Source organism: Pseudonaja textilis, chromosome 3, assembly GCF_049901715.1.
Source record: "Pseudonaja textilis isolate UNSWEBS1 chromosome 3, rPseTex1.2, whole genome shotgun sequence".
NCBI classification, from domain to species: domain Eukaryota; kingdom Metazoa; phylum Chordata; class Lepidosauria; order Squamata; family Elapidae; genus Pseudonaja; species Pseudonaja textilis.
This window is the reverse complement of record NC_141992.1, coordinates 10977550-11121728: the sequence shown is the minus strand read 5'-3', so window position 1 is coordinate 11121728 and position 144179 is coordinate 10977550. Positions and strand designations below refer to the sequence as shown.

Sequence of the window (144179 nt, the reverse complement as noted above, 5' to 3'; positions counted from 1 at the left end):
TTAAGGCTTTCTGGAATGAAAAAGCAGGGGATTCAGATCTCGGGGAGAACTTCATTCCAGAGGACAGGTGCTGCAACAGGGAAGGGTCTTTTGTCATCTTTGACTGATAACTCAAGGGTATTCCTAGAGAATAGTTCCATTATTAAAGCAGTTCTGGTGGCGAATTCTTCTGCAGCATAATAAGCCTGCCTAACAGAAAAATAAATTTGATGCAAAAGTTCTTTAAAACAGCCTGGAAACTGCAAAAAAGGACCAAATGGGATAACTGAATTGGTGAGTAATGTGTTTATAGAGTGCCACATCAGTCCCATGTCGAAACAGCTGCAGATTGCAAGTTACTAACGGACCCAAACCAAGGTGCTCCCTAAACATATTAAAACCTTATACAGGGAGTCCTTGACTTAACGACTATATTTGGGATAATACTTTCATAGATCAGCAAGGAGGTTGTTCAGCGAGTCATGCCTGAATTTACATCCTTTTTGGCCATGGTTGCTAAGCAAATTGCTACAGTGGTTCAGCGAATCACAGAGTTGTGAAGCAAATCCAGCTTTCCCCATTGACTTTAGACTAGAAAAACAGAGTTGGAAGGGACCTTGGAGGTCTTCTAGTCCACCCCCCCGGCTCAGGCAGGAAACCTTACACCATTTAAGACAAATGGTTGTCCAATCTCTTCTTAAAAACTCCCAGTGTTGGAGCACCCACAACTTCTGGAGGCAAGTTGTTCCACTGATTGTTTTAACTGTCAGGAAATTCCTCCTTAGTTCTAAGTTGCTTCTCTCCTTGATTAGTTTCCATCCATTGCTTCTTGTCCTGTCCATCAGGTGCTTTGGAGAATAGCTTGACTCCCTCTTCACTGTGGCAGCCCCTCAGATATTGCTACACTGCTATCATGTCCTTCTTTTCATTAAACTAGACATACCCAATTCCAGCAGCCGTCATGGCACTGGACTGTGACATGTCCTTGTGTCACAAAATCACAAATGATGATTCCATGACCCTGGGACACCGCAGCCATTGTAAAATACATGCCGGTTGACAAGTACCCAATTTTTTTACCACAATACTAGGGTGGTTAATGATCATAAGTGCAAGGGCTCAGTGCCATTGTAACTTTGGACAGCTGCTAAATGAACGGATGTAAAGCGAGGACTACCAAACACTATGGCTTAATGCTGAGTTGCAGGACTTCCTCCCGCCATCCAAACTATCGGTGCTGTTACATTTTTTCACCTTTTTTCCCTTGGAACTAAACTTGGGGACCCCTCCCAATCTTTTTTCTACAATTTAAGATGACACTAAAAAATAAACCCATGTCTTTTCCTTTGGAGTTTATTTATGCTGCTGGGGTTTCAATATCGTTACTGTTTTAAATGCCTTTTTTAAAAATGGAATTTTGGGTGTTACAAGCCATTTAGAGCTAAGCAATAAGAGAAGGAAACATAGATATTTCAAATAAACGTAAAGTGTTAGTTAATAAACACACAACACGCATACACAACCAAGAAATTTGTAGATACTAGTTGTGTGCATAAAAACAAAGCAGTTATTCTCAGATGCCTGACATCTTTCCACAGTATATTTCAAGGTATTAAAAGAAATGAAGAGTGTAATCATATGTGAGCATTGAAATATAGCATGAAGGAAGGAGTAAAGTACAATTTCTTACTAAGTGCTTAATGTTTGGGAGTTGGAGGAATAAGGAACATTAAAATGTTTGATAAATCAATTTATAAGTTCATCATCATACAGTCCTAACTGCAGCACAAACAAGCATGGTGTTCCGACCCAACTCCCCAAACATGACAAACCCTCTGAAGTGAACTCAAAGATTCCTTTATTAGGAATGCCAGCAGTCCCAGCAAAACGTTTCTCTCTCAAAGCAGGCTAACAAGTCCATCCATTCAAAAGATAAATAGTTGTCTGCCACACCTATTCATCTCCGCCCCCTGCCTTTTATCTCCAGAGCTAGGGTGGGTGTTAGGAATGTGTACACCAATTAGTTGGGTTGACAATACATAAACCAACAATGTATGTTTGTAGCTTTAAGACAAAATCACTGTATTGATTTATACTATATTCTGATTGGTTGATTATACTGCAAATTACCATAAGAGGGAGCTAGAGATCATAGCTTGCTCTCTCTGACATTCTGTCTCTCTGACATTCTGTTACTGTCTAAGGTTCTCTGTTGTACTTATGCTGTGCTTATGTATTTTGATATTTTTGTTTACTGTAAATGACAAAGGCAACTGGTAAGAAGACTTTGTAATTGGATATTCTTTGAACTGTTAAATGTATATGACCTGGACTGTTTATTGGACTGTGCTATTTCTTAAAGTAAACTTTAACTCCATTTAGTGTATCTGTGTGTGGCCGGATAATTATTCATAACTATTTTCATAAACGTTTCCTTGTGCATATCCTTGTTACTCAAGGGTTATTCTGTACATATCATAACAGTGGGGCTTCACTAGCAGTGGTGGCTCTTCCGTCCCAAGGATCGGGCCATAGATTTCCACTGCTCTTCTCTCCTCTGCCTTCTGCACATCCACGCATCAGGCACTGGACCCAGGTGTTCCTCCTCTTCCTCATCAGCCAACTCCAGAACTGGAGGCTGTTGACTCTCCGGCTGAGGGCTGATAGACAGCCCAGGCTCCGCCTCTCTCTCTCTCTCTCTCTCTCTCTCTCTCTCCCTCTCCCAGCTTCATTCCCTCTTCCCCCTCAGGAGGTCTCAGATTGCCCTGATGCTGACCCTGATTCCCATGCCTCCTCCTCCTCTGATTCGGCTGCTGGAGGGGCCAGTGGCTGAATAAGCCACAACACATTGTCTCAATTCCTGTTGACTACCGCATAGGTAGTCCTCACCGAATGAGTGCTTGAAGTTACAATGCACTAAAACAAGAGTGACTTACAACCAGTCTTCATGCTTACAAGTGTCGCAGCTTCCCGGTGGCCACGTGATCAAAATTCAGGTTGTGATTTGCTTAACAACTTTGGAAAAAAAAAAGTGCTAAAATCAGGCGCAACTCACTTAACAAACTGCTTTACTTGGCTATGCAAATTCTGGTCCCAACTAGTGGTGGTATTCTACCAGTTTGGCACGGTTCTGGCGAGCCAGTAGCAACGTTGAGCAACGGAGACCGAACCGCTTCTCTCCGCCGCTCTGCTATTGGGCCCACCCACCCTCCTGGGCTCCCATACTCACCTTTATCCTCTGAATTTGAAGCTCGGCTGCTTTGCGCAGCACAGAAGAGTGCCGCACAGCAGCTGCTGAAGCAACCAGGATCGTGCAGGCTTGCAGGAGGTGAGTTAGAACGCCTCTGCGCCTGCAGAACTAGATCTGTGTTTAAAAATAGGTCGTCTATCTCTCCCTTAACAGTATCCTAATCATGTCCCTAAGTACAACTGCTAACTATCCATTGCTACTTCTGTGACTATTAAAGGTTTTCCACTGCTTTCACCACTAGGATCTCAAGTAGTTAGCTTTACTTTTTCTACTTATTACTTTGGCATTTAAGGCACACTATTTTATCTATGAGTAGTCCTTGACTTAGGACCCAGGACCATAATTGAACCCAAAATTACAGTTGTATGTAATTCCGGTCATTAAGCAGGTAACCATGTGACTGCATCCAATTTTACCATTCTTTTCGTGGTGGCTGTTAAGCAATATTAAGCAAATATTAAGCAAATATTAAGCAAATATTAAGCAAATATTAAGCAAATATTAAGCAAATATTAAGCAAATATTAAGCAAATATTAAGCAAATATTAAGCAAATATTAAGCAAATATTAAGCAAATTGTCCCCAATGAGCTTTATTTTTATTTTATTTTTTGGTGAAAACTGGAAGCAAACACTAGTTTCCAGCAAAAAAAAAAAAAAAACCATTGTAAATTGAGGTCATATGGCCATGCAAATAGCCATATATGTGGACTGGTTGCCAAATGCTCAAAATGCAATCACGTGACCAGGGGTTGAAGAGGTTGAAGAGGGGATCAACCTATTCTCCAAAACGCCTGAAGGCAGGACAAGGATGGAAACTCATCAAGGAGAGAAGCAACCTAGAACTAAGGAAAATTTCCTGACAGTTTGAACAATTAAGCAATCAACCTGCCTCCAGAACTTGTGGGTGCTCCAACACAGAAGGTTTTAAGAAGAGATTGGACAGCCATTTGCCTGAAGTGGTATAGTTTCCTACCTGAGCAGAAGGTTGGACAAGAACAGGGGTCGCCAACCTTTTGGACCTCAGGGGCCACCAAACTCATAATTTTAAATCCCGTGGACCAGAGACCCTGGGAAAATCCCCCAAAAAGTCTGCAGGAAAATTCCCCACCCCGTTTTCCTACCGATCAATTATTCTTTATTTGGGATTGCAGGATACCGTCTCTAGCTCTGTTCTCAGAGCAGGAGGGGCGGGGGAGAGAGAAAGAAAGACTTTTGGCTTCATGCAAGGAAAGCAGCAGAAGCAGCAGAGGTCTTTCTTTCTCTCCCCCAAATTCCGCCAGAAATGAGTTTTTGTGAGACTTGTCGCACTGGTACAGCCTCTTGGAGCAGGATGCCTTGCAGGGTCCCAAATTCTCATTTCTGGCAGAGTTTGGGGGAGAGAAAGAAAGACTTTTGCTGCTTTCCTTGCGTGCAGCCAAAAGGAGAAGAAGAAATAAGCAGAAAGAGCAGCCCGGTGGCCAGGCGAGGCATGTGGGACGAGTGGGGCAAGTTCCCCCCCTCTGCCCTTTCTCCCCCCACTACCTCATGTTGTTCGCAATACAAGCAATGCAAGCCTTGTGTTCCCGTGAGCCATCTGGGTGGCACTGGCATAGCCTTGTGCTCCCGCACAGCCTGGATTAATTGCTTTGGGGGGGTGTTTTGGGGGTGACATTTCTCTGCGGACCACCAAAATTTTCTCACGGACCACCAGTGCTTCCTGGCCCACTGGTTGGCGACCACTGGATTAGAAAACCTCTAAGGTCCTTTCTAACTCAGTTATCCTGCCTGCTTCCCCTTAGTGAAACTTAAGAATAGAGTCAGGTTAGAGGTCAAAAAGACATCTCTTGTGATATGGGTTCCCCTTTCCCCTCGTTTTTCCCCAGTCCAATTCATACATCTGATCTCTGTTTTTGGGTTTGTCCTACCCCAATTTTTCATCTCCATACAAATCAAAAATCTTTATAGATGCAAACATATTTCACGTGCTAGGAAGTGCCCACCAGTAAGGTAATAGAATTAAGAACTCTGGATTTAAGTAGGTCTGCTGTAGCTTGAAAACGAGTTTGTAACTTCAAATCCAGGATCATAAATAGCCATGAAAGTGGTCTGTCATAATTTCAAACGTAACATGTAAGCAAAGGACTACCTGTATTCCATTTCTTCTCTGTGAGGCCCACAAGCTCATTTCCAGGTGCTACTAGGAGTAAAACAATTAAAAACTCTCTGCTAGTCCTGCTATTCCTTGCAACTCTGCCCAAAGAACTCATTGTTTCCTCTCACTGTTCCTCTTCTATACCTGTGACTGTCAGCATATTTCTGGACATGGGTCAATGGGCTTTCAAAAGAGCACTAAAGCCACCTTCAGAAACAAAACACCCGATGAGTACTTGATCCATAAAATCTGTTAATCCATTAATTTGACAGGTGGCCAAGTGTGTCATTTCTTGCACAAACACTCACCCAATTCTGCCCCACCCCTGCTAGGGAGAGCGATCAGGGGTGGTTTTCTGTTTGACAGGCAACGATTGATGGCAAAGGAAGCAAAGGATAAGAGATCTGTTTAATCGCTTTTTAAAAAATATCTCACATTAAACAGTAAGGACCGCACTAGTTTCCATCTATTTATTGTGCTCAGCAATTGGGGGACAAATTTTCGGTTGACATTCTTTTCTGCTAGTTCAAGGTTTGGTGCAGAGGTGGCATTCAGCAGGTTCTGACCAGTTCTGGAGAACCGGTAGCGGAAATTTTGAGTAGTTCGGAGAACCGGCAAATCCCACCTCTGACTGGAGATTTTACAGTATCCTTCCCCTGCCATGGCCACCAAGCCACACCCACAGAACCGGTAGTAAAAAAAATTGAATCCCACCACTGATTTGGTGGATTTTAATGTATCCACCAGTAACTGCCAAACTTAATTTACAGGCTAAATCCCTAAAAATATTCTGAAATGTTTTGACCTATTTTTGTAACTCCATTGTATTTAAAAAAATTGTAAAGGTAAAGGTTCCCCTCGTACATACGTGCTAGTCATTTCCGTCTCTAGGGGACGGTGCTCATCTCCATTACAAAGCTGAAGAGCTGGCACTGTCCGAAGACATCTCCATGGTCATGTGGCCGGCATAACTAAACGCCGAAGGCGCATGGAACACTATTACCTTCCCACCAAAGGGGTCCCTATTTTTCTACTTGCATTTTTACATGCTTTTGAATTGCTAGGTTGGCAGAAGCTGGGACAAGTAACGGGAGCTAATTCTGTTACTCAGTGCTAGGGATTCAAACTGTCGAACTGCCAACCTTTCTGATCGACAAGCTCAGCGTCTTAGCTACTGAGCCACCACTTCCCCCTAAAAAAGTTGTGTTACTGGTCAAAATCCTTACTGTAGGTTTTCTTAGCACTACAATTCATCTTCCTATTCATCAATGCTCAGCTTTGTCCTTTCTTGACAAGTCTCAAATTTGATCAGGTATTTATTTTTTTACGTTCCCTTCTGATAGAATAAAGAAATTCTCCCTAATTGAGAAGTAAACAGATCCAATGATAGACCTCTGTTTTCATGGGCAAAATCCCAGCTCAAAATCCCAGTGATTCAGAAAGACCTACAACCTAACACCCACAAGAAGATCCTAAAAAACACTTTAACCTTGTGTAGTGAAATTTCGGTTTCAGATATACCACCCATGTTTCAAATTGAAATCCATTGTTTGTTTGTTTTAAATACACTTTATTGATTTTACAATTAAAACAAACCAACAACACATACATAAATGAAAGAGAGAAAAAGAAAACAAGAAAAAAAGAATAGAAAGAAAAAGATAGAAAACAATTAAAAACATTTTCATCTTCAACAGTTTGTGAGACCTCCTTTTTATCCTTATTTTATGCCATATACACAATTAATCCTTACATATATCTGTATATCACTACTATGATTCTATCATATCTTCTTTTGCCTTTTAGTGTGAAATCTATCTTTGGTCTATCCATTTGTACCAGCAGTTCCAGCTGTCGTAATATATTGACGTGTCTTTATCTTTTAATGCCAAGGTTAATTTGTCCATTTCTGCAAAACTTGAAGTTTTTTGAATAATCATTTCCTCTGATGGAACATGTTTGGCTGTTTCCAAACATTGTGCAAAATCCAATCTGCCCGCTGTCAAAATTTGTATTATGATATATTTCACTTTTTTGGGTAGTCCTTTATCAAAGATCCCTAATAGAAAGGATTCTGGTTTAAATTCGATCTGTTCTCTTGTCATTTCCTCCAGCCAATTTCTAATTTTCTGCCAATATTTTGAGCTTATGTACAAGACCATTGTTTGTCTGGTTTTTTATTTTTTGAAATCCATTGGTTTTTAGAGCAAAACTAAACATAGTTTCATTTAATTCTCTAGAAGAGTGTGTTTTATCTAAATCAGGGGTGTCAAATTCAAGGCCCATGGGATGGATACGGCCCGCAGGGTGCTTAGATCTGGCTTGCAGTGCCTCTACCAGCGAAAATGGAACTCAGGAGTGCCACCTGCAGAAGAATTCCATTTTCACTGGCAGAGGGTTGCAGGAAGCCATCGCAGCTGAAAACGGAGCTCGGGAGCCCATTTCTGTTGGCAGAACACTTGGGCCATCATCACAGGCGCCCCAGACAGCGGTGACATCGAGCTGGCCACACCCATCTTGGCCACACCCACTCTGGCCATGCTCCTCCCCTAGGTCAAACACAACCCTGATGTGCCCTTCAATGAAATTGAGTTTGATACCCCTGATCTAACAGCGGTGCCCAACTTTTCCAGCTTGGTAATCTGGCCTGGCACGGTGGGGGGCTTGTGAGTAGCAGGTGCGCAGGCACATACACAGCGGGCATGCATGCCCTCCACTTGTGTGGATGGAGCTTTGCATGCACAAGGGTGCTTGCGCTCATGTGTGAAGCTCCACTTACACAAGTGAAAGGTGTTTGAACAGAGGGCACTTGTGGTTGCACACAAAGTTCCATTTGAGCGAGCGCAAGTGCGCTCTGCTCAGGTGAGTCGGAGCTTTGCACATGAATGCAAGCACCCTCCGCATGGGTTTCATATGCACACATGCTTACCCACCGCTCACATGAGTGGAGCTTTACATGTGTGCATTTGGCTAACTCTCCCGCAGCCTGATTTTGAACAGGCCATGGCCCAGGGATTGGAGACTCCTGATCTAAAGTAATGCCTCTGTATATATTTTATCACTTGGATAAATATATATTGTGATGAGCTGTTTATGCATTTAGATGCACTTTACTGGCCTATAACGTATCATAGAAATGTGTATTAATGCAGGTAGTCCTTGACGTACGACCATTCCTTTAACAACCGCTTGATGCAGTGATGGGATTCAAAATTTTTTACTGCTGGTTCTGTGGGCGTGGCTTGGTGGGCATGGCTTGATGGGCGTAGCAGGGGAAGGATACTGCAAAATCTCCATTCCCTCCCCACCCCGCTAACCTGCTTTCCAGCTCCGTTCTCCTGTGCAGGGCAACAAAAGAAGACCCAGCCAATCAGCTGGGACCTGGGAGGCAGAGAATAGATGGGGGCAGGCCAGTCAGAGGTGGTATTTGCCGGTTCTCCGAACTACTCAAAATTTCCACTACCGGTTCTCCAGAACTGGTCCGAACCTGCTGAATACCACCTCTGGCTAGATGTTACAGCTACATTGAGAAACTTATAGCTGGTCTAACTCAAAACCACCACAGCATTCCCACAGTCAGGTGATCATGATTCAGGTGCTTGGCAACCATCACACATTTATGATGATCACAGCCTCCTGCAGTCACTTGATAGCCATTTGTGATTTTTCCAGCTAGTTTCTGACCAGCAAAGCGAATGAGGAAGCCAGCAGGGAAGGCTGAAAGTTACATCACACTTAACAACCGTGGCAAAAAAGGTAATAAAATGGGAGATGGTTTTGTGCTGCCTCACTTAATGGCGAATTTTCCAGTCCCTATTATGGTCATATGTCAACAACTACTTGTAGACAATTTTAGTCGACTAAAACGGAGAGAAGAAATATAAGCTTCTTTTTTTATGTGTCATAACAAATTCGGAGAACATTCAAAGTGCCAACATGGCTGTTCATAGTGATGATTACAGCCGGAGGCCTAGTTTTCTAATTAAGCTGTATCAGAGAACATAAAATAAAATTATTTTACTTATTAAGATTTCTTTCACTCCTTTTGTTCAGTGTGTGTGTGTGTGTGTGTGTGTGTGTGTGTGTATGTACATATACATGTATATTTATATATGTATGTATGTGTATGTATATGTGTGTGTGTGTGTTATGTATATAATTATACACCACAGTACAAGTAGCTCTAAAATCAAGTTGTCAACTTTGAATCAAAGGCAGAAGCCATTTTTCTATTCCTCAGAGTGAGGAGGGGGAAAAGGAGAGTGGAATGCTTTGCTAGACACAACACAGATCTTTCTTGTTGGAACCAAGGTCATCTCTGCAAGTGATGGATAGAACCGTGGAGGAGTGCCTGGAAAGCCCACCCATTAACCTAATTGGCCAACGTGACTTGAGACAGTTGGGGAGGGAGTTATTTCTTATTTTAATTATTCTGAAACCATGGGAAACATTTATAATTTGTTTGCATTTGATAGTGCCAATATGATGTATCCAATAAAGAAGTTCTTAGAGAAGGTCTGTAGCCTCAGAGTTCGGATTTGCTTGGTTCATTAGTCGGAACTTAGCTACGCTTCAATCAAATCCAGTGTGACTATTGTCCCCCTTCTACAATGTGATTGGGGCCTGGGTGAGACAAAGGAGCTTGTTCGGGGAATGAAATCATGAACTATGTCCTCAGACATGTATATTTGCAATAGCAGCTGCGAATATCTGTAGCTCAGGTGTAGGGTGAGGATAAAGTCCATTCTCCAAGCTTGTGGGTTGGTTTCCAAACAAGCAATTCCCTCAACAGACACATTGATCTACAACCAGCCTACAAACCCATCAGAATCCAAATCCTTTTGTTCAAAGCCAACCCAGAGACAGCATTGATCCACAACCACCCACGCAATTTCCCCACCACCACCAGTTCACCTCCCCAGGTCCCTGACCTTATGTAACCTCCCCATCACAAGACTCTCATTGATGACTCACAGCTGACCCATCACAGGACCCTCGCTTGACATATCTACACCTGAAGCTCCTATAAACAGAAGAGCATTGACATTCCCTAATCTCTGCTGAATATGTTACCATACCTGTCATGTTCCCATTGGAGTATGAATCAGAGGAGAAAGATGAACAACTGACAGGGAGTGAGAGAGTGGCTCCGTTGGCTGTGGAGGAAACTGGGGAAGGGCAAAGTCAAGCTGGGCAGAGCAAGAAAGAGGTAGAACAAGGGAGAGGGAGTTCAAAGGAAAACCAAGGCCCACCCCCTCTTCATCCTAGGGCACGCAGGGAAGAATGGAGAAGAGATCAATATGGGTTGCATGGCTTAAGAGGGAGGAAAGGGCCCTGATTCCCTTCACAAGGTGCACCTGGGGAGGATGTTCAAAGGAGAGGCAGGTGGGTGGGGCAGTTGTCGGGAACAAACATTGAGTTTATTTTGTGTTGGCTGCAGTTATCTGTGTTACTGGCATCCTCTCAACTGGTTTGATTTACTGCCGTGTTACTTCAATTCTGGAACTCCTTATCTTGCCCTGCCGGATTTATTATCTTATCTTGCCTTGTGGGATTTATAGTTTAAAGTTTTCAGTTTACAACGTTTGAATTGGAATATTTGCAGCCAAAGACTGTTTCAGGTTTGGGGGAGAGTTTTTCTCCAGACCGGAAGGTAACCAGAACATTGGGGGCAAAATTGGAACTAATAAAGGGACCCATTCACTGTGTTGCCTTTGTGCCATGCCCTGGGTCATCACAGCATCTAGCCTCATAGTGAAACATTTGGAAAACCAAACCACAAGCTCAGAGAATGAACCTTTACTCTCAGATATGTCCAGAAGGGTCACCGAGGCCATGATGAATACCCCAGACTAACACCGATCACATCTGCCAACCTACAGCGTGGCAGATTATAGTCTATTCCTTCAACATATCAAAACAACCTCAAAATCAGCCCTCATTCTGTGATGGCTCAAGTCAATGGCAACTACCCATGGCAGCAGGAACACCAGCTTGAAGGCAGAAGGTGCTACCCAGTTGGCAAAGGAAAGTTCAAGACTTTATTGGTTGAAAACATGTGGAAGAGACCTTCATCCTGCAGTGGTCAGACGATAGTTAAAATGGTGACCATTGACATTTTCCTTTCAAAGCATACAATATAGGACCTCTTGCTGTAACAGATTTGCTATCTGCTCACTTCTGAGTATAAAGGTAAAGGTTCCCCTCACACATACGTACTAGTCATTCCCGATTCTAAGGGGCAGTGCAGTGTTCATCTGTTACAAAGCCGAAGAGAGCCAGCACTGTCCGAAGACGTCTCCGTGGTCATGTGGCCAGCATGACTAAATGCCGAAGGCGCACGGAACGCTGTTACCTTCCCACCAAAGTTGTCTCTATTTTTCTACTTGCATTTTTACATGCTTTCGAATTGCTAGGCTGGCAGAAGCTGGGACAAGTAACGGGAGCTCACTCTGTACATGGCGCTAGGGTTCCGAACCGCTGAACTGCCGACCTTTCGATCGACAAGCTCAGCTTCTTAGCCATTGAGCCACTGCGTCCCAATTCTGAGTAGAGTCATTGATTTAAACCCCATGAACAAGATGGTCTGGACAGCTGGTTGACAGGGAAGGACAATTTCAAGACAGTATTTCCTCTTTACGTGTTTTACACTATTTGAGCAATTGATCCACCTTCTATTGCATGGTGCATTTAACTTGGATCGGTTGAACAGCATCAGTAGCTTGAGAGGCACCCTAATTTTTTGAATACAGGTAAATCCTTGACTTATGACCAATCATTTAGCATATGATGTCACAATAGATCCCTCAAAAGCTACTTACAACTTAGTTTCAAAGTTCCGACATCCAGCTCTTCCACTCCTTGTTGTCAGACGACTGGATTTTGGGCATTCGGCAACCAGCCCTCATTTATGGCCGTTTGCAACGCTCTATGGTCACGTGACCATTACAGGTAGTCCTCAGGTTACCACCACTACTGAGCCCAACATTTATGCTGCTAAGTGAGAAGTTTGTTAAGTATGTTTTGCCCCAGTTTACAACTTTTCTTGTTAACTGAGCCACTGCAATTGTTAAATTAGTCACATGGTTGTTAAGTGAATCAGGGTTCTGCACTGACTTTACATGTCAGTAGGGTTGTAAAAAGTGATCACGTGTCCCTGGGGCACTGCCAAAAGTCACAAATGTGAGTCAGTTGTCAAGCATTCAAATGTAAATCATGTCACCATGGCGATGCTGCAATGGTCTTAACTGTGAAAAACGATCGTAAGTCCCTTTTTCAGTGCTGTTGTAACTTCCAACAGTCACTAAGTGAACTGTTGTAAGTTGAGGACTACCTGTATTTACAATATTTGAACCAAAAATCTGTGTTTACTTCTGGTTTTCAGCAAAAGACACCCTGTAGTGAATGATGGGTTTGCTTAATAACACCACAAAAGTAAAATAGAGTCCGGTGACATAACGACTTGCTTCACAGCCATCATGACTTACAACCATACTGGCAGGGCTCCATGGCAGTTATAATTCAAGGACTAAATGTCTGTGGAGATTCTCAGTCATCCAGGTCAATGTTGTCTTGAAGGTGTTTTTTCAAAAGGCAACTGGATTGTGATGACCCAGGGTGGGATTACAAAATAAACACAGTCACAAAAACCTAGTGAACCCCTTTTTATTCCTTCACTTTGCTTCCAAGCTCCAAATATCCTTGACGGAAGACAAAAAGACTCCCACATAAACAGTTACAAGAAGGAAAAAAGCAACATAAACCAGGCAAGATAAGGGATGGAGGATGTTCACAGATAACAGAACACACACTGGGAAGGATGGCCAAACTCAGAGAGGAACCATAAACCAGAGATAATTCCACACTTTGTTTCCATCATTCACCGGTACGCATGTCTGACCTCTTATTTAGTTGTCCCGGCTGTAGCCCATAAAGAGGATCAAGATTGAAGTCACCCCCCAAAAAATAAAAGTGCGTGGGCAGGATGCTGCCCATGTTAGTAGTGTATTTAGCTTGTTTGCATGTTCGATGTCATCATCAGGGGCTCTGTAACATAGTAAGAACCGAAATGTGATATTTAAGGACTGTTCACAGACGATGGTCTCAGGAAGAGCAAGCTCCTGGGTTACTTGGATGTTTTTTTTAGATGTAGGGACTTTTTACAGAAGATAGCAACACCACCTCCTCTACGGATTTCACGATCTGATCAGTAAACATGATAGTCTCTTACTGTGGTAATGGAGTCAGGGAGAGATGCCTTGAGCCATGTTTCACAGATAAATATGATGTCGAATTTAGCTGTATTTAGTAAGAGGAGAAATTCAGGTATTTTATTTACAAGGCTTCTTGAATTGAGTAGCTTGCATTTAAGGCCAGCAGTAGTTGGAATAGAGGTAGTTAGGGGCGTGCGTGCCTAGTTTTGAGTGATGTTGGATTGGATGGGGTGGGGCTGGATGCGTTTTCTTCTTTCATGACCAAAGTAATATATATGTCTATGGATTTCAATTGTAATTTTTATTTATTATTTATTTATGGAATTTATATTGCCGCCTATTTGCACATGGCGACTCAAGGCGGCTTACAGAATATATGTGATGACCCAGAGTGGGATACAAAACAAACACAGTCACAGAAAACAGGTGAAGCCCCTTTTATTCCTTTACTTTGCTGCCAAGCTCTGAATATTCTTGACGGAAGACAAAAAACTTCCACACAAGCTTTTACAAGAAGGAAAAAAGCAACACCAAACCAAGCAAGATAAGGGCTGGAGGACGTCCACAGATAACACACACTGTGAAGGACGCCAAACTCAGTGAGGAACCATAAACTAGAGATATTTCCATGCTTTGTTTCCAGTGTTCGCCGGTACATAAGTCTGTCCTCTTATTCAGTTGTCCCGGCTGTAGCCCATAAAGAGGATCAAGCCCTCTCCTCCTGAGTAGACCACATCTCCCCCTTATCCTCTCCCCCCTGCGTGCCTTAGGATGGATAGGGGATGGGCCTGGGTCCTCCTTTGACTGCTCAACCGGCCTCTGCCCTTCCCCAGCCTCCTCCACAACCTCCGGCACCACACTTCCACTCGCTGTTGGCTGTTCCTCCTCTCCCTCAGAGTCAGTCTCCACCAGGGGCATGACAGGGATTTGCTTAAGTTTTCCCTTGAAGACGATTAGCTTTTCATCCAAGAAACTTCATCAGGTCTGACCGGATGATGCGGGCAGTGGGGAGAATGGAAGAATTAGTTCTGAGAGATTCTTCCCTCCATCCTCCTCACCATCTAGACAGAACTGATGAAGCAAAATGTCTTCAAGGAAAAATGAAGAAAGTACAGTTGCTTTTTGAAAAAGCACCTCTGAGACAACCTAATACAACTACTGTAGCATTTGAAATGGCTATACATTCTTCCTTTCCTAGGCTGGCTGCAAATTGTTATTGTGAGCCACCCAGTCAGAAATTGTTTGGCAGCATATATGTTTAATAAATCTGAAATATCCAGCAGAAATACCTGGAGTTAGCAGAAATGCCCCGTTTAAATGGCTGCTTCTAAAACATATCTTTATAATATTAACATACCCATAAACCCTAAATACAGTCATTGCACACAAACTCACAATCCCGTCACATAATATGTTTGCAATAGTAATGAATAGCTGTAGCTCAGGTATAGGATGAGGGTGAAGGGTATCCATCTCCATTTAGAAACCTCATATATTTTTAAAAACCTCAACTAAAGCCAACATTGCCCAGAAAACATGTAAAAAAAATCCTAACTGCAATAATCCTTACCACTTTGTTTTAATCAGGAAGAAAGAAAATAATGGACATATGGAATAAATTCAAGAAAATGAGCAGAATTATGTAAACATACAGGTCTCATTATACACGTTTACCATGCAATCCCATGATTAAAACCAGAGCTGTGATTCCAAAACTAACCACCCAGGATAACTAGGGTAAAAGTAGTTTGGCTTAATGGTTAAGGCACCAGACTAGAAGCAAGAGACTGTGAGTTCAAATCCCACCTTAGCTATGAAAGTTACTGGATGATCTTGAGACAGTCACATACTCTCTCAGTCCAACTGTCTCACAGGATTGCTGTTGTGGGGAAAGTCGGAGAGGAGTGGTGTGTTGGATATGTTAGCCATCTTATTGGTAAAATTATTATTTTTACAAATAATAATAAAGGCGGGAAATAAATAAAAACTAAATGACAGTTTATGAATTAATACAGTTGCATGGATTTGCAAAGTATACAGGTAGTCCTCAATTTATACCCACAACTGAGCTCAAAATTTCTGCTGTTAAGCAAAACATTTGTTAAGTGAAGTTTGACCCATTTTACGACCTTTCTTGTCACAGTTGTCAAGTGAATCACTGCAATTGTTAAAATTATTAAGTAAATCTGGCTTCCACACTGCCTTTTCTTGTCAGAAGGTCACAAAAGGGGATCACACAACCCCAGGACACTGCAACTGTCATAAATATGAGTCGGTTGCCAAGTCAATTGATCATGTGAACATGGAGACCCTGCAATGGTTGTAAGTCTGAAAAACAGGCATAAGTCACTTTTTTCAGTGCCATTGTAACATAGAATGGTCACTAAATAAACTATTGTAAGTTGAGGACTTCCTGTACTGATTATGGGCATAGAAACTAGCCAATTAGCCACTAGCGTAGTGTGAATTCAGCTTATAAGAAGCTTATGTACCAGCCAACGAAAGTAAGGCAGCCAATAATCAAATTCCTTCAGTAGACAAATTATTTGTCTTGAAAAACTCCAGATGACCATTAGGAGATAGCAAAGGCCACCTTTTTCGTGTCCCCACCCAAGGGTGGGATTCTACCAGTTTGCACCTATTCGCTAGAACCGGTTGTTAACATTCTAAGCAGTTCAGAGAACCAGTTGTTAGAAGAAATTACTGGCCTAATCCTGTAAGAAAGGCAGGAAGGAAACATTCTGGTGTTGCTTACAGAAACTGCCTTTCCGTTAACCCTTATTACATTCTTGACAGGACTAGACTTCCTGTCTCAGGGACTTCTCTGGGGTTTTTTTTCCCCTCCTTTGCTGGTACTTTACTTGTGTGGAGTGACCATTCAAAGTTACAATGGCACTGAAAAAAGTGACTTATGACTGTTTTTCACACTTACGACTGTTGCAGCGTCCCCACAGTCATGAGAGGCCAGGCGAGGAGATGCGTGCCTCAATGTGAGTGATATTGAGTTGGCCACGCCCAGCCAATAACATGACCAAGCCACACCCACCAACTAAGCCACGCCCACAGAACCGGTTGTTAAAAAAATTAAATCCCCCCCCTGCCCCCCTATGGTCATCTGCCTCAGATTTTATAAGCCTACAGTGGATTCTGGCAGTACAGTAAGTCCTTGACTTACAACAGTTCATTTAGTTTTCAATTTAACATTTTTATTGAGTTATGAGGTAAAATAAGATACAAAATACGAAAGTAAATAGGAGAGGAGTGGGAAGGAAGCAAAGTGAGGAAGGGTTAGGAAAAAGGAAAAGAAACTTTGACTTCCAACTTTCCCTGTTGCAGTAAAATAAGGCATTAACATCAAACCACAGCTATTTCTTTTTCCATAATAATATAAACTAGCCATTTCTGTAAGGATCTAATTGGTAAAAACCAAAAACAAAGATTCATTTTTTTTCCACCTCAAGCACAAAGTTCAGAAGCGGTTTCCATGTGGGAATGAAAGCATTTCTGTTCTTTTCTTGAATCAAAATATAGTCAATTTTGCCATTTCAGCCAATTCCATCAGCTTCGTCCCAGGGTAGGAATTGAAGTGTCCTTCCATTTTTGCATTTATAATCATCTTGCTGCACAATGGTTCATTTAGTGACCATCTGAAGTTATAACAGCACTGAAAAAAGTTTTTTGCCTTTATGAATGTTGCAACAGCCCTACGGTCGTATGATCAAACTTTGGATGCTTGGCAACAGACTCGTATTTATGACGGTTGCAAAGTGTTCTGAGGGGTGTCACTTTTTCACCCGACAAGCAAAATCAATGGGGAAGGCAGATTCCCTTAACAGCAGCATTACCAGCAACTGCAACGATTTGCTTAATGACTGTGGCAAGAAAATGTTGTAAAATGGAGCAAAACTCAGTTAATATGTCACGCTTACCAACAGAAACGTTGGGTTCTGTTGTCGTAAATCGAGGACTACCTATATACCATTAACAGGTCTTCTTCTTTCATGACCAAAGTAATATATATGTCTATGGATTTCAGTTGTGATTTTTATTTATTATTTATTTATGGAATTTATTTTATTTATTTTTATTTTATTTATTTGTCAATTGCTTACAAGATAATAGGTATAAGTAAAAACATCGTTATGAATACATGGATACATATAAGAAAAATAAAAAAATAAAAATAAAACAAATAGGACAGGGACGGTAGGCACATTAGTGCGCTTATGCACGCCCCCTACAGGCCTCTTAGGAAAGGGGTGAGGTCAATAGTAGACAGTCTAAGGTTAAAATTTTGGGGGTTTGGGGAAAAAAAAACAGAGAGTCAGGTAGAGTATTCCAGACATTGACCACTCTGTTGCTGAAGTCGTATTTCCTGCAATCAAGTTGGGTGCGATTAACCTTGAGTTTGTATCTATTGTTTGCTCTTGTGTTGTTATGGTTGAAGCTGAAGTATTCATTGACAGGTAGGACATTGCAATGTATATTTTATATACTATACTTAGATCGGACCGAAAGTGGTGTAGTTCTAGATTTTCTAGGTCTAGAATTTCAAGTCTGGTGGCATAAGGTATTCTGTAATATGTTGTAACGGTCTTCTACAGTATTGCATGCAGAGAATAGAAATTGCCAATCAAGGGATGAAGGGTCGTTGTTTATAAGATCATAGTTGCCTTTTTTGAAGCTATAATTGGGGATTCCGTCGTTGTCATGATTTTTGTGTGGACGTATGTTGAAACAAAAGTCAATCATGTTGTGGTCACTGTTAGAAAAAGGTTCTTTACTTTGTATTGCGTACATTGAATTCAAACTATTGCAGAAGATGAGATTGAGGCAGTTGTTAAGTCTAGTGTTGTTGGTTAATCCTTGTTCCAGTCCCAGATTTGATACTGCATTGCAGAAGGTTGCATGTATGTGTTCAGTTTTACATTCGTTTAGGGTCCAGTTAATATGAGGTAGATTGAAGTCACCCCCCAAAAAATAAAAGTGCGTGGGCAGGATGCTGCCCATGTTAGTAGTGTATTTAGCTTGTTTGCATGTTCTGTCATAATCAAGGGCTCTGTAACATAGTAAGAATCGAAATGTGATATTTAAGGACAGTTCACAGACGATGGTCTCAGGAAGAGCAAGCTCCAGGGTAACTTGGATGCTTTTTAGATGTAGGGACTTTTTACAGAAGATAGCAACACCATCTCCTCTACAAATTTCACGATCTGATTGGTAAACATGATTGTCTCTTATTGTGGTAGTGGAGTCAGGGAGAGATGCCTTGAGCCATGTTTCACAGACAAATATGATGTCAAATTTAGCCATATTTAGTAAGAGGAGAAATTCAGGTATTTTATTTACAAGGGTTTTTGCATTGAGTAGCTTGCATTTAAGGCCAGCAGTATTTGGAATAGAGGTAGTTAGGGGCGTGCGTGCCTAGTTTTGAGTGATGCTTGATTGGATGGGGTGGGGTTGGATGCGTTTTCTTCTTTCATGACCAAAGTAATATATATGTCTATGGATTTCAATTGTGATTTTTATTTATTATTTATTTATGGAATTTATATTGCCACCTGTTTGCACATGGCAACTCAAGGCGGCTTGCAGAATATATGTGATGACCCAGGGTGGGATACAAAACAAACACAGTCACAGAAAACAGGTGAAGCCTCTTTTATTCCTTTACTTTGCTACCAAGCTCTGAATATTCTTGACGGAAGACAAAAAACTCCCACACAAGCTTTTACAAGAAGAAGGAAAAAAGCAGCACCAAACCAGGCAAGATAAGGGCTGGAGGACATCCACAGATAACACACTGGGAAGGATGCCAAACTCAAACTTTTTGTTGAGGTCATTAAGTGAATCTTGCATTAAGCAAATCCAGCTTCCCTCATTGACTTTGCTGGTCAGAAGCTGAATGGGAAAATTGCAACTGTGATCACATGACACCAGGATGCTGCTTGCCAAATGACCAAATTGCGATCATATGACTTAACAGATGCTAAGACACTAATAGCTGGACAAATTGTCAAGGACCAATTATAAGTCATTATTTTCACCGCCATCCTAACTTTGAGTGGTCAGTAAAGAAATGGCCATAAGTTGAGGGCCTGTATTTTCCAGCAGAATAACTGTCAGAAGTCCCTAATTCCACCCTTACAGTATGAGGATTTTGGTGACTTCACTGGTCAGATGATCTGCAATAAAGCTACTTCTCATAAAGCAAGATGACAAAAGGAAGATACCTTATACTCACATTCAGGGGTGAGATGCTAGGGGTTCCCAGGGGTTTGGAGAGCCCCTTGCTAAGATTCTGTGCACAGAACCCCCAAATCCCATTCCTGGCTGGTCCCGCCTACCCCGCCCTGGCCCTCCCAGGAGTCCCCAGACAGCCCATTTTGGAGCAGGTAAGTGCAGGATGAAAAACGGGCCTCCCAGAAGTTTGGGAAGGCCAGAAATGGGCCTGTTTCTGGCTTCCAAAGAGCCTCCAGAGCCCAGGGAGGCTGTTTTTGCCCTCCCAGACGCCCGAGGAAAGCCTCCGGAGCCCAAGGGCAAAAACGCCCTCCCCCCCCACCGCTGTGGTGCAGGAGGCTGACTAGGCCACGCCCACCTGGCCTCCACCCACCCAGCAACCGGGCACCCTTCGCTAAAATGTTTGAAGCCCACCCCTGCTTGCATCCCACTAAGTTTTCTGCACGAATTATGGAACAAGTCACAGCCGGTTGTCTTACAACACTTTAGGGTCATAAGCCATCATTTACAAAATATAATGGAATCAGCTGACAGTGTCTGCAAAACCAACCGATGAAAAGAAATATTGGTTTGGTGCGATGTGTGAACCAGGGTTGGAATTCAACCACCTCGGTAGGGACGATTTGAATTGGTAAAAAAAAAATCACCCCTGGTTGCTATTACTATTATGCCAAGTATTCCAAGCCATACCCATAGCCATGCCCACAGAGCCAGTAGGGGAAAATTTTGAATTTCACCCCGGCTGTGAACTTATTCTGGATCCTGACTCTCTATGGAACTTCCCAGACCTTGTTTGGAGATGCTTCAACTCTGGAAAACCTACAACCAATTCTCTCAAGGTGGGGGGGGAGGGGAAAATCCCAGCTTCCTATTTTCTCAAAGCAAGAACAGTGAGGATGTATCTGCTCCCAGAGGTAAGCAATTTCAATCTTCCAGTTTTGCCCTCCTCCTTTAATAATCGTTTACGCTGGCAATCAGACACCAGTTTTTCAAGAATCTAGCTATGGAGTCAAATATGACAAAAATATTCCCGAGCTGTTTTTTTATTAAAGCAAAAGAATGGAGCTTTTATTCCTTGTCTCCTGACAAAAGTCGGCGGCTGTAACATCGCTTGTACAACAGGTAAGCCTATGTTTTTTTTAAGAATGATTGGTATTTAACTTCACCTTTTATACCTTGCCTTTAAAAAAAATGGCTTGATTAATCCATGTAAATATTTAAAAGCAAGACATTAAGATCTAAATTAAATGATTACTTTCACCAATCAAGCCAACAATTGCAGAAATAGCAATAGCAATAGAAGTTAGATTTATTTATATATCGCTTTGCAGTGCTTTTACAGCCCTCTCTAAGCGGTTTATAGAGTCATAGAGTCAGCCTCTTGCCCCCAACAATCTGGGTCCTCATTTTACCCACTTCAGAAGGATGGAAGGCTGAGTCAACCTTGAGCCTGGTGAGATTTGAACTGCCAAATTGCAGGCAGCCTGCAGTACGGCTTTCTAACCACTGTGCAACTGTGGCTCTAGAGATGAGAAAGGTGATCAAACTGTCATCTCTTCGCTGACCAAAATAAACTGACATTGAAATACAAATGTATTTAATTCATGGTCCCTTGTTATACTGACTAGCACTAACAGATCTCCCTTCTAACATGGGTAGTTTGAGTTAAATTTCTTTATGTTCTTTTTTAGCAAGACAGTCAGCGTTGATGATGTTACCTGGTTTAGTGTGCAAGAAAACCACCAAGCTCAGAGGACATCATTTCAACCCTGAGCTACAAATATTCTCCTTTATTGTTCTTTTTCAGTTCAGTTATTTATCACAATACTTCCAATGGTCAGCAATCACAACTGAAGCTCTGCATAAGGAAGATTTTTTTTATTAAAAAATCATTTAATAATGGGCAGAAAGGGGGAACAATGTAATATATGCTGCTATGGGTAATCTATAGCATAAATAACACAATCTGTGTTTATTGTAGTATTTGTTAATAACTGCAATATTAATAATATAAGGCCTAAAAGTCAAATGAATATGTGGGAAATTCAGCTGATGCTTAATAAATGAAAACCCTTATGAATTAAGCAGCTTGATTATTTTTAATTACTACAGATAATTTTAAAGAGAACCTCTCTAAATATACTATTTTTTTTAAAAAAAAAGTCTTAATATTTGAGGGCATGATTAATAATATTCCTAGCATTTTATTAGGAGTAGCAAAATGCATAGAGTTGTCAGTGGATATGCCATTCTTTTTACTGGCATGTTCAACTCACACAGTAGTGTGGGGAAGGAAAAATCCCATGTATGAGAAGCAGTAGGATAGATATTAAGCTGTCTCTTCAGTTCTGCTTTATTAAATTCGAATGGAAGCTCCCTCTCTTGTTTCCACAGATCCACCAGGAGCGCCTACAAAAAGGTACCCAATGACATCCACTGGGAAATGAAGGGAAATGGTCCACAATGATGACTCACTGTGACACAGACCTGTGTCTCCATAACAACATTCTTACAATTCCATCCCTCAAGGCAACCTATGAAAATTGAACATGCCCTTCAAGAACAAATCATAAGTGGGGAAAAATGGAAGAATATGCAAAGACACACAGGTGTCTTATCCAAATATGGAAGGAGTATGCTGAAATTCATCACCCAGGATAGCTTAGAGTAGTATTTTTCAACCTCAGCAACTTTAAGATGGGTGGACTTCAACTCCCAGAATTCCCCAGGCAGCCAGCATCAATATGAACCAGCTGCCATATTTTCCACGCTGGCTGCCTGGGGAATCCTGGGAGCTGAAGTCCACCCATCTTAACGTTGCTAAGGTAAAGAAACAATGTCTGAAAGGATATTCCCAATTTCTTCCATACAAGAAGATAAAGTTAGACTTCAGTCATTTCAGGTAGACTTTGACCAACAACAATTCATTTATGACTATTGGAAGTTACACCAGCACTCAACAAAATGATTTATGACCATTTTTCACACTTACGACCATTGCAGCATGCCTATGGTCACATGATCAAAATTTGGATGTTTGGCTGCTGACTTATATTTAGGAACGTTGCAGTGACCCAGGGTTTAGTGACCTTCTGACAAGCAAAGTCAGATTCACTCAACAACCATATTAATAACTTAACACCTGCAGTGATTCATTTAACAGCTGTGACAAGAAAGGTTGTAAAATGGGGCAAATCTCACTTACTGATTGTGCTTAGCAACAGAAATTTTGCACTCAATCATGGTTGTAAGTTGAGGATTATCTATACTAAGTTGGAAGGCTAAAAGAATCAATAGGACATTGGCAGAAATAAGCAGGTGACATAAGAACCAGCAAATCTGGAGAATAATGCAATGGCCAGATGATTAAGTAACAGTAGTAACAGTCTAAACCAGGGGTCGCCAACCTTTTGGACCTCAGGAACCACCAAACTCATAATTTTAAATCCCGCGGACCACTAATATAAATTTTGACTGACGGTGGCTGGCTGACGTTGGTGGGAAAGTCAGTCCCATATTTCAGAGCTGCAGTAGTCACAGGGCTGGCCCTTTGGTCATCCTGGAGCAGCTGTTCCTCCACCTAGGTGCACTGGCCTGCAAGGACTGGAAGAGCTGCTCCGGGATGACCAAAGGGCCAGTGCTGTGACTACTGCAGCTCTTGAATATGGGACCAACTTTCCCACCAATGTCATCAAGCCACCCCTGGGGCAGATTTCCCTCCCCTGCTATGGGTCTTACCTTCCAGTTCCAGCTCGCTTGGCTCTACTCAAGGTGAGGTTTGCACTCAGCTGAAGGGTGGGGGCCAGCGGGTGGGTGGGCCATGTAGGCGGTACAGCCTTGTGTCCCCACGCAGCCTGGATTAATTGCTTTGGGGGCAGTGTTTTGTGGGGGACATTTCTCTGCGGACCACCAAAATTTTCTCGCGGCCCACCACAGGTCCCTGGCCCACCAGTTGGCGACCACTGGTCTAAACTATGGTAACATCCTTAGTTTCACATGCTAGCAAAGTAAAAGTTAGACTCATCCAATGCAGATTAGAGTCCTACAAGGAAAGGGAAATGCTAAAAAAAATATATTGAGAGACAAACAAATTATTGCTAATGCACACAGGAAAATTGAGAAAGCCAAAAGACACACCCAAGAAGTCAAAATGTTTTTCATTGATTGAATGAAAAACATATTGACTACTTTGGGGTGTCCTTTGGCATTCTCAATTATACCAATAGTTAAAAACGTAAACAATCTGGAAGCTGTAACAATAATAGAATAACAGAGTTGGAAGGGACCTTAGAGGTCTTCTACTCCAACCCCTGCTCTATCATTCCAGATAAATGGCTGCCTACTCTCTTCTTTAACACTTTCCAGTGATGGAGCAGCCACAACTTTGGAAGGCAAGCCATCCAATGATTCATTGTCAGAAATATTCTCCCTATTTCTAAGTTGGTTCTAGCCTTGGTAAGCTACCATCCCTTCTTGTCCTGCCTCCGGGTGCTTTGAAAAATAGGTTGATTCCCTCTTCTTTATGGCAACCCCTCAAATATTGGAAGACTGCTATATGTCACCTCTAATCCTTCTTTTCATTAGACTACATATGACATGAGTGTCAAGGAACAACAAAAAAAGTATGAGACTAAGACCAAGCTAATAACAAAAATTGCAACCAGCTTTAGAATTGACAATTAAGATACAGATAGTTTCTGCTATTTATGTTTAACAATCAAAATTAAAGGAACTAGGAGTCCTAAAATATATTGCGGACTAGCACTTGGTAGAACAACCATGAAGGCCTTAGGTAAGATATTCAGACATGTGGTAAGTTGCACTTACACATTTATACTGATAATGGCTTTCCCTCTGCTGCCTTATTGACAGGGATAGAAAAATAATTGATGTTTGGAATATTTGTATTTTTCTGAGAACACTATAGATAGTTTACTTTACTTTATTGTCATTGAACCTCATACAACGAAATCAAACACCATCTTCAGTGCACATCATGACCATGAAAATAAACACAAACACACATCCTACACACTCCACACATTGAACTGAAAACCTCCAACACTGCACCAACACTACACTATACAGCAGAATTCAAAAGCACTACTGCCCTGGGATAGAAGCTGTTTTTCAGCCTATTTGTCCTTGTTTTTATTATTCTGTACCGTCTGACAGATGGTAATAGTTCAAAAAAAGGGTGCCCAGGATGAGATGGATCTTTGAGAATGTTTTGAACTTTCTTAAGGCAGCAGGAGCTATAAAGCTCTTCTGAAGAGGAGAGAGGGCAACCAATGATCTTCTGGGCAATGATGTTAACCCTCGGGAGTGCTGTCCTATCTGCCACTGTGCAATTGGCAAACCATACAGAGGTGCAGCAAGTTAAAATGTTCTCTGTGGTGCAGTGGTAGTAGGTCACCAGCAGTTTTTCATTCAGTGGTTGTTTTCTGAGAAGTCTCAAGTAGTATAATCTCTGCTGGGCCCTTTTGACCAGGGCTGCGATGTGAGGACCCCAGGTCAGGTCCTCTTTAATGGTAACATCCAGAAACTTAAAACTGGCTACTTGCTCCACTCAGTCTCCATTGATAAGCAATAGTCCACTATAAGCTCCTTGGTCTTATTGGTGTTGAGGACCAAGTTATTGTCTCCACACCACGAAAGCAACCGGTCCACTTTATCTCAGTAGGCAGATTCATGAGTCCCACCACTGTTGTATCATTTGCAAATTTAGTATCACTAGTGAGAATGCAGTCATGCACATAAAGAGTTTAGTAAGGGACACAACATGCAACCCTGTGGTGTACCAGTGTTAAGAATAAGGGCTGAAGTGGTATGATTACCTAATCTGACCCTCTGTGAGTGGCCAGACAGGAAATCCATAATCCAAAGGCAGATTGAATAAGAAAGTCCAAAGTCCAAGGTCCTGAAGTTTGTGTTAAATGCAGAACTAAAATCTACAAAAAGCATCCTCACATAGCCCCCCCTCCCTCCCCCTGTTCTAGATGAGTCAGAGCAGTGCAAAGAGTGATGGCTATAGCGTCCTCTGTAGATCTATTTCTTCTGTATTGAAACTGGTACTTATCAAATGTATGCGAAAGACCAGAAATGATGTGCCGGCAGACCAATTTTTCAAAGCACTTCATGATGATAGGAGTGAGTGCCATTGATCTGTAATCATTGAGGTTATTGATAGGGAACTTTTTTTATTTGATTTGTCAATCGCTTACAAAATAATAGATATAAGTAAAAACATAGTTATGAACACATGAAATGGGTACATATAAGAAAAATAAAAGAAACAATAGGACAGGGGCGGTAGGCACGTTGGTGCGCTTATGCATGCCCCTACAGACCTCTTAGGAAAGGGGTGAGGTCAATAGTAGACAGTCTAAGGTTAAAGTTTTGGGGGTTTGGGGAAGAAACCAGAGAGTCAGGTAGAATATTCTGGACATTGACCACTCTGTTGCTCAAGTTGTATTTCCTGATATCAAGTTTGGTGTGGTTAACCTTGAGTTTGTATCTATTGTGTGCTCTTGTGCTGTTATGGTTGAAGCTGAAATATTCATTGACAGGTAAGTCATTGCAATGTATGATTTTATATACCATACTTAGATCAGACCGAATGAAGCTCCAGGTTGGAGACAAATCGTGCTGGAGAATTTTCACCCATTGATAAGACTTGATATCAGTTTGATAACACAGAATCAACCTTATGTATCAATTATAGCAATTATAAACATAAAGGGGATAGGAGTTAGGATCTGCTAACACCTTTCTGTTTCTCCCTAGATTTTGAATATATGTTGAGAAGCAAACATGTTTCCATTTCCATAAACAGGTTGAACCCAATAAAGCCTTAGATTCTAGAAAGGACTAATCAAATAATCAGATTTTAGTAATCCATTTCCAATTATACATCATCAACTTAAGCCATTGCACTATTGTTACCTATAACTGTAAAGGATCAGGACATAGCTTATTCTATCAGTCTCCTTATTAAAGTATACTGTATTTGGAAGTGTAATTAAAGAATAAATTTGTTTGCATGGTAATTTGCTACCACATGGGAGCTGTTTTGATTTCTTGCTATCAGGCAGTAAAATCTCTTGGCTGGTCTTTTCCAAAATGGGAACTACTCACCCAGATACATTTAAGATATAGAATAGAATAGAGTAGAGTAGAGTAGAGTAGAGTAGAGTAGAGTAGAGTAGAGTAGAGTAGAGTAGAATAGAATAGAATTAGAAGGGACCTTGGAGGTCTTCTAGTCCAACTCCCTGCTTAGGCAGGAAACCCTATACCATTTCAGACAAATGGTTGTCCAATCTCTTCTTAAAAACTTCCAGTGTTGGAGCATTCACAACTTCTGGAGGAAAATTGTTCCACTGATAAGTTGTACTGTCAGGAAATTTCTCCTTCTCTTCTTGATTCATTTCCACCCATTGCTTGTCCAACTCTCAGGTATTTTGGACAATAGCTCGACTGTCTCTTTTTTGTGGCAGCCCGAGATATTGGAACACTGTGACTGGATCATGTCACTCCTAGTCCTTCTTTTCATCAAACTAGACATATCCAGTTCCTGAAACCATTCTTCATGTTTTAGCTTCCAGTCCTCTAATCATCTTTGTTGCTCTTCTTTGTACTCTTTCTAGAGTCTCCACATCTTTTTCACATCGTGGTGACAAAAACTTGATGCAGTATTCCAAGTGAGGCCTTATCAAAGCATTATAAAGTGGTATTAATACTTCATGTGATCTTGAAATGACAAACTTTCTACTACTATTGATAGCAGTCAAGGATTAGCAAACCAATCATCTGGGAGAAAAAGAGGATAACCACTATTCCGAGATTCTTTGGAATCCTGAAATTGAGAATGCCATTGAATCACTCTGCCCTTATTACCCCACATGGCTGTTGATAAGTGATTTTCCATGGCTGTGTTATCTGAACTTGGTGGCTTTCATTCTACTTCGAATGAATTAGTACTGGACATTAAGAAAGCCATGGTTTCAATTTACTGTGAGTACTTACCAGCAATTACTGTCATGCTTAATCATACAATAGCTACATTATTACGGTTAAGGAATCAAATGTGTGAACGGATAACATAGTCAACACGTTTGCATTAAATAATCAAAATAATATGTTTTGAAAATACTCTGGCTTGTGTTTGAATAACACATTAATTCATGGTTAAGAGTTCCATGGTTTATTGAATTAAGGAAATTACCCAGGTTCACGCAACCTTCTAAACATAAATTAACAATAAACCGAGGCTTATATAATACACTGAAATACAAACTAGGCAACTATATTTTAACCAAACATGAACTCAAACTGCATTAACAACTTCAGTTACAATAGTTCCAGTTTCTTCCAGTTGTTTTTTAAAATTATTTTTTGCAACTCAACAGAATTTGGGGGAGAAAATATGTAAAGGGGCTCTGAAATTTGCTTGTTAGTCTGTCCAGCTGTTCATTAGTAGGCTGGTGAACACAATGGAACTAAATTTCATGCAGAAGGATATGCTAACTAATGAAAGCTCATTTAAAAAAAAATGGGTTGGATTATTCCAAATGTACAAGTAAAATACATGGTATATTGTACGTCACCCTATGGGTGGGGAAGTTGGACAAAGGATGTTGATGTCCATTCTAAGGCCCCTCCCTTTTTTGTTCCAGTCACATGATATGGAATACAGCTATTATTAAGGAATTGTAAAAAAAAATTCTAGAAGCCTTATTCTGCATGTTTTCAGGGTAAATTAACTGAAGCCAAATGTTAACCAGTTGTTCTGCTCTCCATAACTGTAGTGTCAAACCCTTGCTAAACCACTTTAGCACAAAGCAATATTCAGAGTTTCTTTTAACAAGATTTATTGAAAGTGGCTAGGCAAAACCCTACAGAAATTCTCAGCACCTTGATTGTTTTACTTTGGAATCCAATTTATCTGCCAGGTTGCTAACCCAGAAATTTTGTCTTAAAGCCCCAGAACTTAAGTGAGAAAGGTAAGTGAAGAATATTCAAGTCAAATCTACAATCAACATGTAGATTGCTCCCAAGGTCTCAACATTGTCATAACAAATAGATATATGAACCAACAAGAAAATCCATTCAGCCTTACTTTGATATGATTGAAATCCTGATCAAGTCTTTGATACTGTAATCCATTTCTCATGGGGTTAAGCCTTGAAGATTTCTAAATTACCAGTAGTGAAAAATGCAGTGGCCGGGTTGTTAACCAGTGCAAGGTGTAATGATTTTGAGGAACTAAAAGGTTGAGTGTTGGCTGGTTGCCAGCCTGCCAGGTACAATTTAAGGAATTTGTTACTTAATGTTTATTTAAACAATAAACATTATAGAACCTATCTGGGGAATTACTTCTGCTGTGAACCTTCTTAGACAAGTATAATGGCCCCTTTGAAAATGTCCCCTGGTTGAATGAAGAGGATGGTCCCCAAAACATCAAGGACATTAACCCCCCTTCTGTGTTTAGGAAATTGGCAAGGATGCATCTCTCTGACCAGCTTTTAACTGTTTTTTTTACAATACTTATTTCATCATAACCTTCTAGATTTTGCTTCAATTATTATGAGTGCTTATAGAAGCAAGGAGGGGGGTTATAAATTTATTATTAAACACCACTGCTGTGTTTTTTTCTGGAGACATCAATGGCAATGTATAACTACAGATGGAACTTATTAGGGAGAAAGAGAATCTGCTCTGCATTTAGTCTCTCGCCATCTGCTTCACAGATGTTAATTGATGGGAGACAAAATTCTCTTTGCTACTATCTCTGCAACTAAATAGCCTATTTAAGCAGGGTTATGATGTAGTCGGCTACATACAGTCCAGGTGAATTGCCACTCTTGTCAATCTTAGGTTCCATTTAACCCGAATCTATGTCTTCTATGAGATGTGACTTAGTAAGTTTTCTGCTCTGCTATTGAGGGTCAATACAGGGTCAATTACTCTTCAACGTGAATTTTTTTTTTTTAACCGATCTCCTACTCTGTGGATTATTGGATTTCAGTTCTCAGAATTTCAAACCTAATACACCTGGAGATGCAACCAAAATAAACTGCTCAAAAAAAAGTTGAAAAATGTTTCATGATTGTTCAAAAATAGACCACCAAGCTAGTATGTTCAGCCCTTCATTAAAAGAATTTGAGAAGAAAATAAGGTGGTCACTGCCATTTTGAACAAAAACATTGGTCTTGGCTAGTGGTGAAACCCATACTGTTATTATTAACCACCATTTTTTTGGGGAGTGGGGGAGAGAAAACCATTTTGTGTCTCTATTGCAGTTACTAAGATAGTATTGAAATTTTTCTGCAATAAGCTAAGATAGTGAGCTTGTTTGTACCCTAATGCTAAGCACCACCTCAAGATGTTGCTTACTTAAATCCCTTTAGTTTCAATATACCTTTCTAAAATGTATTAAAACTAGATCCAACCTACTTTCTGAATTTACATAGCACATGATAAAGTCAGCCCAATCCAAAGATTTGATTCAAAGAAAATTTGACTTCAAAGCAAATCCTAAAGCTGAATTGATGACAGATCAAATCAGGTGGTTCCAAATTGGTTGACAAATTTCTGCTTGTGCCTCTAAAGACTATTTCCATGTAGAATTCACAATCTTCACCCAAGCTGGATCTTAGGTGATTTGCAACCCCATAAAAGCTTAGTTATCAAATATAGAGATAGCCACAAGTTCCCCACAATATGTAGCTTTTTGCTCTGAAATTTGTGATAAATACTGAAAGCTTCATTTAAAGAGTTGTGAATATAGAGGGAGAAAATATACCGTGGAATCATATATGTTTATTAATCACACTTTAAAGTTAGCATGCTGGTTAAGTAAAGCCAATGTGCCTGGCTGATTATTATGCATCTACAAAAGATGTTCTTACAAATTAGTATTTAAAGTGCCACAAGATGGTTTTCTTGCAAAAGATTAATATAACTACCCTTTAGAAATTGAACATTACAGATATATTTCCAAATTTTCATTCTGGGAAGGATGGTCATGGAATATTCTTATTCCAATGGAGCAGTTTATTTTATCTGAGTATCAATGCAAAACAGCTTCAAAATCCAACATTAAGGAAGTGGTACGTGTTATTTGGCCATTGGTTGAAGCAAACAGAATATGGTTTTTGGTCAGTTGGGAGCCAGTTTGATGTAGTGGTGAAGATGCTGCCTTAGAAACTTAGAATCTGCAAATTCTAGACCTCTTGGTGACTTTGGGCCAATTATTCTCTCTCAATTCACCTCAGAGGATTGTTGCTGTGTGGAAAATAGCTGCTCCTTAACTGCACTCTTCTTAACAGAGAGCTCTGATGTCGGTCCTGGGAACTGTTGCAGACACTTGTTCAGATTATGAATCACAGCCCCAAGTGCTCCTACTCCTCTGGGACCATTTTGGTCTTGATTTTTCACATCCTATCCAGTTTTTCCTTTAGGCCCTGACACTTTTCATATTCCTTCTTCCTGATGCTGCTATCACTTGGCACCATTATATCACCCATGTAATGTATACCCTATGTATGTGTGTGTATGTGTATATGTGTATATGTGTGTGTGTGTACGGCATTCAGCTTTGTTCGGGTATTTTCCCACGTCACTGTAGTTGTGCTTTTAAAGTTGTAGCAACGTTAGGCAGAATCTCATCTGCCATCATCAGGCATCATGGCAGATGAGATTCTGCCGAAACGTTGCTACAACTTTAAAAGCACAACTACAATGTGGGAAAATACCCGAACAAAGCTGAATGCCATACATGTAAGCACCTGCGAAAACTTAAGAATATATTTATTTTCTCAATCTATGTCTGTTGGTTCTTGCTTACATATGTAGTACAAGTATATTTGTAGTGTATACACACACACACACTACTCACTCACTCTTCCAAAATGCTTGATTCTACTTTTGCAACTCCCAGGACATATCCTTCATTTCTTACCTCCCTTAAATGTTAATTATAATTTCCTCTTAATATAAATATGTTGATTAGGCAAATTAACTTGTTTAACTTGTGTTAAATAAACCACATTTGGCTGAATTTGCCCAGAATAAGCCATAAGAATAGCCGACAGCTCCAGTATGCTGAAAGAAGTTGCCTTGTGTTTATCTTGTAAATTCAAATATTACATCACCTACCCAGCCCTTTTTTATTATTTTTCCAGCAGAATCTGACAAGCTCCTTTCACCTGAACATCAGTGTAGGGCCCCCACCCAGGTACAAACCGGCTGAGCATTTTGAGCTTAGCGGGTTGTGCAAACCTGACCCGCGTTCCTGCTTCATCACGCAAACCCGGGAATGAAGGGCTGTCCAAGCAACCCGTTTTTCCCCTTGAAATGACATTGGGCTAATCCAGTTGCTAGAGATAACCATTTAAGCCCACGGTTTCCTAACTAGCACTAATATAGCTTGTGCGCCATTCGCTGCCCATGCTAAATTTATGGAATCCACGCTTCTTTTTTTAGGGGTACGAACAAAAAAAAAAAACTGGGTTCGGAGAGACTCGGTAGTTCAGCAACCGGGTTCCCGCGCTCCAAACATCACCGGGGAGATTTTTTTTCCCTCAGTCAAGCCCCCCGCGCACTCCCACGTTGCAACGGCAGCGGCTGGGCCGTCACGTGACCTCTCCGCTCCCTCCCCTCCCCAACAAGCCCGCCTACCTGCTTCTCCCCGCCCCTTTCTCCTCCCGCGCCGCTCGCCAGCCGCCCGGCGCGCGCGCGCGCAGAGTCCGTGGCGCCTGCGTGGCCCCGCCCTCCTCCTCCTGGTCCCTCCCTTCTCTCCCCGCCCCCCGCCTCCCCCCGCTCCGCCGCCGTCTCCTCTTGGCTCCTTTCTCTGCCTCCCGCCGGCTCTTCCATTTTAGCGCCCCCGCTCCCCGCCGCCGTCCTCTCCTCCCCAACTCTGCTCGCGGACTATAAAAGGAGCAGCCGGCAGGGGGTTTCTTTCTCAGTCCGCTGCAGAGGCGCGAGCGGTGGTGGGGTTGCCTTTCTCTCCCGGCAGGGCGCGCGTGCCGCCGAGACAGCCCGTCAGCTGCGGGGGGGTTGGGGGGTGCGACGGAGGAGGAGGAGGAGACGACGACGACGACGACGCCTTGGTCTGCAAGGGCCTTCTCTGGGTCTTCTTCTGCGGCACTCCCTCTCTCTCTCTCTCCCCCTCCCTCCCACCGCCGCTGCCCCTCAGCGGTCCCAGCTCGTCAGGCCCGGCCGCCGGGCTGCGTCGGGGCCGCCTTTCGAGGCCTTCCCACTTCCCCCCTCACCCCATCCCACCGCAGCCTGCTCGGCCGACGGCCTCCCTCTCCGCCGACGCCATGAGCTCCGGCACGCCGTATATCGGGAGCAAGATAAGCCTCATCTCCAAGGCGCAGATTCGCTATGAGGGCATCCTCTACACCATCGACACCGACAACTCCACCGTCGCCCTCGCCAAGGGTAGGGCCGGAGTGGGGAAGTGGAAAGAGGGAGGGAGGGGGGGGGGCGCGGCGGAGTAGCACCGGCGGGGCGCGCCTGAGGGAAATGAGGACGTTTGGAGGCTGGGGGGCAACGAATCGGGATGCCTTTTCCTCAGCCTTCTGCCGTCGCGCCCCCCGCGCACAAACCCACAACCCTGTGGGGCGCCGCCGCCTGGGTCCGGTTGCTCCCGAGAGGCTTGGATGGGGGGCGCGAAAGCCGATGGCGCAGGACGACGGCGGCGGCGGTGCTGCGGGATTTGGCTTCGCTTCCCTCACGCGGCTCTTTCTTCTCTTCACCGCCCCCCTTGCCCCGGAGGGGTTGAGGGGGGAAGAGGGAGGGAGGGAGGGACACGCGAGCGCAGCTTGTTGTTGTTGGGGCTCCGAGGCGGGAGGGCCGCAGCTGGGTTGCAAAAGGTGCGGGGGGGGGAGGAGGAGAGCGTGGAGCGCCAGCGGACTCTGGGCTCCCGCATCCCTTTAAAGGGGACGCGCGCCGCAGGCCTGCAAGGGGGTGGGGGGTGGGCAGAGTTTGCAAAGGAGGTAAAGACCCCGGGGGGGGGAATTAGACCCTGGGTTGGGGGGGGGCAGTGTGGGTGAAGGGAGTCCCTTCCCGTGGTCGCAAAGGTGCTTTTCTTTTTCTTTTTTTCCAGGAGGCTACTGGACTATTTTGTGTTTCTTTTGGAAGACGTTTCGCTTCTCCAAGAAGCTTCCTTAGCTCTGGCAGGGTAGGGTTAGGGGGTCATTAACATCGTCATTTGCATCCTTTGAAGCCACTTGGAAGGTTTATCTGTGCCCTCAAGTCCACCTGAGCAATGCTCCTGGTTGCAGTAGTCTGCAGGTTTTTCCTCTGGGGCTCCTTTTGTTTTTTTAAGACCTTCCAGAGCTGGAGGAGCCAGTTGAGTCATAAAGGAGATGTTGGTGCTGGAAAAGGAGAAGGTAGTTTAAATCTGGGGAGGGGGCTTTTGTCAGGCACAAAGAGCAATTTGCATCCTTCTAAAGCTGATTGTTGTTGTGAATATGGAAAACTCCCATCACTGCCACCCTGCTGCATGCAACCTGCTTCTTGATTCCAGTTTCAAAAGTTCTAGATGGTCAGGACAGAGGTTGAGGAGGTGCCTCCCCCCTTCTTTTTACTCTACTCTGGGTTCTGAGGAGTGGGGGAGGAATTGCTTCAGTCTGCTGAGTTTCCAGTTTGCGTGGCCTCTTCGTGCCCAAGGGATTCTTTTGGGATCTGTGTAGTAAAAGCTGCTGGCGATTTCCAAGGGCCAGTCATGGTTTTTTTTAGCCTTTGGTAATATATATGGATCTGGTTCTGAATAGTTTAAGGTTCGATCTGTCATGCAAGTGTAAGCAGGTGTGTTGCTTTGTTAGTAATTTTGTGGCAAGCAAGTTGTGTGAGCAGTTCTTTAACTTTGCTATTTCCAAGTCTCATAAGCACATTGGACCCTCACATTGTTTGCCTTCGGTAAAAGCAATTGTGGTGTTGGAAAAATTTCCATTCAGTGTGTTTACATAGGTTTCTATTTCCAAAAGAAAAAAGTATGGATGTTCCACACTAAATGACTATAATGCTGTTTAGGCATGGCAGTTTCAGAGTTGAAATAAAATTGTCCCTGGAAAGCGTATGTGGCACAATACTCACACTTACGTGGATTGGTGGTTTATAAAAACCAAATATAGTGTGTCTGATACTGCCTGTTTTATGCCACTGAGAAATGAAGATATAAAATGTTTTGGGAAAAGATGTATTTTGTATGATTATACCCGAGGGGGAAAAAGTCACTCTGTACAATTCATGTGGAAATTTATTGCATGGTAATATTTTTCTAAAGCATGTACTCTGTACATATGAAATGTTGAGATTAAATAGAAATAATTTTCCCCATCCTGACTCTTAAAAATGGGCAGGGAAGGGCACTCTGAAAGGGTGAAAATGTCATTAACTGAAACCAAAGAGTCGAGTTGTGCTTTGTGCAAGAGTTTCATCCTTCTAAAATGTTTTAACGTATTCTAGGAAGATATTATATAACATGCATTTTTATTCTGGAAAACAAGGTAGTCTGTGTCTATTGCCAGCCCCTGTTCCATTGTTATTAGCATAACTGCCTCTCCCAAAAGTAGTAGTTGGCCATTTATCCATTTGCTCTGTTTATGGGCCTCATGAAGTTAGCTAAACAGCGGTGACTGTTCTGTTTTATTCAGCTCCCTCCCCTCCCACTTGAAAGAAAATCGAGAGAACTGAAAAAGCTTTGAATGATTTTAATAGAAACCTGTAAATTAAAATTGAAGTTTTCCACAATATTATTGCCCAATGAAGTAAGCAAAACTAGAGTTGAAATGACACTTCTCTTAAGATTGCAGTACAAAGACACAATATAGCACTGAAGTCCCATACAAGCAGATGCAGGATAAGAGATCCAGCACTTTGTAGTTTGGCTTTCCATTTTGAGCCAGTTTTATTATTTTGTGGATTAGAATAAGAAGGCGATTTAAAATTTAAACTGCTCCTGAGTATATTTAGTAAAGTTTTGTGGAGAATATATGCAAATTCAAGTACTGATTAATGCATACTTGTACATGTAAGCAGAGTGGGTAGTCATGTTGAAAACACTTGATCAACTTGTTCTGTCTTTGCTGTGCTGCTGATACATCTAGTCATTTTGGAAAAAATGGGAATCACTTTGTTAATAGTGTGGATTGCTAGAACTATAATGCTAAATTTGTTAGAATGTTTTTTAGCTCTAAAATCTATGTGAAAAATCAGAACTTTTGAGAGTATTCTTTTATTAAATCCTCCAGAGAATGGGTGCCTTCTTTCCTGTCCTTTGATTGTTTTCAAATCAGTTTTAAACTTTACTGAGTAGCATTCATCATGGCAAAGATATGGATTATTTGCTTGATTTATGTTGGGTGTGTTTGAGTAATGTGTGGCTTTCCTCAACTTTACTCTCTGTCCCCAATTTGCTGTTCTGCCTCCCTTTGGTGGTTGAGTTTCTTAATGCCATATTCTGGAAGAATTTTTTTTTATGCCTAAGGAACAATGCTCAGTTTCTCCCTTTGATCGGTTAAGGCAAAAGGTCTTTCCGAAAACTCCAGATTATACCCAGAAGTAGATTTTCTTCTAACTCTGAGAATGTATGATTTTTAGCAGCTCTAGCTTTAACAATTAGCTACAGGGTGTAAATTGGGAGAGAGGTGGAGAACGTTTTTTAACTGTGATGTACAGGGTGGAAATATTTATAGCATTCTAGAATGTTTGTCATTTTGCCACTAGAAAAAAATAACCAGAGTTGTGAAGCCTTACACTTGGTAGCTTTGCTGTTTGGGTGGAGTTACCTGGAGCTATGAAGCATTTTTTTGAAGTAATACTGGTTTTCTTTTTTTCCAGTGAGGAAAGGCTAAGGTGACCTGACTTGGTTCAGAAGGAACCATGGCATTCCCTCATCAGTTATGTTAGAGGGGAAAAATTAAAATGGAAAAAAGGGCCCATGAAAAAGTGTGTGTCTATAACAAATTCAGAATTAAATCACCAGGGCCTCCAACGAAAGAAAGTATTTTTGAATATTGCATTAAAATAAGACTACACAAGCAAGAAAATCCTTTTCAAGGTGTATGGTCTTTGGTGTAAATAAATGGATGATGAATGAATAGTATAAAAGTTGGGGGAGATTTGGGGTGGGAGCAGTGTAACAGATTTAAAATGCACTTTTGAAAGATTTCCAAAATAAAGGGAGAGAAATATAGCATGGTTATAGGAAAGGCAGAAACAGATTTAGAGACTACAAAGACTAAGTTGAAGAAAGCATAGACTGAACGCTTAGAGAGCAGCAAGGATTTTGAATTAGCTTTTTCTGCAGAGACAGAGCAAGAATTGTCTGTGGGTGCTGTTGTCGGAATATCTTGTTTCTTAATGTAATTGAGGACAGCGACATTATTCTCCTTTTTTCCTCACAACAATCCTGTGAGGTGGGTTGGGCTGAGAGAGTGACTAGCCTAAAGTCACCCAACTGGTTTTAATGTGAAGGTGGGAGAGAACTCATAATCTACTGGTTTCTATACCAACACCTTAACTACTACATCAAAACGCAGCCTGGCTTAGCTAAATGTTGTTCTGGTCATGGACAGGTTGGTAGAACATAATGCTAATAATGTTACATAATCAGGGAGAAAGTTGAGAAACTTAGTTGGTTACCCAATCAAGCACAAGCTATTGCAGAAGAAATGAGTCCCCTAAATCAGCGGTCCCCAACCTTTCTCTCACTAGGGGCCAGTTTTATGAAAGACAATATTTTCATGGACTAGGAGCGGGGATGGGTTCGCATACAACCTAGAGTTATCATGTGCATGCACAGAGGAAGCTTCACTTGCTCACCTGCCATTTGTGCGGCCTGGTTCCTAACAGGCCATGGTTTGGTACCAGTCCATAGCCTCAGGATGCAGGGCACTGTCCTAAATTGTGAAAGGCTCTCATTTTCTTAGCTTTCAAAATTGTGGCAAATTTATATAATGGCTGACAGCATTGATTTGACCCAGATTCCTGGAGTTATTAATGTCTGTGAGATGACACCATTTAAAATACCAGCAGAAAAGAATTGATGAAATAGTTGTTTAGGATTTTTAATCCTTAACTGTAATGCACTAGACTATTTATTTACAAAGTTTCATACCTAAATTCCAGAAGTCTTGTAGGAAAGAGTTGCTAGCAGTTTTGCATACTGCCTGTTGGAACTTGTGATTTCAAAATAGTGAAATCATTTAGACTATGATGTGGCCAGAAGCTGCCTGTCCATAGAAGTGAATTGAATGGTCATCTAGAGTGCCAAAGTTTTTAAATAAATCATAAATGTCTTTGGGATTGGAGGTACTAATTGCATGTTTGCCTACATCCACCAATTGCTGGCAGCTGGTTAGTATCCTAGATTGATGAACGAAGAGGGACTTACCCCATATTCGGATAAGATGGCAACTGGATTAAAATAGAGGTGGGAATCATGAAGAAGTCAGCCATCCTTTGGAACCAATGTAGATAGTAACTTATGCCAGAACTCAGCTATCTATATCATATCAGAATGAATCAGTATTATCAATCCTATATGATCCAGTGTTTCTCAACCTTGGCAAACTTGTAAGGCATGTGGATTTCTGGCTGGTGAATTCTGGGAATTGAACTCCACACATCTTAAAGCTGCCAAGGTTGAAAAGCCCTGGTATGATCACTGCTGAGTTTTTAAAATGGAAGGAATTACCAGCCCCTGAGGACCAAGGTCAGTTTGAAGCAAAGCTCTTTTTAAGTGAAGTTTTGGCAAGGCTAAAGCTAGCAAAGCTTTACAAGTGTTGTTTCTGTCATAGGCATTGGCTTCCAGTAATGCAGAAAGTCAAATCCTTTTAGGAAGTGGCTGAAATTTGCAAATTATTCCCAGCTTCCTGTATATCTTGCAAATGGGGAAAAGGCACTTTTTAAACTACAGAGAATGTTTGGGATCTTCAATGCAGTCTAATAATATTTGAACACTAAATAACTCCAAAATGAAGTGTTATAAAAGCAAGCTAAAAATGAAGAGGGGAAAAAAAATCTGTGCCTTAGAATCCATTCCAGGTAGAGAGGCATTTTATATACTGTTAAAGAAGCTTCACCCAACGAAGCTGATGTTGATTCTGTTACAAAATGGTGAAAATAAAAAAAAAATCCTTAACCAAAGAATAAACAATTCTTCTGTTTAATTAAGAAAAGTTCTTGAAAAGTTTTTCTTGGAGAAAAAAAGCCAGTTAGTCCCTTTCCATTAATATTTTCTAAAGATTTATAATGTGTGAGAAGCAAAACTTAGATATGTAAAAGAAGAAAGCAAATTCAGATAGAGGTAACCGTCAACTTACAACCACCGTTGGGACCAGAATTTATGTTGCTAAGCAAGGAGGTTGTTAAGTGAGTTACAACTGATTTTACCATTTTTTTTTGACACGGTTGTTAGGTGAATCATGTGGTTGTTAAGCTAACCTGTCTTTCCCCATTGACTTTGCTTGTTGGAAACTGTCTGGGTTTCATATGACCATGACATGACCCCAGGCTGCTGCAACTATTGTTCCCCAGTTTTGCTTACTGTGGGGATGCTGCAATGCTTGTACATTACTTTTTTCAGTGCCTTCATAACTCTGAACATTGTCTAAATGAATAGTTGTAGGTCGAGGAGTATGTGTACTGAGAAACGCAGTGTGGTAACAGAAGAGGGCATAACGTCTTTTGAAATGGCAGGAACAGGCTCCTCTTATCTTTAGAAACTGACCCATTATTTCTTCTGCATGTGATAGACTAGCACCACTTCAAAGATTCCAGAATCACATTAGCTAAACAAGAATTCTGTAGGACTGTAAATCTACCTGGGTTTTTTGGGGAAAATAAACATGGATTTGGTGCTGAATGCTGCAAAGTCCTCTAGTGGCCAAATAGTGCTGGTGCCACTGGAAGCCCCTATTCCTCACAGGACCTAAAAATTGATTTGTAACTCTTCCTCCCTCAAGGAAAGGAGTGTGAAAAAATAAAATACTGTATAGTTGCTGAAGAATGCTGAAATCTGTTTGTAAATCCTCATTTAACTTTGATTGCTTTAACAATGTACTTTTTGATCCTGAAGGAACTTTAAAAGTAGAACCTGCAGCAACAGGATTGGTCCATTTAAATGTTGTGTTCTTAAATGAAGTTTAAAATTAATCAACTATGGAGATTCTCAGTCATCCAGGCTATGGTTGTCCCAAAGGTGCTTTTTTCAAGAGGCAAATGGACTTTCTTGTTTTCTTTGAAACTTTATTTGAAGTTTCTCTTCTCACCCAAGAAGCTTCTTCAGCTCTTGAAATTAATCTTTATTTCTAGAAAGGGGTGGTGGTGATGGCGGTTCTGATTCTATATTTTCATAAAAGCCAAAAAAAAGTTATGCACTTTTTAATAAAGGATATTGTAATTTAGATCTCCTGCAAAAATAAGACAGAGTGACTTTGGGGTTTTGGGGCCCTCTGCACTCTGGGACTTTCCATTTTGGTTCTGAATGGTTGTTGCACTGCCCCAGAACCAGTGTGTAACCTGCAGATCCTCTTGAATACTTAGCTCCTAACAAAGGAGCAAGAGACAGCCATGCTTAAGAGATCTTTGCGCAGCTTTGGATTGTGTTGTAGGTTGCACCCCTTCCTGGACCAGGAAGCCTGCTCAGTAAGTCATGTCCTAATGACCCTCCAATTGGAGGGTTAGAATACATTCTGTATAGGGCTTAATCTGGTGCAGAATGTGCACCAAAATCAAAAGTCTTTTTATTATTTGGCACATGTGACATCACTGCTGTGCAAAACTGCATTGGTTACAGATATGCTTCTGGATGCAATTCAAGATGGCTTGGGCTTTAAGAGCCCTGGTGGCGCAGTGGTTAGAATGCAATATTACAGGCTAACTCTGCTGGCTGCTAGTTCAGTTCCCACTGACGAAAGGTTGACTGAGCCTTCTATCTTTCTGAGGTCAGTAAAATGAGGATCCAGATAGTTGGGGGCAATATGCTGACTCTGTAAACCACATAGAGAGGGCTGTAGCATTATGAAGCAGTTTATAAGTCTTAAGTACTGTTGCTATTGGGCTGGATTATTTATGAGATCACCTCTCCCTGTTTTTTTCTGTTGTCTGATCCTGTCCAGCAGTTGGAGCATGCTGTGGGTCCCATCTCCTTAGTAGTGTCAGCTGGGACTCAAGAGGAGTCGTTTTTGCAGGGGTGCCTGCTCTCTAGACTATCATCCCTCAAGATATTATATTGGTCCCAGACCTGCAAGACCCTGAAGTCTTGGTTCTGTGCAGTAGCCTGGGGTTCTGAATGAGCGATGGTGCCCATTTCCTGTTGTGGTACCATATATTTTTATAATTTTCTTTTGGCTGCTACGAATTTTATGTGGGGTTTTTTTTTGTATATGAATGAGTTTTTAGTATTAGCTCCATATCACATATTTCAGATGAGCAGCTATATAAATGAATGCTGCAGACCAATTTATTAAAGCAGATTGTCATTTTCAAGCTTCTGCAGAATCCTGAAAATGAAGTTATATCTGCTTCAGGATTTCATTAACTTTAATGGCTGAATCCTTTAAAATGAAGGAAAACTACTTTTCAGGTGAAATCATTGGACTGATTTAATTACTAATGGTGAAACACTGAGTTGTGCGCAGAGCCGTTAAAAATTGCCAGTTGGTAATATTTTGCCTTTTAATATCTAGATCTAACCAGATCAAAAATGCTGATTGATTATTCGGTAACCTTATTAGATTTAGAGCGTCTTCAAATTTAAATCTCTTCAATTAAATATTGTACTTTATTCACTGCTCTAATGTAAAAATCTTTCCCAGTCTTCTTGCGTCACTTTGGGAAAGTATCATAACTTTCCTCTGATGGAATCTGTTGAGATACTAATGTTTTTCTTGGTCTGTCCTGGGTGTGATAAATATGTTCCCACCTGCCTTCAACAAGTAAAGGTGGAGTACCCATGATGTCATTCTTCCTAATAGAAGAGGCAATAGCATATTATGAGAGCAATAATGTGTCCTTGACTTGGAATGAAAAGTGTTCATTCAGTGACCGTTCTAATTTAGGATGAGGTGAACAAAGGGACTTACGGCCGCTGCCCAAAATTCCAAATGTTGCACTGTCCCCAGTCACATGATTAAAATGAGAACGTTTGGCAGCATGCATGCTCTTGCAACTTTGGGAGTTCTGCAACTCCTTCCAATTGTGGGCTGGAAGGCATCAGTCATCTAGGGCAGTGGCCCCCAACCTTTGGGGTACCGGGGACTGGTTCTGTGAAGAGAGGTTTTTCCATGGACCAGAGGGGGCGTAGTTTCGGGTGCTGCCTGCATCCCGTGGATGGGGCTTTCTTGTTTGCACGGCCCTGTTTTTGGCATGCCGTGGAGCAGTGCCAATCCAGAGACCCGTGCGTGTTGGGGAACCCTGATCTAGGGTCATTGGTGTGCAAGACTCTTTCTTGCCCTGATAGTCCCAAGAGGCCTGGGCCTTCTTCCTGCCCCACTTCACCTGTACCATCATTTTGCTGGCCAACTTCCTATTCCTGGTCAGCCTCGAGAAAGATTTGCCTCTGAGGAAGATTGCCTTCGCTAGCTTTCTATCTGAGCCTCACATCAGCTGGGCACATCTGGCAGCAGCAGCAGAGACCCTGGCAGGGTGGGGCAAGGAGAAAACCCACACATCTCTAGGGACTTGGGAATAGGAGGCCCATGTGCCATGTGCCTCTCAAGCCATGACAGGTTTCTTTGTGCTGGGCCTTCTAAGGCCTCCCCCACACTGAGGCACCCCTGCGCAGTTGCTTAACAACCACAATAGTGAGAACTGGGGTTATAGTTGTTAAGTGAGTCTGTCACATGAATGTCTCGCTTAATTATCACAACAATTTGACTAAATTTCTAGGCTTAATTGTCTTAAATTGAGAGCTCGTATGCTATGATTATGCTTAGGAAGGAAATAAAAGAGGTACCGCTTTTTAAAAAATTGGCTACATCTGAAGAATTGTACAGTTGTTAGCTGGTACTGAGGCATATCTTGAACATATAACTAGACCTCTAGCTTTAATCTGGCAACAACAAATGTGGATGAATGAGGAAGCTTGTCAGTTGTTACAGTGAAAACAAAGGAATCTCCTGCCAGGAAAATGAAGTTCTGCTAATTTGATTCGGTTCAGCCTAATGCACATGTAATTTCTGTCCTCCAAAAAGTGAAACCTATTAATAGGCAGAATGTGTGGAACAATTCCTTGATCTTTCTGTCCAAATGTCATGTTAATCCTTCCTCTCTCATTGAAAACTACACACGTCTTTGGATTGAGAATTACTGTCTTAAAAAATACCAGCTTTTTTTTGCTTCATATTGAATAAACATTTTTTTATTTCTCTCGGTATCAAGCTAATTGCTCCATTCTGCTGGGGTGGATAGGCATGATTTAAAGAAAACTGAGGGAGTAATTACATCAATATTTGGTTTACTTCTTTCTTCAGCCCCAAATTATATGGTTTCATTTCTGCAAATGAGTAATGTTAGTGAAAAACAAATATTCAAGTATAATTTTGAGTAACCTATTTATTTAAAACATAAGAGAAACTTGATATGTTTTAATTTCTGGACCATTCATACAAAACAGCATTGCTGCTTATATTAAAACAGTGTTGTTGCATCCTTATTTAATACTTTTTTGTAGTATTTTTAATAAGTATTTCCAGCCAGTTCATTTTTAAAAAGATGACAGTATAAAAAAATATTTATTGTTCAGGAAGAAAACAGTAATGTAAAGCCTTTGGAAAATGTCATGTCTCTGCCTAATGCTGAAACATATTGGATAGATCCTGCCTTTAGATTGCTTAATGTAAGACCATAATTGTACAGATAGTCCTTGACATACAACAGTTGATTAAATGACCATTCAGAGTAACAGTGGCACTGAAAAAAGTGACTTATGACCATTTTTCACACAACCGTTGTATCATCCCTATAGTCACGTAATCAAAACTCAGATGCTTAGCAACTGGTTCATATTTATGATGCTTGCAGTGTTACTTGTTGACAAGCAAAGTCAATGAGGAAGCTAGATTCACTTAACTGTATTGTTAACAACTGCAGTGATTCATGTAATGTGTAACAAGAAAGGTCATAAAAAGGGGCAAAATTCACTTAACAAATGTCTCACTTAGCATCAAAAACACTGGACTCATTGTGACTGTAAGTCAAGGACTATCTTTAGTCATTTAATGAATACTCTCAAAATACGGCTTAACAATAGATCATATTCTATCAGCATAAGTACTGGATAAGCTTCTTGGAGAGAACATTAAACAGGAGACCCAGGATGTTCTGTCACTTGGCCACAATTTGCCCCACCTCATGGATGGGGGAGGATCCATGGAAGAGAAAAAAAGTTTCTTCCATTACTCTTTGCATTAGAAAAACTTGAGAAATTGTCAGTTAATAAATTTCCCTTCACATGAGTTATCTGAGTTCCAAAGCAACAATATAGTGTAATGGAAAGGGAAGTAAGAGGCAGCCTTTAATACTGGTTAACAAGTGCTAACACCTTACCACTCAGTAGCCGGATCAGTATAAGGTTTTAAAAAATACTAACTTACACTGATGATGTTACCTAGTTTGGTAATGAAACATCTGCAAGAAAACCATCAAGCTCAGAGAGCACAGAGGACCACACAGTTCAACCCTGAGCTGCAATTACTTTCTTCAGTGAATACTAAGTCGCATTTTGAGAATTGATAGCATAGGTCAAAGCATATGCCAAAAAGGTGATACGATATAAAGATGGTGTGAAACAGCCATTGAGTTCAAGTACTAACATTGAAGTCTTTCTTCAAAGTGCGCTCATTTGGAACCGAAGATCGTCCCACGGACCGGCCTGCTCCTCCAAGGGAAGAAGTTTATGAATATATCATTTTCCGAGGGAGTGACATTAAAGATATCACTGTATGTGAGCCTCCGAAAGCGCAGCATAATCTGCCCCAAGATCCCGCTATTGTCCAAGTAAGTAATTCCATCTGGAATGGAAAAACGTTTCTCTTGTATCTCTTTGGGAATGTCAAACAGTTAAAAACCATCCTTAGTAGGCAATATATAAATTCAACTGGGCCTATTGATAAATTCTAATTCAGTAAAAATGACTATTATTGCTTGTTATGTTTTCTAGGATTAAATTGGTATCATAGCTTTCTGTTAAATGTAGTGCTCAAGGACAAGAACAATAGAAGTGTAAGTGACGTAGAGAATGAAAACAAACACAAACAGCTTAACCACAGTAGATTAATTATCTTATTAAGACTTGTTTATTCGCTGTAGCACAATGATAACAGAAATAGAAACAAAAATGACAAAACTTGTTATTCCAAAACACTAGAGTGTGATTGGGAAGATTATAGCAATAGCGCTTAGACTTGGATACTACTCCACAGTGCTTTACAGAATCAGCATATTGCCCCCAACAATCTGGGCCCTCATTTTATTGACCTTGGAAGGTTGATTATCTCACCTATTTCCTAAGGATGTTCCCAGTTGTGAAGGCATGAATGGGGTCCTTTCCCAATGAATTTTCAACTAGGCAGATCTTGATGGGGAAATATTTTAGGTATCTTGACTATAACAGTTAGTGAGTCATTTGTTAATGGAAATTGGGTTTCTGTCTGAACTCATTTAAAAAATAGCCCTTGGTAAAGATTTTACTTGAAAAACCTGATGTAACTAGAGCATATTTCAACACAGCCATTTCTGCAAATTGGTTTAGTTAGACCCCTAGTCTTATTTAAGCAAAAACAGCACTAACCATTTTAAAAAATCTGAACATTCAAGTTTGAATACAGATGTACAGTATATTGGAATTTCCTTTTTTAGAAGCAAATAAATGAAAATGGGAAACAAATACCTCTTGAGTTTTAAGGTTTTTCAAATGTTTTCTCTAATATTTGACTAAGTTGCTGTTGTTTCTAATATGTTAATAATTTCAGGTACTACTTGGTTTACACACCATGATAAACCAGCCATAGTTAATAAACTGCAGTGGCTGTTTAAATCTAAAAGATAATGACTGTTAACAGACAGTGCTTATTGAGGTCAGCTTAATACCTAGTAAAATACATTTCCATAAGAATGCTACCTTAGTAATTCATCTTGGATTCTTATTTGTAGTTTAATATGTTGTGATCCCTAATCCATTTGATTAGTTTATGGTTTAATGTATTGAAAGAAACCAGAAAATGGGTACAATTGGTGCCAATATTAAGTAAGCTTTATGACCATGGTCAATGTGAAGTGTTTCACTTTTAGTTTAACTATTGTTAGCCATGTTTTAGGATGTACTCATTTGCAAACATTGATAATTGAAATGGGAGGTAAGGTGAAATCCATCCGATCATGTTCTAAACATAATAGCAGTACTGATCCTAGACATGTATTTGTATTCAATCAAGTTTGTTATTTCAAATCTTAAGACCACCTCTCTCTCTCCAACAATGGGGAAATTGTTACATTAATAATTAATAGCATGTAGGCTTTTCCTGATTTGCTGCCTGGCTAGTGTGATGGAACCACATAGTTTTATAAAGAAATTTGACCACTATCTCTGAATGCTTGGCCAGTACACTCGTGTTCAGAAATTAGAACCTAGAACCCAAAAATGAAACACATTGAGGATTGATGATTTAGCAGACAAATAGTAATGCACACATTAGAAACTAAAATCTTGTAAATCTATCAATGGGCAAAAAGTGTCCCTCCCCCCAAAAATAACATTAGCATTACATAGCACTGGATTTTGAAGGAGATGGTGAGGCAGGAAGATCTATTCTCATGGCTATAATTTGTGAAGATTATAGCAGCTGGCTTGTACATTGGGGTGCCTTCAAATCAATCTTGACTCCTGATAGCTGCCTGGATGAGTCCCTGTAGTTTTCTTGGTTTGGGGAAGTAGTTTGCTATTGCCATCTTCCTAGAGTTGAGAGTGAAGGTCTGGCCCTAGAACCTTCCAGATGATTTCCTATCTAAAGCAAAACTAGAATTCACAGTCTCCCAGTTTCTAACCCGATGTCTTCACACTACCCCACTGTGGCTCTTTATTAAAATGATAATACATAATTTGGAGGAGAGTTGTTTGATTTTCATCTTCAGCTTGATGTGGAAAATTGGTTGTGTTATATACAGCTGAATGAATCTTTCCTCACTTGATTTGTAAATTGATGGTTACAAGGATTTTCCTTTTTTTTTTTTTTTTGTGATACTGTTCCTTTCACAACATCATCAGATTTAAAATTATCGACCAGATGTTAAGCTGCCTGCCAGTGTGATATTAAACACATTTAACAGCCAGACCACTTTGGCTTCTTCAGAAACCATGATTAAACCAACAGTGGCATAATGTGTGTTAATCTTTGCATTTCTTAAAGCATATATTTAATGACAATTTTTCCATTTGTTTTCTTCTGTTTGCTAATTGTCTCACATTCACTTTTTGCAGTCGTCTCTGAGCTCTGCATCTGCATCTTCTTTTCAACCTCATGTGCCTTATAGTCCTTTCAGAGGGATGTCATCCTACGGTCAGCTTGCCGCCAATTCTTTAATTGGACAGCAATACGCAGCATCTCTTGGTTTAGGTGAGTAACAAAGACCTGCCTGTCGTTGAGATGATCAGTCTCTGGGCTGCAATATTTAATGCTGGGCTACATGTCCTCAGAATATTCTTCTGAGGGAGAAATAAATATTGATGGAATTGTATCAAAGTATTGTGTGAAAACATTTCATTATGTAACTTTCTAATCTGAAGACATCCCACCTTGGCACCGACTGATACACAGAGTGAGAATTAGACTAAAGATACATTGAATTTGGGCTGTTTCTAAGTTGAAAGCATAACTTGGCAAAAACCAGTGTTAAGCTTGTTGTTTTATTAAAAACTTAACTGGTTTTAAACAAGGTTATTAAGTGAAGGTTGTTCAACTAATCCACTTTTAGATAGGCTGCTCACTGGGTGGTATATGTGAGTAAAATGTACAAAGAACGAATATCAGTTGAACGCTTACTAAGATTCCTTCCTCTTTTCAGTGCATCTGAGCAGTTACTCTTTGGGGGTTTTGTAGGGGGTGGATGAATGTTGGACTCGGTTTCTACATGAACACTAACATATCCTTTTGGAAATACACAAGGTAAAATTCTGAGCAGTGAAAAAATTAAAGCTTACTCATATTCATTCAGGAAAAATAAATTATTCAGTGTTAAATTACATACTATTTTTTTTGGTCCATTTCTTCATTTCTGTCACATATTTAAAGCATTTCCACATAAAGTTATCACATGGTGTGTAATGTATATCTGACGGTGGGCAACTTAACAGGATCTGTCTTGTCCCCTGGTCAAATTCTTTTCAGTTTCAGAACTTTTAAAAATATGTTAGCTGCTTAAACCTTCTCTCCTCAGTCATCTGGATGTCGGTACTGCCGTGTGTCTCACCAGTCTCCTCCTTTGCTTTTTCTTCTCCTCCCTTGTCTGTCTTTCTAGAGAAGCTGGTAAGCCCTCCAGCATCAGCAGCTGCTTCCAGTCCTAGCACTTCTTCATCTCCTCAGCCAGTTTCAGAGCCTGACTTGTCATCAGAGCCACATCTGCTGTCTTCTAAGGGTAACAGCAGCTTGAGGATTCCAAGTATTAGAAGAATTGCATGGTGTTTGCAAAAGCTTTGTTGTTGTTTTTTAAAAAAACCTTCTTCCTGAACAGAGTAACATGTGCTAGAATTACCGCAGTAGTCTTGTTTCTGAAACCCTTGGTGCACCTTCTCCAGGTATCAGAATGGGTAGAGATGAACAGGTACTTGCTTCTTAGCCACTCATTTAACATTCTGGAGATGAAAACTAGACTGAAGGGATAGTGCAGAATGGAGCCAGGGAAATTTGGGAGCATGGAGAATGAGCTGTTGCAGATTTGGAAGCATTCCGCTTTGTAAAAAAATCCTTCCTGCGCAACTAAGAGAAGAGGGGGGGAAAATACAAATTAAAGCTGGGAGAAAATTATTCCTGTAATATAATATTTAGTATATTGGTAGAAGATAGGGCATTGACAAAGCAGCCCATTGTACACGGGCATGTCTTATGAATTCCTGAGTGGCATTGGAACACAATAGTTTACATTTGGTAAAACTGTTTCCCCAGATGAATTCTGGCCTGGTGAATTCGGCATCCTGACTAGTTGATGGGCCTGCAGTTGCTCTTGCTTGAATTCTGTGGCAAAACATGTGAGGCCAGGGTTCTGCAATGATAGCCAAAAGTTGGGAAGGAGAGGACAAGGAGCAGTCTCTTGGTTCAGTATTTTGAACGTTTCTAGAGTTAAGATTTTCTTCAGGGAGTTGTGCTTCTTTGTTTTCGTCAGGTGATTATATTTTTTCTTCTATGCTTTCTAAATGCATTTTTGTGCATTTTCTTGAATAGCCTTGAACGTGGTTAATGCTTGGTGGGGGTGGCGTTTCCTTCCTCTTGAATTTTGGATTGTCTAAAACAGAGAGGGAGAAAAAAGTTGCAAATCTCCTCAGAATCATATCTGAGGGAAGCTGTGTGAGTGGCTTTTAAGTTGTAATAGAAGTTTTCTGAATTTCTTGCATTGCATATTCAGAAAGGGTAATGCTATTTTGTCAGCTTGGCATCTTAGAAGTTAATTTGCAGCTCTAGAAATTTTTTCACCTTCAGGGCCACTTAGAAAAGATTTCAAGAAGTTTTGATGTAATACAAGCATAAATATATATTTTACTGTTTCAAGCAGTAACAAAATATGTGTGCCTGTAAGCATATACCTACACAAATCGGAATTCATGGTTCAGATCTAATTTTCAATTATTTGGTTACAAAGTGTTTGGACTTTATCTTACTGTGGAAATGCGTATCTCTGTATGATTGCCTACCGTGAGTTAATTTCAAATACAGTTAGTGTTCTTTTTTTTAAGATATATGGGATCCAAACAAGGTTTATGGATGATTCTATTTTATATATAATATATTTTCTCATATTTGATGCTTCAATCAGCATCACAGTAATGGAATATTTGATGGGAAAGAGAAGATGAATAAAATCATAAATCAAAAGGAAAGAGTTTTATATTCAGTTAATTGAATTCTGCAGTTGAAGAGCTACAGGAATCCATGTATCTGCATGCTTTATTTTCCTTCCAAAACAGAAGCTTCATGTGTCCTTAACAGGAACCTTGATCTTGCTGTGCTTCTATTTCCTTCACAACTGCTTCATGCTGTTGTCAGTGTTAAATATCCAGAAAACAATGCTAGATATAAAGCTTAATACTTGTCAAGAGGACTTGTCAACTCCTTGAGATAGATCAAGTCAAGAAACAATCTCTGAACTATTATAGCTATTTTTCTAAGTCTTTACTGGTTCATTCTTCCCCCTCAAAGGCTTTTCATATCTTCCTGAGCTCAGCTCCTAATTTTTTTTACAGACATAGGCTGAAAGCTTGTTTCTTTCCTCATGGAGGCTTTGTTGAGTTTTCTTTTATAACAAATTTCTCACAGCTATTCTAAATTTGCATGTTTGAGTGGAATGGCTTCCAAATGACTTGTTATGGTATTTATATTAGAAACTGTTTGCTCAAATAAACTGGTATCAGGTTAAAGATTTTCTGAAACACACCAATTCTGGTGAAAGTTTGAATGTGTGCTCTCCTAGGAAAAGCTATGTTTTTCCATTGAACCAAATTATTATGGAATATTTAGATGTGCTGCTTTTAACTTGTAGATATGCTGCTGGATGGATAGGTCCAATCTGCTAGCAAATCCCACAAGTCTGAAATTGGTATGCTTTTATACCTTTGAGCTTTGCTACTAGCTGCCTGTGTCAATATGGTGAGGAATCCATAATCACCTGACAATCGAGCAGTTAACCTTTGTAAATATGGATACGTTCATATGTCATTCTGAGCAGTATTACTTGTTTGGTTTTATCAAACTTATAACTTATGTGGCACTTATCAAGTCAATTGTAACTTAGTCAAAAAAACACACTTCAACTTCGGTGTGATGTGTGAACCAGATCTTTCAATTATGTCAGTACTCACATTTCTGTGTGAAAGAGCTTAGCTTTCAGACTTTCTTCCCAAAGATTCAGAGGGTGTGATTTTCATCTAAATCTGAGAACTGATCTGGTTTGGTGTGAAATACGTGCAGTGTGAAATTTATTTCAAGTAACCTGTTGAAATTTGCTACTATTCGGGAACTATAGGAAAATTGAATTTCTGCCTTATAGCATCTCCATCCGTGCAGTGTTTTTAATCAATCACTAATGCTTCCTAGAGTAAGCCTCTTTCAGGAGAAGATGGTTTCAAAATCTTTTGACAGGATTGAGGGGAGCCAAGGTCTCTTGAGCACAAATCAAGTTTGGTCCAAATAAATGCAGGGGTTACTGACGTTGCTTGGTTTCTCTCAGGTGCTGCTTTTCCATCTGTTCATTCAGTGCGCAAAAGTCCAATGGTGGAGCAGGCTGTTCAGACTGGCCCGCTGGATAACAGCCTGAATCCCAAAAAGGCAGTCAAAGCTCCTCCAGCAATTCAACGCAACACACGTCAGATTCCACAGAATCACAAGACAAATGGTACTGAAATCTTTTCCTTCAGACATTATGCCAGCATTTTAAATTAATAGTAATTGGAACTACCATCTGCTGTTGCCTTTCAGCATCTTGGCTATATGGAGTGAACAGGTTTTCCTATTTTGTCTTAGATATAGTTGACCCAACACCTGTGCAAACGCAAGGGCAGGTGAATGATGAGAATAGAAGGCCCCAGAGGAGGAGATCAGGTATGTTACCTGATTGTAAATTGTCCAAAGTAATTTAATTTAATTTTTCAAAGCAACTGAATTGCCCTCTTCTGCGTTACTTTTGTAATGCAACCTTTCATAGAAGAATCAAGATTAATTACTCCTAATTAATTCAGTATACTCCTACTTCAGTTGAAAAGTAAAAGAGTTCAACATGAAAAGAGTTCAATATGCATGAAAAACTAAAAGAATTACAGTAAAAGGACATCAGTATAGTCCACAAGGACCTGCAGTCTTATGGAGTAATATGATTTTAGCATCATTAAATGAGAAGCCTGTGCTGGTCTATGAGTAATGTTTCAAATCTAAGTCAAAATGTAAAATGAATTAGAATGCAATAACTTATTTCTGTAAAGTTCAACAGAGTAGAAGTTAAGCAAAATATTTCTAAATTAAATAGAATTATTTTTCACTACATTGCAATACAGGTAGTTCTCAACTTAGGACCAGAATTGAGCCCAAAATTTCCACTGTTAAGCAAGATAGTTTTGAGTTTTGCCTCATTTTATGACCTTTCTTGCGGCAGTCATTAAGTGCATCACTGCAGTTAAGTTAGTAACACAGTTGTTATGCGAATCTGGCTTCCCCATTGACTTTGCTTGTCTTAAGGGCACAAAAGGTGATCACATGAGCATGGGGATGTTGCAACAGCCGTAAGCATGAAAAACAGTCATAAGTCACTTTTTTCAGTGCTGTTCTAACTTTGAATGGTCACTAAAAGTATGGTTGTAAGTTGAGGACTATCTGTATAAACAAGTTTCGGAAGCAAAATTTCCTGAAGTTTTCAATTTGATGGATATCTTCTGCTGACTGTAAGACGATCTCTGTCAAATTCTAGGTATTCATGCCAGTCAAGCATTAATAGAATGAGAATACCAGATCAGCCAGCTTGCTGGCATCACTTCTGTGGAATTCAAATGATGTTGAACAACACAGCATCATGCATTGCCTTGAGCAAGGAGCATGTGGGGTCAAGCCTTGTTTTGTCTAAAATTAAATGAATTCTCACTAGAAGATTGTAACATCTTCTGTTTAGGAAATAGAAGAACTAGGAATCGTTCCAGAGGACAGAATCGACCAGCTGCCGTGAAAGAGAATACAATCAAGTTTGAAGGTGACTTTGATTTTGAAAGCGCCAATGCACAGTTCAACCGGGAAGAATTGGATAAAGAATTCAGAAAGAAACTGAATTTCAAGGGTTAGCATTTTGACTGTTTCTTGTATTCCAGTCCCCTCTCCTTGGTGTGGATGAAAGAAAACATCCAGTACAGGGGTCTCTAAACTTGGCAACTTTAAGACTTACGGACTTCAACTTCCAGAATTCCTCAGCCCGTATTTGTGGACTTCAGTTCCCAGAATTCATTAGCCAGCCATGCAGGCTGTGGGATTCTTGGAGTTAAAGTCCACAAGTCTTAAAATTGCCCAAGTTTGGAGACGCTTAATCTAGTAACAGTGTAGCTTGTTATATATGCACATTTAAAAATAATTATTGCTTCTCTCTCCCACTTCCCCCATCAGATGATAAAGTTGACACCGGAGAAGAAAAGGGAGAGCCTACTGTGGCTGCTGAAAACTGCGATGGCAATCCAGATGAAGATCTACTGGGACCCAACTGCTATTATGACAAAACAAAATCTTTCTTTGATAACATCTCATCAGAACTAAAGTCTAGGTAACAGAACCCTAGCAGCTTTATTATTTTATTTCTTCCTCACTAATTCTGTCAGTTTAATATTGTTTTTGCCTGGTATTCTCTTCTATACCCTGATATTGAACATAAATTTGTTTTTTAACAAATGAATGTCCTTATATCTGCACTCTTTGATCCTTTTTCAGTTGCAAGTGAATGCCTTTTTCAATTTTGTACTATATTGTAGATTTTACCTACAGCTCCTCCCAGATTATTGAAGCCATGCTTGAAAAGTCCTAAAAGCATTTTTTTAGTCTCTAAAGTACCTTGCAGTTTGGTAAGCAGTCATAGATGGGGATGAGGAAGAAATTTGAGACCAAAAGAACTTGATCAGCCAAAAACTTTGTAGAAATCCTTGGATTTGAGCCTTACTCTCATTTTTGTATGATGGGAGTCTAAAATGTTTGGAAACTTTATTCTTTGGGGCTCTTGATATCCTTGTTTCTTAACTTTTGCCAAGTTCTATCTTCAGTTAAGATTTTGAGGGAAGAGAAAAAAGTCAAATGTATATAACATATTCTTGGCAGAAACTTAACTCATAAATACTGCTGCTTGGTTACTGAATCCGTTTACCCCTAATTCATCCTTCTGAATTACTTAATTTATGTGTTTTGGAAATCTCAGCAACAGCAATATGATTTGGAAAATTTACAATCGTAAAGCATATTTTATAGGATATTTTGTGAGTCTTTATGTGGGAAATGATGCGATGACTTTAGTCTTTGCTTGAGAGAAGAGTTTTACAGCAGGAAGTTAAAGAGAACTTGACTGTAACTGGTTACTTTTGTTCTTTAGTTCACGGCGTACAACGTGGGCTGAAGAACGGAAGCTGAACACAGAGACCTTTGGTGTTTCTGGGCGATTTCTCCGTGGCCGCAATTTTCGTGGGGGATTTCGTGGTGGAAGGGGGTCTGGAGCTGTGCGGCGAAGTCAGGCTACTCCCAGAGTTGGGACTGGAAGAGTTTGAATTCAGCAGGCAAGTTACAAAACTAAAGTATTTTAGGTTCACCTTTGTTACAGCAGCTGGGATGAATAAAGAAAATAAAGAAAATTAAGCAGTATGCATATGTCCCTCAAAATTAACTAATTAGACAGTTTGGGGGCATTTAAAGTAGTGAAATACTTGCTTTTATGGTGGTGTGAGCTTTTCTCAAAGGCAGAATTTTTCAAGGGTTTTGTAATCCTCAATTTATGACCGTAATGGAACCACTTTTAACATTTTTGGATGGTCATTAAGTGGATTATCCATGTGACTAACCCCAATTTTATGACTTGTTTTGTGATGATCGTTAAGCGAATACATGGTTGTTAAGCAAATGTCACTGTCATTAAGTGAACCATTGTTTACTACGGGACATTTTATGCCAAAAGTAAATGCCAGGTTTGAGTGGAAATGTCATAAATCACTGTTGCACTGTTGACATAGGATGCTGCTGCAAAGGCACCCAAAATGCAATCACAGGACCAGGAGTGAGGGTGGCCGTTAGATCTTTAAAACCAGATCTTACTTGCAACCCCCACCCCCACCCCACTGAAGCAAGAGACCAGACCCTATACCAAACTTAAGGCCTGCGGATCCGGCCTGCAGGGCCTGGAAAAATCAAGTCACTGGCCCACAGTGCCTCTGGCAGCTAAAATGGACCACGAGCAGCCCTCCCGCGCCTTGTTTTCCCTCTCCATGGCCTCCTGCAGCAGTCTGCCAGCTGAAAAATGGGCCATGCAGCCTGCTTTCGGCCGGCAGGAGTGCTGTAGGAGCCATGGAGGGCGAAAACAAGGCGCAAGGGGGCCACACCAGACACCCCCCCCATGCCCCATTTTGGCTGGTAGGGTACTGCAGGAGGCATCCATCCCCTCCCCCCCAACCCCCACCGCCAGCCCACAGGGGAGAACTACAATGCTGATCTGGCCCTCGAAGACATCCAGTTTGACACTCCTGCCCTATATATACCCTTTCAGACAAGTCTGGGAATCATAACCACCCAACGCCCTCAAATTCTCCTGTTTTTACTTGTGAAAAGGTTTGCCGTGTCCCTTAGGCCTCCACCCCTTTTTTATTCTTTTGAAGAAAACGAGCATCTAGCAAAGCAAGGTAAATAGATAAAAAGAGTCAACTGGCAGTGAGATGGGCAGCAAACAAATTTAATAAATGTATTGTGTACTTGGGGGAAAAAAACAAACCATGTCTCTGTTTTATTTTATAGCTTTCGGCCACATCGCTATGAAGTCTTGTACATAGGAAGGAGGGAACAATACAAACTGCTGCACTTAAAAATGGGTGAATGAAACGTTTACTTTCCCAAGCCTGAATTACAATGGGATTATTGCTAGTCTGTCACAGCAGATGGGAGCACTGGGATTGCTTCAACAGGAGTGCACTCTGGTTCAAGGTTTTTTTTTTTTCCTCCCCAATTTTTCTCTTTTTGGGGGTGAGGGTCTTTTGCAAGTAGTGCTGCTGCTTAAGTTCTAGCTGCAAGGAACCTGTGCTGCTGCTTAAGTTCTAGCCGCTGTTGTAGTTGAACACAAGGGAGGAGCACTTGTTCTATTCCTAAAGAAAGCGATGCAGTTCTGAACTCTTAAAAAAAAATGAAACCAGCAATTTAAATTTGGAGAACGGACAGGTCTGCTGGTGTCCTTTTTCTTCTGACTTCTGTGCTTTTCTCTTCACCTTCCTTCCTTTCCCCACCCTGCCACCCCCTTTGGAGCAGATTGTTTTGATGTCTAGAAACCAATTCTAGTGCAAACATGTTGTGCGTGTGATGTAGTGATGGGATTTGTTGCTGACCATGTTATCTGTAATTCTGACTTGCCGCTTGAGAAATCTTTTCTCTGGAGAGTTTTACACACTGCAGAGTTCGCTTGGAGTGCTGGTCACCCCTCAGAAGAATTAGTATCTCAAAACTGATCTGGGATGAATGCCGTTGTCGATTTTCTAATGACGAGCCGTTCTACACCACTGCAAATTTTCTGTAGGCGGAGGCGGCTTAAAACTTACACATCATGCCCTTTCAGCAAATCTTGAGAGATCTTTTTTATCTCTTCTGATTTAAAAGGGGGGAAAAGTTCCGAGCTTCATGTTGTCTCAAAATGCGAGATGCAACTTCTAAAGGAAGCTTGGGTGCATTCGATAAAATTCAATTGCTCTTAATGTCCCCCAACTTTATAAATAGTTTGGGTTTTTTTTGTGTGTTTTTAAAATAGTTGTGGAGGATATGAGCACACAGGGATTATACACTTGCATGGAAATGGGTAAAAGCCTTTAGTAATAGGTTTGTGCCACTTTTGTTATCTTGTAGAAATATTCCGTTGAAAAGGCTTCCATAGTGGAGGCCATATCTCCTCCTCCCCCCGCCCCCCCCCCCCATTTCCATGGCTTCCCCTAGGTCTTGCATTAAGTTGGTGTAAAGCTTTAGTTTCTTTTGTAGGCCTTCATCGCAGAGTGACACATTGTGGTGAGGTCGCATTATGGAGTCATGTAAATTGTAATTATAAATAAACATGTAAATGTTTAACTGTTTTCAGCTTTTGGGTTTTTTTTAAAAAAAGTTTTCAATCAAAAGGGTTAAACAACAACTTGCAAATCAGGAAGAGGCTGATTTTAGGATGCCCTGAATAAGATACATGGTTTCTAGAGTAAAAAAACATGCATGTGCATGCACATACGTTGCTTACTTCAAAATCACTCATAACAAGTAATGTTAACTGCATGTCGTTTAGCTTGTTTATTGTTGAAGTTTCAACATTTTCTCCTGGGAACCTAACAACTTGCTCCTTAATCTCGATTTTGAAATACAAATATTTCTTTCTGGATAAGAGATGCTGAAAGGCTTGGAAAATAAAATGTTAGCAACCACGAAAAACGGATTGGGTGTCCTTTTAGGGAAACCAATATGAAGCCTCCAGTTTGGCATTTTTAAATATTTGTCTTGTGAAACATAACCTTATGCTACACATTGCAGTTTGTAGGGACTATCTGAAAAAAAAGCGCAAAATGGTTGCTTAACAGGGAAAAATATTGTTGCAAACCATACCCTGTACATGTAATTGAACCAAATAAACAAGATCCACTGAGTGTCTTTGAACAGTTTTGAAATTTTGATGGGTTTGTGCCATTCATACATTTAACTAAATATTGAAAATGGCTAAATCTGATTATGCAACTCAGTTTTTTGACCAAATTGAAATTGGAGGTTGGATGATTTACACATTCCTAGATGTTTTCTGAAGATAGTAATTCATCTTGCAAAAAAGCCAAGATTTGCCCCACATAGACTATTCTTATTGGCACTGGTTCTGTAACATACTAGCTTTCCAGTCCTGGCTATACATGTGATACTTCCAAGGGGGATCTGTGTAGTTTGTAACCGCAATCTCTTGCTGGCACAATACTGCTAACACATGCCATTTGATCTTGTAAGCTGCCCAAATAAAGCAACACTGGGATGTTCATAATGTTAGAGGACATTTCCTTGAATTTGGTAATTGGCAGTTAAGTATTAATACTAATGAAAATCCATTAGAAACATACCCTTTAAAACTACTTGCTCTGAAAGCACCACTGGTGTTAATAGAAGCATCCTGCTATCACTTCAGAAGCCAAGTTTCTTGAGTTTTTAAATCATGTGAAACACCTATACTGAACTTGAAAAATACTTGAAAATTTCCATTTGTTACGATTACTATATTGGTCTTTGAACCTTTGTGAATTTTGCACGAAGTGCACTACCTGTCAACTTCGAATCGAGCCTGGCAGAAGCCATTTTGCTATTCCTCAGCTCCACATTGAAGTGGGGGGATGAAATACGTTAGACAAAATACAACTTTCTCATGGGAACCAAGGTCCTACAAGTGGTGGATAGAGACAGGAAGGAGTGTCTGGAGAGCCCACCAATAAGCCTAATTGGCCAATGTGACCGGTGACTCTTGGGGAGGGATTTTGATTCCTATTTTAATTATACTGAAACTGCAGGAAACATTTAGAGTTGGTTTTCCATTTGATTGTGCCAATATGATGTGCCCAATAAAGTTCTTAGAGGAAGACCTCATCCTCTGAGGTCTGATTTGCTTAGGTTCATTGGTCAGGATCTTGACATCACCTTTTAAAGGCTCACAAGTATTCTCCAGCACGTGTACACTGCCACATTTAGATCTGTGAGTCTTAACTTAGCCCTAGTTTTCTACCTTACATTATTCTATCTGGGCTGCAAAATCACAAGGGATCATTATTCAAGGAACAGATTAAAAAAAATTGCTGAAATGCTTACTTGTTCTAAGTAAGCTACAGAAAACTCCCTTTTTCCAATGATTCCACTTAATAGTCCCTATTTTCCTATTCTACATGCAAATACTTTTCACCATACTGTATCCTTTCCCCACAAAATACACCATTTGATATGTATGTCAACTCTTTGAAGTTTTGGATTGTAACTCCCAAGACTTTGATGATTGTCTGGAATTGACAAAGGAACACAACCAGATTAGCTTGTAAGAAAAGGACTCAACACCAATATATTTTTTGGAGAAGTAAGACATTTTCATAATTTCAGGGTGACATTACAACCATGGTCCCATCCTGACTCTGTATGAGAATTTCTATGACTACCTGCCAAAATGATTTTATTGAAATTTACTGCCATTCAGTTAGAAATCAATTCACACAGATCTACTGTCAAACATTCAACAGAGATCAGAAGTTTACATTTTACCTTTTGTATTTAAGTGCAAAACTTAAGTATGAACCATTTCCACATTATGCTGGAGTAAGGTTTTAGGCTTTATCAATCATTACCCCAATGAATTTTAACAAACTGGAACATAAACATTAGCAATGTAGCAGTGGTCATAAACAGTAATAGAACAATTAGTAATAAAAGATATCTTCTATGTCAAATTGTGGATTCCTGAACAAGTTACGAAAACATTTTCTATTTTTGTTTAGAAAAACTCTGGTATTATTATTGCAGCCTGGCTTTTATATATACACATATAAGAATGGAGCCTCTTTTAATAACAAGCTTAAAAAAACAGGTGGTTTATTGTAGACCTCTTAAAAGGGGCAGAGAACAAGGAAATAGAATGCTTACATATCTATACAGACTCATGATTGATTTAAAAACCCAAAACTAAATTTCTTTCATCATGTTGTAGTTTTCTTCTGTTTCTTCTTCTCATTCTCTTCTTTCTCTTTTTCAATTTCAGCAACATATTTTTCAATTTCATCAGGGCTCAGTATCTAAATGGAAGGGATGAAAATAAAATCAATTGGTCAGTTTCAAATATTATGTAACCAGAGGTTTCAGTGTGGCTTGTTCCCTGACAAATTATTTCATTCTCTGAAGGATTCTAATTGATCCAATGGTAATAAGCAGAATAACAGTGCATTTAAGCAAAACGGGTAAGGGAAAAACAGATAAATCCATTACCTATTTTATTCACCCGCATCTTTTCTAGTCCCGTTAGGTCAAGGATGCTGCTGTCAACTAAATGTGAAATCCTTGTGCAATAATTGTTTTTCATTTGAGGCAAAATTTCAAATTGCATTTATAATGTTCTATAACGGGTCCCCAACCCCTGGGCTGCAGGCCAGCACCAGTCCAAGGCCAGCCAGGAAGTGGGTCACACAGCGCCCCATTTGTGCATGCACAGGATCCAGGCAGCACATGAAACCACATCCTCCATGGGATGCGGAAAAACTGCCCTCCATGGAACCAATCCCTGGCACCCAAAAGGTTGGGAACGGCTGTTCTATAGTACATTTTCCTAACTGCGGGATTTTAAGCAGGCTGGACCTGAATTCCTAGAATTCTGGGGATTTGTCTGAGGAATTCTGGGAGTTGAAATCCCTACATATTTAAGTGCGAAAAACCTCTGCTTTAGTGTATATATGAATTTAGGAATAAAATGGAACGAGTGAAACAAGAGTTTGTAAGGAATTATTCCTTTAATTAGGCTTCAGAAGTATCATGTATAGATGCCATATTATTTATATTACTTATTAGGAAGCCCATCACATTTCAAGCGCAGAGCTCTTTTCCAAGCAACTAAAGACCATGATATAGCAACCCATCCTCAAAACAAAAAGTTAGTATTACTTAAGTCAGTTTACCTTGAGAGGTTGGTTTCTTCTCATTACAGCCAGCTCGATATTTTTTCCACCAGACTGTACAACCTTAAATTGTGGAAATGTACAAGTGTATTACAACTGAGGATTTTTTGCAATGAAAGATGACATCCTATTTGAACTGCATGACAAATCTAAGAATGCTTCAATCTAATAAACTTAGAACACCCAGAAACAAATTTATTTCTTCCAAATTAATCTTAGAACCAGGCAAAGAATTATGGCTTTTAATTTTACTGAATGAAATGAAAGTATATTAAATTATTAGGACACTGTTTAGCTTGTTACTTATCAAAATAATCAAGTTAGGAACTATTCAAATGTTGACACTTACTTCAAGAAGGGCTTTGATAACAAGTTTAATTGTCAGATCATCGGTTTCAATGGCTTCATCAGTATAATTTTTCTCCAGAAATTCCCGCACAGATTTTGCTCCTCTGCCGATTGCATTAGCCTAGGATAAGATATATATTTGGCAAAGCTTGACAAACTGATGAAAAATGTCAATGAAATATTTACATATTTAAATGTTTCATCTGATAGCCTAAAATGCCTCCAGCTAATATTTAACAATTATCAGACACTATGAAACCGAATTGCAAGTTTATAAACAGTCCCCCAACATGCAATATTCTTAGTGAAAGAGGTAAGTTCTTTTTCCACAGAGCAACAAAGCCTATTGATGGTTAAATTCCAGGTCCAATTACAGCATACCTTGTGGTAATATATCCATCATATTCTGCAAGTTCTTGTACAGCTTTGTAAGATCTGGGGGTATCACAAACGCTCCTCATGAGGGCAGTAGTGTCTTTATGATGAGAGTTTGATCCTGTTATCTGCAAAGCTCAGAGGACAGGAATGTGTGTGGGAGTTCACAGTACCTATCTGAGCCATTCCCATGGGACCTTTGGTGCCCTGCTTTCTCACGGGAAATTTATCACCTTCACCAAGGCCTAGCTAGATAATGTTGCTGAGCTAATGTTGAAGTCATTGTTTTGATTTTGTACTTGCATTTTCTTAATAAATACTGCTACTCGAGGGCTCTCGGGCTGGCAGTTGCTCAGCGTCTTCTCTGCGTCTCCGTCATTTTCAATTGCCAGTCCACCACAATACCTCACATTAAAATTAATCTATTCCATACTTTTAGGGGGTCTAAGGAAATCAGTCAAGACAAAAGTATTGCACACCAAATTAGGGTGCCTGCCCTATGTAACAGCCTCCCTTGGAGACCTCAATCTCTTCTGGCCTTCTCAAAGAGCTGGCTTTAAGGGAAAACCACTGCAAGTGTGGTTTGTGTGGTTCAGTTTGTTATATTGTGCCTTTGCTATTGTACTACAATTCTCTTAATTATTTGGAGAGGGATGGGCAGCCATGTGAATTTTCTATATCTAAACAAATATTTTTAACAAAAATGAGGTATTTCCAGTTGTTGACTGGGAAGTTCTACAGCACTATCAGATATCAAAAAGACACTCCCACAAATAAGAGGATGCAAATGGCAATAGAATTTTAACCAAATAGTTGCCATAAATTATTTTGAGAGATTTTGACTGTTGTTTCCACTATTGTTCAAACACTAATTAGCTTTTATTTTAAAATGTATTTATTTATTTATTAAATTTATTTGCCACCTATCTTGCCTTGGGACTATTTTTCTAGTAGCCTATTAAATCCTAAGAAAAGAACTAATTTGCTGAATTATGTTTCATTTTGTGGTTAGTATGATGCACGAACCTAGTCTAACTCATTTCTCCATATAAATAAATGCAGAAAAATATGTGGATTGTGAATAATAGAGTACGTACTATTTTGAATTACAATACGGTTAAGCAATTTTTTAAAAAGGGAATGATATCTAATCCAGAAATGGACACATAGGAATAAGAAATAAAAAGTCAGGCTATACTTTAATACTTTCTGATCTTCTATAGATTATGAGAGTGCGAACTAATCTGATGGAAGGGTTTACCTATAGGATTTAAGTGCTCTTTCATTTTCATCTTCACAAAATCTAATGGGTTAAACTTACCTTCCAAGCATGGTATGTGCCAGAAGGGTCAGTCTGATATAGCCTGGGAGTTCCATCAAAGTCAAACCCTACAATAAGGGCAGAAATACCAAAAGGTCTGCGGCCATTACTCTGGGTGTATCGCTAAAGAAAAAAATAAGGGGAGTGGGGGAAGGTGTTATGAAAATAGAAAACAGAATACCATAACTCTGTGCCAAACGATGTAAAAATTCATGAACAAGTACTTGTCAACTAAGAAATCAGATTATGTTCTGAAGAAAAGCTCAAAAGATTTTAAGTGCAAAAGTCCCTGTTTCAGACAGCAGTTCAGAGTTCAAAATAGACTGAATTTGAAACTTGCCTCCATATTAAAGAAGCAAAACTTCTGAATAATCAAACAGCACTGAAATACTTCCAGCAAGTACAGAACAGCTGCTTCAAACTCAGAGTATCATTTTCAAATCTATGCTTTTTGAAAATTGCAAAACAGTACTCTACAGTTTTTCAAAAACAAAATTTACTTGTAACCAAAAAGATATTGAAGAATTAATATTTTAAACATCTGCTTGTTCATTAATCTATTAAAAACAATCTGGAATTTGGATTTTTTTCAAATGCACATTTAGGAACCGAGACATCCTCATGGGTCTTATCATACACTTTAATTAAAAGAACATCACTAAGTTGGCAAAAACACAGATAGTCCTTGACTTACGAACACAATGGAGCCCAAAATTTATGTTGCTAAGTGAGTCATTAGTTAAGTGAGCTTTGCCCCATTTTACAATCTTTCTTGCAGCAGTTGTTAAGTGAATCACTGCAGCTGTTAAGTTACTAGCAAGGTTAAGTTACTGTTAAGTGAATCTGGATTCCCCATTGACTTTGCTTGTTGGAAGGTCGCCAAAGAGGATCACATGATTCCAGGACACTGCAACGGTCATAAATATGAGTCAGTTGCCAAGTGTCTGAATTTTGATCACATGACCATGGGGACACTAAGTCATGCCACAAGTGTGAAAAATGGTCATATATCTTTTTCAGTGATATTGTAATTTTGAATTGCCACTACAGGAACTATTATAAATAGACTGACTGTATGTAATCATGGAAAAAAAATTAAACATAGTATCTAATAACTGGAATAGGAAACATTATTTCCTATTATATTTCATTACGTTTGGGGAAAAAACTAGATTTTATTTTTGGCCAATAAAAGCAGCTATATAATATTCCATTTTTGCCCAAAGTTTACAACAAAACCAAGCAATGAATATGGCCTTTAAAAAAAATGTACATACCTGCTTCAGGCTAGCAATGTAACGTGTAATATATTCCACAGTGACAGGATCTTCCACTGTGAGTCTATGGCTTTGACATTCCACTCGGGCTCTATTTATAACTATCCGGGCATCTGCGGTAAGACCTGTAAACAATAGTTCAAAATATTAAAATTTTCCTTTAGCAGAATAGGCAGATAAAAATATTTCTAGTTTAGTAAGCTGGCTAAATGAATATTTATTTCATGCCCATGTTCTTCTTGCGTTCCAGAAAAAAAAAATCTTTTGATGTAGATATACGTTATGTGTATTTCCAGCGCACTTTCATTATGGTATCTTATGAGCTTCCTTGTGATGATTTTGAATGAAAAAGGACAGAGGAAAGATTAACCTGACATTTTGTGACTGCCATTCCTCAGCTCAGGTTGTTAAAACATTTTTTAGTTTAGAAAAAAGAAATAAAACAAGGAGTGTTGTACGCTTAAATCTGATTGTTTAAGTAAAAAGATGAATCAGAGCTGTAGAATTCTGCCTTTCAGGCCTGGCTAACCCGATTGGTAAAATCAGGAAAACTTAATTTGAATAATTTCCCAGTCTTCTAGAGCACATAGCGTTCTGACAGAAGAGTTTTAATTCTATTAAATCCACCCCCACCAGGTGGGCGGGAGTGGTGGGCGGAGTAAAATAGGGAATTAAACACTGCTACTGAAATATCTGATGGAAGAATGACACTGTCATATTCAAGTCAAAATAATTAAAGTTCCATTAATAGAAAAATGACATTTCTGAACCATTTTTAACTTTTTTCCTCAATATTCAAAGTAGAATACCATTTGTTATGAATATTTGGATTTCAAAAACTAATTATAACAATTAATTTTAAAGTACTTTTTTTTAAAAAAATAAGACATTTAAAATTGACCTAAAGGATAAAGAAAACAATCCTTCATTAGGATGTTTTCAAAATACTCAGAGAAGGAATCCCCAGATTTTTTTCCTAGCCCCAATATTTTTAATTTGTTGAGATTCTTTGCAAATTAATCCTCCTCCTCCTCTGGAAGGGTAATGCCTTTGTAGCAAGGAATGCACCGGCTAAGAATTCTCAGATTTATAGTCTCAACACACATCTAAAAAAAGTGAAATTAGGAAAAGGCTATACAGCATTAAAAAAAAAATCCATCCTCAGAGTACCTGCAAAAGCCATGCAGACGTTGTCATCAAGGGCACAGATCTTTCGGACAGTTCTCTCATCTTGCAGTTTCGCCACGGATTTTTTCTCCACGCCAAGAACTACAATATCTTTTCCTCGAACTCCAACCTGTAATATGAAATGGAGTAAGCACCGTATCAATCACTTTCCCCATAGTTTAGAGATTTTTAAAAAATGTTAATACAAAAAAAAAATGTGTTTCCATAATTTCAGACTAGAATCATTTCCTATTCTACAGGGGGAGGGGGGTGCCAACTTAAATTGAACCTGTAACTTTATCCTAAACAAAAGTTGAATCAAAGTATAGTTTTGTTGCTAAATATTATCTGATATGAAAATTTGCACTTTTAACATGTATGACAATGTTTCACAGTGGTTTAACAGGTAACATATTCCAACAAAACCACTCCTACAATCATTGCACTATCTGCAATAAGCAACCTTATGTGTGCCCCCTGATGGTGCCCCCCATGGACTTCAATTCTGATCAACCCCAGCCAGCACAACCAATCAAAAAGAATTGTAGCAGCCATCTATACCAACTTTATTTATTTGTTGTATATCATACCTTTCTACTCTGGTGAATATTCAAGAGAATTTTTTAAAAAAATACAAAAACAGGAAAAAACCCAAAAATGTATAAGATTAAGGCACCTCTCTTCAGAAGACAGATACCTTTATAGTTTTTTCAGATCATGAAAAAATAGGGTCCTAAGGCATCTCTTACATTCTAATGTCTGGGAACAATTTCAAAAATGCCATCATACTACAGGCAAGAAATCTGATAATTGGGAATATTTTCAAAGAGCCCTCTCCTTTCATTCTAACCTCACAGGAGAGGTTGCATCTTGAGATATCTTTAGTAATTAGATACTAAACCGTTTAGGACTTCAAAGATTTACACCAAATATTTAAATTGTGTCTGGTAAGCAATAAGTATCCGGTAACAACTTTCTGTATGATCATTCTATGACTCTTGTATCACCACTGGTTAGCAGCTTACTTGCCCCATTTTTCACCAACTGCAACTTTTAGACACCTTTCAAAGACAATCTCTCATCAAACTTATTGCAACAGCTAGAAGAATAACCAAAGCACAGTTTGCCAAATCTGATTCAGGAAGGGTTGCAGCTACCAGTAATATACTACCTTTAATGACAGACATACTCCATATTCAGATCTCCCAAGCAAATACAGTTGAGAGCTGAGGACTGTGCTTCTCCCACCCAGAGATGCTGAATGTTAATCCTAGTTTATTTTCTCAAGGAGCAGCATCTCCTTTTTCCTCAACTTCAATTTAACCTTGTTTTTCACTTCAAAACTTTAGTGATTTTTCCCTATCAGTTTTATTACTTGAGCTTGATATATACCTTCTAGCATTTTCCTCAAGAGAGACTGAGAAAAACAATGAGCATTGCATAGTTCTCTTTAATTTTAAAACTAAGTCCAGTACAACTTTTCAAGTAAAGAAAGCAACTTCGCAAGGAAAACAAACATACTGATTTAATCTAAAATATCTTTCATTCAAAATTCCATCATCTTATAAGTACATCCTGGCCCAACATATTCCTTTGAGGCAACTTGCCTCAATTATTTTTTTAATCCTAAAAAACCCAGGTTACAATAAGGCAATGTAGGATTTGCATATACACACTTGCTATGCCTGTTTGCTCACATCCAGCAATGCAATTGCTTACTCTAGAAACAAATATTTTATTTCACTCAGCCACATTTACACCTTTTTATATAGCTTTATTTATTAAACAAGGTTAATACTACTAGTTAAAGCCCCTCTTTCTAGAAGTATTTAATTCTTCCAACTTTTTACCAGAACTGTTGTACATTATTCACATTCAGTCCAGTGATTGATAGGATGTCTCTTAATACCTTTAACTCCTTTTTTTTGGTGTGTGTGGTGGGGAGGAAGCCTCCTCAATCTGAAATTCCTGTTCTTTAATTTTGTAAGTGTAGCTCTTTTCTGATTTCCTTCAGTCAAGAAATTCTTTTCTATCAAACCTTCCCATGGATTATTCAGGCTTATCCCACTACAAATGAACTATTTGCTCATTTCTGGACCTCACATCACTTCCATTATTTGATTAGGAACCTACTCCCTTCCACTTCAGGAATGCTTATAATTAAATAAAAGTAAAATGTTATACGTTAAAGCCTAAAACATGAGCAAGCAGCATTTTTTTTTAAAGTACAGTACCGGAAAAATAAAGTTCTTGCCAGACAGCTAAGCTTCACCAGGGTCTGTTTCACTTTCTGTTTCCCTTTAAGTTATTTAACTTTGGAGAACAATCCTAAATTCTCTGCAGGATAGAAAATGTGAGAATAACAAACCTTAACTTTATCTAACCCCTTCAATATAAAACAACCTCCTCCTTTTAGAGAATGAACCTAAAAAAACGAAGGAGCTTCTCTAATATAGCCTCCCCCACTGCTTTTCTCTGAGCTTGATAACATCACACCAACCCACAATGTTGGTATCACAGTTAAGTCACCCCATTAACTAAGCTTCCTACAACATTAAACGAACATTCAGACAGTTCATTAGATGCACACAACAAAGCTTACCAACCAAAACTCATATCATGGCATTGTATATACTGTGGGAGGGAACACATGTATACCTGTGCTTATACACGTACCCACATATATTATTAAAATCAGGGGGTCTCCAACCTTGGCCACTTTAAGACTTGGGGACTTCAACTCCCAGAATTCCTCAGCCAGCTTTGCTGGCTGAGGAATCTGGGAGTTGAAGTCCCAAGTCTTAAAGTGGCCAAGGTTGGAGACCTGATCAGAATCACCTCGCCCCCCACCCATCGCCAGATGTGTACAGCCAAAACTCGAGGTCCTTCTTGCTGAGAATTCTGGGAAATCCAATCCCCCAAAGCCTGAAAAAAGAGGTCCATCTTGCCCAGCCCCAAAAGAGGCCTTTATTGGAAACAGGGCCCTCTCGTTGTTACAGTTCAAGAACGGGCTCGAAGCGCCTCTTTTCACCAAAAAGCTTTTGGCGTTTTATGTACTAGCCATTCTATATTATTTTATTAATAATAATAATAATAAATATTTGCAGTCCAAGGAAATAAAACATGCTCTGCCCATTTCAAGGACCCTCCAGAATTGGGCTTCCAAGAAGCAATCGGACAAGCCGTTTGTCCGGAATGGTCTAGGCCGGGTCTCTCTCCTGTTAAAGAGCAGGGGGTTGGACTAGAAGACCTCCAAGGCCCCTTCCAACTCGCTTAATCTTGTATCTTGTCAAGAGCCGGGCCTTCTATATCAGCGCCTTTCCTCAACAAATCGCGCTCGGACGAGACGGGCCTGGTCCACGCGAGACAAGATCGAGGGCTCCGGGACTGGAGCCGGAGAATATTGGGCCGGTTCTGCCAGTGGGGGGAAGCCTTGCCAGTGGGAGTGATGGGAGTTGGAGTTCAACGCGTCCCTGCTCCGCGCGACCGAGGCTTTTTCCAATCCCCCACCTCCCCCCAATTCCCCTCAGGCGCGCCTTTTCTTTACCGCGGTGGAGCCTTTCTTCACGGCCTCCTGGGCATATTCAACCTGAAATAGATGGCCGTCCGGGGAGAAAACGGTGATGGCCCGGTCGTAACTCATGACAGCGGCGAGACGACAAAAAAAGCGCCGACCCGGAGCCGAGAATGAAAGGAAGCAGCAGCCGCGCGAGATCTCCCCCTCAAAACAGCACCGTCACCTTCCCTCAGCGCGCATGCGTTGGAGCTTCCCCGATGCCGCGCACAGCACGCTATTTACGCAGCACTCATACGCTGGCGCCTCCACTTTTATCCCAGGCGCTTACCCGTAGAGGAGGAAAACAGGAGCCTTACGTCAAGCACGTACTGGCAACCGTAAGCGGCTCGACCTATCCCTGTCGCCGACGCTCTTGGCCCGGACTCAACGGTTGAACGGGATTGGCTAGCTGTCTGAGGCTTAACCAGCCTTGTCAAACCAATACATAAGGAAGCGTATATCGGGCTTCCTGGTACTCTAATAGCTTAGGCGAGGTAACGGGTGAAGAAGGCAGGCAGCCAGCCGGAAAGCTGACTGACGCTACGCAGATGACGTACGCGCGCGTCTTCTCCTCCTCCTCCCCCTCCCCCGGGTTTTCCACCTGCCGCTCCTACGCACTTGGCGTAGCGTTGCTCTTTCCCCCCCCTACTACGCACTTGGCGCAGCGAGATGCTCTTATTGGCAAAAATCAGGGAAGAGATGCGATTCGCTCGCGACAGGAAAGCCGACAACAGGGATGCACCATGTGCGGGGAGGAGGGGAAGGTGGATTTCGAGAACAGAGAAGGGGTGGGTGGGGAGGAAGAACAGGAGGAGGAGGTGGAGGCAAAGCCGCTCAGGTGGCTCGGCCGACCTCTCTCTCTCTCTCTCTCTCTCTCCCTTCGCCTCAGCTCAGTTGCTGCCTCTCAGTCTTTTGCCTTGGCGGGTGTGCAGGAGAGTCCAGGTAAAAAAAAAAAAAGGGGGGGGGTTGCTCGGAAGGCTCTTGGTGCAATGCCGCAGGCTGGTGGCGGCAGATTGTACCATTTCCTCCGGCTCCCCTCCTCCTCGTGCACACTGCGGCGGAGGCTGCCCCCCCCTTCTCTCTCTCTTTTTTTTTTTTTGCACGGCACGGCAATAGCGGCCAAATCATAACAAGATTAGGAGGACAGGCCGGCAAACCCCTGCTGCATGCCTGAGGAGGACCCGCCTGGCCGGGAAAGGCAAGCGGACGCCGCCGCCACCGCCCCCCGCCCCCCCATCCTTCCACCACCATGTCGGTCGCCTTTGCTTCCGCACGCCCGAGAGGCAAAGGAGAGGTCACCCAGCAGACTATCCAGAAGGTAACGAAAAAGAAAGACGACCCCCCTTCCCCCAAAAAAATAAACGTGAGGGAGGAAGGGAGGGGGGGGGTCTTCAATAGGGACCACCAGCTGAGGGTATCCCAGGGAGGGAGGGAGGGCGGGCGGGCGAGGGCGTGCATCCAGCTTCCCCGAACCCTCTTCAGCAGCCGGAGATGCATCGCTTCTTCTTCTTCTTCTTCCTCCTCCTCCTCCTCTTCCTCCGAGGCTCCGGCTCCCAACGGGCGTTTTGCAAAAGGGAAAGCTGCTGTTGCTGCAAGGACCGGGGCAAAAAGGCAGAAGAGAACAAAGCCGAAGCCTCCCGAACCTCTCGGGGACACTCGCTCCCCCCCCTCTTTTTTTGGGGTGGGGTGGGGAGCCAGCCCGGTTCTGCGTGGTTTGGCTTGGCGGGCGCATTGCAGATCCGCCCTGGGGTGGAGGGGGGCTCGGCCGGCCGAGGCGCCGGACCCGGGGCGTCGCTTTTGACAGCGCTCCAGCCTTGAGCGGCGGGAAGGATAAAAGGGCGAGGGAGGGTTGAGAAGCAGCCCCTTGCCCGACGCATCTTCTTTCTTGGAGGGGAGAGAGAAGGTTCGGGGATCGGGGGTGCGTGTGGGTTTCACGCGAAGAGCGGCGGTGCGCGCCCGGTTGTCGGAATGGGACTGGAATGGAGGGGAGGGGCTTTATTATTGTTTGCGGGTGGGAACGCGTGCAGCGGTGGCCAGCTCCCCGCGGGGGAGGGCGGTATTCCCTTTCGGTTGCCTTTTTGGGGGAGAGGGTCGCCTGTCTTCTCTGTAAGGCTGCCCTCTTTCTTTCTTTCTTTCTTTCTTTCTTTCTTTCTTTCTTTCTTTCTTTCTTTCTTTCTTTCTTTCTTTCTTTCTTTCTTTCATTGGAAATCAACCCCTAAAGGACTGGGATGGGTGTGTGTGAATTGAATCCCTTCCTCATCGGAGTGAGGAAAGAAGGAGGCAGGTGCTTCCCCCTCCCTGAGTTTGGGAGAGCAAAGTGAGGTCCCTCCAGGTGTTATCCAGCTGCGTTTCCCAGGGAAGGACCTCCTAGTCCTTATACTGGAGCGACCGGCCAGCTTGGAACTGCTGAAGCTTAAACAATACCGGGGATTTTCAGGGCCCGCCCTCCAGCAGGCCACCCACCTTCCCAGGAGCAAGGATGATCCACTGGGCTTTTTTCCGGATGTGCCGAGACTACATCTCCCAGAGTCCTCAGCCACCACGACCCAAGAAGGTGTTTTTGGAATCTTGAAAGAAAAGCTTTGATGTTTTTTGTCCTTGTGTTTGACCACGAGGAAGATGAGAGAATGGAGCATCAGGTGGAGGGACCTTGAAAGTCTTCTAGTCCAAACCTCCTGTCATGATGGACAAATTCCTGTTTTGAAAACGTTCAATGATGGAGCACAAATGGAGCATCTAGGAAGTGGGATGTTCACTGCTGAATAGCTGGGACAATCAGGGACCAATCCTTTTTCCTGTGTTGCAAAATGTTTTAACAGAGTTGGAAGGGACATCTAGTCCAACCAACCGCCCAAGCAGGAGACCCCTACCCACTTCTGACCCTACCCATTTCATTCCAATCCCTTCTTGAAAGCCTCCAGGGATGAAGCTCCCGCAACTTCCAAAGGCAAGGTGTTCCGTGGGTTGATTGTTCTCACTGTCAGAAAATGTCTCCTTATTTCCAGCTTGAACCTCTCCTTGTTCAGTTTCCACCCATTCCTTATCTAGCCTACAGGTGCTTTAGAAAATAGATTGACCCCCTCCTCTCTGTGGTAGCCCCTCAGATATTGGAAGACTGCTATCGTGTCTCTCCTGGTCCTTCTCTTCCCTACACTAGCCAGGCCCATTCCTGCAATCGTTCATCATATGTTTTAGCCTCCAGACCCCTAATCATCTTGGTTGCTCTTCTCTGCACTCTTTCTAGAGTCTCATGTACTTGTCAAACCTATCACAGCTTGTACTCCTAAATAGAAATTATGTTCCTTGGCTCCATTTGTTCAGAGAGGTACAGGTTTATTAGAAGTCAAGTGTATTGCATGCATAGCCAGAACTGAGAATCGCGCACCAAAATCCATAAGTTCAACTTTTCCCTCCCTTAACTATATCCCATTCCTGTCACCCCACTCACCCACCCAATCAGGTTGAAGCAAGATGTTTTCAGGTGGTCATTTCAAGTATAGGTTGGTGTGCATTCTTTTTTTATCCCAGCCGGATGACCTTGAAGCAGAGTCTCAGGAAGATAACAGCAGTTAAAACTTTCGCTTTCCCCTCTAAAGCATCCCCCCTCTCATCCACCCCACCCCATGGCAGACGGTCACTGCATGGTTATGAAGCCTAACAAGCGTGAGGTGACAGCTGACAGTACTTAAAAGAAAAATCATCCTAGACATAAATCATCCTAGTATTATCAGCTGGAATCAGTCTTGTGCACAATGAAACCATCTTTACTGAAGATTACTGACTGTAATCTACTATACTGGTCTAATCTAGTTGGTTTATAGATTTTGTTTTTAATTTCCTAGTTCACAGGAAAAGGAGTGACTGGCCAAAGCCAGCCAGCCAGTCTCTGTGCCTCTGGTTGGACTAGGAGTGTCCTAATTCACCGTTCAAATGGTATACCTCAGTGGCATTCTTATTTCCAGGTAGTCCTCAACTTACGACCACAACTGAGCCCAAATTTCTGTTGCCAAGTGAGACAGTTGTTAACTGAGTTTTGACCCATGTGTCCTGGGATAATGTTGCAGGATCCAATCTGGATCGGTCACCGGGACCAGAGGTTTAGTCTTCCGAGCCTTTGGACTTATGCAGGAGCCTGTCGTCAGGGAATTTCTCTCTACCGGAATGTGTGCTTTGGGGAATTCCTGTGAATGGGCTCCAGCATGAGTCTAAAAGCTCAGAAGACTAAACCTCTGGTCCCGGTGACCGACGCAGATTGGATCCTGCAACAAATAACTCCATGGACCATCTAGGGAGATCTCCCGTCGTCCACGTCATAGTTGCCCCAAAGGTGCTTTTTTCAAAAGGCAACTGGACTTTGCTTTTCCTTGAAGATGTTTCGCTTCTCATCCAAGAAGCTTCTTCAGTTCAGCTAGTTTTGACAGAACTGAAGAAGCTTCTTGGATGAGAAGCGAAATGTCTTCAAGGGAAAAAAAAAACAAAAATCCTTTTGAAAAAAGTACTTTTGGGACAACTCCATTGACTGCTAAAAGAGAAGGAAATGTGGCTCTTAAGGATGACATCAAAGTGGCAGATTGCCCAATTAGTACCATGCCTTGTTTGGGTTTATACACAAAAAGCCATGTTTGCACACCCTCTAGTCTGTTTGATTAACTCAGCTGTGATTTATGGAACTAACACATTTTTTTTCTTGCTCTCCGTGATTCTTACAGCCACAGCTGGAGCTTAACATGCTAGGCTAAAATGCTGGAATCTAATCCTTTAGCTTGTTATTCAGGTTGTTCTGTGAATATAGCCAATTATTAAGATAGCATAATGGCCTTGAATGTTTACAAGAATCATGCTTGCTTTCTTCAGCAGGTTCCCCACCCCCCCTTGTATTTTATTCATATTTATCTCTCTTACAATTTATGGGTGTGTTTTATATGTATTTTGCTTTGAGACTGGGTTCACACATCATTATGTTGAACCTTGGCTTGCTTTAACATGCTTAACGCACAATAGACTGACTTCTTGAAATACATATCTCCCAAATCAAAGAAAGAATGTTAAGGCCACAAGTGAATCTAATGGCCGGTTTCGATTCTGGTTTACTCCAGTGTGTGAACTCATCCATTACGAATTGTGAACTGTGGTTTGATGCAATCTGAGATGTGACCATGTTTTTAACCCTATTTTCATAAACAAGTTACAGATAGTCCTCAACTTTTGACTGCTCACTTAGCAAAGTTCAAAGTTACGGCAGATTTATCTGGGGGTACTTACAACCCATAGACCAGAGGTGACATTCAGCAGGTTCTGACCAGTTCTGGAGAACCGGTAGCGGAAATTTTGAGTAGTTCAGAGAATCGGTAGCAGAAATTTTGAGTAGTTCAGAATACCATTTCTGACTGGCCTCGCCGCCATCTATTCTCTGCCTCCCAAGTCCCAGCTGATCGGCTGGGTCTTCTTCTGTTAGTGGGGTGGGGTGGGAATGGAGATTTTACAGTATCCTTCCCCTGTTACGCACACTAAGCCACGCCACCAAACCACACCATGCCCATCAAGCCACACCCAGAGAACCAGTAGTAAAATTTTTTGAATCCCACCACTGCCATAGACAAAGTTCCAATGGCTGGAGCCCCTCCCCCGGCGGACATGCGACCACATTTCATGTGCTTGTCAACCAAGCCACATTTGCAGATGTTTGCAGTCTTGTGGTAATATGATTGTGTTTTATGACCATTTGGCCAGAAATTGGCATTTACTTTGAGTTTTTTTAGAAAAACTGCAGCCACAGGAAACAGAATAACAGCGTTGGAAAGGACCTCGGAGGTCCTCTAGCCCAACCCCTTGCTCAGGCAGGAAACTCTATGTACCATTTCAGATAGATGGCTGTCCAGTCTCTTCTTAAAAACTGCCAGTGTTCTGGAGGCAATTTGTTCCATTCGTTCGCTGTCAAGGAAATTTCTCTTTAGTTCTAGGTTGCTTTTCTCCTTCATTACTTTTTGGTTTGTTTAACCACCACAGATTTGCTTAACAACCACTGCAAAAAAAAAAAAAAGTCATAAAATTAGGTCTTTAACGTTGCTGACCTGATTTTCAACTGTCATGATATAAAACTCTGATGGGCATGCTCCATTATGGTCATAACTCAAAGACTTACCTGTACAGGATGCATCAAACCATAATCCAGAAGATGATCTACAATGGGTACATTCAAGCGAAAGCAGCAAACTATGACATGGCTGCTTTCATGGGTGAACCTATTCAATACTGTCAACCGTGTCCAAAGCAAGGGGATCCAAAAAGCAACGTGGCAGCCGCTACCATCTGACTGAAATTCTTCCTTTTTTATATATATATATATACACACACATCATGGTGCAAATAAAAAGAAGTGGGGTTTTGATTACATGCTGCGTTTGGCACCCACCCTGCAGACCAGTTTTACATTTTGCAAACAAATTACAGGAGCCATTTGCAAGGTGGGAAAGACATATAAAATATGATTTGCCTATACATTTGAAGCATAGCATTTTAAAATGAAGAACTCCTAAGTTCAATATTAGCATCTTCTGCTGAAACGATCTCATCCTACAGAACCTGGAGAAGATTTTGACCTTACAGAGCCTTATGGATGAGTAGAAATGGTAATTGCTATCCGGTCAGAGCTGGAGAAGCTTCTTGGATGAGAAGTGAAACGTCTTCCTACCCCCACCCACCCCAAAAAAAGTCCAGTTACCTCTAGAAAAAGCATCTTTGGGACAACCATGACCTGGATGACTGAGGATCTCTACAGACTTTTAGCTATACCATTTGGGATGAACACCCTTTGAATGGTGTGGGAGTATGATTGGCATTTCCAGAGGGGGAAAAAATGCAGATTTCAGGAACCAGGAATACCGCTCAGGTGACCCTGAAGGCACAGATAAACCTCCAAGTGCTTCAACAACCCCTTAAAACAAGGATCTTCAAACTTGGCAGGTTTAAGACTTGTGGTCTTCAATTCCCAGAATTCCTGAGTTAACATGAAGAGGAATTCTGGGAGTTGAAGTCCACAAGTCTGAAGGCTGTCAAGTTTGAAGACCCCTGCTCTAAAAGGATGCAAATGACCAGCTGTCTGCCAGGAATATAAATCCTTCCATTCCCCACTATCCTGTCAGAGCTGAAGAAGCTTCTTGGATGAGAAGCAAAACATCTTCAAAGAAAAAACAAAGTCCAGTTGCCTCCTATAAAAGCACCCTTGGGACAACTCTGACCTGGAAGACTGAAACTCTCTACAGAGCTTTAGCAATGATAATGTTTAAAGACTTTGGTCCACCTCCTTCTTTTAGCTCAATCCAACTCACAGTTGTAGTGAAAACAGGTGGGAATGTTTGCTACGTACGCTGCCTCCAGCCGACAAAAAAAAATTAAGGCAAGATAAATTTAAAAATTAAATGTAGATGATGGTAAAACATTTCATTCCATTAATGCAAATATTATTCCACTGCTTTTGCTAAATGCTGGTTTAGATTTCATAGTACTTAATGCATAAACAGGATTTGCAAGGACTATCAAACATTTTAGCAGGATCAAATGAGGTTTCTCAGCTACCTTTCAATCAGTAATGGCTGGATCTCTTTTGTTACTTTTAAATCCAGATGTTGGATGAAAATCACCATCTGATACAATGCATCATGGACTATCAGAGCAAGGGCAAAACAGCAGAATGTACTCAGTGAGTATGAATTTATAGGTTGATGCTAAAATATGACGCTTTATCATTTCCTGATCAACTGTCAGCAGATGAAAAGAACAATTGTATTATTGCTAATGTGGAGAACATCTGCAATTACATTGTCATGAGCCAGGATCTTCTCATTGTTCTTTATAGAGGGAGTGAAGGAGTCAAAAAAAGTCAAAATGGCTGCAATCACATTTCCCATGCCCTGTTTCTTGTATATACTATGGCAGTTATGATTTCTGTCACTCTACTCCATAGACAGAGAGGTCTCCAAGCTTGACAAATGTACGACTTGTAGACTTCAACTCCCAGAATTCCTCAGACCGCTATGGGGATTCTTGGGAATTCCTGAGCTAGCCTGCTGGCTGAGGAATTCTGGGAGTTGAAGTCCACAAGTCTTAAATTGGCCACGTCTGGAGACCCTCCTACTTTCTAAAGCATTCATCTCTAGAGGTGACTGTTTTCAACATACCTCATTTATATTATTTGGTCTGACATTTATTTTAGATTTGTGCTACACCTATAAATGAAATTTTAGCTTTATCATCAAAGTTGGTAGAGGGCCTCACCAACAGGTTAAAGCAACAGTTGGTCTCTCAACTGAAGCTGAACCTCACATTGCCAAACCCAGTTGAGCTTAGTTGTTGTGTAACCAGGGGTGGGATGCTACCAGTTCTGCCTGGCTCTATAGAACTGGTAACTCTGAAGAGCAACAGACACAGAACTGGTTCCGTGACTGCTGCTGTTTTGGCCCACCTGGGCTCTTACCTGTCCTTTATTTCCTGCTTTTTCAACCTCAGGTGCTTTGCGTGGAACAGCTGAGGTTGAAAAAGCAGAAAAAAAAAAGACTTTCCAAATGCTGTGCACCTGCATGCAGCGCGTTTCAGCTGACTGGACGGCACAGCTAAAGGTTTTTTTTGCTGCTCCTCAGCTATGTTACTCCCCAAAATAACATAGTAGGTAAGGACCTTTGCATTATGTTGAGGCACCTGATCACTGAACCAGTTGTTATACCGGCGGCATCCCACCCCTGTGTGTAACTTCCACTTGGGTTCAGCAGACAACCAAGTGCAGTGTAATCAAATGCACACTAATTGTTTCACCCCCCATTCACCCCCATTCTCTCTCAAATTGCAGAATTTTCTGGTGCTTTTCCCTTCCCGCTTTCACCCCACCCCACCCCACCCCACCCCCATTTCAAGCGATTTCATTCCAGGGACTGGAATCCTCCAGGAATATTTAGCATCCATTTTAAGCTCCTCCCCCCCACCAACCCCCTCTTAAAATCCAGTGTGTTTTGGGAAAGTACCTCTGCACTGCATGTATTAATGCTGTGTCTAATTCTGTCTCTGCCCCTCTGTCTTTATTAACTGATAGATGGAGGGCAATATTAGTAGCTCAGGGTTGACATGAGGGGTCCTTGATGCTCTCTGAGCTTGGTGGTTTCCTTGCAGACATTTCATTACCCAAACTAGGTAGCCTCGTCAGTGCAGCAATGATTCACTGATGACGTTACCTAGTTGGGTAATGAAATGTCTGCAAGAAAACAACAAAGCTCAAAGACTAAGGAACTCTTAGTAACTGACCTTTCATGTCATGTAATATAGGACAAAGATGAGTGTGTCAGTTTCGATGCACAAAAATAAAGGAGTTGGCTACAAAGATCAAAAATACAATGCATCGAACATTTTTGATTCTTAGGGTGACATTTTAGCAGTTTCAGGATAAACATTGCTACTTATTAAAGTTAAGCAGGTGAGGGTCTTTTGGCGGGGATTTGATGGTAACAAACATGCTTGGGATTTTAAAGAAAAAGGGCCAAATTCAGATGCAGGTTTAAAAGGGTAAATGTTTCCAACACAGTTTCTTTTTCCTCAGATATATGTTGTTTTCTTTTGTCTATAGATACCAACAAATCTTACACAGAAATCTGGTCTACCTGGCCACCATAGCAGACTCTAATCAGAATATGCAGTCCTTGCTGCCTGCTGTAAGTATCTGCATGTGAGTCAAACCAAGTTTATTGCTGAATGAGCCAATTCAAAAGAAGTCTCATCAGATTGAGTGGAATCCTTTGGTTGTGCTTTATGGGAGGTAGGGGAACAACCAGAAAGACACCTGATGTGTGGATTGCAATAGAATTAAAGTTTTTGTGTTATGGACTAAAAGATGTTGGGTATGGTTTATACCTGTACATGAGGACACACAATGGCTCTGATGAAGGAAAATATTTGTAGCTCAGGGTGAAATGAGGGGTCCTTTATCTTCTCTCTGAGCTTGATTGTTTTCTTGCAGATGTTTCACTCCTTAAAGTAGGTAACATCAGCAGCGCACCAATGACACACTGATGATATTACCTTGTTAGGTAATGAAACGTTTGCAAGACAACAACCAAGCTCAGAGAGTTCCAAGAATCCACGCTTCACAATGTGACCATGTAACACCTCTGTGAGTCACCCTGCCTGCCAGGAAAGAGCAATTAAAAGTGCTGCTGACCACCTATAAAGCCCTGCATGGCCCAGAACCAGGTTATCTGCAGGGTTATCTGCAGCGCCATCTCTCTCTGTCCCTATTTGCTATACCAGAACTGTCAAAATCAATGTCCTCTGGCTTCCATCTATTAGACAGTGCCATCTAGTGGCACCTAGGAGTTATGTCTCCACTATTGTTGCCCCTGAAACAGCATCCCCAACCTTATTGGCCTTCTGTAAATCATTAAACCTAGATGTGATCACATTTTTTTTTCTTTTGACCCTAACCTAAAAAATAGATGATGATGATAGCACTAGCACTTGAACTTATATACCGCTTCACAGTGCTTTACAGCCCTCTCTAAGCCAGGGGTCTCCAACCTTGGCCACTTTAAGACTTGTGGACTTCAACTCCCAGAATTCCTCAGCCAGCAAACCAGCAAAAAGCTGGCTAAAGGATTCTGGGAGTTGAAGTCCAGAAGTCTTAAAGTGGCCAGGGTTGGAGACCCCTGCTCTAAGCGGTCTACAGAATCAGCCCATTGCCCCCAACAATCTTGGTCCTCATTTTACCAACCTTGGAAGGATGGAAGGCTGAGTCAACCTTGAGCCTGTCAGGATTGAACTGTTGGCAGTCGGCAGATTTAGCCTGCAGTACTGCATTCTAACCACAGCGCCACCATGGCTCTTAGGTTGATTATGATGATTATTTGTCTTGTTTACATTGTGTTTCATTCTTTTGGGTTTAAGTTTTTCGGTGATCTATCTAGAGTCATGACGGCGAGATGGGCACCTAACTACAGGTAGTCCTCAACTTACAACAGTTCATTTAGTGATCATTCAAAGTTACAAAGGCACTGAAAAAAATCACTTATGGCCATTTTTTACAGTTACAACCTTTGCAACATCCCTGTGATCAAGTAATCAAAAATTAGATGCTTGGCGACTGGCATGTACTTATGATGATTGCAGTGTCCTGGGGTGATGTGATCCCCTTTTGTGACCTTTTGACAAAGATAGTCAATGGGGAAGCCAGATTCATTTAACAACTGGTTTGCTAGCTTATCAACTGCAATGATTCACTTAACAACGGAGGCAAGAAAGGTACTAAAATGTGGCAAAACTCATTTAACAAATGCCTCGCTTAACAGCAGAAATGTTGGGCTCAGTTGTGGTCGTAAGTCAAGGATTACCTGTATATCAGTTGTATCAATCCATCCATCCATGAAGAAAGAAAAAAAAAAACCAGCTCCTTTATGAAACACTTCGTCTTTTTGTTCCTTTCTCACAGCCACCAACACAAAACATGAACCTCGGCCCAGCTGGAATGAGTCAGAGTGCCTCCAATCAGTCTCTCCATTCACAGAGCAACCTCAGTGATGCAATCAGCACAGGGCTTCCAACATCATCTCTCATGCAGAGCCAAATTAGCAATGGTAAGTGGTCCATGGTTGCCTGGCAACTGCATCATGGCTGCTTGGAGCTGGTTTTAAAACTAATCAAGGTTGAGTGTTTAGAGCTGGCTGGGGTATTCTGGGAGTTGAAATCCAGGTATCTTAAAAGTGACCAAGATTGAGCAAAACACATTTTTAAAACCATGGGGGAAAATGTTTGCATCAGTTTATATAGCAGCGGCTAGGATTCTGCAACCACCATTGTTGCAGGAGGCCCAGATTGTTGGGAAGCTAAGCGTGAAAATGTTTGATCCTGTCTCAAATCAGTGTTGAACCATTTCACCTTCCATTTGCATTTCAAGAATATTCCAGAAAACGTTTGTGTGCAGAAGAAAAGGGGTGGGAAATCAAAGAAATTAAGAAGACTTAACAATTTGTTATTGCATAACCTTTCAGGGATCACAGTCATAGGAAGTTATTGTCCCTGTTTTGTTATTTCTATACCTGCTTGCCTGCTTGCCTATCCATCCATCTATCATCTGTCTGTCTCTCTCATCTATCTCCATCTCTAATATATATAAAACCTACTTTTATTATATCTATCTACTTATGTTTGTGTGTTTTATCTTTGTCTGTCTCTCTCATCTATCTCCATCTCTAATATATATAAAATCTACCTTTATTATATCTGTCTACTTATGTTTGTCTGTGTGTTTTATCTTTGTATTTATCTATCTATCTACCAATCTATCCATCTATCATCTGTCTGTCTGTCTGTCTTCCTATCCATCCATCCAATCTAATCTAATCTAGAGACCTCTTGAATTCCCAAATAATTCTGGGCATCTAACATCCCAAAGCAAGAAACAATAAAATGAAGGCAGTGCCAGAAGACATTTCATTCATGTCTACTCTAGTTACTTGCTATTTACCATAAAAAGATGAAAATCACACAACTAAAACATTAAGAATCGGTGGCTCAGTGGCTAAGGCGCTGAGCTTGTCGATCAGAAAGGTCGGCAGTTCGGCGGTTTGAATCCCTAGCGCTGCGTAACGGAGTGAGCTCCCATTACTTGTCCCAGCTTCTGCCAACCTAGCAGTTCGAAAGCATGTAAAAATGCAAGTAGAAAAATAGGGTGGGAAGGTAACAGCGCTCCGTGCACCTTCCGCGTTTAGTCATGCTGGCCACATGACCACGGAGACGTCTTTTCAGCTTTGAAACGGAGATGAACACCGCCCCCTAGAGTCGGGAACAACTAGCACGTATGTGCGAGGGGAACTTTTACTTAATTGAAAGTCTGTCTAAGAGAAGCGCCTTTAAAGACTTTTAAAAAGCGAGCCAAGAGGTCAGGCCCCTCAACTCAACAAGCATTATGTTGCAAGGAATTGCAAGGACCCAGAGAAAGCAACATGAGATTTTTGAGTTGGGTTGGGGTTTTTTGCCCCTTCTTTGCAGACACGGTGATTGATCAAAAAGTATGTTTTGCAGCCTGAACGTCTTTTTTTTTTTCTTCTTTCTGCTTGCTTTCTACCTAGGTCCTAACCACGTGTCTATGCAGCAGTCAGGTCAGAGTACCATGCCCACGACTTCCCTGAGCATGACTCTCAGTAGCCATGGAACTGGGCCCAGTTATAGCCACACGGTGCCTGCATCTCAGAGCGTTGCCATGCAAGGCCAGGGATCGATTGGCAACTACGTCTCGCGAGCAAATCTCAGCATGCAGTCCAACCCAGGTACGGTGGACTTAACTTTTGCCCTGCTTAGATCAATGCAGCCTCTTTGGTCTACAAGTGCCCACTTTGGCTTTCAATAATGGCAATCAATTCGTGACATCAATTCATTGATTAAACCACCCAACGAGATGCAGTGGAGTGGTGAGAAAAGTAAAAGTCCTGCAATTAGAGAGGAAAAAAAGCAAATGCAGAGGTCAAGAATAGGAATATTGACGGGATCAACCTATTTTCCAAAGCACCTGAAGGCCAGACAAGGAATAATGGATGGGAACTGATCAAGGAGAGATTCAGTTAGAAATAAGGAGAAATTTTCTAGCAGTGAGAACAATCAACCAGTGGAACAGAAGTTGCCTTCAGAAGTTGTGGGAGCTTCATCACTGGAGGCTTTCAAGAAGAGACTGGACTGCCATCTGTCAGAAATGGAGTAGGGTCTCCTGTTTGGGTAGGGGATTGGACTAGATGACCTACAAAGTCCCTTTCAACTCTGTTATTCTGTTGAGTACCTAGCTCAGCAATAGTAACTGTGAGAGGGATCTAGGTGTTAATGTAAATACTATTGGTTTCTTTCTCTGGAACTTAGCATGCCTAGTCTGTTCTGACCAAGGCGTCCTGAGACATTAATAATCATGCTGTTCCCAAAAACCATTTTTTTTATTTCAACGGCTGTGAATTATATGCATTCACAACCCATAATGAGTCCCAAACAGTTTATAAATAGTCCAACAGAAGTCTGCCAGTCTTTCAGGATAAGGATGATAAGCACCCACCTTTATCATCCTTGAAATGATGCCAATGACTAAATTGCCAATTAGCTGTACAAGGCCAAACAGAACACAAAATCAATATGGAGCTTCAGAGTTTAAACTGACCAGAACGAACAAAGTTGCTTCCTGCAAAGGCTCATGTCTCTTTGCTCCTCCTTTATGGCTTATGGGAGGGGCCAATCATCTCTAAGCCTTACTCCCGTGTCGCCCCTTTTGTCTTAACTGTTCTTGCCTTCTGGCAGCTCTGTGCAATTGCACACTGGGAACAGGCTCCCCCTGTTCCTCTGCCTTGCTGCTGTCAGATTCTTCGGAGTCAGCACATAACTCTCAGATGGTCCTGGTCCCATCTCTGTGTTGGACACAGATCCCTCGTCTGAATCTTCCCCAGACTCCAGGACTGGCCCATGTTCCTCCCCACTGTCCAACTCTGCTGCCAGCTCCTCAGGCCGCCGGCGGACCACAACACAGTCAACCCAAGCAGTCTTGGTTAATTAATGGGGTTAATGGTTTAGGAGTTTGTGCAAACTCAGAAACTGGGTTAGTTCAGCAGCCAAGTTAAGCATGTCGTGGCTTAACCCAGCTTGCAATTCTTTGTGTTGCAGTTTCCATGATTCACCAGCAAGCAGCGACATCCCATTACAACTCTCCGCAAGCGGGAACCCAACATTACCAAGGGCAGTCTTCCATTGCCATGATGAGCCAGAGTAATCAAGGAAACAGCCTCATGGGGCAGCGGCCAATGGGCTCTTACCGAGCTTCACAGCAAGGTGAGTGTAAAAAGGTGTGTGTGTGTGTGTGTGTGTGTGTGTGTGTGTGTTTCCAGATGGATAAAGATTCCCAGAGACCCTTGTGCAAATTGCAAGCAGCAATCTTCTCAATACTTGTGAGGATCCCTGTCCATGGCACCCCAAGGAAAGCCGTTGGAAACAAAACAACAGACAGTCTAGCACTGATGATGTTACCTAGTTAGGGTAATGAAACGTCTGCAAGAAAACAAGACAGCTGAGAGAGCACCTAGGAATCCACAAAATAACAGACACTCTAATCTATTAATTGGTTCAGTTGGCAGAATTCATGAAACCTTACCCCTTTAATCTTAATAAATCAGGAGTGTCAACCTCAAGGCCTGCGGGCCAGATCTGGCCCGCGGGGTGCTTAAATCTGGCCCATGGGGCCAGCCTGGAAATAGCAAAGGCCAGCCCTTGGTGCCTCTGGCAGCCAAAACAGGGTTTGGAGGAGCCACACGCAGTGGTGGGATTCTACCAGTTCGCACCTATTCATTAGAACCGGATGTTAATATTCTAAGCAGTTCAGAGAACCGGTTAGAAGAAATTACTGGGCTAATCCTGTAAGGAAGGCAGTTAGGAAACATTCTGGTGTTGCTTACAGAAACTGCCTCTCTGTTAACCCTTATTACATTCTTGGCAGGACTAGACTTCCTGTCTCAGGAACTTCTCTGGAGGTTTTTTCCCCTCCTTTGCTGGTACTTTGCTTGTGTGGAGTGACCATTCAAAGTTACACTGGCACTGAAAAAAAGTGACTTATGATCCTTTTTCACACTTACGACTGTTGCAGCATCCCCACAGTCATGAGAGGCCAGGCAAGGAGATGCCTGCCTCGATGTGACTGATATTGAGTTGGCCATGCCCAGCCAATAACATGACCACCAAGCCATGCCCACCAACTAAGCCATGCCCACAGAACCAGTTGTTAAAAAAATTGAATCTCACCCCTGGCCACACGGGGCCCCTCTGTGCCCCGTTTTTGGCCTGGACGGCTTCCTATAGCACTCTACCGTCCAAAACGTGGCGCAGGAGGGCACCTCCCCGCACCCCATTTTGTCCAGCAAGGTGCTGCAGGAGGCCGTCCTAGGTGAAAACAAGGTGGGGAACCTTGCATACCCCGCTGTACCCTGTTTTGGCCAGCGGTGCCGCAGGATGCCGTCCAGGCTGAAAACAGCACGTGGGGAGGCCTCGTGTGGCCCACTGTGTCCTGTTTTCATTAGCAAGATGCTGCAGGAGGCCATGTCCCCTCCACTCCCCTCCCGGCCCACAGAGGAGAATTACAAGGCTGATCCGGCCCTCGAAGAAATCCAGTTTGACGCCCCTGCAATAAATCTTGCTAAAAAGTAGTCTGAAAATCGTAGTTGGAAAAGCATTACTTTTAATTCAAGTCTCCCGAAAGGCTTGATGGTAGCAATAGCAATTAGACTTACATGCTGCCCTGCAGTGCTTTTACAGCACTCTCTCTGGGTGGTTTACAATGTAGAAGCATTATTTGCTTACTACCCCCAACAACCTGGGTCCTCATTTTACCGACCTCGGAAGGACAGAAAGCTGAGTCAATCTTGAGCTGGTTAGGATCGAACGCCAGGCTGTGAGCAGAGTTTGCCTGCAGTACTGCATTCCAACCACTGTGCCAGTCCTTACGAAGCCTCCTCCTCTGAACAGTTGGGTGTAATGGTTAAGGCATCAGGATAGCAACTGGGAGACTGTGAGTTCTAGTCCTGCCTTGAGCATGAAACCAATGAAGTGACCTGTCACTTTCTCTCAGCCTAGGAAGGAGGCGATAGCAAAGGGGGCTCTAACCCCCAGTCCATGGACCGGCACCAGGCCACGGCATTGCCAGAAACCGGGCTGTGCAAACAAGCGAAGCCCATCCGTGGGATGCAGGCAGCGTGCAAAACCACGCCTCTTCCAGTCCACCGAAAAACCTCTCTCCATGGAACTGGTCCCTGGGGCCCAAAAACTGGGGGGGCCACTGCAATAGCAGACCAAACCACTTCTGAAAAATCTTGCCAACAAAACTGCAGAGACCTGCCCAGGAAATCTCTGAAAATTAGACATAGTTGAATGGAAGGAAGAAAACAACCCACCCTTCTGGATGTCCAATAAACCGGAAAGATAATACTTTGTAAACATAATCTCATCTAAAGATCCTAAGACACATATTTAACATTTTTAAAAATATTAACCCACTTTCAACAGTTCATTCCAAATTTCTCACCGAGTTCCATGATCTGACTTAACTGATATTCTTCAGTTGCCTATAAAAACAGGCTAAGGTTAGAGTCATAAAAACATCTTTCCAACTCTAATCCCAATGTAGGAATTTTCAGTGCCGCTGACACTCTTAATATTTTTCTGTGTCTTTCAGGTTCTTCTCAGCAGTACATGGGTCAGGAGGAATATTATAGTGAGCAATACAGTCATGGACAAGGATCTTCAGAACCCATGAACCAGCAATATTATCCTGATGGTAATGGTGCTGAACAGGGAGAGATGTATGCCCACATGGCACTGAATTGCAAGAGGCTTAGGACATAAAGTAAAACGATAAACTAGAGGTTGTGACCTGAAAATAGGAATAGGAATAGGAATAGGAATAGGAATAGGAATAGAATAGAATAGAATAGAATAGAATAGAATAGAATAGAATAGAATAGAATAGAGAATGGGATGGAATGGCATGGAATAGAATAGAGAATGGAATGGAGTGGAGTGGAGGAGTGGAGAGTGGAGTGGAGTGGAGTGGAGTGGAGTGGAGTGGACTGGAGTAGAGTAGAGTAGAGTAGAGTAGAATAGAATAGAGAATGGAATGGAATAGAATAGAATAGAATAGAATAGAATAGAATAGAATAGAATAGAATAGAATAGAATAGAATAGAATAGAATAGAATAGAATAGAATAGAATAGAACAGGACCTTGGAGGTCTTCTACTCCAATCCCCTGCTCAGGCATGAAACCCTATACCATTTCAGACTGAGGTGGCCCAGAGGTGAAGTTCTCGCCTCACAATTGGAGGCTGTAAGTTCGATCCTAGGTAGAAGCTAATATTTGGAATAGCCTGTCCTGCTTGATCAGGGGGTTGAACTAGATGACTTCTAAGGTCCCTTCCAACTCTGTTATTCTATGATCTAATAAATGGTTGTCCAATCTCTTCTTAAAAACTTCCAGTGTGGGAACACCCACAACTTCTGGAGGCAAGCAGTTCCACTGGTTAATTGTTCTAACTGTCAGGAAGTTTCCCCTTAATTCCAGGTTGCTTCTCTCCTTGATTAGTTTCCACCTGTTGCTTCTTGTCAGCTGCTTTGGAGAATAGCTTGACTCCCTCTTCTTTGTGGCAGCCCTTAAGATATTGGAAGACTGCTATCATGTCACCCCTAGGCCTTCTTCTCATCAAACTAGACATACCCAATTCCAGCAACTGTTCTTAACCAGGGGTCTCCAACCACCAGTCTCTGGACCGACACTGCGCCTGACATGTCAGAAACTGGTCCAAACGAAGCTCCGTCCATGGGATGCAGGCAGTACACAAAACCACGCCCCCTCCGGTCCATGGTAAAACCTTTCTCCATGGAGCCAGTCCCTGGTGCCCAAAAGGTTGGGGGGGGGGAGCGTGCTGATTTAAACTACAGATAGTCCTCAACTTACGACCACAATGGATCCCAAAATTTCTCTGCTGTTAAATGAGACATTGGGCAAGGGAGTTTTGCCCCATTGTTTCTTGCCACAGTTCTTAAGTAAATCCCTGCGGTTGATAAGTTAGTAACCCATTGGTTAAGAAAACCTGTCTTCCCAATTGCCTTTGCTTGTCAGAAGGTCGCAGAAGGGGATTACATGACCCCAGGGATACAGCAATGGTCATAAATATGAACCAATTGCCAGGCATCTGTATTTTGATCACGTAACCATGGGGATGCCGCAAAGGTCGTAAGTGTGAAAAATGGTCATAAGTCACATTTTTCAGTGCTGTCGTAGTTCACTAAATGTTCACTAAACAGTTCACTAAATGAACTGTTGTGTAAGTCGAAGCCTACCTGTATAAGCATCTATAGAGGTCAGCATTGTGGAGGACAGATTAAACTGTGCCACCATGCAGACTCTGCCGTTGTTTAATCTCAGCCATGTGCATTTAACACATTTAGAGGTGACCAGTACGAAGGGAGGAATAATCTAATAATCTCCACGCTGTAATTGTTTAATTTAAACTACCTGCATCAACTCATTTAGAGGACACCAGCGTTGAGAATAGGTTAAAGTTGTTGCAGCTTTACTCAGCAATTTCAGGAGAATAGATCCGTGATGGCGAAGCTATGGCACATGTGCCACAAATGGCACACAGAGCCATTTGTGCTGGCACACGAGCCACAGGCAAACTTAGCTCTCTGTGCATGCCCACGCCTCATAGCTGATTTTTTTGTTCAGTTGGTTTGAGGTCTTTTTCGGCCTCCCAGAGGCTTGGGAAAAGCCTCTGCAAGGCTTTTAGGTCAAATTATAGGCCCTTTTCATCACTTCCTGTAATACCGGAAGTGACGAAACGGGCCTATAATTTGGCCTGAGAAGACTTGCAGAGGCTTTTCCCAAGCCTCTGGGAGGCTGAAAAAGGCCTCAAAGCAGCCGAAAAATCAGCTGTGAGGCGCAGGGCAGGTAAGGGGGAGTGGGTATGGGGATTGCATGTGAATGCACAGGGGGTGTGGGGAGGAGGGGCATGCATTGCATTCTGGGTACTGGCACGCGAGTATGGGCGTGCTGGCGCGCTTGCAATTTTTGCCACAGGAGCCCAAAAAGGTTAGCCACCACTGGAATCTAGATGGTCTGGTGGCTAGGGAGTGAATACCCATCAAACCAAGATTTTAAATCTGGTGGAACCAATTAAAATTTCCACTGGATGCAAATGATCTTTTCAGCTGTGTTCAAACTGTGAACTGGAATATCATTGATTTTAATGGCACATTTAATTCCCTTTGTAACTTCTTGTGTTTTTAAAATCATCCACTCCTATAATTTCCCAAATTGCCGTTGTACAGGCTAGCTGGAGGATTTTAAGTATAGGAGCCCACAGGGAAGGTGTGCGGTCAAGCAACAAAACGTGGGTTGCCACTAAAGAGGCCACTTCAGTCCTTTTTAATTGGGCCATGACATCACCTGCAAGCATGTCAACATGGCAGCCAGTAACATGTGATTGAAGTCGCACTCTTTTTACATGTGTCACAGCTCCAAGTTGGCAAAAGCAAAGGTGGAAAAAATAGCCCCGGAGGCAGTAGGATGTGGCTTGTCTAGATGACTGAAAAGGGACAGAAACCTACATGAAACACGACTGTATTCTTTGCTCCTCGGAAATGTCATAAGATATGTTTCTCACGGAATGTGAATTTCACTGTTCTAAAATTCAGGCAGTTAAAATCGCTTCTTCCTTTAGAAGTCTGCTTCTAACGTCTGCTATCTTTTTCCTCACCAATCGAAGTGGTTTTATCCAACGGTCCGTCGGTAGTTTGATCCTGCAAAACTGGAGAAATGTATTAGGTTATCCTTTTTCTGTGGAAAATTGCAGCTTGTAAAAAAGTTTGCAGCAGAAAACTCCAATGCTTAGGATGCTTCCAGGCAAGCTGTAAATAGTTCCGATGCAAAAAAAAAATCCAGATAAAAATGTAGCATAACGGGTCCCTTCTCCCTTTGACCCCATGTTGGATGCCTCTTCCTTTTCTAAGGCATATAAATCTTTTTCTTTAAACTCTGTTTTCTGACATCTTTTTTTATGGTTTTTTGTTATCTGAAAATAGGCCATGGTGATTACGCGTATCAGCAGTCGTCTTATTCTGAGCAAAGCTACGATCGATCGTTTGAGGAGTCCACACAGCACTACTACGAAGGAGGTAGGGGGAATCAGCGATCTTGCAAAATCAAAGCAATTTTCCAAAATGCAATCACGCCTTTAAATTGCAGTAATGAAGTATGAATTCTCCATGTTGCAGGGGTGGGCAATCCACAGCCATTTGCCACTCTACCGCTCTGTGTAGATGTTACAGTGTAAACAAATAAGTAGGTAAAGAGTAAAAGTTCACACACAAACCTCCCTAAATACATCTGTATTTTAAATGAACACCAGATGTTCCTGTGTGAGGGGTCCTCTCTGAGCTTGCTTATTTTCTTGCAGACGTTTCCTTACCCAAACTAGGTAACATCATCAGTGCTAGTAAGGAGTGGGTTTTGCTGTCAGTTTTATATTTTGGTGGCTTGCCTGTGAGTGTTGGTGAGGGTAGTCTTAGATCAGGGGTGTCAAACTTGATTTCATTGAGGGCTGCATCTGGGTTGTGTTTGACCTTGGAGGGCTGGGGGTGGCATGGCAATGGTGGGCTTGGCCAGCTCGACATCACTCATGCCAGGGGCACCTGTCATGCCAAGTGTTAAGGCGGGACTTCCCTGAGACCCTCCCTCACTCTCATTATAATCTATCTTCCTTCCTTCCTTCCTTCCTTCCTTCCTTCCTTCCTTCCTTCCTTCCTTCCCTTCCCTTCCCTTCCCTTCCCTTCCCTTCTCTTCTTTCCTTCCCTCTCCATTCTCCTTTCTTCTTCCTTCCCCTCTTCCCTTATATTTCCTCCCTTGCTCTCTTCCCATCTTCCCTTCTTTGTCTTTCCTCTTTCCCTTTCTCCTTTCCTGTCCCTTCTTGCATGCTCAAATGCAAAAGGGGAAACATTTCTCTTTTTGTTTTGTTTTTAATTTGTTTGGCTAGCCCACTGTCAGCGAAAAATGGAGGCGTTGTGGGCCGGTCCTTCACTGTTTCCAGGCCGGCCCACACAGGCCAGATCTAAGCACCCTGTGTGCCGGATCTGACTTGCGGGCCTTGAGATTGACACCCCTGTGTTAAAGATTCTTTGATTGGGCTACTTGCTGTCAGTTCTTTGGCAGTTTCTTAATTGGGGTATTGTTTGATTATTGGTCTGATTTTAACCTTGTAGTTAATCAGTGTTGATCTGGGGGCTGATTACTGATGCAGAGTTGCTTGGGTCTTCTTGTTCCCTTTTTGGCTGGTTTATTGTCTCTTTTACATAATCTACAGATGTTGTTAATGTCTATTAATGGCTAATTTGTCAGAGTGCCAGGCTTCTAGAAATTCCCTGGCATTTTGGGACTTGGCCTGGTCTAGAATTGTCACATTTCCCCAGCTGAAACTGTGGTTAAATATGTTCTAGATGTTGCGAAATTAAAGAATTTTAATCATGCCTTTGGACTGCCAGTTGGTGTTCATGAATGCGTTCTGCTTGTCTTCTGCCTGTTTGTCCTGCATGTTGGGTGCTGCAGTTCTTACATTGCATGTTATAGATGACTCCTGTTTTTAATTCTGGGGTTGCTGAGTCTTTGGGTTCATTTAGGATGTTTTGGAGGGCTTTAGTTGGCTTGTGTGCTACGCTGTGATTCCATGTGGATGCTGTTATGTTCCTGTGTTACAATAGAGAAACGGAATGTATATGCTAACCTTCCTTGTGTGTATTATAATCTTGCCAATCCATTGTGCTGTTCTGTTCTCTTTAGGGAATTCCCAATATAGCCAGCAACAAGCCGGATACCAGCAAGGAGCTGCCCAGCAGCAAACATATTCCCAACAGCAATATTCAAATCAACAAAGTTATCCAGGACAGCAACAAGGATATGGTGAGAACATCCCCAATTGTGCATTTTGTTGGGCAGAAAATGTCAATTCTGACTTCAGGAAGACTGGGAGAAATTCTTAACAGAGTCTATCTCTATCCCCAGAACCTTTGTGTCTTCACACCAGATTGTGCTGAAGAAAACTGAGCAGATTCAGATGTGGGTTTGCTTCTTGGTGGTTTGGTGTATAGGTGTCCAATGATGTATTCAATACAAGTAGTACTCAATTTACAAGCATTCGTTGAGTGACCATTCAAAGTTACAATGGCACTGAAAAAAGTGACTTATGACTGGTTCTCACACTTACATCCGTTGCATCCTCATTGTCACATGATGAAAATATGGGTGCTTTTGGCAACTGGCAACTGGCATGTATTTATGGTGGTTGCACTGTCCGGAGTCATGTGATCACCATTTGTGACCTTCACAGCTGGCAAAGTCAGTGGGGAAGCCAGATTCACTTAACAACCACATGGCTCATTTAACAACTGCAGTGATTAACCATGGCAAAAAAAAAAGACTGCAAAATGGGGCTGTCTTGCTGAGGAGTGGAAATCTTGGACTCAATTGTGGATTTAATTCGAGGACTACCTCCCATCGGATCTATGACTGTTCGCCACGGCCAACTCACCACAGCCAACTTTACATGGCCAACTCACTGCTGGACAAGAGTTACACTAATATCAAAGAAATGGTGGGACAGAATCATTGAAGAAAGGATGCCAAAGGAAGGACACAATAAAATGTGAATGACAAAAATCAAAACTTTTTAAACTTATTTAAAATAATTCAACTGAATTGATACATCGTCCCGCAGCGAGTTGTCCTGTGGCAAGCTGGCCATGGTGAATTGGCCGCAGCGAGTTGTCCTGTGGCAAGCTGTCCCATTCCTCAATCCATCCCAACGGGAAGGCAGGCTCCCCAGTAAGATTAGTACCTGAGGGGAACCTTCCACACCAGCCCAGACTAAACCGAACGCTCCAGTTTTTATTTCAAGGCTGAACAATAACCTCGGGGGAATTAGCACATCGATTCTAACTGCTGCAATTAGCTTGGCTATAAAGGGGTTCGGTACATAAAGAGAAGTTTACACACAAGTTAATGGTTGCAACTCATCTCAAGGCCTTCACGCACAAAACGAAACCTTCAGGGGGTTCTTGCCTCATAATTGGAACAAAAAAAACATGTCAACTCCGTGGAAAGAGCCTCAAAGATAGACAGCTTGAAGAGCTTAGAAGGAAGTCCTTTATTCCAGAGCCGAATTCCAGGCCAGCAATCAAAAAAGCCTGGGGTGACTTCACAAGAGGAACTAGAAGCTGAAGAAAGGCAGGTGAAAGGAGCAGGAGAGCTGTTTCCATCAGAGATGGAGCAGTGGTGGTTCAGCCTGGTTCTGCCAAGCCGGTACCAGTGATGAGAAGTGGAGACCAAACAGGTTCCCCCCCCCCGCTCTACTGTTGGGCCCGCCCACCCACCAGAGCTCCCACTCTCACATTTATCCTCTGCTTTTGAAGCGCAGCTGCTTTGCACAGCACAGCAGACTGCCGCGCTGCTGAAGCAACCAGGAGAGTACAGGCTTGCAGGAGGTGAGTTGCAATGCCTCTCCGCCTGTGCAAACACCTCTGCGCCAGCGCAAAGTGTGTGCTTAGCGCATGCACGCAAGCAAAGTGTGTGCAAGCCACGCCCACTGAACCGGTGGTAAAGCTTTTCGAATCCCACCACTGAGATGGAGGTCCAGGAGATGTTCCTAAGGAGCAAGAGTTCTGGCTGTCAGGGTTCCACATAATACATCCATAACAAACAAAGCTCCAAGGCAAGGAGATTCCTCCAAGAATAGCTTTATTGGACATATCATATTGGCACAGTTTGGGTGAAAACCGACTCTGAAGATTTCTGCGGTTTTCACCTATTTAAAAGTAAACCCTTTCCCCAATCAGTCAGATGGTCAAAACAAGGTGCTGTCCGGCCGCCTGGTAACATCGCTCCTCCACTCTCTCTCTCTGGCCAGGTCTTAAAATGTCCTTGGTTCTCAAGAGAAAGTATTTTGCTTTGGCTACAAAACCCCAGCTATCTCTTAATTCCCCCTTCGCTATTCCCTCAGCTCCAGTATGGCAACACAGAAGCCTCAAAATGGCTGAAGTCAGGTCAGCTTCAGGGTTGACACTGGCTTCCAGAACAAGTAGCCCTTGACTTACAACAGTTTGTTTAGTGATGGTTTGAAGTTACAACAAAGGTTGGAGAGAAATTGAAAAAGTGACTTACGACCGTTTTTTTGTACTTACTCAGCATCTCCATGGTCACGTGATCAAAATTCAGATGCTTGGCAATTAACTCAGATTTATGACGGTTGCAGTGTCCCAGGGTCATGTAATCACCTTTGGTGACCTTCTGACAAGCAAAGCCAATGGGGAAGCCGGATTCACTTAACAACCGTGTTACTAACTTAACAACTGCATTGATTCATTTAACTTTGGCAAGGAAGGTCGTAAAATGGGGCAAAACTCATGTACCAAATGTCTCACTTAGCAACAGAAAGTTGGTCTCGGTTATGACGTAAATCAAGGACCCACCTGTATGTAACGGAGCCTGCCCATTATGGTTGCAAATCATGACAGATAAACTGGGCACCTATGTGTTTGCTTAAAATGACCCTCATTACTGCTGTTCCCAGTTGACCCTTAAAAGACCATACTTAGGTGGCCTTAAGTGATCATTAAGCAGAGGATGGGATGCCTCATAGAACAACAGAATTGGAAGGGACCTTGGAGGTCTTCTAGTCCAACCCGTGGGCGAATAGGCGGCAAAATAAATTTAATAAATAAGGAATAAAATAAATAAATAACTCCCTGCTCAGGCAGGAAACCCTGTACCATTTCAGACAAATGGTTATCCAATCTCTTCTTCAAAACTTCTGAAGTTGGAGCATTTACAACTTCTGGAGGCAAGCTGTACCACTGCCCCCAGAAGTTGGAAATGTTCCAACATTGGAAGTTTTTAAAGAAGAGGTTGGATAACCGTTTGTCTGAAATGGTACAGGGTTTCCTGCCTAAGGGGTAGAGGGGGCCCTGGATGTGGGAGGAAGTCCCACCCCGCCTTCCCTCCACCCATCTCCCATCACCAGGTCACATTTTTCAGTGCCATTGTAACTTTAAACAGTTACAAAACTACCTGTTTGTATGTTGAGGACACACAACAGCACTGGAAGCTTTCAAGAAGAGACTGGACAGCCACCTGTCAGAAATGGTATGGGATCTCCTGCCTGAGCAGGAGGTTGGACTAGATGACCTACAAGGTCCCTTCCAACTCTATATTCCGTAACTTAAGGACTACCTGTAAACCAATTTGGACTCTGCTTTGTGAAGCGAAGAGTGCCTCACTTTTTACAGCTTATAATTAAAGTGTGTCACTTTTCCTCAACTTTCCTCTCTCTAGCCGTGCACTCGGTCTATTTCAAAGGTTAGAGAGGAATTGAAGGCCATCAAAGACTGTCCTTTTCTTTCTGCTAAACCTCCTGTTTGCTAAATACAAAAAGTAAACCAGCCACCGCAAAACAGCAAACCAAAGAACTTGCAAGTTGGGATTTGACACCTGTCTTTTGAACTCTTGTCAAGACTTTTGCTGTTTTGTGTGTGTGTGTGTGTGTGTGTGTTTTCCAGGACCTGCCCAAGGAACATCAACACAGTATTCCAGCTACCAACAAGGACAGGGCCAACAGTATGGAAGCTATAGAGCTTCACAAACCGGCCCATCTGCGCAGCAACAGAGGTCTTATGGCTATGAACAGGTAAGCTGGGAAGGGATTGAAATGACATGAGAAACGTTAAGCTGGGCAAAACGAGAACTGTAGACCAAAAGAGTGTTGGGAAGCTCCAGGTATGGGAGCTTTACAGAAATAGTTGGGAAATTAGAATAGAGTAGAGTAGAATTAGAATTAGAATTAGAATTAGAATTAGAATTAGAATTAGAATAGCATAGCATAGCATAGCATAGCATAGCATAGCATAGCATAGCATAGCATAGCATAGCATAGAATAGAATAGCAGAGTTGGAAGGGACCTTGGAGGTCTTCTAGCCCAACCCCCTGCCTAGCAGGCAACCCTACACCAGTTCAGACAAATGGTTATCCAACATCTTTTAAAAAACTTCCAGTGTTGGAGCATTTACAACTTCTGGAGGAAAATTGTTCCACTGATTAACTGTTCCAACTGTCAGGAAATTTCCCCTTAGTTCGAGGTTGCTTCTTTCTTTGATTCGTTTCCACCCATTGCTTCTTGTCCTGCCTTCAGGTGCTTTGGAGAATAGATGGACCCTCTCTTCTTCGTGGCAGCCCCTGAGATATTGGAACACTGCTATCATGTCTCCCCTAGTCAGACAATCAAATAAGACAGATTTGCTTGAACTACTTGTTTTCTGGGCAGAGAATCTAGTCTACTGTGTGTTTTAAGATAATGTTATGTTTTATCTGAAATATTTAGTGAATATTTACTTTCATTTCACTCAAGGGGGTCAACAGCATTGCACCCACAATATTCCAGTAAGGGGTCTATGAGCTTGCAAAACTAAACCAGAAGGATTACCTCTTAAAAAAGATGAAAACAGATGAAAATAAGGTTTCTCGAAAGAGAAATCACCAAGAACTAATCAAATTTGAAGGTTTTTTTTTTTTTAAAAAAGAGAGAGGTCTTTTTGGTACCTGTGGCCTCAAAAGATGGACCTGGTATTTGAGAAACGATCAGTACAGGCAGTCCTCAACTTATGACAATTGAGCCCAAAATTTCTGTTGGTAAACTAGACAGTTGTTAAGTGGGTTTTGCCATGTTTTATGACAGCTGTTAAGTGAACCGCTGCAGTTGTTAGGTTAGGAATATGGTTGTTAAGTGAATTTGGCTTTCCCCATTAACTTTGCTTGTCAGAAGGTCACAAAAGGGGATTCCATGACCCCGGGACACTGCAGCCGTCATAAACATGAGTCAGCTGCTAAGCATCTGGATTTTGTGACCGTGGGAATACTGTAATAAGTGTAAAAAAGTGTTTCATTTTTTCCCAGTAACTTCAAACAGCCATTAAACAAGTTGTAAGTCAAAGGCTTTGCTGGAATTTTTCTTCTGTTCTCCCTTCAAATATTTTTCCTAATTCTATCAAGCTTGGAGAAGGTTGTCTCTTCGCCCTGCTTGATCGCTTTTGAGAAGATCTGACAGATAATTTGGAAAGCTTTTCTTCGCCGTCCTTAAATTCTATAATGGAAAAGGAAGGCGTACTTTACACTGTATGTAGAAATGAATTATTTACAATTCATTTTCTCTCTCTTGTTCACTTTCCCGTTGTTTAACAGGGCCAGTATGGAAACTATCAGCAATAAAATGACAAGCGCCTGTGTCAAATTTGTTTCAATATTTATGTCCATTTTTTTGGAACTTGGATGTACGGGCAAGTCTTTTTTTTTCTTCTTCCTTCTTCTTCTTTTTAAAATGATTGATGATTGATGGATCGTAAGATGTTGGATACCGCTGTAGCACAAAGAAGCATTTGTATGTGAAATAGTATTCATTTCATGCTGGATATGAATCAGTGCACTACAGTACTGGCAATGAGGTGATGTTTGAATGGTCTGGTACACTTTTGTGCTGTTGTTAATAATCCTTGCAGAGGTTCTTTCGTCACTTGTTCCCACTTCCTCTTTCGACGTACGAAACCCATTCGAGAAACCAAGAAGGTCCCACAGCTTCTGTTGACCTGATTATTATTATTATTTTCACAAGATCATCGACAACCTTAGCATCCTTCAGATCGGATGGACCACCACGCAGCTGGAAGATGTTTGTGGGTTGTGTGACAAGCACGTCACTGAATATATCTCTTGTTTTCTGTTCACCCAACTGGTTCGGCATCGGAATATCCAAACCCGGAAGTGTTTCAGCTATTCCGGGTGCACTTCCTTTGAATTGCATTGGTCTTTGTTAGATTTTATTCAGGCTCAAGGTATTCCGAAAAGTATTTAATTGAGCTATGATTAAAACCACAGCTACTGGTGGCACAACGGTTAGAGTGCAGCACTGCAAGCTACTTCTGCTGATTGCCGGCTGCCTGCAATTTGGCAGTTCAAATCTCACCAGCCTCAAGGTCGACTCAGCCTTCCGAGGTGGGTAAAATGAGGACCCAAATTGTTGGTGGCAAGAGGCTGACTCTGTAAACCGCTTAGAGAGGGCTGTAAAAGCTCTGTAAAGCGGTATATAAGTCTAAGTACTACTACTGGGATGCAGGGAGATATATTTGAGATTTGCTCAGTGTTCTGTTTGCACGATAGTAATCTTGCCTATGACTGCTAACTCATCCTCAATTTGTGACAACATAGAATAATAGGGTTGGAAGGGACCCTAAGGGTCTTCTAATATAACCACCTGCCCAAGCAGGAGACTGTTTACCATTCTGGATAAATTACAGGTAGTCCTCGACTTACAACCACAGTCGAGCTCAAAATATCTGTTGCTAAGCAAGACACTTGTTAAGGGAATTTTGCACCAATTTACAAACTTTCTTGCCAAAGTTGCAAAGTGAACCACTGCAGTTAGTGATATGGTTGTTGAGTGAATCTGGCTCCCCACTGACTTTGCTTGACTGAAGGTCGCAAAAGGGGGAATGCATTTGTCATAAATATGAGTCAGTTGCCAAGCATCCAAATTTTGATCATGTGACCGTGAGGCTGCTGCAATGGTCGTAAGTGTGAAGATACTGTCTTAACTCAGTTTTTTCACTCCTGTTGTAATTTTGAATGCTCACTAAATGAACTCTTGTAAGTCAAGGATTCCCTGTTTTTGATTATTTGATCGCTGGAATTTATTCTTAAATTTACATTGGAATAGACATGGAGGTGGGATATATGATGGCTTTATAGCTCCTAACCAATCAATACCAAGGAAATATTTATCTGCAGAAACATTGGCAAATGTTACAAAGAAATGTATATTGACCCAAAGGGGCTTTCTTTCAAAAGGCAACTGGACTTTCTTGTTTTGCTTGAAGAGGTTTCGCTTCTTATCCAAGAAGATTCCTCAGTTCTGAGGAATTCTAGTGGAGAAGGGAAGGATTTTTATTCCTTTCATTCCAAGAGCACTTTTAAACTGGGTAACTGAGAATCTCCATAGACAAATGTATATTGAGCTTTTAGGGGAAAAAATCATACTGTGATTTTATTTTGCTTTTTAAGCATATTAATATTATTAATGTATATTAAAAATACACATTTACCCTGTGTATTTTCACCTTAGTTAACAACCTACCACCCCACCCCTCACAAAAAAAACCCCACCCACTGATCTTTTTCTGCCAGTCAACAATATTACCAGGACATGTATTTCCACTCTGGAAGGCCAAAATGCAGGATTTGTTTGTTTTTTAAAATGCTGCTCAACTCAAGATTCTTTGTGTAGCAGTGGATGAACTGAGTCATAAATTCATATGCATAGATTTGGCATAATGTAGTTTGTATGTTGCATCCTCAGAAGAATACAAAGCAGATTTAACAAACTATGGTTGAAGAATTCCAGAGTCACCATGTAGGGGGACAGAGGCGGCATAAAAATGTAATAAATAAAAAATTCTGGCGTAGCATTATAAGCGAACAAAGGATGTGTTCAAGTGAATAGGGACTGTTACTCTAGAGCAGGGGTATCAAACTCAAGGCCACTGGCCCAACCTGGAAACAGTGAAGGACCAGCCTACGGTGCATCTGCCAGTGAAAACGGAGCTTGGCAGATCCACATGCAGCCTCCCAAAAGCTCCCCGAGCTCCATTTTTGCTGGGAGAAGGTTGCAGAAAACTTTCGCGGCCTAAAACGGAGCCCAGGTAGGTTGCACACAACTTCCCTGAGCTCCGTTTTCACCGGCAGAGAGCTGCAGGAGGTCGTCGCGCAGAGATGGGATTCAATTTTTTTTTACTACCGTGGCTTGGTGGGTGTGGCAGGGGAAAGATACTGTAAAATCTCCAGTCAGAGGTGGTATTTGCAGTTCTCCAAACTACTCAAAATTTCCACTACTGGTTCTCCAGAACTGGTCAGGACCTGCTGAATGCCACCTCTGCTGTTGCGGCCGAAAACGGACCCTCAGTGAGTGACGTCTAGCTGGCCACAGCCACCCTGGCCACATCATGCCAGTCTCCCCAAGTCAACCCTGATGTGGCCCTCAGTGAAATCAAGTTTGACACCCCTGGTCTAGAGGGACCCAAAACCAATTTTCTGCCATCTTAGTCTCTTGAATTAACTAGCACAGTTTACAACATTCCAAAAACCGGCCAAATTTACTTAATTGGCATGGAAGAATCTAGCCTGTAATATTCTTTAAAGCCTTATGTTCAATATGCTTTTGCTTACATTTTTTAATGTTTTAGACTGTGCCCCAGAGATTAACAGGGACAAAAATTAATTGATTAAAAAAGTGAATCTATGAAAAGTACAGATGAGACATTCCTACCGCACAAAATCTCATCACTTATAGCAACTACAGAATGCTATGGATTCTCATCTATGGATAAGAATATCAATAGCAAAACTATATAGGTACTAAGTTAGTGGTTATTTTTAAAAAAGTAAAGGGAACGTGCAAAATAAACATGCAAACATGCAAAATAAACATCTTGCCAAATGTTATGTTCTTTTTCTCTCCATCCAAAGGGACTTGGATAACAACCAATTAATTAGTTATCAGTTAAAGAAAAACCCTGATATATCTAGTGCTACAAATAGGAGAAAGCAGATATTTAAAAAACTATAACATCCTCCCACATTTTAAGAGCTGGAATAATGTGTTCCTAATTTTTTTTTCTTCCTTTAAAAAAGGGTTTCCACTAGGACCAACTAAAACTCTCTAATATATTCTGCTTTATGGTACTATTCCTCCTACCACAATCTCTGTGTTGGCCTAGTTGCAGTCAATGCTGCGAAAAGTTGTTGAAAAGAGCAATTTGAATGTACTAACCTGCAGTTACTTCTGGCATTTGTCCTGGCTCTTTGTGCTGAGGGAGGGAGTGAAAATTGCACCATTATTTAATTGAAACAAAGCATCCCTCCGACTAAGCTAAATCCCACAATGACTTCATGGGCAGCTCCTTGCTGTTTTCTTAGCAATTGTATGGGATAGTTTGCATTGTCATCTTTTAAGACTTCCCAGTCTTGATTGCCATCCTGGGATTACCTGGTTGTCTCCCAGCCACGTACTACCCAAGCCCACGTCTGCTTAGCTTTTTCAAGATCAGCCAAGATTTGAGGAGTGTGAGAAGTTTGGATCAAAATATATTTTATTCTTTACACTGTTTCCATCTTCCCTTAAAATATTATCAGAATCCACAATGGACTGAGAATCAGTGTCTCCACTAGGAAAGTGACAGTCAAGCTGAAGTTAAGTTAATCAATTAAAAATAGCAAACGGGAGGAAAAAATATAACTTCCTCAAACTCCCCCCAATAAGTTACCCAGACCTAATCCATATAGGATAAGGTCTGTAAACACAAAGAGAGTTAATTAAATTAGGTATCCCAGTGGAACTGCATATTCACAAGAATAAACATCATAGATGACATACATACATATAGATGCCCTTCAAGGATCATCCTAGAATCAGCAGGTAGACACTTGCACACCTAGGACAAGCTCCCCAATAAAACTCTACCCCATTTCTTTTCAGCTGGCCCTAAAGGCGAACTCTTTGCTTTTAGGAATAAATATTTCTTCTTTCCTCACATCTATCTGGACCTCATTTTTATTTATTTATTGTGCAATCCCGGCTTAAGTTGGAACCCCAAATTATTCTTCTGACAGTAGGTGTCACCACTTCAGGGGAGATGGCCCAGTAACTGTGGACCAATGTTTTTCAAATGTGACAACTTTAAAAATGTATGGACTTCAATTCCCAGAATTCCCTAGCCAGCTGGCTGGGGAATTCTGGGAATTGAAGTCCATACATCTTGAAGTTGTCAAATTTGAGAAACAATGCTTCTTAAATACCACCAGAGGATTAGTAGGAAGATAACCGCTTTTATGTTGGAATTGTGGATATCCAAAAAGGTACGACCTACGTTGCTTTTTTTTTAAACAGCTTTGATATTTGTTCCTTCTATGGATATTTTTTTTTCTAGCATTGCTGAAAACCACTTTGGAAAAAGCCACAACAGCATTTAAACACCTACAAACAGCAACATAGCATCTGTTGGAAATGTCTTACATTAAGAATTTCTTGAATGTTGTATATAAATTGTATTTGAAAAACACGCTTTGGAAATAGTTTGTACATTATTTCCTGATTTATACTTGATATTTAGTGTTAATATTTCTAACTGTTAATAACAAGATATCTTAATGTGTGGTGATTTTTATGTATTGATGTGAAAACGAGGCAATGCCAGCATTTTAACAGTTTCATTACTTGTACCATATTTTCTGTTTTGTAATACAGAATGTTAAAATACACTTTAGGTTTAAAAGACTGGATTGTGAAGCCAAGCCATGGCACTTTTTCATATGACGGAAAGACTTTTAAAAGGACTGGTGTAATCATATTTGAAGTCTGTCTTTGTTTTTTTTTTTTAATTGCAGATTTAATGAAAATGATACATAAACTACATTCTATTTATAATCGGAAATATTTCAAGTAAAGATTGCATGAGAAAAAAAAAGCATCAATGTCACTTTTCAAGATGTAAAATTGTAATTATCAAGGCCAGGCTTCAACATTTCCCTTAAGCAGAATAACTTTCAGAAGTGTCATCTGGAGCAGAAAAAAAATCCATTCCTAGAATTTTCAACATCTTTGCAGGGCCACAGATTTACTAGTCATTTTGGAGAAAGATAGTATCCTTTGAAATGGAGGTTAGACAGCTATTTGGGATGTTTTTGTCTGATTTCTGCCCTGAGCCTGGGGTTGTACTTGGCCTAAAGCAGTTTTTTTTAAAAAAAGAACTTGGCAATTTAAGATGTGTAGACTTAGACTTCCAAAATCCTCCGGACTGCATTTTGGCTGGAAGATTCCAAGAGTTGAAGTCTGCAAATCTTAAAGTTGCAAATTTGAAAAACACTAAATTTGAAGGGTACTTATCTGGGTTATTTAAGTGTTCTTGCCGTTTAGTATAAAAACTTTGCAACAGACTCACTGAAGAATGAACAAAATGAACCAAAAAATGTGCCAGCAGAAAAAGTCTCAAGGCAGCATCCCTCCCCCACCCCCCCAAAAAAAGATTTGGAAAACATAAATGATTTGCAAGAGTAGCATCAAATGCTTTTCAGCTTTACCAACTTTAAGATGTCAACTCCCAGAACGTCCCAGCCAGCATGGAGAATTCTGGGAATTTAAGTCCACACATTTTTAAAGTTGCCAAGGTTGAGAAGAGTGGTTTAAGCAGGTTGAGAGAGAGAATCCTAGGTCATAGCTATAATGGATTAATTGGGTCTTAATTAATTACAGGGCCAAGTGCATGATTGTCCTCAATTTAAATTTAGATATAGGCCTCTTTTCCTATAGACCCCCCTGGTCATTGTATCTATTTATATTAGGTGAACTGGACATAGATTGATAATGAATATTGTGATAGGCTTGAGAAACTGCCCATCTTTTTCAAACTAGGCAACATATACCATTGTTCTTTGAAAGGTTATTAACTTAGTCCAGTGAGTGGGAGTGATTAATTTTTTTCAGATATCACAGCAGTTGGGAAGCTAAGTGCATTCCTGGCCACCCACACGTAAAAAATAAATCACACAATTTTTCCTCCATTAGTTCCTCATGACAGGCCGGTGGGAGTGAGATATGGGAAAACAATACTTCTGATTTGCAACAACCACAAAAATGAAGGCTACCTTTGCAGTCGGCTGGGAGTGATTTGAGGACAGCTTGTTCTAGTGGTTAAGGCACTAGGCTAGAAAGCAGGAGAGGCCATGAGTTCTAATTCCATCTTAAGATGTGGAAAACTGGCTAGGTAACTTTGGGCCAATCACCAGGAGACAGTGAGTTCTAGTCCCGCATTAGGCATGACTGCCAGATGGTTGTCTCCAATCACTGGGAGACTGAGTTCTAATCCTGCCCTAGGCATGAAAACTGGGTGAGGCCAGTCACTATCTCAGCCCAACCCAATTCACAGGGCTGTTATTGTGGGGAAAATAGGAGGAGGAAGGAGTATTAGATATGTTTGCCACCTTGAATTGTTTATAAAAATAATAAAGGCAGAATATAAATTAAATAATTATGCATTTTTCCTGTGGATAAATGGTAGTTGCCTGTCCTTGCATAGGGCATCAGATGAGTAAAGTGGAAGGATAAGGATTTCTCTCTCTGGTTCTTTACTGAACTTAGTTTTCTTTATTTGCAGATGTGCCACAGCCAAATTGCAAAATATCCTATCCTGCTTTCAGCTGCCTATTCTTGCCTTCACCAATATCCTTTGTGAGAAAATACTAGCAGGCATATGTGTGTAACATTCCAAATCATAGTTTTATCATGGCTTCCCAAACGGCAATCAGATAAATTAAGCCATAATTTATTTGTGGTTGATCAAACAGCACTGTATGTACAATTTCTTAATCCCAAATAAGCGAAATGGATGTTTGCAACTAACTTTGGCTACACATTGCTCTGTGTCTTTGTACAAACCCAGTTAAGTATAATTTTTGTGCAAAAAAAATAGAGTTGAATTAACACAGTGTGCCTCATTTAACCACAGGTTAGCACAGGGGTCCCCAAACTTGGCAACGTTAAGACTTGTGGACATCAACTGGCTGGAAATTGTGGGAGTTGAAGTCCACAAGTTGAAGTCTTAAAAGTTGTCAAGTTTGGAGACCTCTGGGTTAGCATGTTGTATAAATACAGCCCTTATAAAGGTAGTTGGTGAAGTTTACCTAACAGGTTAGTTTGTGGGTGAATCGGAGATTTTGGGGAGTTGGTCCAAACTATCTACAGGCATTCCATTCTGAAGAAGTCAGGGGTTTGCCACCACTTTCTTCCAGGAGGGAGATCAATCCTGGAGAGATTTGGATGAAAGACCATTAGGATTTCTAGCTGCTATTTATATTCCAACTCCTATTGTAGGGGAGACCAGTAGGATTTCCTAGTGGTCTCCTATCCAAATAACTGCTAGCTTTCTCGCAATTGGGTCATAGTGGCCTGCCACCTAGCTGGAGTGGCAAACGCTAGTCCTTCCCCCAAATAATTAAATGTACATAATGCAGTGTTTCTCAACCCTGGCATCTTTTAAACCATGTGGACTTTAATTCCCAGAATTCAATATTGACTAGGGAATTCTGGGAATTGAAGTCCACATATCTTACAGGCTGAGAAACTCCAGCAGAATTCATAGGGAACACTTAGCGTTTCCTTTGCTATCAGGTTCTGCCAATTTCTGCGCAGCTTCCTTTCCTGAAACAAAGTACCTGGCCTCCGCCTTGACAAAGCTCCTCCTCACTTCTGCTAACCCCACCCTGGGTGCTTTTCTTATCCAATCACAACGTCGCGCCTGCTTCTTTCCCTCCAATCCCGTTTCCCCAGAGAAGCGGTGGGGTGAGAGAGAGAGGGGGGGGGAGGAAAGGTAGCCTCGCGCGACCCTTGCAACCTCTCTAGCGCTAAACGGCGCCTGCGCACGCGTATCATACGGACTCCACAGCTTTCCTGTCTCCTGTTTTTCCTGCGCGTTGGATCTGCGCCTGCGCAGAAATCTCTTTCCCCCCCCCTCCCGCCTTGCTCCCGCTAAAGGCGGTCGCTCAGATTCTCTTTCTCGGTCGCCCTTTCCTCGACGCGCAACTTTTTGACGTCACGGCGCGCGACGCCGAACTCTGGAGCGGGGGAAGAAGGCTCCTCTGAAAACGGCTGCGCGTGAATGAAGCGGGAAAGTTTCCCCACCTCGGCCGTCTCGTGCCTACTCCGTCCCTTGTTCTATGGAGGGGGAGGGAGCGGGGACGCAACTGAGGCGCTGTTAAAAGCAGAGGAGATGCAGTAAGCCAAAGGGGGAAGGCAGGCTCCCAGTTTGCATTTTCGGTGACTAGGGGAGGTATCGAGGGGTGAGATGGGAGACGCGTGGAGGTGAGAAGCTGTCAGACGTGTTCCTTCTCCCTCTGCCTCCCTTTATTCCCGTCTTTGGGGGGACTTGAGGCTTCCCAGGTAACTTTTTGTATTGTATTGCTAATTAGAGCTTATAAAACTTAGGGTAGACCAATTTTAGAGTATTGTTCAATTATTGGGAATCCCCACCATATCTGACCTCCGTACAATTGAGGGGGTTCAGAAGTACTTCATGAGAAAAGTCTTGCACTCTTCTTAAAATATTTTTATGATGCATTTTCCTTTATAATACATAATATTTTCAATTTTACATCAACAATCCGTCTCATTCCTTCTCCTTCCCTCCCTTCCCTTCTCCCCTCCGCTTCCCTCTCCTTCCCTCTTTCCTTTTCCTCACCTACCTTCTCCTTCCTTCTCCTTCCCTCTTTCCTCTCTCTTCATATTTTCAAGTTTGCATTGACTATCTCTTTCCACCTCTTTCCTTCTTCCCTCCCTTCCTCCCTTTCTCCCCTCCGCTTCCCTCTTCCTTTTTTCTTGCACTCTTCTGTACACAATAGAATTCCCTAAGCTACCAGGCCTGAAATTCTCAGTTTGGATAACTTAGAACCGCGTTGCTTGCGGTCAGACCTAAGTATTGCATACAAAATTATACATGTTAATGTTTTACCTGTAAATGTATTTTTCTGTTTTAATCGCAATAATCCACATGCAAACAACTGTTTTAAACTCAATTGATACCGAAGGAGAGTGCAGATACCACCCACATAAAAAATTATAGACCAATTTCTTTATTGTATACCGATTACAAAATATTTATGAGTATAATGGCTGAGAGAGTGAAAAAAATGTTAAGTAAACATATACATACAGATCAAAATGGTTTTCTTCCAACAAGACAACTAAAAAACAACACAAGGACAGTATTAGATGTCTTGGAATATTATGACGTACATCCAGAAAAACAGGTCGCACTAGTTTTTCTGGATGCTCAAAAAGCCTTTGACAAAGTAAATTGGCAATTTATGAGTCAACAAGTAAAGGAGATGAAATTTGGGAATAAATTTGAAAAAAATGTTAGATTCAATATATTCAAGCCAAGAAGCACAGGTAATAAACTCAACTGAAATCACTCTAAACTTGACTGTAAAAAATATGATTTCTCTAATAGAATTGTCAAAGTCTAGAATGCCCTACCTGATTCAGCTGTGTCAAATGCAAATTTTCACAGTTTCAATCACAAAATGACTTCCGTGGACCTTACTTCGTACTTAAGTGGTCAGCAGATGGGGCGTGCAAAAGTGTACTAACATGCCTTTCGTCCCTGTCATTGTATTTTTATTCTCTTATTCTTGGTCTCATTTTTGTTTGTCAAATTCCAATAAATAAATAAAAAACCTTGGCCTACATCCCCCTTTCTGAACCTCAGTCTTACAATTCTTGGGAGTTGGAAGTCCACTCATTTTCAAAAGTTGCTGAGGTTGAGAAACACTGGTCTACCTTGCAGGGGTGTAAACATGGTTGAAATAATTTCTGTCCAAGGAACCTGGAGCCCTTCCAGCCAGAAATTGAATACACGTGAATGAGAAAAAAGAAAAGATTTACTTAACCACACCACAAAGTGAGGGATAATCCTGCTACTTTTGAACCCACAAAAACTTTAAATTTATCTTCTTTTCTCAGTTGCAGCTTGTGTCGCTTGCCAATGTAGGTAACAATATTGGAGCAAGTCTTTTGCTACTTCTACTAGGCTTAAGTATGCATGGTATAAAGTTGATACTAAATGTTGCAGCTGGAAGAAAAAGTTTTTTTTTAATGTATTTTACATATAACTGGTCTGTTTTGCCTTTCTGTGTAAAGTTCCACAACAATAATAATATTTTTGAGAAAGTGTTTTGAAAGTTTTTTCTCATGCTTTTACAACCGCTGAAAATAAAAAATGGAAGCAACTGGTCTTTCTAAGAAGTAGCAGTTCATTTTTGTTCCAGATGTGGTACAAATTATGTGTATGCTCTTTGGCATATCTTAGTTATATGTCTGTCTCTTACTGTTTTCTTTTCCTTCTAGGCAATATGCTACTAATAATGGTCAGAGCTTGTTTGGAAAGTCAGTGGAGGCCAGTTTATTCCCAAATACATAGTTGCTTACTACAAAAGCAGATTAAAAACTGGCACAGGAGTCTTAGCATAACAAACACACAATGTTCAAAATCGCAGAAAACCTGTAAAGGAAATAAATCTGAGAAGAAGCTGGTAAAGTAAACAAATTTTTGGATTAATTACAAATATGTAACCTCTATGTCTTTCTAAGCTTTTCTTAACTACTTTTAAAGTCTCTTATTTCTCTTCCAGAAAGCACAAATTTATGAAAAAATAGAAATAATTAAATAGATTTAAGCATTTAGATGAGAATCCTGACACAAGTTTTCAATATCCCTTGCAAGCAAATGTTCTCCTGTGTTTAAGGTGTAGAATTGTATAGATAGATAGACTAAGGTTTCAATTCTCTACATACATAATCTACTGAATTTGGGATTTTCCTTTGAATAAAAATAATTGTTGTATATATTATTTGTATTTGCATCCTATTCTCTTTTTTTTGGAACACAATGTACATTGTTCTCACTTTTAATCTTGCTTCAATATTATGAGATAATAAATTACGAGAAAATAAATAAGGTAATAGTGACTGACCGAAATTCATCCATCTGGAATTCGCTTAACATCTTCTGATAGAGTTCTATAATATCCAAGCTTTTGAATTCAAATATAAAAAAAATGAAATGTAAGAAAACAGTGTCAAATTTTCACTTTAGGCTTTATTAGTGCTGATTTCCTTGTAGCTAAATTGTATCATTGGTTTGTTTCATTTGGAATATCATAGGATAGCTGTGTTAGTCTGTAGTAGCCAAAAACCAGAAGAACTGCAGTAGCCCTTTTTCCAACTTACACATCTTATTAAAAGGCATGCTTTTGTGAGCTGCAGCGTGCTACTAGGCTCTGTTTGACTATAAATGTAGACATCTCTTCTGAGTCCCAAGGTTATGTTAATTGTTACTGAATAAATCCCTTTCTCAGGAGAGAGGTCTCTTAGTGAACTTTGGCTTATGTGAGAGATTTCAAATTGTTGATTTTATAAATCCTTTTGGCAACAGTAAGCACGCAAAAGAGGCATGTGTGAGTCTAAATAATATGGTACTGAATACTGCAGCAATGTTCAGTTTCACCACTTGGTGATGCTATGCAAACTTGAGAAAGGATGTACAAGCAATCCTTGACTTACGATCAGAATTGAGCTAAAAATTCATGTTGGTAAGTAAGACATTTTTAAAATGAATTTTACCCCATTTTACAACCTTTTTTGCCACAGTTGTTAAGTGAATAACTCAGCTGTTAGTGGCACAGTTGTTAAGTGAATCTAGCTTCCCCACTGCTTGTCAGCAGGTCGCAAAAGAGGATCATGTGACCCCGGAAAACTCATGAGTCAGTTGCCAAGCATCTGAATTTTGATCATGTGACCATGGGGATGCTGCAACAGTCATAAGTGTGAAAAACAATCATAATTCACTTTTTTGAAGGTCGTTGTAACTTTGAACAGTCATTAAATGAACTGTTGTAAGTCGTCGACTACCTATATTTAAGGTAGGAACTATCACAGTTGAACGTATAGCTGGCCATCTATATTTTGTTCATGAAAGAAGCCAGCATTCTTTTAAAAATCCAAAATACTTTTTCCAGGTTATTTGTTTGTTTTTTGCTAATTGTCGTGTAACAAATACTTAGCTCTTTTTTTTGTGAAAAGGAATAAAGAATATCAGAAGTGATATGTTATAGCAAGATAGAAGTGCTGAAAATGAAACCAGGAACAAAGTTTTTTTCCAGTGAAGATGTAAGGAGATTGCTAAATGTTTTTCTTGTAAGAAAGATAATATATTTTTTATTATGCTATGGTCAGGGTTAGTTTTAGGCAGTTGTCATCTTGGGATGTCAGGAATTAATGCCAAAATTTCAGCTTCACTAAATTTCTTCTCAACATTTGGTGGAAAATGTGTGTGTATGTGCACATGAGTAATCCTTGTTTGAGATCACCATGTCTTTTAGAAAATTTGTGCTCCTTTAAAAACATGTCAAGGCTTGGATTTGTACACAGCCCAGTTTCTCCCCCAACTTTAAATATTTTTACCAATCGCAGTATTCATCAGATCAATCCTCAATAGAAGCCCTACATGTTTCCTCAAGAATTGAACATAAATGAGTATGTTTAGAACTGAAGGACTTTAAACTTCACAAATGATTAGCATCTCTGAATAATGTGTCTCCCATTCCAGAGTCGATATTTTGTCGATCGCCGAAAGGTTCATGTGATAGGAGGGAAAGGAGGAGATGGTATTGCTTGTTTTCTCAGTGAGCCTAGAAAAGAATTTGGAGGTCCCAATGGAGGAGACGGAGGAGATGGGGGACATGTTATATTTAAAGGTAAGAAGGTTACTATCTCTTGTACAGAGCTTTTCGGTTTTAAGACAGTCTTATGAAAGGGGAAGGAGAGTGACTGAAACTCCGCTAACCTGTCCCTTAGCAAGTTGAGTTTGAATGACAGAATTGATAAAAGTTTTTGTCCCAAGAGAGACTCCTGGGGTGGGGGGTGGGGAATAAGGACTTTTAAAGTGTTGCAGAACTGCAATAGTCCATCTGATAACTGTCTATGTTGGTTCTTAGTTACCTTGTTGTCAGTGACCACACTGAGTGAATATTCAGTGCTTTCAAGTCATCAATCCCTGAATTTTTTTTCTTCCTTAAATGTTATTAATTCAAACACATTTAATAAATAATTTTAATCCATTTAATAAATGTAAACTAATAATAACAATTTACAGTTCTTCCTATGGAAGGGTATTTTGTTTCTCAGCGAGCATTCAGCCTGTTTCTTTTAGATGTCTATGGAGATTCTCAATCATCCAGGTCATGGTTGTCCCAAAGGTGCTTTTTCAAGAGGCAGCTAGACTTACTTTGTTTTTCTTTGAAAACATTTTGCTTCTCATCCAAGAAGCTTCTTCAGCTCTGACAGTCAGAGCTGAAGAAGCTTCCTGGATGAGAACTGAAACATCTTCAAAGAAAATCCAGAAAGTCCAGCTGCCTCTTGGAAAAGCACCTTTGGGACTGTTTATTTTAGATTGCAATCTCATTCTATCAGTCTAAGGTCAGTGTGATGGCTCAGTGGTTAAAGATGCTGTGCTTGTCAGCTGGAAAGCTTGAGCGCCACACAACAGGGTGACAACCTAGCAGTTTGAAAGCATGCAAATGTGAGTAGATTAATAGGTACCACTTCAGCAGGAAAGATTATTGCGCTCTATGCTTTCATGCTGGCCACATGATGATGGAAGCGTCTCTTAGACAGTGAAGCTCTCTCAGCTAAGAATCAGATAAGCACTGCCCCCTTGAGTCGGTCATGACTGGGTAGGGAAACCTGTAAACTTTTTTTATCTGCCTGCATCACATCTTTTCTGCCCTGAGCAAATTTGACAACCCATCAGTCCCATTATCCTCCCATGTTTCTAGTCTAGTCTAGTCCAAGGTTCTGGACCTTAAAGGGTCAAAAGATTTTCTCCCTGTAATAAGAAAAAAGGCTGGCAAGAGGTGGCAAGAAGATCTCAAGATTGGCTGACTCTCTCTGCTGTTCTCTTGTATGATTTCAGCTGTTGAAAGAAAGGACTTCAAATAAGGCTTATCTTCACCCTTTAAAAGATTTCTAACCTGAGCCAAAAGTAGTCTAGATAAGTTTGAGAAAAATGGGAGGCAAACAAGATGGACAATTTTGACAAACAAAGCCAAGAAGAGAGAAAAAAGAAAGCACATAACTAGGTGGAGTAAATAACTTTTTTCCCACCTCATTGTAGTTGTGCTTTTAAAGTTGTAGCAATGTTTCGGCAGAATCTCATCTGCCATCATCAGGCTTCTGTATAGTGTTCATCTGTGAGTCAGGCTTTTATAGTGGTTTCAGATTTAAATTTGGGGCAGCCTATTGCTGTGGCAGAATGGTTTTTTCTTCATCCTGTTTGGTTGGGAATCTTGGTCTGTGTTTATTGGTCTTGGAGTTTGCTGTGTTCTGCTTGATTAGTGTTTCTAATATCTTCTGTCCATTTTGTGGCTCTTTTTGTATCTTGATTGGCTGGCAACATTGTGTTCCTTTATTGGAGGCCTTTAGTGCAGCTTGGCTCCGGGTAAATGGACGGCTATCATTAGTTAGGAAGCTAGGTTTCATCTGGGTGCCTGGTTGGGGTGTGTTTGAGCTGGAGGTACCAGTGGGGATCTGTTTGTGCCCAGGTGCTTGTCTGGCTAGTGGTGTGAAGATTTTTTTGTTTGTGAGTGCAGGTTTCCAAATGATTGACAGTCTGGTGGAAACATCTCTTCTATTCATGCTTTCTGATCTTTTTTCAATCTCTATGGCTTCTCTCGTGATTCTGTGGCTGGGGTTTCCTATAGTGGCTAGGGTTTTGGTGCCATTGAAATTGATGCTATGACCTGTGGCTTCCATGTGTTGGACTAGTGAGGAAGTGTGTTCCAGCTTTTTGATTGCATTTTTGTGTTCATCCAGGTGGGTACTTATTCTTCTATTGGTCTGTCCAATGTATGTGGCCGGGCATGATGCACAGGGGACTTCATATATGCCTTGGTTTTCCAGGTCAATTTTATCTTTGGGGTTTCTAAGGATGGCTGCTATTTTTCTGTCTATTTGAAGGAAGTCTTGATGTGATGCCTGTGTAGTATCTTATGTTCCTCTTATGTATCTTAGTTCCTCTTATGTAGGGCAGGACAGCTGTTCCATAGGTCTGTTCATCTTCTGGATATCCATTATGTCTCAGTGTGTTTTTGTGGATCAAGCCGGTGATTTTGCTTTTGTGGAAGCCGTTGGCTGCCAGTACTTTAGTCAGGGTGCATAGTTCAGTCTTAATGTATGTCTTGTCTGTCAGGCGTTTGGTTCTAGCAATTAGTGTTTTAGCCACGGAGTTTATCTGTGCTGGGTGGTGGTGGGATTGGACATTGAGGTAGTGGTTGGTGTGTGTTTTCTTCTGGTATACGGTGTGTCCTAGTGTGCCATCTGTTTTTTTGTAGATTAGTACATCTAGGGATGGTAGTTGTTTGTTTGTTTCCATTTCCATGGTGAACTTGATTTTGGGGTGTGTGCTGTTTAGGTGTGTTAGGAAATTATTCAGGTTTTCTTTTCCATGGGGCCAAATCACGAATGTGTCATCGATGTATCTTAACCATAGTTTGGGTTTGTGGATGGCATTGGCCGGGGCTCTGGATTCGAATTCTTCCATGAACAGGTTTGCAATGACGGGTGACAGTGGGGATCCCATGGGGGCTCCTTCAATTTGTTTGTATCTTTGTCCTTTGTATATGAAATATGTGTTGGTTAGGCAGTGTTCTGTTAGTTCCATGAGGTGTTTAGCTGGTTGGTATTTGTTTTTGATGATTTCAAGGGTCTCTTTTATCGGGACTTGAGTGAATAGTGAAACCACGTCGAAACTTACAAGCAGATCTTCTTGCTTCACGTGTAGATCTTCAATCATTTCCAAGAAGTGGTATGAGTTTTGAATAAAGGAATAAATCAAGGAACATTAAGCAGTATGTATGTCAATGGACTCAGGACCCTCATTCTGAAGTGCATTGTCAGCATTAGCCATTCAGTCGTGTCCGACTCTCAGCATTGGACCAGCATTTTCCACGCCCTCTATCTCCCACAGCCTCCTTCAAATTCTCCATCCTCATCTTAAGTGCAGGCAGGCATCTTATAGATTTTATAGATTTTGAATGTACTGAATCAAAGACACTTCACTAAATCAAAGATATTTCCTTATAGTAATAAAACATTGGGCTGTCCCAAAGGCACTATAACATGCAAAAGAAATGCTTTAATAGATGGAACAGAAGTGCTTTGATCTATTTTGTTCCCATTTTGTGAGAACATCTAATCTAAGTGCTTCTTTCAGAATAGTTTGCTTGCTAAATTCAGCTCTTAAAACCAACATTCAGTTCCCGGAATTTTTTAAAGTTTGTTTGGTATAGATTAGAATCTTACGAAGATTTTGCTTTGTTTAGGTTCTTATGTCATCCGGCTGGGTGAATTTGGGCCAGTTATTTTCTCTCAGTTCACCTCACCTCACAGGGTGGTTGTTGTGGGTAAAGTAGGAGGAGAAAAATGTATTAGGTATGATCACTGCCTTGGGTTACTTATAAAAATAAAAAAGGCAAGGTAAAAATGGTTTTATTTATTTATTCATTTGTTCATTCATTCATTTCTCTTGATGTAGCCTTACGATAAAGTAGATTTAGTTCATCTTCTCATTTGCTTTTATATATATAAAAGCAAATAATTAAAAGCATGATCACTACAATTACAAAATGCAAGATAAAATATAAAGGGGAGCAGATTTTAAAAATCCAGTAATTCAAATAATAAATCTGCTTACAGTCAGTTCTCATTAAAATGGCCTATAAGCCCACTACATATTTATAAATATGTAAATAAATGAGGTAAAATAAAAGAACACATCAATATCTTAACATGTGTACTTCGGTTTAATTCCCACATAAACAAGAATGAATGTTGAGAATTTAACTGCTAAAACAATGGGATCATGAATTGTAACTATAACTGTTGTTGACATTGAGAATTGTTAGTGAATACAATAAAATATGAATTGCAGTTTGTCTGCTTAAATACAGTGATTTAATATTTTGAAGTTGGTGATCATAACGTTATCTTTGCAAAAATTTATATGAACACTTTTGTCATTTAGGGAAAAGAACAGCTGGTATATCAGAAGGTAAAGAACAGATGAGATACTCAGCATTTGGTGTGAAATAAAAACATAAGATTTGGCATGTGCTCCTATCCAGGAAACAGTTTATTGATTCATAATTAATCAACACGGGGTTTTTCTTTAAAAAAAAAGAATTGATCATTAGCGTGTTGAATTGTAACATATTTTGTTTTTACAGTGGATCAGCAAATCAAATCCTTGTCCTCCGTCCACCCATTTTATAGAGGCTTCAGTGGGGAAAAAGGAGGAAGCAAAAACTGTTATGGAGCATCTGGCAGGCCCCTTTATGTTAAGGTAAATTGTTGATACTTGTTAGATGGTCAAAATTTTGAATTTGTAAAAGCTGAATGGCTAATGTCCCACATTTGGAAGACTGCTGAGCAGCTATTTGCTCATCAATAGAAGCTAACAGCCATGGGTGGTAAATTCCTAGCTGTATTTTACTTAAATTTATCTTTGTTTTGTAGATACCTATTGGTACCATGATTATGGAAGGCACTAAGGTTGTAGCTGATCTCAACCAACCCGGGGAAGAATACGTTGCAGTCTATGGTGGAGCTGGTGGCAAAGGCAACCGTTTCTTTCTGGCTAATGACAACCGAGCACCGACAACTGTGACTTTAGGAGAACTGGGTCAGGAACGGTTCCTTCACTTGGAGCTCAAAACTGTGGGCCATGCAGGGATGGTAAGTGTGTTTGGTTTGTTTTTCAGTATGATGGTTAACTTTGAAGAAACAAATATTTATGTCAGGAATGTTGGAACATGGGAGATACGTATGCAGGTTTAAAAAAATGTACTCCTTGAAAAAAAGCCAATGCAATCCTGAACTCCGTTAACAGAGGGATACAATCAAGATCAAGTGAGGTACTAATACCACTCTATAAAGCCTTAGTAAAACCACACCTAGAGTACTGCATCCAGTTTTGGTCACCACACTATAAAAAGATGTTGAGATTCTAGAAAAAGTGTAGGAGGCTGGAGATTAAAACATATGAAGAACGGCTGCAGGAACTGGGCATGGCTAGTCTAGTGAAGAAAAGGACCAGGGGAGACAGGATAGCAGTTTTCCAATATTTGAGGGGCTACCACAGAGAGGAAGGAGTCAAGCTGTTTTCCAAAGCACCCGAAGGCCAAACAAGGAATAATGGATAGAAACTAAGGAGAGATTCAACCTGGAAATAAGGACAAATTTTGTGACAGAACAATCAACCAATGGAACAGAAGTTGCCTTTGGAAGTTGTGGGAGCTTCATCACTGGAAGCTTTCAAGAAGGGATTGGATTGCCATTTGTCAGAACTGGTGTAGGTCTCCTGCTTGGGTGAGGGGTTAGACTAGATGACCTACAAGGTCCCTTCCAACTCTGTTAATCTGTTAAACATAAACCCAGAATAATTAGGTGCCTCCTTCCCCAAATTGAAAAACTAAATGAGGGACAAACGAGGAAAATTTATGTGGTCCCTAAGAATTGACAACCTGATGACATATAATTCATAACATCTGCTTCTTGAGTTTTGCTTGAAATTCTTGGTTTAGAGATAATTGACAATCAGATTAACAACAGTTGGGTAACTTGGGAGTGGGATGGTAGGTGTTGGTGCTTTGCTTTGCCATTACACCTAGTCCTTGACTTAAGGATCACAACTGAGACCAAAATTTCTGTTGCTAAGCAAGGAAGATGTTAAGTGCATTAGCCCTGTTTGATGACATATTTTGCCACAATTGTTAAGTGAATCACAACGGTTGTTAGGTGAATCTGGCCTCCCCCATTGGACTTTGCTGAGCTTTCTGGGAAAGTTGCAAATGGTCATCATGTGACCCCAGGATACGGCAACCTTCATCAATACATGACAGTTGCCAAACACCCAAATTTTGATCATATCACCGTGAGGATGTGGGAAAAAAATGGTCACAAATCGCTTTTTCCAGTGCCGTTGTAATTTTGAACGCTTACTGAATGAATGATTGTAAATCAAGGGCTACCTGTATTATGTTTTTCAGCCTGTAAAACAAATGGCTGAAGGGATGAAGGTCCAAAAGGTTGGTGACCCCTGAACTAGATCATTAAATCAAACCTATAAAAATAGGAAAAAATAGGAAAGCTGCTAAATTCTATTTTGCCAGTAGAATTCAATGTCACGTTGAAGGCAAACGCTACCTCTCTTTCCAATTGGGCTCTTAATTCCAGATTGGATTCCCCAATGCTGGGAAATCGTCCATCTTGCGAGCAATCTCCAGAGCAAAACCCGCCGTGGCTCCTTACCCATTCACAACCCTGAATCCTCACGTAGGCATTGTTCGCTATGAAGATTACGAGCAAATTGCAGGTACGCCTTTATATTTCCTTCTGGTTTTTTTTTTTTATGACCTTCATGGTATTATTTCCTTCTGGAAAAAAAAAAATAAAGCATTTTGTGACAGCGATTTCACTTTGCAAGAGCTAAAGTTTGTGCTAAGAAAGCTTAACTGCATATCATCCTTTTTCATGACCCAAGATTGGAAAAGAATAAAAAGAAATGTAAAAGAAAAGAATGAAGCACCTGTAAAAAAAAAAAATCCTGAGTCACAAATGACGGCAAATATATGTATCCCAGGATAATGTTCCATGATTCAGTCTGGCTTGGTCACTGGGACCAGAGGTTTAGTCTTGTCAGCTTTCAGACCCATGCTGGAGCCCATTCTCAGGGAACTTCTCCCTAACAGAATGTGCTTTGGGCTGTTCTGTGTGTGGTATTTATATGGTGCCTGTTGTATGTGGCTTTTTAGATGGTGATTGGGGTTTTGATGGCTGGCTATGAAGTCTTTGGCTGTTGTTTGCTTGTGCTGCCACCAGCTTATCAAGTACTTAAGAGGTGAGAGCTTGGCAGCACCTCTGGTCCCCGTGACTGACACAGATTGGATCTTGCAAAATGGAAAGTGTTTTGATTATCTCAACTGCAAACTAATCAAGGGGTCCTGAACATGAGGGTACCCAGCTGCCCCACAGTCCTCTAGGATTTCAAACAGTGTTCCATGGAATCCTAGAGTTCTGGAAAACTTTGATGGCTTCTCTGGGGGAAAAAACACAGCCAACACAGCCAATTTCTATCATTACAATTTTGCCTCTTGATCAAAGATTCTGAATTTCTGTTTGTTTTTCTTTTTAATAAATTCCACGGCCTGAAAAACTTGGGGAAACTCCTGCTCCAGTTATCCAGATTGCTGATTTTTTTTTCCAGGCAGTTTTCCTCTTTGTATCATTCTCCGAAAGCAGAATTTTATTCTTGTTATCTTATTTTGCAGTTGTAGATATCCCTGGAATAATAAAAGGAGCTCATGAAGACCGGGGGCTTGGTTTGGCCTTTCTGAGACATATAGAACGCTGCTGCTTTCTCCTCTTTGTGCTGGATCTGTCTGTGGCTGAGCCCTGGGCACATTTGGAAGCCTTGAAGCATGAACTGGAACAGTATAAAGTTGGCCTATCAAAAACTCCTCATGCCATTGTTGCAAATAAGTTTGATCTTCCGGAATCCAAGAACAACTTGCCCCTCCTTAAGGAGCAAGTGAAGCAGAGAGTCATCCCACTCTCTGCTCTGACAGGAGAAAATCTAGAGGAATTGTTGGTGCATCTGAGAGAACTCTATGATGATTATCTGAAAACAGAAAAAAAACAGGTTCGCAAGCCAATGAAATGGTAGTAACAGAACTCTTCCATTATTACATTGAAATAGGGAGGATATTTGGAGTTTGGGCATGGATAGGAGGGACAGTTTCTAAAAGCAAAATAAAATTGCTTTTTATTCTTTAATGTTATAAGGAGATACACAGAGCTCTACCAGCAGGGTGCTATAGAAGCAGATAAGAAAGAATGGTCAATCTGCACAAACAATAAGTTAAGCAAAAGACGAGTCCACCCTGCAACAGAAAATGAAATGTTCTTAAACCTACTGAGACCTACAAGGCAAAATTTAATCTAAGGAACATTCAATAATTTAATAAAGGTATGTTTGTTTTTGTTATGGCGTTTCTGTTCTCCCAATTCCACATGGACTCTAGGCAATTTACAAATTCTTTATAAGTATCAAATATAGCACCACATGACAACCACATGACTGCAAGGAATATAAATCCTTCCATCCTCCATGATTCAGTCAGAACTGAGGAAGCTTCTTGGACAAGAAGTGAAACATCCTCAAGTAAAAACAGTCTAGTTGCCTTTTGAAAAAGCCCCTTTGGGGGTTTGTAGGGCTTGTAAGTGATCAAGAGTATGGTGGCTCACATGGTTAGAACACTGCATGACCAGCCAGTGTTCAAGACCCAACTGCTGCTATGTAACAGGCTGAGCTCCCGTAATTCACTCCAGCTCGTAGCAATTTGAGCATGAATAATCACAAGTGGATAATAGATACCACTTTGGTGTACACATTAACAGGGATATAAATGAGTCCCCGGGCAATGGTGATGTCACCAGCTCATCCTTTCAAGCTGGAAGTGCCTCAGGGCTTCCAACACAAACATGAGCAAGTGATGACCAGTACTTTGAATTATATTCATTATATATGGTATTGCATGGCTCCAGTGGTTTGTACCTGCCAATGGGCTGCTACCTGCATTATGCACCAATTGCATTTTTCACGTATTCAATAGCCATAGCTCTTAAGACTTATATACCACTTCACAGTGCTTTACAGACCTCTAAGTGGTTTACAAAACCAGCCTATTGCCCCCAACAATCTGGGTTCTAATTTTACCAACTTTGGAAGGATGGAAGGCTGAGTCAACCTTGAACTGGTCAGGATCAAACTTCTGGTGGTTGGCAGTGAGTTAGCTAGTGCAGGTGAAGCTACTGATGATACAGACATAGGTACCAAGGCTATGTTTTCCTACTACAGGTAGGTCCACAACTGGCGCTTGGTATTGGGGGAGGTCCCTCCAGTCTTGGCTTCCATCTGCCTATATCTGGCAATAGCTGCAACTGTAGACAGACATCAAAATCATGAATTGGTTCCTTAGGGGTCATCCTGTTTTGTCAGGAGTAATTCCTAAGGCAACTAGAGAGAGATGGTTTCTGGACAAACTACGTTCATCCAATGATAACATTTAAGCGGCCATCCTCTCATACAGGAAGGCATCTGGTACCCCCCAAAACCACCCAGATTCTTCCTATAGCCCAATCTATAAGGCACTCACAATAACATGCCTTGATCGGCATCAAAATTTCTCTGAGGAAATTTTGCCATTCCTCTCTTTCCAAAGGCTATGGACCACATCTACAAAAAGATATTCACCCAGCAAAAAGCAAAGGCAAGTCACTTCCTTGGTCAATAGTTGGGGGCAGAATTGGAAGGCCTGATCGATTGCATTTTAGTAGTTACCTTTTGAAAGACAAAAAAGCCTTCATACTGTCAGTTAAATTGCTTAGTTGTCTGTTAGAAGATGACAAAATGCTGTGCAGTATGGAAAGAATAAAAGGTGCTTTTTGGCTATTCACTGGAGTGTTCCTTTATTTTTGTTGATTCTGCTTCCTTGATGGAAAATGTCAGAGCGGAAAGTTTGATTAATCATTGTTAATTAAAATAGCAGGTGGAGAAATGGCTGGCTCCCATACAATAATTCAATGCCATGGTTCCAATACTTATTAGTTTTTCTTGCACCTGCTGTGAGCAACACTGACAAACCTGCTATTACATTATCTATAAATTACTATTATTTTAATAGGACAACAGACTTATTTCTAAGGTGGTGTCACTCAACAAGGTAAAACAGACTACAGTTAGTCTTCAACATATATCCTGTGCATTACAGTTGTAAGTAACGACAGTTCTAAAGCAGGTCTTTGACATGCCCAACTCAATTTTACAACCCTGTGTGTGTGTTTCAGTGAACACAGTGGTCCTAAAGCAACTACTACAGTTGTTAAGGGAACCAACAGTTCACTATGGACTTGTTTTGCAGAAAACCAGAAATAAATGTGGGCTTTTGTCAAAAATGTTGTAAAATGTTATGTGGCTGTGGGATGCTGCAAGCAGCTATACATATGGGCCAGTTACCAAGCACCCAAAATTCAGTCAAGTGATTGCAGGTAGATTGCTATTAGAACTTCAGAACCTTGTAAGTACCTCTGAGGAGGTCAGATTCATAACTGTGAATGGTCATAAGTCAAGCACTATCTGTAAGAAACTCGGTATGGCTAGTCTAGGGAAAAGGGCTAGGGGTGACATGAAAACAGTATTCCAGTATCTGAGGGGCTACCACAAAGAAGAGGGGGGTCTACTTATTTTCCAAAGCACCTGAAGGCAGGACAAGAAACAATGGATGGGAAATAAAGTCAAGGAGCGAAGCAGCCTAGAACTAAGGAGAAATTTCTTGACAGTGAGAACATTTAGCCAGTGGAACAGCTTGCTTTCAGACACTGTGGGTGCTTCATCACTGGAGGTTTTCAAGAAGAGACTGGACAGCCGCCTATTTTAAATGGTATGCCATTCCAAACAAGTGGCTGGCCAGTAGTGGTGGGATTCAAATTGTTTTAATATCGGTTCTGTGGGTGTGGCTTGGGTGTGGTGTGGCTTGATGGGTGTGGCTTGGTGGGCGTGGCAGGGGAAGGATACTGCAAAACCTCCATTCCCTCCCCACCCCACTAACCTGCTTTCCAGCTCCGTTCTCCTGTGCAGGACAATACAAGAAGACCCAGCCAATCAGCTGGGACTCGGGAGGCAGAGAATAGATGGGGGCGGGGCCAGTCAGAGGTGGTATTTTCCGGTTCTCCAAACTACTCAACATTTCTGGTACCGGTTCTCCAGAACTAGTCAGAACCTGCTGAATACCACCTCTGCTGTCCAATCTCTTCTTGAAAGCCTCCAGTGACGACTGGACCCACGACTTCTGAAGGCAAACTGTTCCACGGCTTAATTGCCCTCACTGTTAGGAAATGTCTCCTTACAAGAAGAAGAAGAGCAGAGTTGTAGAATGATTAACACATCACTATATAAATATTATACTCTTGTCTATTCATTGCATGTATGTAATACTTTGCGTATGTAATTTTTAGCCTATTTTTTTTCCTGTTGAGATTTTATTCTCTATTCAGAGTTGAATATATTTAATGTTCTACAAATGTACCTCTATACACATGGAGCAAAACATGAAGGCATATTTGTCAGAAAAATAGACTTGGCGATTCTGCCTACATTCTGAAAGCAAAGGTTCAGGATCATTATTTATTATATCCCCAGATTCTGTGCAGCTTAAAAATCTCATTACCACATTTTGTGCCACTTGTAATTTCTGGGCAGTCATCAAAGGTACAGGTACAGGCGTTGCATTTTAGAGGTGGAGAAGACAGATCTTGCAGCCAAGGTCTTGATATCCTCTAGGAAATTCTTTCTTAGATTTCTTTTTTTGCTTCTTAACTCCCAATCATGGAAGTGCTTAAAAGAGAGAATTCTAGAAAGCCAAAACATTTTTACCTTTCTTCAAATCACGCCTTCTAAAATCTGCTCACAATTTCTTCACTCCTAGGTTCTAGTCTCACAAAACTTAGTAACTAGGTCTCCAAACAAGGAGCTAATTTATTAACATTTGTCCAATTTCTATTTTCTTCCTTGTTTTTCTGTGCCCGGTCTTAAATTATAAACTGCCTGGGCTAAGACTTACTGTTCCCTGATAGTAGTTTGCATTTGGCAAATGTCTAAGTACGATATGCCATACACATGGATCCTCCGTGTAGCAAAAGGGTTTTAAAAAAGGCCTTTCAGAGACAAGGGGGAAAAGATATTGGACATACAATCACAATTGAGCCCAAAATGTCTGTTGCTAAGCAAGACAGTCGCTAATTGAGTTTTCCCCCATTTTATGACCTTCCTGGTCACAGTTGTTAAGTGAATCACTGTAGTTGTTCAGTTAGAAACATGATTGCTTTATTTAAATCATTAGCTAAAAATTTATAATCTTGTCTTATCATCCTCACTCTCTTTGGAATTTGTTTTAAAATCCTAATTTCTCTGCCCTTATATGATATTGTTTCCTCCCTAGACATTTTCAAAATTAAATCCCTCAGACATCTCCTAGAGAAGCGGATATGAATTTCTCTTGGACAGTTGTTACGCCTGGCGTAGCTTGTGCTAACCCTATATACCTCATCAAACTCTTTAATTAGATCATCTTTTTCCTTTCCTAGCCATTCAGCCAATATTTCTGCCATCAAATGTTCCAATTCTTCATTTTGGCTTCCGCCACATTCTGGAATCTTAAATACGCCATTGCTTTGTCCATCTCGAGGTGGATCAGAGAGTCTTCCGTTTCTCTAAGTACATTTTAAATTCCTCATCCATCCTTTCAAAGTTAGACTCCATGCGTGTTGTTCTACTCTCTATATCTTTTATTTTCACTTCATTTCTCTCCATGGCCTGCTGTAGAGACCCTATCTTACCCTCCACCTTCGCTATATCCGCTTTCATTTCAGCCTTCATTTTCCCCATCTCATCTTTCAATTCGCTTATATCTGCTCTAGTTTCCTTGTGATTATTAATCATCATTTCTTGCATTTTAGATATAGCTTCCTACAAGGCTAATATGGAAGTTTGTATATTAATATTGGGGACATTGGGCTGCTTTTCCCCTATTAAAGACTCCTCGATAGTTTTTTGAGATGTTGGTGGGGTGGCTGTCAACATAGTCGATAGGGTCGGGATAGCCTTCTTTCCTGTTTTTAAGGCCATAGTTGTTGTGGATGTCATCTCTCTAAGTATTTGTTTTTGTTGATGCACAATATTAAATATATTATCCCAAATCACCATTCAGTATTTGGGTTCTGTACTTGAAAGACTATTCACGCAAGCATCTAAATTTTGATCACGTGGCCACGGGGATGCTGCAACCGTTGAAGTTACTCCAAGCAGATAATGGTAATGTTTTACATGCCCGATGGATTTCTCCCTCTCCCCTGGGGAAATTATGAGGTGCTGCTGTTATAATACCAGAATCAGAATTTTTACTCTTGGGTTAAGGATCAATGCAACAACCATTTTCACCCCTCAAATCTAGGTTTGGTAATCGAATTTGTACAAGTAATCCTCAACTTATGACCAGTCACTTAGTGACCATTCAATACCCCTCCCCTGTAGTCACATGATTGAATTTGGGGCACTCAGCAACCAGCTGCATTTACAGCCATTAAGAACTCTGGTGGCACAGTAGTTTGAATGCAGTATTGAAGCCTGACTCTGCCCACTGCGAGCAGTTTGATCCTGACAGGCTCAAGGTTGACTCAGCCTTCCATCCTTCCAAAGTCAGTAAAATGAGGACCCAGATTGTTGGGGGAAATATGCTGACTCTGTAAACCTCTTAGAAAGGGCTGTAAATCACTAGGAAGCTAAGGATCACTAAGGATCACTAGGATCACTAAGTGCTATTGTAATCAACAATGTCCTGCAGTCACGTGCCAAAATTGGCCTTTATTTCCTGGTTTTCTGCAAAATCATAGCAAGTCAAGCATTTGCTTAGAGACTTCAACAACCACTCTACAATTATTGTTCTAATGACTGCCAGGCAAAAAAATGGTAAAATCAGTTTGACTGAGCCCATTTACGACCGTCACAACTTGCAACCATAAAAAGAAGGCTCCTGACATAAACTCGTATGTCAAGAACTAGGCAATCATTTTTTTTTTATTGCTTGGTAGGATCTGTTTTCTTCTATTCATCATGGTTACCTCTTTTGTTTGATTGCGAAGAAGAAATTCATCGGTTTCTTTATGTATTAATTTGTAGTTCTGTACGACTGCAGAGAAAATAGGCCATGCAAAAGGTTAGAGAGAGCAACTTGAGCATGAGAAATATGCAAATTCATTTGTTAGGTTTTGTGTAAACCAGCCTGTGGGTTCATTGCCAATGATACTTTCGCATATTGAATTTTACAAAACATCGATGCAGAGTTTTTCTTTTGACATAAACATTTAGAATATTTGTATGCGTGTTGCTGTTTTCATACTGCTTCCTAAACTGAGGCACCCCTCCTAGTTGTTCGATGTTATCAAAGGTTCCACGCTTACTGAATCTGTTGTTTGTTTCCATGATTTTCTGATATTACAAAACAGTGCAAGTGATTGTGAAACATATGGAGTGTATAGCAATTCATGTACCTCGTTTGCCTCTTGCAGTTCTTGAGCAAATTCACTCAAACTCAATAATGCATTTCTAGCAGCTCAGATGATGAATAGGTGGCTGCTAATATACCTTTGCTTATTTTATTTTTTATGCTTCAGTTATAATAAAATAAAGCAGTGGAAACATTTTCTTTTCTTTTGTTTATCCCAGTGATTATATCACATATCCTCATGCCATGTAAGGGCATTTTAATCTGTCATTTGGCTCTTTGACACAAGTGCGTTGACAAGCTACACACTGGATTGAGTAGGAAGAAAATGTTAATCTTTGCAAGGTGGCTTTTATGATGTTTGCTTTGCAAATAACACTCATTTGGGGCTGCAATGGGCAACTCAGAGGTGTTATTTAGGTCCTTTTCAGCAGTCATCATAGCAAAAACAAATCAGAAACTATTCACCATAAGTACATTGACCCATGATCACGGTTGAGCTACAGAATTGATTAATCAAGCTTACCTACCTTGAGAGTAACAGCCCAAATGTCCTAACTTTTGTTTAATTCTATAACCTACAAGAATGGTGAAAAAAGCTGGAAAGGAAAGAGTTAGGAACATCAGGAATGACACATGCAGAATTTGATCCTTGTAACCTGCCACAGATAGTCCTCGACTTACGATTGCAATTGAGCCCTGTTACTAAGTGAAACAGTTATTAAGTTAATTTTTGTTCCATTTTATGACCATTCTTACCACAATTGTTAATGGAATCACTGCAGTTAAGTTAATAACACGGTTGTTAAGTGAATCTGGCTTCCCTATTGACTTCGCTTGTCAGAAGGTCGCAAAAGATGATCACATGGCCATGGGACACTCCAACCGTCATAAATATGAGTCAGTTCCCAAGCATCTGAATTTGATGACATGGCCTGGGGGTCAACAGTCGTAAGTGTGAAAAACGGCCATCAGTCACTTTTTTCAGTGTCGTCGTAACTTTGAAAGGTCCCTAAATGATTGGCTTTAAGTCAAGGACTAACCTGTATTCTGCCACGCTAACTCAATATACTGGCAACAGGGAAATGACAACGGCTTTCTATCTTTTAGACGTTTTCACCAATCAGGATCTTTTCATATCCTGATGTTTTCAACCACTGCAGTAGACAAAAGGATGTGAAATCATTCTGCCCATTCACTCTCCAGTTTGTTTGTCATTGACATATTCAGCAACAAAAGTTCAGAACATTAAACAAGGGCAACTGCAGAGAATCAAAATGATTGTGTTGTCCCCCTGAGGAAGTGGCTTATTAGAAATGTATGCCTCAGTTAGGCTTGGAGATGGGGGTAAGTGGAAGCATCCAATAAAAAAAGTCCACTAGATGTTCCAACAACTCCATTAACATTGATTTATTTAGTATTTTTACATACAACTCCCTCTCCTGATGTATCTCCCCTTGCAATTAGATATAAACACCCAAGCTACATTTTGACTTAATGTGTTGCTAAGAACTTCGCCTCTTTATTGTTTAAGATCAACAGTTCCAGATGTAGATTTGGGTGTTTGCCTGTCTGGCCCCACAAGAAAAACATATGAAGACACTTTTGCAATTTCCTTTATTGTTCCTGACCTGTAGACAGAATCTTGCCAAACCAAAGGAACTATTTGTAATACTATAGTTTGGGATTAGCTAGGGATGAGCCTTCTTAATCCTCTTTCTCCTGACCAAACTTTCCATGTTTTGCTGCCTTTTTGCCATCTGAAAGTCACATTTTTCAACGCTGTCGTAACTTCCAATTGCCACTGAGTGAATGGTTATAAAATGAGGACTACCTGTACTTATTTCAAGGTGACTGACAAAATCTTTTAATGTTGAGACTAACTTGTGGAAATGGTAAGATCTTCTCCATGAGACCCAGATGTTCCCATGGCAACTCTCCATGATAGTAGTCCATGATACCCATTTCTTTTTGCTTTTACCAAAGTTGGTTTTTCAGTTTTGGAAGCAGAGAAAATTCTGTAAGAGCTGAAAATTGAAGTGGAAAGACTCCTTGGTTGTCGTCTGCTTCTTTTTCTCCTTCTCCTTTTCTCCTTCTTTTTCTCCTTCTCCTTCTCCTCCTTCCCCTTCTCCTCCTGAAAGCCAGGACAAGTAGATTTAAACATAGCTTTTACCCAAGTGCTGTGATCAGGTTAAATGCAGAGTTATGAATCTGGTGGTCTTAACATATATATATCCTGGTTGTACAGTTTTTAACTGTTATTTGTTTTAATTTGTTTTACATTGTTATTTGTATATGTCTTTTGGTGTTGTTCAGTTGTATGTTGTGGAAGAGCACCTTATTTCATTGTTCTCAGGTTTCTGAGTACAATGACTATCTATCTATCTATCTATCTATCTATCTATCTATCTATCTATCTATCTATCTATCTATCTATCTCCTTCTCCTTCTCCTCCTCTTCCTCCTCCCTCTCTTCCTCCCTCCCTCCTCCCCTTAAAGAGAACATCCTTACTCCAGAATTTATTTTTTGTTCCATAGGAATTTTACACAGGCCATTCAAAGATCAGCAGCCACCTAGATGCAAGCATTAATTTCTGCTTCGTGCATTTCACTGATCCAGGATGTGGTTTATTCAGTTTGGGTTAATTGATAAGTGAGAAATCACTAGTCTCCTGTTGTCAGCAACATAAATGGATGTGTCTATGTAGTCATCAGGAGAGCTTGACAGGAGGGTGAGTTTAATTTTCCTATCCTTATAGACTAAAGCATCAGCTGGGATGAAGTTCACTACATAGCATGTAACTTGCTTGGTTCTTTGCAAGACATCCAACACTGCTGATTACCAGATGTAATCAACACCATTTAATATACTCCCTTTGTTGCTAAACAACTTTTGGGTTTGGCTACATGTGGGGCTATTTATCTCAGTAGGAACCTTTCTGGAGATTAAGACAACAAGCTAGGCCTTCTTAAGTATGCCTTCGTTTTCTTACAAAGAATACACCAGGAGGGTTTTTTTTTCTGAGTTGCTCCCAGTATGCTCTTTTGTGCTGAGTCCCTATTTTATCTGCACTTAGGAAAGGATCCAATTCTTTCTTTAGAGCTGCCATTTTTACATATTTAAATAAATGGGTTACTTATTGTCACCATTTTGTCAATGATGGTGTTTTGTTTTTTACTCTCTGAGTGAAAAGATGGCAATAATCAATAACAACTGGTATATAATTCTATTTTCCTTCTTTTGTATAGAGGTCTATGCTGATTTGTGGAGGCATTCACTTTCTGACTTCTCCTACAATCAGAAACCTTGGACTTCTTTTTTTCTAATGACGGTTTATTGGATTTGGCGAAGGTGATATTTGATACAGGAAAAATATCCATGTGCAAAATAAATATATGCATTTCATATTGGAGTAACATTCCTATTAACTATCTCAACTGAAAAGTGATCAGGATGGACTGAGATGGCCTTAGACCAAAACTAAAAGTTTAATGAGATTTGTGTGACCTTGAACCAATCACCAGGAGACTGAGTTCTAGTCCCACCTTAGGTATGAAGATAGATGATAGATAGATAGATAGATAGATAGATAGATAGATAGATAGATAGATAGATAGACAGGGAGACAGGGAGACAGATAGATATGGATAGATTGATAGATGATAGATAAATTATATAGATAAATGATAGATAGTCACATTGATATGAGAAGCCAAGGAAAGTCAGTTTGGATGAAAGTTGCTCCAAGAATAAAACATTGATTTCCTTAAGCCTAAAGGAAAGCCCTGTCTTCTCTGCTGAGCTATTTCCCAGCAATGTTAGGTCTATTATTCTTATGCCAGATAAGAGAGAAGAAACTGGTCCCTCAAAATCAGGTGAAGAGGTTGAACTTAAATTATGGGAATCTGTGGGTTCTATTCAGTTCTGTTACTTGGCATGAAATCATTACACTTCTGTCTTCCTGAACAACCTGGAATTCAAAATCCCTTGCATGAGTTATTGTTGCTTATAGCCATTCTATACTTACTCCTTCTCAATTTATAGAAGTGTGAATATATTTATTTTCACCTTCAGACTGAAGATTCCAGGGCAATCTCCCTAACAGAAACAGGTTTTACATTAAATTTCCTGTTGCTACTCATGAAGCTCATCTTAAACTGAAAATTCACTTCCTATAGTTAGTATATTATTCCCAGAAGGAAAAGAAGTCGTTCTCCCTTTCAAAGTTAACTTAGTGACATATGTGCAATTATAAAATTGAAATGTTAGTACCAAAATAATTCAAAAGCCAGTTTTTTTAAAAAGAATATTGACTCTGAAACAGCTAGAACTTATTTCTGAATAATAATATAAATACTAAGAGTTTCTAAGGTAGATTTATTTGGCTGCCTCTCATTCATTCATTCAAATGTTATGCTGCTTCTGTACCTCTGAATTCTCCTGCGGTCTTTCCTTTCTCCTTATCTGTCATAGCAATAGCTCTTAGACTTATATACTGCTTTACAGTGCTTTACACGCTTCTCTAAACAGTTTACAGAGTCAGCATATTGCCCCCAACAATCTGGGTCCTCATTTTACCCACCTTGGAAGGATGGAAGGCTGAGTCAACCTTGAGCCTGGTGAGATTTGAACTGCCAAATTGAAGGCAGGCAGCAACCAGCAGAAGTAGCTTGCAGTACTGCACTCTAACCACTGCACCACCATGGCTCATTTATGTTAAATATACCCAGGGGTGGGATTCAAATTTTTTAACAACCAGTTCTGTGGGCGCAGCTAGGTGGGCGTGGCTAGGTGGGTGTGGCTTCTTTTTGCAGCAAACCCCCTCCCCCATTTTTTTTTTTTGCCTCCTGGGCCTCAGGGAAGCCTTCGGGGGGCGGGGGTTGCTCTCAGAAGGCATCCCTGGGGCCCAGGAAGGCAACAGAGCTTGAGGAGGGTGCACAGCCCCTTTTTCCCTCCTGGGCCTCAGGGAAGCCGCCTGGGCAAAACAATAAGACAGCGAAGGGAATCCCGACACAGCTGATCATCGGAACAGCTGATCGTTGGGAATGGAAAAAAGAAATACCTTAAAGAGATACTGGGCGGGGGAGAATGCAGTCAGCGATTCAGGCATGTGTGCAATGTCGTGCATGACCGATAAGGACCGAGGAGGAGAGGGGCGGCGCCAGCCAGGGGCACAATTTGCCAGTTCTCTGAACTGTGCAGAATCATAACAACTGGTTCTATAGAACCGATCCGAACCAGTAGAATCCTACCCTTGAATTCATCTCACCTTTAAATCTGGACTTTAGTCTTGTAATGAGAGGACAACATTCACTTGTGAGGACAGAGTCTGAAACAAAGGTTCTTTTACAAGTGGTGAGCTGAACAAGCTTCTTGTATGAGAAGTGAAACTTCAAAGAAACAACAGAACTCCCAGATGCCTCTTGAAAAAGCATCTTTGTGACACCATGACCTGGATGACTGAGAATCTCCATAGATAAGAGTCTGAAGTTCAGCCGCCCAGAACTGAGTAAAATGGGTGAGGAAGATCTAACAGCAGACAGCTGAGCAACATAGGTTAGAAGGTCTTTCTAAAAAGAAGGGCAGCAGAAGGGCAAATTCCCAGAATTCCTGAGCTAACATGACTGGAGGAGGAATTCTGGCAGTTGAAGTCTACAAGTCTTAAACCTGTCCAGTTTGAAGACCCCTGCTCTAAAGAATAACCTACTTTTGCCCCACATGGATGGAAGCTCACCTTGATAGGTTTATTGGCCAATATTATTTATCTGTTTATATTTTTTTATTAAATATTTTTTATTTATGGTTCATCGCAGGGGCAGATGTTCACACTGAATTTGGCATTTTTGTTCCCCTATCGAGTCTTTCCCAATGACCTGGGATAGACAGATGTGGATGTTTAACCATGTTACAGACATTGTTGCAGGATGTAAGCTGTTCCAAATAAAGCTGCCTTCTGCAATTGACTGGTGGTGAATTTGTCAATGCCGATGGTGCTCAAGTGGTGCTCCAATTGTTTTGGGATTTGGTATTCTTATTTATGTTTTATTTATTTGATATTGATTTATTATTTATGGAAGCAGAATAACAAATGTGAATGAATGAATGAATGAATGAATGAATGAATGAATGAATGAATACATGCATACATGCATACATGCATACATACCATAATGAATAAATAAGGGAGAAAACACTGAAAATACTTGTTATGGAAATGAGTTACCCAGATTTGCCCCTTACATTCTTTTGTACTGTTTCTTTAATGTCCATATTCCTGGAATTCTGCAGTTTGGGATTTCAGTGTTTGTGTAATGCAAAAACGCACAACTGTGGGACATCGGGGTGTGCAGGATTCCTTCTGAGCAGTAGGAAAATCCTTGCCTCTGAATTAATATTTCAAATATTGTTTGGTTCGCTGCTGCCAAGGAAACATCTGCTGAATGCAAATGCCTTGAGTTCTTGGTTAAGGTAAAGTGAAGTTAACGCTTGAGCTCGGAGGCATTGAAGGAAAATTTGATTAGATAAAGCATCCCTTCTTAACAACACCAACCTCAGACAGAACTTAACAAATAAAGAAATATCCCATGTTTTTATAATTGATGAATTTATAAATTTTAATAATAGGATTGATTAATTGATTCATTATGTGCCATCAAGTTGCTTTCGATTCCTAGCAACCAACAGATAGATTTTTCTCCACTTATTAGAAACTTTGGTGATGCTTTTTGCAACGTTGGGTTTTATATTTCATGATATTTGTATTCAAATTCTTATAATGAAAAAAGGCAGCAAAGTTGTAGGCAGTCAAAAGCAGTCTCATTTAAATGAAAATGTTTAAAGGTCAAGATATCCACATGGTTATTTTTATTTACTTTTTTAGAAAAAAATTGCAAAATGTTAGCCATAAATCGCAGCTGTTTCAAAACCGTTCATCCCAAAGCCCCGTTTTAAAGATTGCATCACTCATTTAGAAGAATTGCAAACACCAAGAGAAATTATTTCACCGAGACAGAATATTATTGGACAGAAATTTCTGCTTTTGAGCTGGAACAATGTTATGCAAAGTAGAAGAGCTATACATTCAATATGAGAATCAGAAAATCCATTCTCAACCTCTTGAATCATGGGCCAATTCAATATGGATCTGTTGGGATCACCTTTGGAATCTGATTTTGTCCCTTCCTGCTGAGGAAGTTTGAAATGTTTACGCTCCCGTAATTTTACATAGGGAAAGCACGCCCAATTAGCCTTTTTGAGATGAAGGAGAAATTTTTAAAAAAGCTTTCCTGCTAAATTTCAAAAGTATTGAGGCAGAGACTTGTGAGCTATACTCACAACTTTGTTGTTTAAAAGTTTACCTGAAGATTGTTGTTGTGGGGCACCAGGGATGACATTTGCAGTGACAATACCTCATTTTGTGGGAAACACTTTCCCAATTCTCAGACACGCTGAAAGTTAAGTGTGAAGAAGAAAAAGAATTTGTAAGAAGCAATACAAGTAGTCCTTGACTTACGACCGTAATTGAGTTCAAAACCTCTGTTGCTAAGCGAGACATTGGTTAAGTTAGCTTTGCCCCATTTTATGACCTTTCTTGCCTCAGTTGTTAAGTGAATCACATTAGCTAAATTAGCAAACACGATTGTTCATTGAATCTGGCTTCCCCATTGACTATGCTTGTCAGAAGGTCGCAAAAGAGGATCAGATCCCCCCTCCCCACAGGACACTCAAACCATTATACTACATGCCAATTGCCAAGTACTCAAATTTTTAATCACATGATCACGGGAAATGCTTCGTAAGTCGCTTTTTTCAGTGCCATTGTAACATCAAAGAGTCATTGTAACATCAAAGTGGCAAGAAAGCTTGTAAAATGGGGGCAAAATTCACTTAAGAATTGTCTTGCTTAGCAACAGAAATTTTGGGCTCAAATGCGGCCATAGGCTGAGAACTACCTGTACCAAAGTTTGTGTCTGTATGTTTGAATTAGTCTTAATTCCTGGTGACTCGCAGATAGACAGGTTTTTTGGGAAGAGTTTTCTTCTTCTTCTTCTTCCTAGATTGGCCCAGTCACCCAGCTATCTTTTGTGCCCAACTGGCTCTCTTGACCTCAAACATTGGCCGCCAGGATGCATCGTGACCAGTTTTGTTCTTTCTGGGATTTATCAGACATGGACAGCTTGACATTACTCTATGGAATTCACACTTTCTGTTTGGAATTCTAAACTCATATATCATTGCATACCAGGGGGAGGGTTGCGATGCCTCACCAGTTAAGCTTGTCAGTTGGAAAGGTGGCAGCTCGGTTCGAGACCCAAGCACCGGTTGATGTAGGGTGAGCCCCTGTTACATTAGCTCCTGCCCACTTAGCAGTTCGGAAGCATGCAAATGCAAGTAGATAAATGGGTACCACTTCAATGGGAAGGAAACAGTGTTCCGTCCGCCTACATGTAAAATCATATTGGCCATGATGGCGCACTGGTTATAATGCAGTATTGCAGGCTAATTCTGCCAACTGTCAGCAGTTTGATTCTCACCAGTTCAAGTTTGACTCAGCCTTCCATCCTTCCGAGGTCGGTAAAATGAGGACCCAGATTGTTGGGAGCAATATGCTGACTCTGTAAAACCGCTAAAGCACTATTGTGGGATATAAGTCTAAATGCTATTGCTATTGCTACCACTTTAATGGGAAGTTAACAGTTCCATGTGCTGCTGTGTTTAGCCATGCTGGCCACATGACCACAAAACTGTTTTCAGATGATCCTGGCTCCCTTGGCTAAAAATTAGAAATGAATATTGTCCCCCAGAGTCAGAAATGACTGGACAGGGGAAATCTTTACATAATTGCAGCTTTGATGACTGATTTTTTTTTTTTACTGATTTTGGAGATGCTTCAAAGGGAGCGTCAACTGTCCAATTAGCAAACTCAAAAGAACGAAACACTCTCAGGAGAATTAAATTGCCAAAAGTTAAACTTTATTGGATACACCATGTTGGTACCAAAGAAACAAAACCAGTTCTGGTTTTCCATCCAAATGCTTGCTCCGTTAAACCATCCTTTCCCCTTTTCCCCATCCCTGGTTGATCACATCGTCCAATTATGGGATGTTCTTTTGTTATGGGAACAGGGCATCTCTTTCTCAAGCACCTGTAGTGGTGATCTTGATGGCTTCCATGGTCTCATGATCTCTGCATGCATTCTCCACATTCCATTTCCTTCCCCTCAGTTCATTGGCAAGATGAAAAGCATTAGGTTTGAAAGCAGCAAAGTGCTTCAATCTTGCCTATAGTTTAATTGCTGTTTAAAGGCAGATATCCTGTATATATGGAAGTTCCTTCTCCTTGGTCAGCATTTTAGGTTGCCAGCAATAACATATCCTCAAAAAAATCTAGATATCTGTTCGCGAGCTCCTAGAGTTTTCTAACTCTGTTTTAGCCTAAGGTATATTTTGTCTCCAGTATGATTACTAGTACTTGCAATGTCTTGGTGATGTGTGGAAATTGAGGGCAACTTTTTCATCAGAAGGAAATTGTGTTTGTGGTGTCCTGGAAACTCAATACATTTGTATCTTAACAAAAATTATTCTCCCTTCCTTTTCTAACACTCTTACACACAGATTTTCTTTTTGGTCCTCCGATTCAGATAAGAGATATTTCTAATGGGGTTCTCCATTAGAATTATGTTATTTAAATGTGATTAAGCTATGAATGAGGGTGGAGAAAAACAGCTTTTCCAGGATAATACTAATACTAATGTTCCTTTGGAAGGATACAACAATCTAAAGTTATTGTATGTTATGCATTGAATGCTGATCAGCCATGTATGGCTGTTTATTAAATCCAGATGAGTCAATTTCCCTAAATATGGACAAATTTCATGCAAGTAAGAAGGCCGGGTTATTTGCATGAGATAATATGATTGCTAAATCAATGGTTATAGAGGAGACAGCTGTGATATTACAGACAAAATATCCATGTTTTGATTATCTTATTCATAAAATCATACTGTTTTGGGACCATTCATTTCCTCTTGTCTCTTGAATAATATAAATCAGAAAGTTCAGTCCCACTATTAAGTTCCTTTCTCCAAGCAGGCTGATCATTTATCTCCTTTTTAAAAATAGACCAGTAAAATGTCATTTTATTAAATAGAAGGATCTTTTGCTGGTTTAATTTTTGTGTGTGTGTATGACAAATGGTATTCTTTTTTTTCTCTTTATCTCTGTAATTTTCAAGTTTCCCCATCCCCTCCCCCCCAAAAAGCTATGAATTTATTAAATTTTAATTCCCAGATTAAAAATAATTATAAATGTACTGTGCATTATTCGGCAAAGAAACATTCATATTAAAGAAAATTACCTTTTAATTTGGAGAGCAAAGCTGCATTATACACTAGCTAATATCAGTACAAAGCCTCTGTTAAATGTGGCGTGTTTGACACTCTTATTCAACCAAGAGAGAGGAAAAAAATAGCATGGATTATTCATTTTTAGCTCATGTTACCCTTGATTTCCTTAATTTGTATATTTGATTTGTAAAAGTGATAGACAACCTTTTCAAGCCGACTGCCCAAAAGATCTCTTGGATAACAATACTCATGCCTTCTAATAAAGCAGAATATTTGTAGCTCAGGGTTGAAATGAAGAGGTCTCTGGTGTTCTCTGAGCTCGCTTTTGTTTTCTGGCAGATATTTCATTACCCAAACTAGATAACATCACCAGCACAGATGATTATGGAGATTCTCAGTCATCCAGGTCATAGTGGTCCCAAAGGTGCTTTTTTTTTTTTCTCCAAGAGGCACCTGGACTTTCTTGTTCTACCTTTGAAGACGTTTCATTTTTCATCCAAGAAGCTTCATAGCTGAAGAAACTTCTTGGATGAGAAGAGAAACGTTTTCAAAGAAAGAAAGCCCATTGCCTCTTGAAAAAAAACACACACCTTTGGGACAGTACTGATGACATTACCTAGTTTGGGTAATGAAATGTCTGCTAGAAAACAAGCAAGCTCAGAGACCACCAAGGACCCGTCATCTCGTATCTTCTCTCCAGAATTATGAAGCGCCTCCCCAATACCTGGTTAGGATCGATGTGATGGAATCCAGTGCCTGTTTGCAGGAGGGAGGGACTCTTTCCCAAGAGACAAATTGGCCTTGAGTCCTTGGTATGCAGGAGATTGATGTACGCTGTATATACTGGAGGTCCTTAAGAAGAGATTGGACAACCATTTGTTTGAAATGGTATATAGGGTTTCCTGCTTGAGCAGGGGGTAAGACTAGAAGACCTCCAAGGTCCCTTTCAATTCTGTTATTCTGTTAACATCTGTTAAATCCATGGATCTAGGAAGGGAGGATAGAATGAAGGATGTGAAAACTTGACTAATCAGACTTTATAAAGCAATACTTTGCTGCACAGGTATGTAGTTTTGGCATACGACCACGATGGCCAATCATCAGGAGACTGTGAATTCTAGTTCTGCCTTTTGTGCCTAAGCCATTTTGGGTGACTTTGGGCCAATCACTCAGGAGAGTATGAGTTCTAGTCCCATTTTAGGCATGAAAGCCAGCTGGGTGACTTTGGGCCAGTCACTCTCTTTAACTCACAATGTTGGGCTGGTCTATGCCAGTTGGTCTATTCATATGGACCAACATTCAGTTGATCCAGAAAACAGTGGACACAGACTTAGTGTTTGTGGAAAAACACTAATAATAAAAAGAAAAATAGGAAGCTTTTTTATAGAAAGCACAGATGTTCCGGGAAGGTGATATTTTCCTGGTAAACAATAATAACACGGCTCAAATTTAGTCTTCTGAAATCTGTCTAACAGCTCAAGACATAATGGCCATAAAAGCAGTGACCAATGACCAGATGGGAAGTCAAGCTCACAGTAATGGCTACTAAGAGTTGGGCAGATCCTTTCCTATGACAGCATCATTACTAGTCTGGTCACTAAAATGCTATAGACTGTTCAGGTGGGAAGATGTGTATCACAGAAGAATGAAAATAGGACTTTAACAACAGGACAACTAAAAGTAGTTTCAGACTGCAGCAGGTTAGAGAAATGGGGTCCTGCCTTCTACACATCAGTAGGCTGAAAGTAGAAAATTAATATGCCATGCAATTTCCATCTTTTTAATTGGGATTTCCCTCTAATTTATTAGTTTGCTTGTTTGCTTAAACTTGTCAGAAACTATTGGTGCATTTTTGCTGCCGCTTTGCTTGTTGCATTTCATTTAATTTGTTTTTCACGGCATTGTGAACTTGTGAAATTCCCTAACCTTCTTAAATGGAAGAAGCTGCACAAACACAACATCCTGAATGTCATACAGTGCCTGCACAAAAACTTGAATAAATGTCTCTGGAAGGTGTCTGATTTAAATTTCATGGTCCAATTTCACATGCAGAGTTTCTCCCTCATTTCTTCGTAGCCTCTTTGTTTCTGTGGAATAACATTGGCTCTATGCTAAAAAAAAAATACCACAACTTCCATTTGACTTTTTAGTGCTAATTATGTGCTGGGAACAATTATGATTGTATTTCGTTAATCCACAGTTAATTCTCAAATGCTTAGTTTATAAACAGCCATTTGCCTGCCATTTCAGTAAACCATGTTAGCTACTCTTTGCATTTCAATAAATGGGCGTTAATGTCCCCCAGTCAACGTAAGCTGTTGCTAAAAATCTGTAATGTTTTTCAAACACATCTATTATGCCATTAAAAATCCATTTCTATAGCATGTTGAATTGCACAAATCTCTTTACTCTTTAGATGATTAGCCAAACCTCATATTTCAAATCTATATAATTTTTACTGCTTATTTCTGGATGGACAAAATATATTGCAATTGCAAATTGATTTTTATGTATGGCTGTTATTTTCCATTTTGCTTTCATTCTTTTGTACCACATATGAGTATCTCTCAAATAACATGGAGAAAAAAACCCACAAATAGCTGTGAATGTTTAATTAATAACAGCATATTGTAAGATGTTGGGATCGATTGCTATCACACTATATACACAGACCCAAGCCTGATGCTGCATCTCATCAAGTGTCAGGCTTAAAAAAACAAGAAAGATGCATTATGATTTTTCCAAGGAGTTGTCTTTATTGTTCCCCACCTAAAGATAGAATCTATAGCAAATTAAAGGTAAAGGCAAAATTTTCCCCTCTCTAATCATGTCCAACTTAAGAACTGTATTAATCTCCATTTCGTAACCAAGGGAACCAGCATAGTCCAAAGATGCTTCCATGGTCATGTTGCCAGCATGATTTTACACCGACGTACCTATTTATCTATTCGCATGCTTTCAAACTGTTAGGTTGGCAGGAAGTGGGGCAAGCTCATCCCATTGCGTGGTGCTCTGGGCTCGAACATGGACTCCCACCTTTCCAGCTGACACACTCAGTGTCTTTAACCATTGAGCCATTGCACCACTCCCATAAAGCATATATTCTGGGAACCATTAGGGAAGAGCCGTCTTCACCCTCTTTCTCCCACACAAAGTATCTGAACTGGGTTATTTCTTGCTGCACTAGAATGCAGCCTCTCAATCCTGGGAATATGGATTACAATCCATCATATCTGGGCAACAGGAAATTGTGAGAAGCTGCTTGTCTTTAGACTCCTTAAATCAGCTCGTTAAATCAGCCTCCCGCTCTCATTGAGTACAACCATTGGCCATGCTGGCTGTGGAAAAACAGAATTGTAATCTTACACAATGGGAGGCACCAGGGTGCATGAAATTATGATGAGCACCAAGATCTCATATTTTTAGAGGCATTCTCCATTACTGTGTTGGCTAACACCATTTCCATCCATTTAGTCTACTGAAGAAAAGAACTTTGTTCTGTTGCTGCTATAAACTTCCAGATATTATTGAATTACAAATGTATTCCAGCTGAGATAGCCAATGAAAAATGATGGTTGACTTTGCAATCCAACAAGGCCAAATTTTTAACATGCCACATCTGGATGTTCTTTTTGGCAAACATTCTCAAGCTATTGTATATTATATATACTTATAATTCTCTAATCAATTTATTAAAAATTCATCTTAGTTGGCAATTATAGGATTGAAGATCAAAATGTTGGGTGGATATTGACTTTGGAACTGAAGAGAATATACCATGGTTTAGAACTACAGTATATCTTATAATCTTGCAGTCTTCTATTATATTTTTTGAACTATCCTGACTTACTCAGAGAGGTTTTCCCCATACTAACACCAAAGATTCATGTGTGATTTTTATGTTTGCCTTTGTATGATATATTCAGCTAGAAATCTGTTTTGGTAAATATGAATGTTGCCTCTTTTACACTATCTACCCCCAGGTTGCATGCAGCAAATTGATATTTTGATGTCATAAAAATCCCCAAAGGTCATCATATGGGATTGTTAGGAAATGGATTCTCTGATTTACAACGTATGAACAACTTTTTCTTGGTGTTATAAGGAAACTCTAACTTTGACATATCAGGCTACATGTAAACACTGCCTTTGAGTCAGTGTTGACTCCTGTTTCCCTTATCTATTTCCTAGGTCTGAGAGAGAGTGACTGGCCAAAGGTCACCCTGATGACACTGTGCCTAAGGCAAGACCAGAACTCATGTTTTTTTTTAATTTAGTTTAATTTTACTTTATTCTCATTGCACCTCGCACAACAAATTTAAATGCCATCTTCAGTGTACATTATAACTATAAAAATAAAACACAAACATATATCCTTTACATTCTATACAATTGAATTGAAAACCCCCGATATTGCATTAATATTGCAGTAGAATTCAATATAATTACTGATCTGGGATAGAAGTTCTTTTTGAACCTATTTGTCCTTGTTTTTATTATCCTGTACCGTCTGCCAGATGGTAATAGTTCAAAAAAAAAGGGTGCCCAGGATGAGATGGATCTTTGAGAATGTTTTGAACTTTCTTAAGGCAGCAGGAGCTATAAAGCTCTTCCAAAGAGGGGAGAGGGCAACCAGCTCTGGTTTCTAGCCTGATTTCCTGGTTTCTAGCCTGGTACCTAACCACTATACCAAGCTTTCTACCTGGTTCATACATTGTGCCAAACCATGGTTCAGGTAGCCATTGTGTTATTTATTGAATGAATGAAGGCAAATATATGTGTCCTAGGATAATGTTGCAGGATCCAATATGGATCAGTCACAGGGATCAGAAGTTTAGTCTTCTGAGCTTTTTGACTTGTGCTGGAGCCCATCCTCAGGGTACTCCTCTCTGGCAATATTTATTTGTTTGTTTGTTTATCTATCTATTTATTTATTTATCAATTGCTTACAAGATAACAGGTATAAGTATAAACAGAGTTATGAATACATGAAATGGATACGTATAAGAAAAATAATAAGAAACAATAGGACAGAGACGGTAGGCACGTTGGTGCGCTTATGCATGCCCCCTACAGGCCTTTTAGGAAAGGGGTGAGGTCAATAGTAGACAGTCTAAGGTAAAAGTTTTTGGGGTTTGGGGAAGAAACCACAGAGTCAGGTAGAGTATTCCAGACATTGACCACTCTGTTGCTGAAGTCGTATTTCCTGCAATCAAGTTTGGTGAGGTTAACCCTGAGTTTGTATCTATTGTGTGCTCTTGTATTGTTATGGTTGAAGCTGAAGTATTCATTTGCAGGTAGGACATTGTAATGTATGATTTTATATACTATATTTAGATCGGACTAAAGGCGGCGTAGTTCTAGGTTTTCTAGGTTTAGAGTTTCAAGTCTGGTGGCATAAGGTATTCTGCAATGAGTAGAGGAGTGGAGAACTCTTCTTGTGAAATATTTCTGGACTTACTCAACTGTGTTAATATCAGATATGTGATGTGGGTTCCAGACTGATGAGCTGTATTGACGTATAAGTCTAGCAAATGTTTTGTATGTTCTAGTTAGTGTGATATTACCAAAGAAAAAGCTGTGTAGGATTAGGTTAACAACTCTTAATGCCTTTTTGGCTATGTAGTTACAGTGCGCTCTAGCACTTAGATCATTAGAGATGAGTACTCCAAGGTCCTTGACAGAGTTTGGATCATCCACAAGGTCTTGACTACTCAGCTTGTATTTTATTTTCTGATTATTATTTTTTTTGCCAATATGTAAGACAGAGATTTATTTGTTGAGATTTGGAGTTGCCATTTGATACAAGCAAACAACAGCAAAAGACTTAGTAACCAGCCATCAAAACCCCAATCAACATCTAAAAAGCCACATACAACAGGCAACATATAAATATCACACACAGAACAGCCCAAAGCACGCAATCTGCTAGAGAGAAATTCCCTGAGGATGGGCTCCAGCACGTGTCTGAAAGCTCAAAAGACTAAACCTCTGGTCCCAGTGACTGAGCCAGATTGGATCCTATTTATTGAATAATCACAATTGTCTGACTTCATAGCTCTCATTGTGCCCAAACTCATACCTCTTTCATTAAATCTAAGTGTGATGAATGAATTTAGTGATAAGTACATGAAGCTTGACACCAGACACAAAAGCTTACCGAAGCTATTATATAGCCAAAAAAATAACGCCTCAGCTGATTTCTGGGTACTGCAAGATAAAACCTAAATCTGTAGAGGGCTGTCATATTTTTTTTTAAATTATTTGAAAGAAAACAAAATTAGAGGAAACTTGCCAGGAATGACAAAGCAGAGACTCAGTTTGACAATACTTCTCTCCTCATTTAGCTTCCAAGGACAAATCTCCTAAGCAGTGAAGACATGTGAATCCTGGCAGCTGAAAAGACAATAATAACCTCTTCTCGATTGCAAAGACCATCCTGAGTGGAAAAACCGCTTTCCTTAATCTAGCTCAGACAAAAGGAAGCTGTGCCAGGGGGCTTTCTCCTCCTACTTGGAGCTAATGAAGTCTCTTATAATGAACCCTGAACAGTGAAACAATGGAAGTAATCACAGATTAGAAGAGAGAACAAACTAGGAATCAAAGGGAACAGAAGGATGCTGAAAGGGGAAGGAAGGATGTGGGAGAATCCAAATGCAAGGATGTCTCATTGACCCGTGATTTGAGGAAAATTATCCCACAGCCAAGAACAAAAGGTAGCTTGATAGCTTTCTGGACATGCTGAGGTGGAACACTGAGGGATCAAAGATATCCTGATGTGTGGGCGTTCTCCTTTTTTATTATTTTTTACTCAAGGTGTATATGTGACACAATCAGAAAAAAAATAGTATTTCTAATAGATAAAATGTGTGTGGGAGTTGTTTGTTATTTTTCTTTTGCAGGAAAAAGAAAGGGAGATAACTGTTGGGGGCCGCTGCCCTTTGAAGGCCATCAGTCACTCAGGAAGCTGCATATCTGTATAGAATTTGGATCAGAATCAGAATAGATTCAGAAGATCAAAAAAAGTGTTAAGTATTGATCCTCAAAGGACGGATCAGGAAATTGAATTTATTAGAGGCTAAAGCAGAGGTCTCCAAACTTGGCAACTTTAAGACTTGTGGACTTCAACTCCCAGAAGTCCACAAGTCTTAAAGTTGCCAAGTTTGGGGACCCCTGGACTAAGCCTCTAAGAAAGTGAAAATCTTGTGACCTTGACTGTGGTTAAGATTTCCTTTGCAACTTGCAATTTCCTTCAGGTAACTGGGTTTTTTTTTTCACTTTCTCTTTAAGGACATCTTCATAAAAGATTAGCGTTGTTCAGTGAGGCTTCAAAATTACATCAGCACTGAATAAAAAGACTTATGATAATTTTACAATTGTTGCAGCATCCCAGGGTCACGTGATAAAAATTTCAGCACCTGGCAACTGACATGTATTTATGACAATTGCATTGTCCTGGTTCCTGTGAACACCATTTATAACCTCCTGAGCTGGTTCCCAACAAGCAAAGTCAGGGAAAGGAGCCAGATTCGCCTAACGACTGCATGATTCACTCAACAGCTGCAGTGATTCACTTAACAACGGTGGCAAAAAAAGTTTATAAAATGAAGCAAACCTACTTCCTTTCTTAGCAATGGAAATTTTGTGCTGAGCTTTGGCCGTAAATCAAGGACTAGCTGCATGCTCTGTATTCAGAAATAGTGAACAAAATTAAAACAATATGTAATCTACATTTTATAACAGTTTTAAGCATATATTTTCTGGAATTCAAAGCTTCCCTTCTCTAAGGACCGAACTGGTGCAGCAATAAGAAAATCTCCCAATTGACTCTGCAAGTATGTTGGAGATGATGGTGGAGCTCTTTTTAACTGACTGCATGCTGCAGGTCTAATGGGACCAATACCTGTGGTTTATGCTGACTTCAGTTTGTGTACATGTGTTGTGCACAGAGCAGGGTCGATGATTGACTGAACCTTGCCCAGAGTCCCACCTGCTGTGAAGAATAGATTCTGGCTCAGACTGGCATATAGAACTTCCATGTGTTATTTGGAAGCAACACAGTGGGAGACCATAGAGGAAAAGAGTCTCAATTAGGGCTTATGCTTGGAGCTGTTTTCAGGCTCTGTGGCTGTGTTGTCCCATTCACTCACACACACATAGCTGTGGTTTAGTGAATTTATTAACGTTCCCCAGAAATTCCCTTCACCAAGACTCAGAACTGTCCCAAATAAGTCCAGCCACAAGCAGGCCAGGATTACAGATTAACAGAGTTGGAAGGGACTTGTAGGTCATCTAGTCCAGCGGTCGCCAACTGGTGGGCTGTGAGAAAATTTTGGTGGGCCACAGAGAAATCTCACCCCCAGAGCACCCCCACAAAGCAATTAATCCAGGCTGCACAGAAACACAAGGCTGTGCGGCCCACATGGCCCACGGGAACCCTCCCTGCCCACTTTCTCCGTACCCAGTAAACTTGCCTGCTAAATTGCTATTTTTCCTTTTTCCAACCATCATCTGTTCTGCTGTGCTGGGATATTTAGATTAGCCAGGAAGCAGGGAATGGTTGGATTTCTTGCTTTCTAGTTAATCTTTAGAACCTCCCTTAGGACTGAAGGTTTGCTTGCAAGCAAATTCAGTGCAGACTTACGGCAAGCAAATTTGAGAGACTGAGCTAGCCAATGGCAGATAGATAGATCTCTGAATGAATCTGTGATTCTGTGAGCAACTCAATCTGCCTGCTTTGCCTGATTTTGGGTAAAAGTTGGTCTTTTTTATAAAAAAATCAATATTTACATACATGGTGTGTTGTAAGTTAATTTTGTGAGTTTGCTTGCTAGCAAATTTTATGAGTTTGCTTGCAAGCAAATTTTATGTGACAGACTGAGCTAGCCAATGGCAGATAGATAGATCTCTGAATGAATCTGTGATTCTGTGAGCAACTCAATCTGCCTGCTTTGCCTGATTTTGGGTAAAAGTTGCTCTTTTTTTATAAAAAAATCAATATTTATATAAATATTTATAATATTTACATACAAGCCATGCCCAGCCAGTCACATGACCACCAAGCCACACCCACAGAACCAGTTAGTGGTCCCTGGGATCTAAAATTATGAGTTTGGTGGTCCCTGAGGTCCAAAAGGTTGGCGGCCCCTGATCTCGTCCAACTCTCCCGGCCCAAGCAGACCCTACACCATTTTTGACAGATGGCAGTCCAATCTCTTTTTGAAAGCTTCCAGTGATGAAGCTTCCACAACTTCCAAAGGCAACTTCTGTTCATGGGTTGATCGTTCTCACTGTCAGAAAATTTCTCCTTATTTCCAGGTTGAATCTCTCCTTATTCAGTTTCCATCTATTATTCCTTGTTTGGCCTTCAGGTGCTTTGGAAAATAGCTTGACCCCTTCCTCCTCTCTGTGGTAGCCCCTCAAATATTGTAAGACTGCTATCATGTCTCCCCTGATCTTTCTATTCACTAGACTAGCCATGCCCAGTTCCTGTAACCGTTCTTCATGTTTTAGTCTCCAGTCCCCTAATCACCCTGGTTGCTCTTCTCTGTACTTTTTCTAGAGTCTCAACATCTTTTTAAGAGTGTGGTGACCAAAACTGGATGCAGTACTCTAGGTGTGGTCTTACTAAGGCCTTATAGAGTGGTATTAGTACCTCACTTGATCTTGATTGTATCCCTCTTTTAAGGCAATTTAGGATTGCATTGGCTTTTTTGGCTGCTGCTGCACAGTGTTAGCTTATATTTAATTGGTTAGTCCACAAAGCAATGGGCCAATAGTCCATAAAGCAATTGAAAATTGCTTAAACAAATAAGTCCACCTAACAAACTTGAATCCACCAGGCAAAACTTAAAATACACACATGAGAGCTCACTTGGCAAGAAAAGGCACAATCTCTGAGGCACAATTTCAAACACAATGAAGCAAGA

General features: G+C 40.8%; 4 protein-coding genes and 1 long non-coding RNA gene across 14 annotated transcripts; 3 read left to right on the top strand and 2 right to left on the bottom strand.

The window, feature by feature from the left end:
* Window positions 1–32607: 32607 nt before the first annotated feature.
* LSM14B (LSM family member 14B) lies at window positions 32608–56855 on the top strand. 4 transcript variants are annotated; one of them, XM_087928925.1, is made up of 10 exons: window positions 32608–33261; window positions 44666–44829; window positions 47309–47444; window positions 48346–48462; window positions 51265–51429; window positions 51558–51635; window positions 52693–52854; window positions 53175–53328; window positions 54142–54322; window positions 55548–56855. In XM_087928925.1, exons 1-9 carry the CDS (start codon window positions 33141–33143, stop codon window positions 54311–54313), a joined length of 1269 nt encoding a protein of 422 aa, XP_087785051.1. In that variant the 5' UTR covers window positions 32608–33140; the 3' UTR covers window positions 54314–54322; window positions 55548–56855. The 4 variants fall into 4 exon arrangements, with proteins under 4 accessions (XP_087785051.1, XP_087785053.1, XP_087785052.1 ...); XM_087928927.1 differs by lacking the exon at window positions 48346–48462 and having other exon boundaries at window positions 32627–33261; XM_087928926.1 differs by lacking the exon at window positions 51558–51635 and having other exon boundaries at window positions 32627–33261.
* Window positions 56856–58825: 1970 nt separating this feature from the next.
* On the bottom strand, window positions 58826–68668 carry PSMA7 (proteasome 20S subunit alpha 7). Its single transcript, XM_026697414.2, has 7 exons — window positions 68484–68668; window positions 64940–65066; window positions 63770–63894; window positions 62493–62615; window positions 60798–60917; window positions 60449–60511; window positions 58826–59575 (listed from the first exon to the last, which is right to left on the bottom strand). Exons 1-7 carry the CDS (start codon window positions 68577–68579, stop codon window positions 59480–59482), a joined length of 750 nt encoding a protein of 249 aa, XP_026553199.1. The 5' UTR covers window positions 68580–68668; the 3' UTR covers window positions 58826–59479.
* Window positions 68669–69204: 536 nt separating this feature from the next.
* On the top strand, window positions 69205–101145 carry SS18L1 (SS18L1 subunit of BAF chromatin remodeling complex). Of its 5 annotated transcripts, none has more exons than XM_087928916.1 (11): window positions 69205–69810; window positions 76115–76191; window positions 78103–78187; window positions 79957–80101; window positions 81596–81793; window positions 83160–83324; window positions 85714–85815; window positions 89121–89213; window positions 90871–90990; window positions 94641–94768; window positions 95271–96365. In XM_087928916.1, exons 1-11 carry the CDS (start codon window positions 69742–69744, stop codon window positions 95316–95318), a joined length of 1230 nt encoding a protein of 409 aa, XP_087785042.1. In that variant the 5' UTR covers window positions 69205–69741; the 3' UTR covers window positions 95319–96365. The 5 variants fall into 5 exon arrangements, with proteins under 5 accessions (XP_087785042.1, XP_026553069.1, XP_087785039.1 ...); XM_026697284.2 differs by having other exon boundaries at window positions 69289–69810; window positions 96317–98228; XM_087928913.1 differs by having other exon boundaries at window positions 69294–69434.
* LOC148126006 (uncharacterized) lies at window positions 71812–104672 on the bottom strand. 2 transcript variants are annotated; one of them, XR_015742674.1, is made up of 3 exons: window positions 104613–104672; window positions 99954–99990; window positions 71812–74514 (listed from the first exon to the last, which is right to left on the bottom strand). It is a non-coding gene; the product is annotated as an uncharacterized LOC148126006 (long non-coding RNA). The 2 variants fall into 2 exon arrangements; XR_015742673.1 differs by lacking the exon at window positions 104613–104672 and adding an exon at window positions 104390–104471.
* A 90-nt stretch (window positions 104673–104762) lies between these two features.
* MTG2 (mitochondrial ribosome associated GTPase 2) lies at window positions 104763–117835 on the top strand. 2 transcript variants are annotated; one of them, XM_087928917.1, is made up of 7 exons: window positions 104763–104966; window positions 107079–107263; window positions 109339–109486; window positions 114014–114129; window positions 114303–114521; window positions 116022–116160; window positions 117116–117835. In XM_087928917.1, the coding sequence occupies exons 2-7, from the start codon at window positions 107084–107086 to the stop codon at window positions 117508–117510; spliced, it is 1197 nt and encodes a 398-aa protein (XP_087785043.1). In that variant the 5' UTR covers window positions 104763–104966; window positions 107079–107083; the 3' UTR covers window positions 117511–117835. The 2 variants fall into 2 exon arrangements, with proteins under 2 accessions (XP_087785043.1, XP_026553196.2); XM_026697411.2 differs by having other exon boundaries at window positions 104763–105113.
* Window positions 117836–144179: the final 26344 nt, after the last annotated feature.

Excerpts from the sequence above, each read along its gene's own strand:
- LSM14B (XM_087928925.1), top strand. The coding sequence starts at position 33,141 with ATGAGCTCCGGCACGCCGTATATCGGGAGCAAGATAAGCCTCATCTCC. Across the intron at positions 44,830-47,308 it reads AAGATCCCGCTATTGTCCAA|TCGTCTCTGAGCTCTGCATC; the intron begins GTAAGTAATTCC and ends CACTTTTTGCAG. Across the intron at positions 52,855-53,174 it reads AAAGAAACTGAATTTCAAGG|ATGATAAAGTTGACACCGGA; the intron begins GTTAGCATTTTG and ends TTCCCCCATCAG.
- MTG2 (XM_087928917.1), top strand. The coding sequence starts at position 107,084 with ATGCTACTAATAATGGTCAGAGCTTGTTTGGAAAGTCAGTGGAGGCCA. Across the intron at positions 107,264-109,338 it reads ATAAATCTGAGAAGAAGCTG|AGTCGATATTTTGTCGATCG; the intron begins GTAAAGTAAACA and ends CTCCCATTCCAG. Across the intron at positions 109,487-114,013 it reads GGGACATGTTATATTTAAAG|TGGATCAGCAAATCAAATCC; the intron begins GTAAGAAGGTTA and ends TTGTTTTTACAG.
- SS18L1 (XM_087928916.1), top strand. The coding sequence starts at position 69,742 with ATGTCGGTCGCCTTTGCTTCCGCACGCCCGAGAGGCAAAGGAGAGGTC. Across the intron at positions 83,325-85,713 it reads TTACCGAGCTTCACAGCAAG|GTTCTTCTCAGCAGTACATG; the intron begins GTGAGTGTAAAA and ends TGTGTCTTTCAG. Across the intron at positions 94,769-95,270 it reads GGTCTTATGGCTATGAACAG|GTGCTTTGGAGAATAGATGG; the intron begins GTAAGCTGGGAA and ends TCCTGCCTTCAG.
- PSMA7 (XM_026697414.2), bottom strand. The coding sequence starts at position 68,579 with ATGAGTTACGACCGGGCCATCACCGTTTTCTCCCCGGACGGCCATCTA. Across the intron at positions 63,895-64,939 it reads CGTCTGCATGGCTTTTGCAG|GTCTTACCGCAGATGCCCGG; the intron begins GTACTCTGAGGA and ends TATTGTTTACAG. Across the intron at positions 60,512-60,797 it reads TTATCAAAGCCCTTCTTGAA|GTTGTACAGTCTGGTGGAAA; the intron begins GTAAGTGTCAAC and ends CCACAATTTAAG.